The sequence below is a fragment of the Lonchura striata genome, chromosome 1 (genome assembly GCF_046129695.1).
Source record: "Lonchura striata isolate bLonStr1 chromosome 1, bLonStr1.mat, whole genome shotgun sequence".
Classification (NCBI taxonomy): Eukaryota; Metazoa; Chordata; class Aves; order Passeriformes; family Estrildidae; genus Lonchura; species Lonchura striata.
Window position 1 is genome coordinate 4,576,065 of NC_134603.1, and position 141,533 is coordinate 4,717,597.

Genomic DNA, 141,533 nt, shown 5'->3' on the forward strand with positions numbered 1-141,533 from the left:
TTTCAAGGCTAAAACAATGCAATGTCATAAACTGCAGAATGGCTCAGTTGAAAAGGACATTCAAGATCATCTCATTCTGACTGCCTGCCATGAGCAGGAGCACTTTCCACTAGACCAGGCTGCCCAAAGCCCCACCTAACCTGGCCTTGAACACCTCCAGGGATGGGGCAGCCACAACTTCTCTGGGCAACCTGTGCCAGGGCCTCACCACCCTCACAGTAATACATTTCTAACCTAAATCTGCCCTCTTTCAGTTTAAAGCCATTGCCCCTTGTCTCCCTCTCCCTCCACCACAACCGATCCAACTTCAATACTTTCCTTGAGAAAATAAATTCCTGCTTCTGAGGCTGCAGGTAGATCCCATGAGTGGCAAAATGAGTTGATTTAACCAGCACAGAGATCAAAGTTGGAGGATACTGCTGTGGTTCTCCCTCCCATCACTAGCATGACCCAGGCCACAAAGCCACAAAGCCATCCTCCTGCAGTGGCAGCTTTTGTGGTCTCTCAGCTCAAGTCCAGCCCCCAGACTGGAAACTGGGACTCGGAAACAAGAGCAACAAGGTCAGGGGGACGACCTAACAAACCCCTGCAAATAATTCACTGCAATGAACAAGCTGTACTTGGAGAAGTGGATCAATGAAACCTGCTTTAAAGAGATTGAAAGGGCTTTTACAGAGAGTTTTTTGGAGATTTTTAGAAACTTCTGCTCTGGAGTAATATGTAGTGTCCTCATAGCATTGTATTTCCATTAGTAGAGGCACTGAAAGAGACTTTTCCTTTATTCAGCAATTAATATTTGCAAAAGTGGTAGGAATTTTGATATCTACCATCATTGGTGCTTCCCCAGACTTGGCTGAAATGGGAAAGAATTCAAAGGTATGGAAGATGAAGCAGGAAAGGCACATCAAGAGAAAGTGAAGCAGTATTGGCTTCCTATCTCCAGTATATCAGAGCTCAACATCCTTAGATACTGACTGTGGCATCCTGCTATTGCAGAAGCCAGCCCCTGAAAGGTATGAAAAGATGGCTCAGTAATTTCAGAGGTTCAGGATGATTTTGCCACTTCCTGTTAGCATTTTCAGGAAAAGCTGGGCACCCAGTGGGAGGAGGAGAGCAAACACAAGGCGATTGTCTGAGTAACTTTCACATATGTTCACACAGTGAATGGTCCCATTGAAAGTGTTTCAAAGCCAGGCACGAGATTGGTCATAGAAAAAAAAGGTTTTGTTGGAAAGTATTAGCACTGGAACTGAATACCTGTTGTGCTCTGCTCATGGCAAGTTTGCAGCTTATCGCCCCAGCAGCAAGAAAGCAACACAAGCCCTCCAGCAAAACAGCAAACAGCAGCGGGATTAATCAACAATACCCAAAAATGAGACAGTGCAGGAACAAGCTATTACTACTGTACTTAGAGGCCAGACCTGCTCTAGGAAGCCATTTTCAAGCATTTGAGGATGAGACAAAAAAAGGCTTACAAGATCAATTACTCTTTGCAAAATACCCCCTGTGACAGAGTTTCCATGAGTCCAAGCAAGGTAACACACAGGTTGTGGTGGGAACCAGGGCCACCATTCCTCCTCTGAGTCCCAGCAGGGTAAACACTTGGGACAGTAGAAATGTCAGAGCCTGCACCAAGCAGAAGAAAAAAAAATACAAGGAAAACTGCTGATACTGCAGCCGAGGGGATTGAAAAGCTGAACTGACTTGGAGCAGGTCACTTCCACAGTGCTGGAACTGCCTCCCAATTATTCGGTCAAATGAGCGTTAGATAAGCAGAGTCCTTCTGGGCCTTCAGGGGAATTCAGACAAGAGGGTTATTCAGCAGCTGGGTGATGACTAAAACTTTCTGAGGCAGGTGGGGGATAAATCCCTTCTGTGACCCGAGACTCAGCTGGTGCTGGAGGGCAGGCTGGGAGGGTGCCCAAGGGAACCAGGGTAGCTGAGCTGGGGCAAGGTCAAGGTCCTTGTCTGTATCTGTCTTGTCCAGTTACCATATCCCTGCGTTCTTTGAGGAACCTTATTTCAAGAAGGGATTTTTTTTTTTCTCAGATCTGTATTTCTGTCAGGTTTCCTAAGTTGCCAGGAAATCCCCTTATGCAATTGCTGTGCATGACTGTAACTCTGCTCCTGACCAACAATTTTTTACCTCACCAATGCAGGGCTCTCAGAAGTCCAAAGAAAGGTTTTTTCAACATGTGATGTGAAAATGGTGAATGAGAAGAGCAAGGTGTTTGGGATTACAGTCTCTCTGTCCCCTCCATAACACCAGAGGTGAGGACAAATCCCTGTAGAAAAGCTGAAGGGTGCCCACCCTCAGACACACCTCAGATTGTAGAGATGGACAGAAGATGGAGAGCATTCCCATCTGGTGGGGACCATCTCTGCCTGCCTGCAGCCAGGGCTGGGCTTGCTCTGGGACCCTGGTGAACACTCTGAGGCTTTGTGCAGAGGAGGGACCTGGAGAGAATCATATCTGCAGTCTGGCACTGGGCTATCCTTGGAGATAGCCTGGCTGGAGATGGAGAGGGTTGAGAGACTGGAGTCTGGCTGCTGCTGGCATGTCACTGCAGAGCTGGGCAAGCTGCCTGCTCCCTAATGCCTCCACTCCTGGCAGGAACTGGGATAGAGCCCTGTCCTCACACTGGGCTCTGAAATCAGCTGGAGGAGGCAGGCGTTGTTCATTAGCCATCCCAAGTCTGTCCCTGTGAGCCTTGTGAAGGGAAAGGGCCCAGTTTCTCCTGCAGCCAGCAGGGTCATGTACAGAGCTGCTGATGATTCAAAGTGTATCAGTAAGGCAAATGAGGGACACGGAAGTCATTGCTCCCCCTTCTCTTTCCTTTCCTCTTGTCAAAACAAAGACCTTCTCTTTCATGTGCTATCTGAGGAGAATGGAATCATTTAGGTCAGAAAGGTCCTCTGGGTGTCTCCATTCCAATCTGCTCTAACAAGGGCATCTTCAAACTTTGGTCAGGATCTTACCCAGGTGACTTTTGGTTATTTCCAGGTGTGGAGATAGCAAAGTGTCCTGTGTAGCTGTCCCCTCTCCAAGTGAAAAAGGTTTTCTTTGCCATGCAGGGCTTCATAACAAAAATGTTCAGACTGGAGGGAATGTGAATGTTCTGTGTGGATGCACCAGAAGGAACAAATGGCAGGGAAGGGCTACACAAGCAGCACATTCTGGTGGCACCTGACAGAACAAGCCAGCAAGAACCCAGCACATCTCCATACACCATCTCAGGACACTCAGGATAGGACACAAAGGCCAGTGAGTAGATCCTGGTGACTTTCAGACATGGGGCAGGATGGAGGGGTTCGGCTGGTGGCATCCCCTGTCCATGGCTTTGCAGGGAACCAACTTGACTCGGCTTGGCCTCGAGTGTTTTGGTGCCAGACATGGGTACACACAGCTGCTGTGGGCAGGAAAGTCTGGATGTAATAAGTGATAACAACTTTTGTTTTGATTTGGTTTTAAAATGTAATCAACCCAACAAATTCCTCCTATTATTTGTCAAATATCTGCGTGAGCAGAAAGAACAAGCTCCTGCACATTTGGCAGCAAATCTTTAAGTATTTGCTGATAACTAACTTTCTCCAGTCCATTTCGTGTCTCCTCTGCTCTACCTGATAAACTAACTGCCACATCTCCATCTCTGCTGAGCAAAAACTGATTAGGAGCAAACATATGAGAAACAAACAATAGAAGGTTCCTGCCAGTTTGGAGATGAAAGGGTGCTTTTAAATCATTAAGAAAATAATTGAGGGGGTTTTTCTTCCTCCAAAGCAGGAGCCTAGATCAGCTTTTAATTATTTCCTCACCCCTACAGCCCCCTTGGGAAGTTATTTCTCCAGCTGGTTGAGCTCATTAAGGCCCAGAAGCAAGAGCAGGAGTTGCAAGACAGGATGTCTGGGCTCCCCTCTGGTCTGTCCCTGACCTACTGTGGGAAACACAGTCCCTGATGGGCTGAGCCTGCCTGAGGGGTGGGTTTATGCAGCATAAGTCACTGCAGCTGTGGTTTTCACTGACTGACCACTATGGCACTCTTATGCTTCCTTGTCTTCTGCAAGTGTCAGGAAGATTAGTTGGTGTTTGCTCAGCACTGGACAGATGCAAGGGGAGGGGGAAGGTTCCCTGCCAGCTCTTCCTTCTCACTGAGCAGATGAAATTCTCTCTCATGTTTTCAAGGCCTGCCAGGATCCCTGTGCTTGCCTTTGCCTCCTCCCCTCCTGTGGCCCTTGCAGACCAAGGTCCCAGAGCAGAGCCTCTCCACCCAGCATGACAGGACTCTTCCATGGGAAAAATCAAGGCTTTTAAAAAGCCCTTCTCTTTCACATCTTGTTTTTGTGTCATCACAGAATGGTTTGGGTTGGAAGAGACCTTCAAGACCGTCTTGCTCTAAACCACCTGCCATAGGCAGGGATGCCTTCCACTAGACCAGGTTCCTCATGGTTCCATCCTGCCTGGCCTTGACCACCTCCAGGGATAGGGAAGCCACAGCTTCTCTGGGCAGCCTGTGCTAGTGCCTCACCACTCTCACACTAAAGAATTTATTCCTAACATCTAATCTAAATCTGCCCTCTGTCAGTTTGAAACCATTGCACTTTTGTCCTATCACTTGAGGAGCCTTTTCAAAACTCCCTCTCCAGCTCTCCTGTAGTCCCTTTAGGTCCTGGCAGGGGCTCTAAGGTTTCTCCAGAGCCCCAGTTTATCTTCTCCAGGCAGAACAACCCCAGGTCTAACAGTCTTCCTCCATAGCAGAGGTTCTCAATCCCTCAGAGCATGGCCCGAGCTCCATTCTGGACAAGGTGAGAAACATCTACAAAGCTGACTTGGCCATCAGCTCAGGGGTATGAAAAGTTCTCCTACCAGCTCTCCATGCCTTCCTCAGCTCTCTGTGCTAATGCAAGCAGCTCAATTCCCTTTCTCTGAGACACTATCAGGAGGAACTGAAAGTGGTGACACAGCACCACAGGTGACACACACCCCAGTGCCACCGCACCAGGGTGCAGAGCAGCCTGGCTGCCTTGCTCTGAGCACACTCTGCAATGCAGCTGCCTTTCTCCCAGGGGTGACCAGCCAAGAGCTGCACCAGCTCAACAGCACAAAGCCAAGGCACGACCAGCCTCTGGCAGGGACATCCCATTTGTCTCATCTATGGTGCTGCTGGCTTGTCATTCCCCATGCTGAGCACTGCCTGCATTAATTGAGCATCTCCTGATGCCTCCAGGTCTGGTCTGAGCTGGCAGTGAGTCTGCAGCAGGGCTGCTGTGCCCCACAGGTCCCTTCTGCTGTGTGGGCACAGGTCAGGGTATAACAGGCACAGCTTGTAGGAAGCACAGACAGATTATGTGTAGCCAGGCTGGTCAATCCCACAGCCCCATGGGGTATGTCAGGAGCTCTGATTTTGTGGCCATGTCCCATTTTTGGCAGACCTTCCCCTCCCACCACCTCCTGATCTCCCCAGCTGATGCCCTTCCATGTTTCCTTTACTCCAGCCTTTCTCCAGCCACAGAACTGGAGTGAACACATGTGCTCTGCTCCACTCTGCAGAGACATGTGGCCATTTCTCCAAGACAGCAGTGCCACAGGGACAAACTCTGCACTTTTAATGAGCCCCATGGGGAATAACCACAGAGAGTGCAGAAAAACAGCAGCCAAGCAGTATCACAGCTCTGCACAACTGAATTACTGTTTGAGAAACTCCATTTTCTGTGACCCTGCATTTGCCCTGCTCTACTACCCCTTTGCTGCCTGAAGCTTAGACACTGCCATGATTCATCCCCAGGAATAAGAAGCAGGTTAGCTCTGAGTTACTTCCAATCCCTCACACAGCCTAGTGCCTGCAAAATTCCACATTGCCACCAGCTGAACCAGCTGCTGCTGAGTGCTGAGCCAGACTCTGAGGCTCCTCTGTGTTGCAGATCAGAAGGGATGTGGGGCAGGGATACAAAACCAGCAGCATTGCTTCAGGAGAGGAACACATATCTGCCTGCACTGGGGACAAAGGGATGAATAACTGGATTTGCTTCCAGCTAAAGCCTGACTTCACTGAAGAGCATTTGACTTCATGCCAACCCCAGAGCCAGCAGATCTTAAGAAAAAAAGCGGCCCAAAAACAAAAGTTGAAGTGAAGCATTCCTGTACTTGGAGGGAGGTTTCATGAAGCTTTGACTCACAGGATTTTTTTTTAACTTTATCCTTAGCATAACCAAAAGGAAGGTAGGAATCTCCACAGTTGAGAGGCCCTTCATCTGACCAAACAGTTCTGAAAGCTTTCTGTCAAGAAGGATTCTCAGGTGACCCAGCCATGAGCAATCTCTTCCCATGCTGGACCCTCTGCTGGGACAAGGCTCCTGCTGCTGCCAAACTTCCCAGTTTCAACAGAGAACAGCAGCTTGAAGCATCAAGGAGAATTTCTGCATCCATCTCCTTGTTCTCCACCTTCTGGTCAGGTTTCTGATTAAACTTTGTCTCCTTAAAGCCCAGATTTCCCTCACCAAGCACCTCTCTGGTGCTCCATTCTGCTCTGCCTGTGCACATCCAGTTCCAAGGGAGCAGCTTGGGAAGGGGGCCAGCAAACACGGGGGTGGGCAGGACCCCCTGCATGCTTCTCTGGAAGGAAAACAGGTGTGTTGCAGGCAGACACATTGCACATCCACATGTCTTCCTCATTTCAGGCACCTCTTTCACTCAGCTGTTTGAGGTCAGCACAAAGACAAGCCATGAGGATGGCTGCCTCGAAGTCAAAGTTTCCCCAAATTTGCGTGCACATGCAGCAGAGATTTTGTAAGAAATGCTGAAGAGCACCTCCTGGCCATGTAACATGCTCACAAAGCTTCTCATGACTCTGGTTAAAAGGGACTAGTGACCAGCATCTGGTTCAGAGTCACAGGGTTTGAGGCATATGGAATGAACAGTGCTCAGCAATTCACCCTCTTGCAAAATCCAGCACTGACCACTTCTGCTAAGCCCACAATTTCCTTTTGAGCAATAATTTTGTTGTGTTGATTTTGAGATTTCCAGCAACGGAGAACCTACTGTGCACCAGCTACCCTAGGTGGCTGTTCACAGTGGTCTGCAGCCCTCACCAGTTAAACCAGGAGGGCATCAGACTGACTGAACACATCTGGCCTCTGCCCCACATCACTGGATGTGGTTTGGTTTTCCCAGTGGGACTGAAGTGTTGTTCACCCCTTGGAAAGTCTTTGCATCCGCCTCATCCAGGTCAGCTCCTTCTTTTCTGAATTTCAGTGCTGCTTTAGGCACGGCTGTGTCTCATCATCCACAGTGGACAAGAACAGCTGTGCTCTGTTCCCTGCTCTGATGCCCCTGATTCCCCTCAAGGCCACATTACACAAAAAAATTGAGAGCCACATCAGGGCCAGGAAAGGCCAAATCAACATCTGCTGGACAAGTTTCTCTCAAAGAAATCACAGTGAGGGTGTGGGACAGACACACACGACCAGTGGATGTTATTATCTGGGTGTATTTTTATTAAGACTCAATATCACGTGCTCCCATAATCTCCACTGGCCCCCAGAACACACATTTTTGATGATGCTGGTAGTGCCAGCAGCCTGGGATCTCAGTTCCAGTCATCCTGCCTTCTTGTGGCCCCATGGGTAGAGACAGGTCATCTGTCCCCAGATCACCTCATCCTTTCAGCCAGAGGCTGCTTTAAGCCTGGGGACAGCCACTTTAATGGCATTCAGGTCCACTGTGCAACTTGTTCTCCCCAGGAGATTCAGATCCCTGGAGACACTCTGGGCAACTGAGGTGCCCCATGGTGGAAATGTAGGGGGTGTGGAAAGCCAGGATATGCCTTGTCCTCAAGTCAAACCCCAGATAAGCAGGTTGTTGCACACCTGTGAAAACCCACCACCAAGCACTGGTAAACCCAAACCCCTTAGGAGCCTTTTGCATAACTCAGTGACCAACAAACTGCTGACCTCACCCCCATTTCCATCTTGGACATCCCTGTGGCCACTTTATCTCTGCTCGTTATCTCCCCAGGGTTTTCTGACGGAAGTCAAGCCTCCTCCCCAGCATTCTGTGCCATCAGAGAAGCCACTGTGCCTTTCAGCTGCCAATTTCACGCAAATCTTTGATTTGCCAGCGCCTGCCAGGTGGGACACGGCAGGATCCCTGAGCAGTGCAAGAGCCGCAGGGATGATCCACACAATGCCTGAGCTGCAACCGGATCTGGAGGGAGAACTTTAGCCTGTGAGATCTGACACGCTCACAACAAACCCAGCTGGCTGGCACACACACCAAGCCCAAAACACCCCAGGCCACCCCCCTCCCACCCTTCTGATACCATCACACCCCTCAGCAGTTAATTAAAAAAGGATTAAAGCAAGGCTGTAAGGACGTGGGCGATGCTGAGGTCAAGGGGTGCCTTGCAAACCTACGCCAAGCCCCGCAGCTGCTGTTGGGACAGGGGGCTGCCTGCTGGTGACTTCAGCTTCTCCAAGAATAAAGCAGGTCTAATCCAAGACCCAGGCAACCTATCTGGGCTGCTTGCCTATGGAAGTGCTGCTCTGTACAGAGAGCTGCAGGGCAAGGATTGGGATCAGGGATGTGGGAGCGTGCAGGGTAAGAGAGCAAGCAGTTATGGCTTGTTTGCCAGTGCTTCCATGCTGTCCTGCTCGCCCTTCCAGAGCTCATACCTTTATCCCACATGAGCCATGTGCACATATCCCAACCTTGGCAGTGAGGTTCATCTCATGCAAGCAGCTCTGTCACAACAGTACAGGCTGTTCCTACCCGCTCCCTGTTTCCGAAAATATTGTTTCACCAGGGCTCAGAGGCTTTTTCCAGCCAGAGTGATGCCAGGTAGATAGGTCCTTCCCACATCCAGCCTCATAGAAAGCCCTGGGAATATGTGTGTGAATGAGGCACAATGCCAAAGAGTCCTTCATCTCACCTGGCTGAGATGCCATGATCATGGATGGCTGAAGTCACCTCTGTATGGGGATTAACCCTGGAGATAAAGCTTCAGTATCACTGAGTTACATCTTCAAGGGGGGACATATTTTCACAAGGAGGTGGAAAATACCCTGGCTGACTCTGAGGACACTCCTATCCTGTTCAAAGGTCTTTGGGAACAGACTCCATGACCTGGGAATCTCCCACATGGAGAGAAGCAGAGGACAAAGCTCAGCAGGAAGGGTAGGGGCAAATAGAGATACTGTGGAAGATGAAATTTGCTGGCACAGAAACAAGGCAACAGGTCCTGGTCTGAAACTCACCCCTGAGTGAATGGGACATGATGTATGGTGGCAGCAGAAGAGATGTCTCAGGCTTGTGATGGACTGCATCAACATTCCTGTTGGGAACCCTCTCAGCTAGTAATCACTGCATGGACAACTGACCTGCAAGACACAAGTTGGCTCCTCAGCAGCAGATCCATGTCCCACCCAAGTCTATAACATGGGGTCAGTCCCCGCAGGGAAGACAGGTGAGTCCATGGCACATTAAGTGCTTCTCACTTCACCCAAACTCACCTCCTTCAGAGTGGCTTGGCCATAACAAGCTTGAAGAGCTCAATAAAGTTCTTAATGGTCTTTTTACCTCTTTCTTCTATGAAATCATTGCCTTTCCTTCCATCTGCTAAGGGACTCCTGCTCCTTAGAGCCAGCTGCTCCATGCAGGACCTGACCATTTTTTATGTCCTAAGTGCTCCCAGTCATAGAACCACAGAATGCTTTGGGTGGGAAGGAACCTTCAAGATCATCTCATTCCAAACCCCTGCCATGGGCAGGGACATTTTGCACTAGACCAGGTTGCTCATGGCTCCATCCAGTCAGGCCTGGAACAGTTCCAGGGATGGGGCAGCCACAGCTTCTCTGAACTACCTGTGTCAGTCCCAGTGACCTCAGTAATTGCTGCTGTCCTCTAACCAACCCATCCTACTGTCACCCAGCCTTGAAAAGTTTCCTCCCTCATTACCTTGCACTTGCCAGAGAAGGCTGATTCATCCACTCTGCCTCAGGCATCCCACTCAGCCACTGATGATTGAGTTACTTAACAATTAAGCAGAGCCTTAAATCTTTGCAGCACTTAACATGTATTGACTAATTAATCCAAGCCTTATCTGAGGTAGGTTAGTTCAGTCTTGTGTGTAGCTTCCAAACATGCCCACGGCTGCCTCACTGGTCAAAGGCAGAAGCAGCTCTGCAGAGATGATGGGAGGTCCATCATCCCTACTGCCCACCCTTCAAAGAGGGACCCATGTAGCACTGCCCTTCTGTGCTGTGATTTCAGAGATCACTGTGCCAGGGGACCATGTCCCCAGGACTCCTGCCAAGCTTGCCCTCGAATGGCCTTTGCTCCTGCATCTTCTCTGGCCCTCCATGATTGCTTCATTCCCTGCTGTCCCACCCATTGGGCTCTGGGCACAGCCACCAGCTGAAGCCAGCTTGCTTGGACAAGCAACAAGTCACCTGAGGCTCTGCCAGACCTGGAGTGCAGGTGGGATAAACCTTCCCCTGGGGTCTGGCTGGCAGCCATCCATGAATTCTGCTGATGCAGGAGAACAAACCTGGCTTAGGACGGTGACAGGTGAGCACAGCACATTGCCCTGCTGCCTCCTGCTGAAGTGACACCCAGGGGAGCCAGGCCTCCCCCTCAGACCATTCACGGGGACTGTCTCAGCCACATCAAACCCCACATTCCAGTCTCGCTGTCAGCAGGGAACAAGGCCAGGTGTGGGAGGCAGGGAACCCATTCCCTGCATGGATGAGCTGCACAGGAGCTTTGTGCAGATGAGTGGGATGGGGAGGTGCAGGGACACACCCAGGGTTATGCAGAGAGTCCGTGGCAGAGGTCAGTGCCTCAGTGACTCTGAGCCCTGGGCTTTGGGAGAGGGAAAGGGAGGGGATTTGCAGCAGCTAAAGCCAGGGAGTTGGGGACATGAGCTGGGATCCCAGCCACACAAGCCTTGGATCCTGATCCTGAAATCATCTCATTTTCCTCCAGTGCAATCACTCTAGTTCCAGGACTAAAGGAAAATGCCATGTTCCTTGTGCCCCACAGATTCCCAACCATTAGCTAAGACCAAGGCAGACATCAAAACTCTTGCCATGCCATAAGCCTCTTGCACTGGAGCACAAGATCCCCCCCAGCAAAACAGAGACCCATAGATACAAGATTCTCTTTGACATAACACTGACACCAAAATGTTTCAGCCCACCTGAGTCCTCTGAACACCTCTTGCCCTTTTTCTGCCTGTCACCCCAGGGTTTCAGCTCAGTGATACACAGCCTGATAGGCAGGTGGTGTGCCTTGAGAGATGCTTGATGTGAAGGGCATGGCAGAAGAAAGGGACTTTGTCTACCTGGGGAGCCATGGAGCAGCCAGGTGGAAGAGAGTTTAATCCAAACCACCTCGCTCAGGAAAGCCAGGATCAGTGGAGTCAGGATCTGCACAGCCCCTATGGAGCCTGTAACAGCAAGGTGCTGGTCTGAGTCAAAAGGCATCAGCCTGCAGGTTATAAAGGCATCTCTGCTGCTTGCAAGAGTGCCCTTCACATGCCCTCCACCTCATGTGGCTAAGGATGGGTTCCTGCCTACCCCATGGATATTACCACTATTTGCTTGCTTGTTAATACAACTAACAACAGCAAATACAGAGGAGAAACTCCTCTCCTGATGAAATTCACCCCAGAAAATCCTGAGTAGTAAAGCAGAGCAACTTGTGGACCAACAATTTTCCTCTGGGTCTTAAACCATCACATATATTTATTTTTTTTCCTTGACTGAATATGTGCTGATCTCATTCATCCTGGGAAAAGCACGGGGTGTTCTCATCCCGGCTATACCTGGCAAGCTGCACACACTGTGACAGAGAGAGCGAACTTCTGATCAGGCTCTGCAGTGGCTGCTGCCCAGCTTCTTGTGGCTCTTTCCTGGAGCGAGAGGCCGGCTTCTTCACCTGGCATTCCTGGGAGAGATGAAGGGTAAGTCAGCAAATCGGCTTCATGCATTGCAGACATCCTCTGCTTTCAGCCATAGCAGAATTAGCTCAGGTCGGGATTTGCTGGTAGCTGGGCAGAAAAACATCAACAGGGCTTTCCACCCGTCCCCCCACCCCCCCTCCATCTCCTTTGGAGGGAAAAGGCAAGAAAATGTTTTTAACACGCTGCGTGGAGGCAGGTTGCGGGAGCCGTGGTCCCCGGCACGGCTCAGCAAGCGCTGCCGGGGAAATCAACAGGGAACGTTCCTGATGCTATTTTAGACACCGGCAGAAAACGCCAGCTAGCAACACCGAGTTGGACGGGGCTGCGCAAAGCCCGGAGCAGCGGCGGCGGCGCGGAGCGCAGGGACCCGCTCCCGCCGGTGTGTGGGCTGTCAGTCGGTTTGCTGACGAGCTTGCCAACCACGACGTTGCTTTGACATGTCAGCCGGCGAGCCGGCGTCTGGATGCCTCGGTGTCATGCGGGCAGCTCCGTCTGAGCCCTGCGGAGAGCAGCTTAGATCCGCTGGCCGGGGTTAAAAATGAGCCGCTGTTAAGCTGCTGAAAGGGATCCGCGCTGCCGCCAACGTGAGTGCTCCGCGCTGCCAGCGCAGGTGGAAGTGCATGCCTGAATCCAAGGGGGGATGCAGCTCTCGCCGGGTGACTGCCGGCTCCATCGGGAACGTCCTGGCTTGCTTGTCTGGGAGAAGATGGAAAGAGGGCATCTTAAGGGATTGCTGCAGCCAGTGGTGCTGCTGAAGGCAGTGTGTGAGATTAAAGGTGGTATCTGAGCATAAAGATACCACAAACTTATTTAGGAATAATGAATATAGAAAGGCTGGCTGCTGCAGGAAATGTCCCCTTCGTAAATCGGGCTGTTTGGAGCAAAAAAGAGCAATTATGTGCATTCTGCTGCAGCTCATTGTGGTTGGGTTAATTTAGGAAAAGGATGCTTGCTGGCAGCTAAAGGAAGCAGCAAGGAAGCAGCCTGGCAGAGGGGTCAAAATGCAGAATTACCAGACCAGGCTGCTGTTTTGAAATGGCACAATATTCCCAAGGCAGGGGAACATTGTTTGGTATGATTTATCTTCTGAGATAGTCAGGAGCAGGGAGACCTTAGCTTAGAGGGCTACTCTTAATATTTTTTTTTTAAATTTTAAAATATTTTCAGACAGACCCTGTTTTGCAAAGCCCTGACACCACAATGACAGGCACTGCTGATACCAGCTGTCCTGCCTGCCATCTGAATGCCAGGCCTTCCCAGAAATGCTGCTTGTGAAAGATCCATCACAGGGAAGTTTTTAACGCCCCAGTTTTGTGTGTGGGTGTGAAAGTGCATCTGTGTTTGAGGAGAAGAGACATGAACTGCTCATTGTACCCTAAACCTAGCTGTGCAGCCAACCAGTTGTTGTGATGATGAGTGTTAGGCAGGGCTGTGCTTTTAAAAGGACAGCCTGGCTGGGTTTAACATGGTGATCCCTCCTGGAGCTTTCAGCGCTCGTGGTCTTGAGCATCTCGTAGATACAACTGGTGCCTGTTCCTCAAAAGCTGGTGTCGAATGCCTGGTGCTCCCACAGGACCTCCTGCATGGACACAGCAGGGACACAAGGTCTGAGCTGATTCACATAGTGAAAATGCCATGGAGGACAACTTGGCAGGGTTGATTTGGATAGGATGGGGATTGGAAAGGCAGGCAAATAGCACTGAATCTTCCTGAAGAGAAAGTGGCCGGGGATCAAAAGGGAGAGATGGCATTGGTGTGTGCTGGGACAGGTCTGGAATGTGAAGGGGACAAGGGTTTGTGATGGCAGGGAGTGCTCCCTGGGCACTAACCCATCACTGTCTGTACTTGTGAGCAATGCACAAAGCCACAATTGAGAGATATTGTGTGTTTGCAAGAAAAGGGGAATATGCTCCTTCCTCATTTCTCTATTATACGTTACATTGCAAACTGTGCCTCAGCTCTCGTTCCATAGGGAAAAGAGCAGTTCCTGTGAAGGGTTATTTTTTTAAAAGCAGTAGCACAAGGAACCTAAAGCACAACCTTCCTCTGACATAACCTTACTCTGGTCTCATTCCCAGTGGCTGCTTCAGGACTGACCAGAACCAAACCATTCAGCAGTGTAAGAGCACATCCTCTGCAGAAGCAGCAGCCTGTCTTGGAGGGCTACTTCATTTTAATTCATTAAATTTACTGTTTGTATTATTTTGTTTAATGCTGTTGAGGAAAAAGGGCCCTCTCTACTGAACATTCCTATTAAAACATGCCTATTAAACCTCACCCCATGAAATCTCAGGGGCTGGCTGGTGATAGTGGCAGTCCTGCTGATGGTTCTAGTCTTGAAGGTTATAGGAACCAAGCATAGACCACCATTGCTGTTGTCAAAGGCTAGGGGTCTGCTGGTATGAGAACAAGAACAATGAGGGAGGGAGGCTTTATAGCTCTCCAGCTGGCAGGAGATATTCCAGATGTCTTTTTCCTTCCCCCTTCATCTAAGGTGAAAAAGGAGATTGAGTGAAGGCTGTCCCTTCATGGCTTGTTGGCAGTTTGTTAGGCAGAGATTGGAAGGAGGCTCCAGTTAACACCTGGGCATTCCTGTACTTTAGTTCTTCCAGCAACTAATGCTGGTTCATAATCTGTGTTTTCAGAAACCTCTCCATCCACTTCTGAAGCACAGTCACTGTTTTGCTCAGCAGGGATCAGAATCCTGGTTATCAATTGCTATTGACATGGGCATAGCATTTTATCCTTCCCACCTTCCCACCATGAAAAGATGAAGCCCCATCAGCAAAGTGATCCAGACTGCCCTGTTCTCCTGGGGTGACATCCACAGGATGCCTTTCTTTGCCATGGAACCCTGTGTCAGTGCAAGCTGCTCTGAGAACAATGACCCAGACCCAAAACTGGGTGAAAGCAAGGGCCTCCAACACCCCAGAGCAAGGGAATTGTATCACATGCACAGCAAACACTTTGCCAGTGGCTGCACCATATACTGAAGCAACCACACAGCCTGCAGCCCTGATACCAAACCACTGACCTGAACAGCAGCCAGATCATTTTTCTTATGAGAATGCACCATTCTTGAGCAATTTTTCCAGCACATCCCACGCAAACAGGTTTTTTGTGAACACTGCACGGCAGCATTTACCATCTCATGCCAGCTCTTGTTTTTCTCTAATGGCAGGGGTTGGGAGAGCTCTCACGTATCACTGGTGTGTCTGTGCTGGTGGGTACAGAGTCTGAGGGGAATCCTCATGGAAAATTGAGCACTAAACCATTTCACATCACCAGTTCTGCTGAAGCCAGTATTACAGGATGGTTTGGGTTGGAAGAGATCTTAAAGATCATCTATTTCCAGTCTTAAGTTAGACAAGGTCACACCTTTCTGCAGAAATCTGGGATCCTGGACCTTGCACATACATACTAGCCTAATAACACATTCTTCATCTTCTTATAACTGCAACAGCCTTTCCAGGAAGGCACGTTGTCTCTTCCCATCTGGCATGCAGGGGCTGCAGAAGCAGTGTTGATTCTTCAACACTGACACTAACTCCTGTTGTTTGATATGTTATGCTAAATTAGCTGAAGTCTTGGTGGTAAAATTAAAAATGCAAAGGGAAATGGATAGTATCTGTAGAATCTCTTTTATAGCCCCATGTATTTTGAGCCCACTCTGACCTGAAGTTTAAGCTACTATGGAAGCAAGGAGATTTGAAGGCATATTTTTGGCCCAATTTATCAACTTCCATTGCACAACATCACCTCAGGGCAGCCAAGGTGTATCACCAGATACATTCACTGGGCTTCTTAGTGGTGAGTGATGGCCATGTGCTATTTGTTCATAACTAAGTGAAAGAAATGGCCAAAATCCCTCTCTTCCCACATAGCAGAGATGGAGGGATGTTTCTACAGGAGCAGCTCTGTTCCTTGGCAGCCACCACATTTTGATCAAAGCTTGCAATCTCCTCATGTCCTTCATTTCTGTATGCAGGAGGGAGGAAGAAGCAATAGCAGCCATGCTTCTCCTACTTGTCTGGCCCTGGTAACCCATACGCTGTTCTGATGGGAAGAGCAGGGCACAAAAGCTACTTATCCAAGATTATCTAATTAACATTTCCCATGTTGTTTCATTTGGTAAAAGACTGATACTCTATTTCTCTCCCTTGATCACCCTGAAAAGTCTATTAATTTTAACCTAGCAAAAAATGATTGGTGGATATAAAATTTGACCCTCAAACAAACAAAAAAAAAAATCAGAAATTGAGTATTTTCCTTTATTTGTAATGCAACACACTAAATAATGTTCAGAAGTGCCAAATGCCCAGGGAAAAGCATTTCATCATATAATTTTGAGAGAGGGAAGAAGCAAGCCCAATAGTCATGGATTCAGTGGATAGAGTGGATTGAGCCCTGTCCCTGTCAGTCTGATCAACCGCCCATGTTCCCTTGCACTTGTCCTGTCAAACCTACCTGAGAGTATTTGAGGTAGTTCTTACCTAATTGTCAGGCACAGAAGTAACTTTTGTCTGGGATCACAACTGTGCCATTAGCTGGGAATTCCTGGGGTTTATTCCTGTGTTCACAAACTTCAAGCAAGTAGCTGTTGGGAGAGGGAGAGAATGAGCTGGGTGTCAGCCTTGCCATTGTCAGAGGATTCAGTGTGCTTTGGAAGAGAGGCAAGAGACTTTAGGAAAACAATTCTCATATACACAAGTCTACAGAGAAAGCAGTGATCAGCACACAAAGCAAAACACAGCTTAACTTTAGCAACCTACAAAATTCACAGCAGTGTTGCTGCACAGGGGGGCTTGGCATGATATGTGAAAATGTTAAGTGGCCCCAAGAGTGAGAAGGCATGGACAACTGCCAGAATAATTATGCAGTTCTCATCTGAGCAGTGAGCTGCGTTAGGCTGCAGAGCAATCTGTAATTGGGAAGTTTGGCAGTGATGACAGAGATGTCCCTGGCATCCATTTTTGACCAGTCTATTGTACAGCCAGCTCTGCAGAGCCTCTCTGGGTACCAGAGAGAACAGAGGTCTCTCCTGCAACTGGGCAAGAGCTGTGGCTCTCCACAAGTTGGACAGGATCCACTTCAGCCTCCGGCACAAAGCCCTGGAAGCAATGGAGCTGGGGCCACGTTGCCTCTTTGTACAGAGTCTGGGCAGACACATCCAGGCCACTCACTCCAGACAGCATTCATGACCTGTGTCTTTGCTGTTTTCCAGTTGCCCAGAGGGGAGCTCAGAGTCTTGGCAGCAGTCCTGTCACAGTCCCCAGGGTCCCTGGGTTGTCCTGCCTGCTGAATCATGGCTGGAGCGTGTGGCAGCTCAAGAACTTGGGAAGAGGCCGCCACGTCCAGCTTGGATGTGTTGTGTCTCACCCCACGGTGTGTTTTGGGTTCATTTAGGCACTCAGCTCATTCTTCAGTAGCTGAAGGGAGATCCAAGAATAGGATTTAGCTGTGGGTCACCCTCCCTTTCTCCTCCTCAATCCTCTAGAAAGAATAAATGCTAAAGAGAATGAAGGTCATCCACAGCCAAGGCAAGTCCATGCTAATCCCTCTCTGGAGTTTTGGCATTCAAGCCCTGGGAAGTATTAGGAAATGGATAATAGAACAGGAAATGACAGATTTTGGTAGCTGTGGAAAGGAGAGACACACATTACCCATGCCATAAAGGGGAGGGTTTCCCTCTCCTCCCAGGCTATGGATGCTAGAATGGAATGGACATGGTGTCCAAACTGGGTGAAAAAAGACTGTGCCACTCTTCTTGTGGGGCTTACAGGGAGGGGCTGCACTGGGAAAAAACCAATAGCTTGAGGATGACTTTCACACTCAGTGCCTACCCTTCCTGTGCTTGCTCCCATAGAATTTTCAGTAGGCATACTTGCATGCATTTGAGAAGGAAAGAAAATGTGTCTGACAGATCTGCTCTAGCAGATCTTCCCTTTTATTTCTGAGCCCAGCTCGAAAAGGGCTTTTTTCTGCCAACCTGGAGAAAGAACTGAAAGTGCATGATCAGCTGGAAAAGCAAGCTCAAGCAGCTGCAAGCAAACTCGACACCTGCAACATCCAAGAGACCAGAAACTTTGTTCACTTTGTTTCTACACAACTGATCAATTGAAACCAATCAATGAAACACTGGGGGTTGGCAGGTTCCTGCCTCCACCCCTGGGCTCTGCCTGATCCCAACAGCAGCCCAGAGCTGGCTCCCATGCTAATGCATGCTCAAGCACAGATCCTTCAGTGACATCTCATCCTCCAGGATATCTCATGGCTGTCTAATTATTATCTAAAACCCAGCCTGGATAAAACAGAGTTTTTGATATCCCTTTTTCTCCTAAACCTTCTACCTAAATCTTTTCAAAACACAGTGGGCAACATGATGGTTTATCTGCCATGCAGGCAACTGCTCCTGATGCCACTTCATACCTCTCCTTCAAAGCCCATTAATTTAGGCTGCAGTTAAACCTTGCAGAATTTTTCAAGCGCAGCTTCTCCAGCCCTGCAGGTAAAGCTCTTGCATATCTTTTCCTTTGTTACTGAAGCACTTCTTGTGGGCCCTGATCACACTTCACTCTTACCCATTTGATATCACCATGGAGATTTTTCTCCTAACCTTTCTCTTTTGTCCTGTTTCTCAGGTTGTATACCTTCACTGGTTCATCCCTTCCCATAACACCAAACTCAGGTCTTGACTCTCAACACCCTGTGACTTCTCTGTCCATAGCCCTTCCCACCAACAACCAGCCCACAGTTGTGGCCAACATAATTTCTATCATGTCTTTGGAAGTGCTCCTCAAAAAACCTCCAAAAATCAGTCTCTGGTAGAAACCCCTCTTTGCTCCCAGTATCTGCATACTGGTCATGTTGCCACACAACACATTGGCAAACATCACTTTCCTTCTCCATGCTCTCATTTGTCTGAGACACCCATTTTCCTATGTCTTAATCTTGGAATAGCAAGCATGAAGATTTGTTGCATAGCATGGCTCAGCCCAGCTGCAGCTTCTTGTCCTATGGCAACAGGAACCAGGAATAATAACAGCAAGGTGGTGACTCATTAAAACCAATAACCTCAATAATTAGACTTACTTAACTTTTCCAATTGTATAAACAGCTGAGGGGAAAAAAAAAGAATCTTATGCTTTTCCAATATTTTTCCTTCTTCCAGTTTCTCACACAGAAATTGTCAGTATTGGGCACTTGTCACAGTCAAATTTCCTCTCTCCACACAACAGTAAATTCATGGAATGAACTGAAATGTTTGCTTTGTCCATATTCTGTGAGTGCTGAAGACTCTCCAGCATCTCTGCTCTGAGCAAGGAGACCAGCTGCAGCCCTGCCTTGGTGCCAACATTGTTCCAGCTGCTGTTGCTATAGGAAAAAAACCAAAGGCAGAACTGTCCAAGTTTCGAGTTCCTGAAAAAATCTGTTTAAGTCAGCAGGGATAGAATCTGGATGCAAATTTCTCTCCAGATCTGATGATCAGTGGGTGCCATCTACCAGTTCATTCAGCTGCTGCTGGTTGAAGCTGTATCCTGGTACAGCCTCTTTGCTCCCCCTGTGACCTGCCCCTCTTAACACTTCCCTGCCCATTGCCTCTTGTCAGAGGCAGAGAAAGAGGCTTGGACCAAGGAAAAAGCTGCCCAGGGGATTAACAGAGGATGTCTGTGGACAAGGAGCCATCACAAGTAGGACAGAACTTAGAGAGCACTGGAGGGAGAGGTAGCCTGGGGGCAAAACAGTGGGACAAATGAGCTGGTGAGATAAGGAGCAACCAGGCTGGCAGGGAGTGGGAGAGAGGAGGCAAGGAACCAGGGAAGAAGACCTGAGAGGACTGAGATGAAAAGGCAATGAAGAGACCAGACTGCTAAGAGAGGTGGGTGTCATCCCTGAGCAGAGCCTCACACTCCACTCCGCTTTCTCAGTTCTTGTCCCTCCATTTTGGGCACACCAGGACCTTGTGTTTAACTTTGTCCTTCTTTAATTTCAAGGGATCTCAGTCCCCTGTAGCTGGTGTGGCTGCAGAACCAGCACTGCCCTGGAAATGGCTGCTCTGACCCCAGCAGGGCAATTGCCCTGCTGCCAGCATTGAGGGAACCTTAGTATGGATCAGACCTCAAGAACCTGACTGCCAAACCTGCCCTACAGACCTCACCCCCCTCCCAAAAGAAGCACACCAGTGAGTACAATAATATGAAGTTAAAAATGGAAAGTGCTTTTGGAGAGAGATCAGCTGCTTTGTGAGGCAGCTCTATGTTCTGGAGCTCCTTTTGATGTAAATGTGTGAAATTACACATTTATTGCAGGATTCAAATGTAGCCATGGCAACATGATTATCAAACAGTTGCATATGGAAGTGTAAATCCATACAGGTTTCTGGCTGATGAGATTAAACTGCCCAGAGACAGAGCTCAATGTATTTCAAGCCCAGACCTTCTGTGCCAGAGAAATTCCATTTCTTTGCAAGCAAATTGACTCTCCTCAAGTGGGCCAACCACCAAGATGGAGAAGAGCACTTAACAGGCCAGCACCTTCAGCAGAGAGACAGCACCAGGTACTCCCCTGCATGCTGCTGCACAGGGTGACCCTGTCCTGAAGGCTGGTTTGAACAAACTCCTCTGCTCAGCCTTGCAAGGGGCAGGGACAGCTCAGGCAGGAGCTGTGTCTGCAGAGCAGGTTTCAGTTACACCTCGAGCATCATCAGGCTATATTCATAGAGTCCCTGGGCATGAAAACAGGCTGGGCAGCCAAAACCACCCCCTCACCCATGGTGCCCTCATGTGACAGCAGTCTGGTGACATGGTGACATCTGAAGAGGGGACAGCAAAGCTGGCATGTGTACTGACTGCAAGTAGGAAAGGGCTGTGCCCTTATAGCCTCAAAACCATGACCTTGATGGTCATTCCTTGGAAACAGGGCCCATCCATTAATTTTCCACAGCTGTCAGTTCCAGGCTGAGCCACAGTGTCACAGCCAAGGAAACTCAGGCACAGTCTCCTCCCCTGGATGTGCAGTAGGCTCTGACACCTCATGTAACAGTGTCTGCACATAGGGCTCAGCTCAGGAGCTGCTGTGTGTCTGGAGTGATAAGTGATGAGTATCACCAGGTGGACTGTGAAACAACAGGGGAAAGGGAAGGAAAAAGAGAAAAAAGAGTAAGAAAAAAGAGAAAAAGAACAAGAAAAAGAAGAAAAAGGGAACATGCACCCAAGCACAGAAACAGACTAGTGGGAAGGAAATAGAAGTTTTAAATAGACACTAAAAGATTGGCAGAATTTGGCTGTAAATGAAAACAGAGTAGTGGAAGGGCAGAACTTTGTCCTTGTTTTGCTTTTTTTTTTTTTCTCAGAGACTTGATGAGGCTCTTTCACTGAAAAACACAAAAGTAGGGCACAGTCCTGCAGCAGGCACCCGGGGTATCCACAGTCCTGAGATTTGGGGATCCTGCAGCAGGAGCCCTGGCATCCATCTGGAACCAGTGGGAAAGCAGGTTATCTCCACAATAACGTGGTGAGCATCATCGTGGACACCTAAAGCATCTGATGGCAGTGCCCCCAAGCCATGACATAGGAATTCACAGGATGGCTTCTCAGTAGGATTGTTCCTATAGTTAATTAACCTCTGGTCCTGATTTTCAGGAGGAACATCTCTTGTTTTCATCTCCAGCAAATGGCTCTAATAGATTTGACAGCCTGCTTTCACCTTCTTCTGCTGCAGGTATTTCTGGACAAAATCCCTTCTCACCTTCCCTACTGCAGTGTAAATATCCTGGAGCTCTACCACACTCCTGTTTCCAAACCTGTGAAGTCCCAGATGGTCCATTAACCATCCTCCTCAGTTTCTTTCTCTGCATCGTGAGACTTTCTAGCAGAACCTCTTTACCTTTTCTCTGGGACTTTTTTAATAGTGCTGTTTCACAGAGGATTTTTGGGTTGGGAAAAATATAGGCTTTTGGCACTAAACATACACCCTTCTCAGTAAACATGAGGCCCTTCATTTTAAAAGTGACAAACTTTGCTTCTTAATTTAAAAAAGACTAATTTTTCCAACCCTATTTAGAAAATAAAGAGAAACTATTGCTGTGCAAATTGCTATTACCAAATGATTTTCACATCATCTCCCACCTGTGGCCACACAGATATAGGTTTGTAAATGGACTTGGCATTCCAGGCTGCAGGAGATCAAGGATCAGGTTTCTGGCTAACCATGAATTACCACTAAAAAATAAAGGCATCCCAGCCCTGTGGTTAATGCTGCCTGAGTACCATGACTTGGGAGTGCTGCTGTGCTGTGCTGCCACAGCATCTGCTCCCCAAATTTGGCCTCTGCTCCTTGAGAGAATGAACCAAACCTCCCTAAGACAGGAGGTGAAGCTTTTGCCCACATCTCCTCATTCCCCTCGTTGCAGTCCTTTCATGTCTATACTATATTAGCATTCTGGAGAGCACTAATGGGTGTGAAGTGGCTTAAAGCCATTTTCTTTATTGCTGGATTAGTGCTGGAAGGGTATGAAGCTGCTGGTGCTGGGCTCGAGCACGTTGAGAGCTTTCTGCTCCAAGCAGACACGAGCGCTCAGAGCCCCGGCCCGCCCCGCACAGCCCAGCTCACTGCTTTTATGAATGGAGTTAAAAACAACACGCACCGTGAAGCTGTTGCTTAGAAGCTTTTGTTCTTTCCTGGTGTCCTGGCTGCCCTGGCCAATACATGCCCCAGTGCTCTGGAGCAGTGCACAGCCATGAAAACAAGGAAGCGGGCAGAAAAAGCAAAGCACAGGTTCCCTATCTGTTCCCTGCCTGCCTTTAGTTGAGCAATTATACAACTCCAGATCTGTGATTATTGCTGGCAAGGTTTGTTCGTCTCATGGGAGACTTTTGGAACAACACAGTGCTTTAGTAGGGAGTGTCAACCACCAGGCAAACGTGTCTTCCAGATCAGAATTTTTTTTTTTAAATATGTAAGTAATTGTTTCTTTACAGATTGGACTTTGCCTTTTAATGACTCATATTTCTACCTTGTCAGCTTTCAGCACGGGCCCTGCCCTCCCTCCCAGTGCTACAATCCTCCCAGATCTCACCCACGGTGCCAGGTCACACCAGGTGAAATCCTGAAGGATGAGAATCCATTTTGTCGGCGCCCTGTCCAGCTGTTCTGCTTACAGGAGCTGTTTTTTGGGGGCTGCAGAAACTATGGGCACAGCAGTCAGAAGGCATAAAACCGAGGTACAAATCTGCCTCTGAAACACTGAAATTCGGGTTTGTCTGTGGTTTATTTTTTGGACAAATTCAGATGCATTTTCATGGCAATGGTAACAGATTCTCATCCCCAGCACTGCTGCTGTGACAAGTCTCATTTCCACTCTGGCCTTCTGAGGTGCAAACATGCTCTTCAAAATAAAGAGGGAGAATGCTTAAACACCCCTAAAACTAATTCATTAGCTTTAAGCTCAGTGCAATATAACTCCATCTTTTTAAGAGGTTTCTTTTTGTTTTTTTCTGAAGCTTTTCCCCCTCCACTGCTCTCTGAAAATGTATTCAACATGAGGCAGGGAGCAATTATGGAAAATTTCAGGCTGGATGGTTAAAGCATGGCCAACTTGTAAAGTAATTGGAAACGCAGAAAGGAAAATGTTTGGCAACATGGGATAAAAGGTGCTGTGTAAGTGGAGGATTTTTTCTCATTGCAAACTGTCCTCTCTCATATGTTAATTGTGTTTGGCCTGATCCCTTGACAGTCCATTAATTTTTTGTCCAATTGCAGGCTGCTGAGGGCAGATAAATTTCAGGCTATTATGGGAACACCCTAGAAGTTTGTATAGAAAGGAAACTCTCTGTTTCCTGTATCATCCTTCTGGGGATCTTGAAAGAGTTCACAAAAGCCACTTAAGCAAACTTTCTTTGCTGGATAACGGAAGGAAAGGAAGCTGTGAACAAGCAAACAACACTCAATTCCATGAGACAAGAGATACTCATAGGTCATTTGAGAGAAAGTAAAGTCTGTGAATGAAATGTGCACACACACATACACACACACACACACACACACACACACAAGGAAGATATTTTGTACTCTGAAAATAACGGGTATTTCTGCACCCCTGCACTCTTTCTGATTAAAAACAATATAAATCCTGCAAACCACCAGTGAGACAGGTGGTGGAACATCCATCCCTGCAAGGCATGAAATGTGTGGAGGGTTTTTGTGGTTCAAATAATACATCTCAGGGTAAGCTGGAGATGGTCATGGATCAGCTGAACAGCTTCTCTTTCTTTCTTCCTGTTATTAACAGTGCAGGTGCCAGAAGTCTGCTACAACCAGCTCTGTGGTTTTTGTCACCCACAGATAGAAAGCAAAGGTCTGAAGAGCTCTAAGTTTCTCCAGGGCTGGCTTCAAGTGCAAAATTCAGATAGAGCTCAGGGAGCTGGGGCAAAACTCAGCATTCAAGCATTCAAAACTCAGCCTTCCAGCCCTGAAAATATTGGGGAGTTCCAATTTATAGGCCTGTCCCTGTCTCTGAATTTTACACCAGTAATCTAAGGAGATGAAGTTTGTCCAGCAGTGTGTCCCTTTTCCTGTGAAGATTTTAACATCTTGGCTTCAGCTGCATTTCAGAGGGAGATAAAAACCACAGAGAGGATTAAATGCTGCAATTTTGTTAAAATAAGCTCTTAGTGGAGGAGAATTGTTCCTCATCTGAAATATGGGGTTTGTGGTGTTTGATGTGAGTAAATCCATGTGGTAGAGAGACCTTGTATCTATTCAAACCACAAAAAAAAACAGGTTCAAGTTTGTATTCAACAAGGCATGGTCCTCTAAGAAGAAATGGTTTAGGAGAATACTTGGTTAGCAGGAAATTACCTGGGCACTCACTGAAAAAATTTTAAAGGCATTTAGGAAATCAATTCATCAATTGTGAAAACCATTTTTTCTAGCAGATTCTGCCACATATGCCTATGGTCTGACCAAAACCATTAATTGACAGGGGGGAAGGGGTGGGTCAGGTGTGGGGAAAGAGAAAGAGCAAGGAAAAATTATGAAATATTTGCCAGCTGGAAAAAAGAAAAATGTTTTGTTCAAATTTGGGGCTCTCTGGCCAGTTTTTGTTTAACTGGGACTGGGGAAGGCCTTTTCTGACAGAAAATATAGCTGATTACTTGACAGGAAAAATCTAAACTCCACAAAAACATTTCTCTTGGTCTCTTCTCAAAGTTATCCACAGGAACAGTGCTTCCCTGGGGAGCTTGTTAAACCTCCCAAATAACCTCATTGCTAGGAACTTTCTCTCAGTTTTACAAACTTCTTTATCTTCAGCCATAACCTCTTGAGTCTGCCCTCCAGGCTGCAAATGATCTCTATTCAAATCATCAGTTGTCCTTCTGTGCTCTGGCCCAGGTGAGGGCTAACACATTCCTGTGGAGAACATCCATCTGCCCAGTGTAACTGCATCACCAGTCCAAAGAAATGGGCTGGAACATGTTCAAGGAGAAAGGTTCTTTATTCCTATTCTGACAGTAATACAAACCTTTTGGTCCTACCAAAGCAGCCTTGAGTCTTTGAGGTGCTTAAGTCAGGAGCTTAGTTGCCAGGCTCCTGATATAAATAAGGAAAGAAGCTGCTGAACTGATAGGATTGTCTAAGGAAGAAGAGCAGCAGGAAAGCACAACTCCATCCTAATCTTCCTGGTCTCTGCTATTGGCACAGTGTTCATGCACATAGGCCACCTGCAGCTCCCCCTCCAGCAGGTTGTGTTGTAGCCCTTGGAAGTTTGGGAAGTATTTGAGGGAAAATTACTAAATTGCTTGAGGAGAAACTGGAAAATGAAGCTGTTTTTATAGGAGTCAGAAGTGAAAACTGGAGGCTGATTTGTTCTGTGAAAGGGCCTGACCATGACCTGCCAGCCTTGGCAGGCTCACACAAGGTGTGTAGGATTATGGCATTAATCAATATGTGCAGTTTCTTCAACAGAAAATTATACGTCTTTTATGTTATGATTCCTACCAAATCAACTAGATCAATTGATTCATCCCAGACTAAAATCTTACAATTCCTTAGGCAGAGTTCTGGGGTTCCACAGTGTATTGTCATGTATTTATCCCCACAAAAATGTCTGCAAATTGCATTGCCTATCCCACCTTCCCAAAGGCTTCTACCTACTGTAGTCATTTAAGGGAGCACTGTATTTGTGGGGGTCTTTGTAAGGGCCCCTACAGAGTTCAAGCAGTGCCTGGACAATGTCCAATGATTTAGGTTTAGGTTCTGCAAGGAGCAGGGAGTTGGAGTAAATTACCTTTATGGGTCCTTTCCAAATTGAGATATTCTATGATTCTAAAGAGTATGAGGAGATGAAAAGGAAAGGAAAAATCATTCCTTCTGGGAGTAAGTGGTTTTAAAATAATTTAAGCTGAAAAGCGAAACTAGACCCCAAGAACAGTGGTGTGAGGTATCTACATTGTACATCAGGTAGAGGGACAATTGTTTTGAGTGAATTCCAAAAACTCTGAATGTTTCAGTTTACACTCAGCTTTTAGAAGCAGCATGGGGAACAATTAAAAGAATCCTAAAATAAATACCAGTATTTTGTAGGGGATTTCCACTCCAATCAACTTTGGCATTTCATTTATTCCTCAAAGTATGAAATTACTTTCATTATAAACACTTTAGGGTCTGCAGCTGTTTGGTTCTCCGGTTGTGTTTGGAAATTCAAGCAATTAGAATAAAAAGTATTCACCCAATTTGGTTTCTCAGTCACAACTAAAACAGCCTGCTCGGGGTTATTCTTGAAACCTGGGTTGCTTAAGTAATTTAAATAGATTTCTATTTCAGAAACAACACAAGAGCCAACAATTTCACAACTAAAAGCTCGAGGGCTACAAAACTTGGCTTCACCTAAGACTCTTAACATTGTTTTTCATTATCTTAATCACTAGGTTCTTTACATACTAATTTTCCATACCGTTGCCAACCAGTGCCAATCCAACTCGCTTTTCCATTACCCAGGTGAGTGTTACTCATGTTTTCATGGAAATGTGAAAACACTCTGAATCCAGTCAGCACAACAGTGTCCATTTTTGCGAATGCTCATTGGCTTCTGCTAACACTGAGTCATCTGCAGAAGTCACTAACACAGGTGTAGCTTCTGAGTTCTTTCCTAGGATTTTCCAAAAATATGTCGAATGCTCATGGTTGTCCAGATGCAGTTTTGATGACACAGGACTAAACAATTTGTTTATGCTGGGACCCAAAATATTGCAAACATCAATTAGGTACGTGACTGATTAAGCAAGGGGAGAGATGAGATAAATCACAGCACGTGGTTGTAACAGGCCTTAGCAGAGCAAAGTGAATCCTCCAAGAAGGCTACAGAGGCTTCAGGTCCCACCTGGTGATCAAAACAGTGTGCCCAGTAACACCTGCAGAGTTTGAATCCAGCTGGAGCCACAAGACTGCGAAACAAGCAGGCAGTGTGAGCAGGGATAAATGCCCAGTTAACTAGAGGTCATCACTTAGTGTCTAGAGCTATAAACAAAGCATTTTTGTGGTGATCAGGTAAGAAATGGTATTTTCTTCTCTTCGGGTTAGCTCAACTGCCTATCATCTATAAATTAATCCATGAAACATTGTGTTATAATGAGAAAACATTAAGTAGCCAAGAACTACACAATGGTTTGTGTTGGAAGGGATCTTGAAGTCCATCTCATTCCAATCCCCCTGCAATGGGCAGGGACACCTTCCACTATCCCAGGTTGCTCTAATCTCCATCCAACTTGGTCTTGAACACTTCCAGGGATGGGGCAGCCACAGCTTCTCTCATTCCAATGCTTCACTACCCTCTCAGTAAAGAATTTCTTCTTAATACCTAATCTTAACTCTCCTCTCTTTTAGTTTTAAACTGTTCCCCCTTGTTTTATCACTTTCTGGTTGTATAAAAAGTCCCTCTCCATCTTTTTTTACAAGCTTCCATTAATTACTCAAAGGCTACAAGGTCTCTGAAGTGAAACTTGTAAAAAATTTGGCTTTATGGAGGCAGCAGGACTCTGTGCAGGCAGAAGACCAACTGGTCTTTTTTTAGACATTCACCAGCGTAAACTGAAAATATTACCAGTCAGTTTTGACCAGGGTAAAGCTAACATGAATGAAGTCACTTGAAAATCATCTCAGACTTAAACAGTCTCCTGTACTTCAGGCTTTGGTTCAGGATTTTTGGTTTCTCTGCACATACAATATGATGAAAATATACCTGTTTTTCAATAAAAATACAAATATTCCTGTGCAGCAATGGAAACCTCATAAACATCACACACATAGTTTCATAAGAGGCAGCTCAGAAGGAAAACTGACTAATCTCAGCTCATTGCCCAAGTGTAGAGAAACAGAAAAGTAAACAGAATTTTAAAATAATTAAAAACAGAGATTCTAATCTCTCCAAGACAAGGGAAGCAGTGACTGAACTGAACAAGCCCTGCAGTTCTTAAGTGCTGTCTAACTGATCTTGGCACTTGAGGACTGAAATCCACAATTCTTGAAGGACTGTCACGCCACCCCTTGACACCTATAAACTATTTTGAAGTTTAATTCCTCACAGTTTTATTGTGAAGATAATTATAGACCACATAAACTCAAGAGGCAGGATAATTTCTGCAGCCATTAATACCAGGTTTCAGCTGTGAAAACCAGGAAAATAATGACAGGAAACTCTCTTTCTTCAAGGCATGAACTCATGATGAGACCTCACAAGTAGCAGAAGCAGCAAACCTAATCTTACAGCCTGTATGAGCACCTTGTAACATGACTGCTATCATGAGCTGTTTATTTTCCATATGAATGTGATGTGAGAGAAGTTGTAGCTACTGCTTTTAGAGTCATACAATCATTTCAGTTGGAAAAGACATTTAGGAACATAAAATCCAACCATTAACCCAGCACTGCCAAGTCCACCACTGAACTATCTCCCCATGAGTGATAGAGATCACCTCTATCATCTCTCTTGTCGACAATGATAAGGTCACCTCTCAGCCCCCTTTTCTCCAGGATGAACACACCCTTTACCCTCAGCCACTCATCATCCAAACTCTTCCCTAGCTTCACTGTCCTTCTTTGGACACACTCCAGCACCTCAATGTCCTTGTTTTTAGGTGTCCAAAACTGAACAAAGAATTTGACCTGTGACCTCACCAATGCCCAGCACAGGGGGATTCCAGGTTTCCACCACCCTGTTTGCTCAGGACTGTTGACATTGCTCTGGGGTGGCATGAACTGATTGGCTCCAGATGAGTCAACTTTGGGCTGGTGACAGGGCAAAAGCCTGAGTCACACTCTATACCTGTGAGTTCTGTCGGAAGCCCTTCGGCTCTCAGGATTAAAAGGCAATATTGGCTAACACAGGCAACCTGAATGGACCTGAAAACCTGCCTGTCTGGGTGCCAGTCACAAATGCACACAATCTCCAGCTCTTCTTCATAAAACCTTCTTGAGACTTGTCTGTGTTCAGACAAAATATCTTTGGTTGACTAGACACAAGTTCACATCTGAAAAAACCAGAAGCATCCCAATGCTTTTAGGGGAAAAAAAATAAGCATCAAGGGACATGGGCCATTTTGCACAGCCATTAAAGTTCCATTGTAATGACAGCATGTGTTGGGGGAGGGTGGGAAGAAAGATAAACAGCAGTTTCAAGTCCAGAGCCTGGGTCTCCCATCAGATATATCACCCTTTGTGAGACATACCCCGGGCTGAGTTACGGCCAAATGTGTAAAAGTTGAGACTCATTTTTCATGTCCTGTTTATAAATGTCCTGGCTGTGAGACCTCACCTGGGTTTCTGGGTTCTCAGATTTGCTTCAAGCATAGCCTCAGGCTTCCCAAACCCACGGCCACTCCCAATCAGGAGACACCTCAGAGAGCTGGCTGTGTCAAATATCATTAAGTCTGAAAGCAAGTCAAAACAATCCCAAGGGCTTCTGTCCATACAGAGGGAGAATTACCTTTTTTTTTTTTTTTTCTAAATCACAGCTTTGAAAGGATTTAGGAGCAGCAGCGTTCTCAGGAGGTTTGTATAATCTAGGAATCCCCTTGTTTCATATAAAGCAATTCACACTAGATCTGAACACTGGCAAACAGTCAGCTAAATCCATTACCGCATGATAATGCTCAAACATTTCATTAATTCCTAACCAGCTGTCCTCTGCTCCCTTTCCCCTTTCATCATACAAACATTTCTTTAACTGTCTAAGGGAGGGGAGAAGGGAGGATCAGCCGCAGCCTCATAAAATTCTTTTGCCTGCTTGGCCTGAGGCAAGTTATTTCTTTTGACACGCGTGTAAAATAATATTGGGGGTGGTGTTTGTTTGGCTTGGCTGGATGGTGAGTTTTCATAACAATTTGGTAAGCCAAGTACCTGTGAAATGGAGTACAGAGAACTCATGGCAGCTTGTTGATGAGCCTGCCATCTGGTTGATTAACATCTCATTAAATAGGGAAGACCCCTTACCCCTGCATCTATGCCAAGACACAAGGCAAGGTGTTTGGAGCAGGATGCTGCTCTCCAGTGATTTGAGGTCCTGTAGGTTGTTTTTAAAGTCTTCAGGTACTCCACGCCAAAGAAAAAGAGGGGAAGCAAGGGCAATCAAGGGATCTGTACCTTGGGGGGGTTCTCCAACCACGTGACTCAAAAAAGTGGATACGTGCACACCAAGAGCCAGCAATATTTTAAGATGACATCTGGATGCTTTCTTTAAAGAAAGCTCTCCCTGAAGAGCCTCAAATCTGTACACGTTGCCTAGGGACCCTCCAAAGAACGGGATTCACCACCCTGCTGAGGAGGGACATGAGAGGAGTGCTCAGGGGTTGTCTCAATCCTGCTCTCAGCCTGACTCCAGGGGCTTTTCTCCCAGTCCCTCTCTAGGGCAAACGTAGCACACGTCTGGACAACACATCAGGCTCCTGTCTCACACTCATTCCTCCCCTGCCAAGACATGAGAGTGCGTTTATTTATTATGGGTTAGATATTTGGAGTTGAGTAAGAACCTCAGAGGGAAAAGGTGGGTCTGTTTCCTTGGATTTTTTTTCTACCCCCTTATTCAGTATGAAAAATCACATGTTTTAAGCTAAAATGTTTGGTTCATGGAAAATTCCCCTTTCTGACTTTAGACTCAGCTAAAAGCTGAGAATTAACAACTCCTGAGTGAAGATAACATGAGGAAATACAGTGGAGAAATATCTGTACATGTCTGGACAGGTCTGAACATTGCCAGAACAGGTCTAAAATGTCAGACTGAGGTAAGGATCACACTTCACCACAACAATAGGGAATAAAAGGACTGAAAAATAAGTACTTTTAAATTTTTTTCATTTATTTTAAAATGATGTGTCAAAACATGAGGTAGCTGGGGCTGCCACAAATCTTAGGTAACAAGAGGCACATCTTAGAAGCTGTAATGATATCTTGAGATCCTTTATTGATGTTTTTAGGTGTATTAGAGTCTCAGAATTTCCACTAAAGTAATTCAAATTTATTTTCTTACCACAGAGCCATTAGACATTTCTATAAGTATATTTTGTTTCTTCTATAGAAGAAATTTTAATGTTTTGTTCATGTGTATCACCGTTTTGATACAATGGATGTTGTTTTACTGTCAAGAGTAGGCCATTATGGGTGTGTATCCTTTATCTTCACCATTTGGCTACTTAAGATAATTATTTTGCCACTTTTTGTGTTTATAAACATCCGTGGTATGTCTTAAAAACCATCACTCTTTGAATGGACTTAGGACATCCTCACCAGAGGATGTTTAATTTTGTGAGTTGTGCATGACTGATCATGCATGCTTTTCAGCCCTTGGTCAGAATTAGCCTAAAACCAAAAGCATACTGATAACAGCATTATAGAACAAAATATTGCTTACCTTTTTTTTTTTTTTCCTTCCTTAAGGACTTGTAATAGAGTCTCTCTGTTAGACTCAAGATTCATCTTGCTTTTTAATAGATGCATACAGTTCTCCCAGTTTGCCTTCTGTGGTTTTCCTTTTCTGAAGTCTGGTATGCTTTGTGGTTTATTTATTCATGAGTTGTAGAAAAAGAACTTCACCATTAAAAAAATTGTTTTGGAATATATACTTAATGGTGTGTCAAGAAACAGAAAACAATTACACTTACGCAACGTAACGTGCATTTTTACATGCCACTTGCAGGCTGCTTTATGTATCCCCAGTTTATGTAAGTAATGAAAATTAAATATCATGCTAGCCTGCACAATGCAGTCAGCACAATTAAAGCTAAGAGACCTTAATTGGGAATAAAAAAAACACACCAGCACTAAAAATACACAGTCTTTTATGGCAAGTTTGCAGAGGGCTCTTCCAATTTGGCAGGGCTATGGCTGCCACAGGGAATAAAGTGTTTTAATGTCCTCAGAGTCACTGGGCACTATGTGTTGAGGGTTGTGTTCTGCAGATGTGACAAATACATAATAAATGCCACATGTCACCCTCTCCATGGTGGCCTGGCACATACCCCGTCACAGAACTGGGCTGGACATGAGGAGAAGCAGCTCATGGCCTCCGGTGGGCAGAGCAGCAGGGGAAGGTGGGAAGGCAGGATGGGACCTTGACTGCAGCCAAACAGGAGGAAAAGCTATTATTCTCCTTGATGATGAAGGACAATTTCAGCAACTTGAGGACAGCACATTTGCAGTATGTCAGGCAGAGAACAGCACCCACTCCTGCACTTTCCAAATTGTTGGTTTGCAGCTGTACTTGGCACAACTTTGCCTCAGAGGAGCAAGAGGGTCTGCGCTCTGTTTCTGTGCAAATGCCCACTACCTTGGCAGGGACAGTGCAGGTAGAGCCTCCATCTGCCCTCAGGTTGCCACTCATACTTCTTTTCCAACCAAGAGCCCCTCTTTCAACCCAGGAGCAGTGCCAACAGGCTCATCCTTCATCCGTGGGCAGAGGCAAAAACTCCTGCTCCACAAAGTGGGGAATGAGATGCTGCAAAGAAGCATTTCAGAAAGGGCTCTGAGGGTCCTGGTTGATGGCAAGATGAATATGAGTCAGCAGTGTCCTGGCACCCAGGAGGGACCAACTGTGTCCTGAGGCCATTGGGCACAACATCACCAGCTGGGCAAGGGAGGGGATTGTTCAGCTCTGCTCTGCTCTGCTCTGGGGTGGCTTCACCTTGAATATTGTGTGTGGTTCTGGGTACCACAATATAAGATAGAAAGCTATTAGAGAGCAACCAAAGGAGGGTAATGAAGATGGTGAAGGGCATTGAGGAGACAAGGAATACAAGGAATGGCTGAGGACACTTGGTCTGTTCACCCTGGAGGAGACTGTGGGGACACCTCATTGCAGGGGGGAAGAGGAGGGGCAGACACTGGTCTCTTCTCTGTGGTGAGCAGTGATACGACTCGAGGGAATGGCCTGATGTCGTGTCCAGGAGGTTTAAGTTGGATATTACCAAAAGGATCTTCACCCAGAGGCTATAGTTGGGCACTGGAAGAGTTTTCCAGGCAAGCGGTCACAGCAGCAAGCCTAGCAGAGCTCAGGGTGTGTTTGGACAGCTCTCGCCGGCACAAGAGTTTGTTTGGATTGTTGGGGATTGTTGGGACTGTCCTGTGCAGAGCCAAGAGCTGGACTCGACTCGTGAATATTGTGTCACTCTGTGACGGTGCCACTCTCCAACACCGGCCCCGCCATCGCCCGCCTCAGCTCCCCTCACGCGGGCATCCCTGCGGCGGACGCCTGGGCGCCCCCGTAGCCCGCCCGTCACCCAGCAACGCCCCCCGCCCGCGCCCCACCTCCCAGGCCACGCCTCTTTTGCATATTCATGAGCAACACGCCCACATGAGACCACGCCTGTTGATACATATTCATAGCCCACACCTCACGTACCCCCGGGAGGCCACGCCCCTCTCGCTGCATATTCATGACCCCGGGGGCGGGAGGGGGCGGAAGCGGAAGCGGAAGCGGGTGCCGGTTCCCGAGGACCCGGTATAAAGCGGCCGCCGCTGCCCGGTGCCGCCGCGCTCGCGCCGCCGTCAGTGACCTCGTCCCTTCCCTCCTTCCCTCCCTCATCCCCCGCCCTCCCCGGCGCCGCCGCCGCCTCCCCCCTCCGCCGCACGGAGCAGGTCCCGGGTGCTGGGGGAGACCCGGGGACAGGTGAGGGGGGCGGCGGGAGCTGGGGGTGTCTGGGGTGAGGACGGCGTGTGGAGGCGAGGGGCGGCTGAGGAGCTGTGGGGGGACGGGGATGAGGGGCTGGCGAAGGCGAGGAAGGGTTTGGGGTGAGGGGCTGAGGGGCTGGTAAAGGTGAGGGAGGGTTTTGGGTGAGAAGGTCCTGAGAGTGAGGGAGGTGAGGGGCTGGTGAAGGTGAGGAAGGGTTTGGGGTGAGGGAGGTGAGGGACTGGTGAAGGTGAGGAAGGGTTTGGGGTGAGGGAGGTGAGGGACTGGTGAAGGTGAGGGAGATGAGGGGCTGGTGAAGATGAGAAAGGTTTGGAGCTATGGGCTGAGAAGCCTTTTGGGTGAAGGAGTTATGGGACTGGAAAGGTGAGAGGGTTGAGGAGCTTTGGGCTGTGGGTATATGAAGCCGTGAAGATGGGAAGACAGTGAGGATCTTGGGTGTGAGGGACATGTTAGGCTGCAGAGGTGGAAATTGGAAATGCCATGTGCTGTGGTGAGAAATCGGGTCAAAGGAGATATTGGGCTACAGAGGTTGGGGAGGGATGAGGAATGAGTAAGGTGTTGGAGAGACTTGTTTGGGGTGTCTGAGATAGCCATCTCATTCTCATCAGAATTCATTAAGTGCCCCTTTAGGACTGTGTTGGGTGGAGACTGTGCTGGAAGAGGACTTGACAAAGGGACTAAAGATGGAAATTAGTGTACCTTTTCAGACTATTAAACTTCAGTAGTCTGCCATTTGAATAATTCCACACTTAATTTGTCACCTGATCTCAAAGCTTTATCACAAAACAATTGAGTCTCTCCTTGCCTGATATGATGGTGGGAGGGTACTGGGGGAAGAAATTACTTCCAACTTTGCTCTTAAACCTCCATGGATGCAGCAGTTTTCCTTAAAATCACGTTATCGGTCATCTGCAACTCTTAACATGCCTTAATTTAGCACCTTCAGCAGGTGCAGAAACTCTGCTTGACCTTGAAAAATACTCTCCATGGGGCAGTTTTCTGTTGGAGTGCTTTGCCTTCAGTATTCCCCAGGTATAGAGGGGGAAAAGGAGGGGAGGAAAAGATACTGCCGAGGCTTTGACTTGGCCCTGGGTGCAGTGAGTGAATCAATGTTTCTGGAGCCTTGCTAATTCAGGAACTTACAAATGGGAAAAGATAGGAAAGATATTGCAGGATATTGAATGTTAGACAGGGGAGGTGTTTTTTTCCTTCAGGAAAAGAAATGTTAAAAGACTTGGATACAAGGAGAGGCTGCACTAGGTACAGAGCAGAGGCAAAATAACTGCATCATTATGAGGATCTGTGGGAAGGAATTGCACTGTTACAGCATGTATCGTCTCTGCTCTGCAAAAACTGCTCCAGTGTGAGCTGCGTCATGTTCCACTGCTGTGATCAGACAGTGCTACTAAAATATTTAATGAAATATGGCTTGAGCAGGTGCTTGAGCCCAAAGAGCAAGCTGGTGAATGTGTTCTGCTTCCCTCCCCAGGTCAGGCTTTTTGGTAAATATCTGGCAGAGGGGGGTTTCTGATGTGATTGTACTGCTGTGGCTTGTGTGACTTCTTCCCTCCTACCAGTACTGTGAAAGATAAGGTCTTCCTTGCTTGGTTTGTTTTGTGATTATACTAGATTGATGAAATGTTCAACATGCCTAATTTTTCCCTTCCTAAATAAGGAAAGAAGTTTCAGACAAGAGATTAAACTATTTACTTGACACTTTGGCTATAAATGCTTACAGAAGTGCTTTTTACTGCAAGTTTGAAAAGCTGACACTACCTTAAACTCCTAAAGATGCATCCAGTAGTCTCATGCATCCAAAAACATCTGTGAGTTCCTGTTTATGTCAAAGGTAATGGCAGCTGCTGTCTTGGAAGTGAGAGCTTAATTCCTCTATTAATGAGATTAAACTGGATACTTAAGGGAGTTTTCATGACAAAATAACAATTTCCATGATGTAATGGGTGGGATCAGTGGAACAACTTCTATTTTAGTTAGCTATTTGTAGTGTCAGAGGCCGGTTTACATGGGTTGGCTTCTGCCTCTCTGAGCAAGTAAATGATAGCAGTTCCTGTGTTCAATTATGTATGACTGAGGCATCTTCAGCAAAAGGAAAACGTGTGGTTCTACAGATAAACCCTCCTCTGCAACTGGTGTTAACTCCTGCAGGAGTCTGCTCCTCTCTGGGAGTCTGTTGCTGAGAAAGGAATGAGCAGTATCTGCTGACATGATCTTGCTTGGATGCTGTGGGGACTGCCTGCAGTCGAGGACAATCCTCTCCCTCCAAGCTGAAATGTGCCTAAAAAATTCGGTCTGTTTTAAATACAGTTGTATTGTGCTGCCTTGCACTGACAAGGGAGGTTGTTTTCTGCTGGAAGTGTCCTTAGTTAGTTTTGAGAAGGTGGCAGGAACGCTGGCTGACAGCTGGTCAGCTTGCTGCTGGTACTGTGTTGTGTTACAACAAAACTCAAGAAGTGCAACTTTGTTCATGTGCCTTTTCAGTGGGGCAGCACAAGTGGAGTATTATCGTGGCTTCCAGTGAAGCGTGGTGTAACTCTGACTGAAACAATGCACATGCTTATATGTCTAAGTGCATGTGACCTTAAGTTTTCACACTGAAACAAGTGTTGATCCTGTTTGAGGAGCTTTCTGAAGTAACTGCCTTGATTCTCCCAGGTGGAAATCCAGGCTCTGAGAGAGCAGGCTGAAGTTGGACCTGTGACCCCCCCAGGTTAATTACCTCTAAACTCACTCCAGTCCTAGATTCTCTGGCAGCTAGGAAGTTAAGAATTGGTAATATAATGTTGCTCTGCTTGTATGCTGAGGCAGGAATGCATGGACTCAGCCTCTATCCCTGTATAAACTTAAATGGATCATTTATAAAAGCAAGGGGAGTATTAATATTGGATGGTACCTGCAGAGTAACTGATCAGTGAACCTGCATCTAACATTTGAAAGACTTTCTTGCAGTCAAAATGTGTTGCCAACTGAGCAGCTTAGAAAAGGTGTTGAAGATTTAGGGTGTCATGAATTCCTGGGTAGGAAGATGATGGCTGGAATGACCTGCCAGGAACTGCCTGCAGTTATGAACACAGGTGCACGTAACACTTCAGGACTTTCAGCAGACACTGATTTAAGCTATAAACAGTTCTTTACACAGGAGCATTTGATCTTGTCTAGCTTAGTCTGTAAACTCTGCTTGTGATGCACCACTTATTTGAGCACCTTATGACTTCCAACATCAATTACTAGAGTAGAAAGCCAGTTCCACTGGCAGGATGTGGGCACTTGCATATTGGGCAAAAACAGTGAAGTCCTTCACACTGCCTGTCACAAGAAGCTCAAGCTGGCAGTTGCTTTTGAGCTTAAATTGCGTGTCTATAACTCCTCTGCCCCTCTAACAATGTAAGTAATCCTAAAATAATTTAATCAAATGATCAAGCAGTATCTGTTGAGCAATAGTGTGTGTGTGCTGGTGTGATGTTTAACATAAAAACAAGCTTCATTTGCCCTTCAAACCAACTGCAATGCTATAGGCTACTTTTAATAGTGTAAAAGCATGCTGAACAGAGGCAAAGCTAATGGAGCTTTCCAGCTGATCTGCCAGGAGAGCCCTGTGGAAGTGGCAAGGCTGTTCTGATGGAGGAGGAAGCTTTAGCAGCTTGGAGAGTAATGAGTAACATGAAGAACTGTTTGTGCTGTGTTTCAGTTTTGCAAGGGTCACTCCCATGACCTTTATATCTGTAATACTTGCAAGATCCCAGCCTGTGACCTATTCCAACTATAGGCATAAGATTCACCAAAACTCAACAGAATAGCCTTGTGTGCAGTTGTTTCCCTTAGAGATGGGTTAACTGATCTGAAAGCTATTCTGTTTGAGCTCATGGTCCTTCAGCTTAGTGTCAGCCTTACTGAACACTTTGATTCTGCAATAGTCCATTGACTTGGGGATTACAGAGTGCAGAGGGCATTGCTTAGCTTAATATGCCACTACTAAACTGACATGAGTGAAACAATACTTTTCCTAAGCAGGGCATTACACCTGTCCAGCAATGGCTGTATCAAGTCCAATAAACTTTCTAGCTGTTGTGTGTTTAAGGCTCCATGCAAAACCAGAAAACAATCCAGTTGTCAAAGTTGAAGCAAAATGCTGTCAGAATGAGTGATGCGTGTGTATCTTGACAGCTGATGTTTCAACCTGAGAGTCACCTTTCAGGCAGGAGATCCTGGGCAGCCCAGAAACCATGGAAGCAGACACTGTTAAGCTGTGGAGTGTTGTGAACTAGGAACTGCGTGCTTGCAGTGAGCTGCTGCTGTCAGGTGACTTTTACAGTCAGCAGCTTATCAGTTACCCACACATCTTGCAGTTGGGTCACAGCCCTGCCCAGAGAAACTACCCAAAGCTTTCACTGGTAAACAGATATTATATCCTGCATCTGGGACTGTGAGGGGCTCTTGTATCTAAGCACTGAGTAATTACTACTCTTCTAAATAAACTGATTATTCTTTAGTGAGGTAAAGAAGCATAATATTCCTCCAAGTGAAACAATGTACTCTGCATGAAAAAGAGCTGATTTTCTTCTATTAAATCTAGACCTCCAATGGAGTTGCCCAAGACTGAATTTGCCTTGAGTTAAAAGCTGGGCTTTGGGTATCTCAGTGATGGGTTCAGAGCACTGCAGTGTGTGAGCCATGGAGTGGTTTGTGCTGTGACCTAACTGGCACATGGTGGCTATTAACTAAAGCCCCTTCCTGCTGGTACTTCCAAGTGCTGTGCAGTCATTTAGACTGCAGCTGGCATACGGCTTTGTAACAACTCGGGACAAGCAGCCAGGTTTCCTCATCAAACTTGCTCTTGGCAAGTGACTCTGGCAAGCATCAGGACACAAGGCTTTTGTTGGGTAATGATTGGGTTTGGCTTAAGAGCTGCTCCTGACCTTGGTTTGGCTCTTGCTGGCATGTATTCTGCTCAAAACATGAATCTCAATCTATAGATGATGGGAAGTTGGTCTCTATAATGTGGACCACTACCAAAACTTAAGACACAGTTAAATATGGGGAAGAGTTGATTTCCAGGACTCACATTTATGGAGGATAAAGATTATTAAATTTTAGCTTTAGGAGACCTGGCTGGCCTGACACTTCAGGCTTGACTCAATCTCTTTTGCAGTGTTATATGAAGACTGACTAATCTGGTGGCCTTAGGTGTTGTGGGAGGGGACTGAAACATACTTTCCTTGCCCGACTAAAATTGTCAGTCAATAGCTGCTGCTCATGTAGCAAGGCATAAAAGGGTTGGAGATAAAAGCTTAGTCCTAAGAGTAAGCCAAAGATACTTTAAGAAAATTCTAGTGTGTAAGTGGCAGCAGGAAAGTGTTACCCTGAATTGTTTTGCTGAACTCTGTTTGAAGTGGATTTTGTCAGTATTCTGGGGAGAGAAGGTTGGTTCTCTTAGCAGAGTGGAGAGAGGACCTAGTTTCCTCATCTTGTTTTAAATGAGAGCTCTAATGTTTTTGTAACTGAAATTGAAACCAGTGTTATGCTGACCCTGCATATTTTCTGTCCTCTGCTGGCTGGCCTGGACTACTTCTTCATGCAGTGTAGTTCATTTATTTTGGAGACTTGAAAACAAGCCATTATCACCCTTCAGTGCCAGATAAATAAATGATCTAACTGGGGGCCGAACCCAGTGTTCTTTTACAAAAGCACAACTGCATGTCACTCTTATCTTCTGCATTCTGCCCTTGAATATATGATCAATCTTTCTGGACCCCATCCAGAAACCAGTGGCTTAACCTAGCAAGCGATGACTGCAGAGCAGTCAGATTTCTGTGCCACTTAATTTCCTATCATCACTTACACACAGCAAACAGTCTTTCAGAATACATTTAAATGAGCCCTGTTTAACCTACAACTTTCTTATCAATCACATGGAAGTACAAATAACAGAAACAAGAGTCAGCTCTTAATTAGTTTTGATGCTGGATCTGTGCTTCCAGGTAACTTCAGGGGGTTGATTTTTTTTGTTAGGTCTTTTTTTATTGGGGGGCAGGCGGGGGGGGGGGGGGATGAAGGCAGGGTAAAAAATACTCTTCCCATTTTATGAGGGGAATATCTGAGCAAGTACACTGGCCTGAGCAGTCTGGCTCCGGGTACTCCCAGAGGAGTGATTTGACAGTCTGAACTATTGCTCCTTAGAGTAGTGTGGCTGGCCAGCTAACTCCCAAGAGTTCAAAAAACAACCCAAAACAAATGCACAGCTTGCTTTAACACCAGCACTTCTAGTGCACGTCCCGTTTGTTGTCTGATTCGTATCTGGAGGAATCAGTTTGTGATGTAGGCTTGTTCTTTTTCTTGGCTCTTGTTGTGCTTCTAACTTTGGTGTGGAGGGAAAAGGCTTCCACTTCTCAGTGCACAGGTATCCTAATTGTTTCCAACATCATAGCACTTCCACCTCTCTAAAAGTCAAATTCCCTTCAATGAACTGAAAAGAGAGAGTGAAGGGGCAGTTACCTGTTCCCTTCATGTTCCTACAGTCATTTCTGTTCTTACAGTTGGAACTTTTTCTGCTGCTTTGTTTTCAAATCACCTTTCCAGTTTGTCATCTTCCAGGTATGGTCTGTTCAAAATTCTCATTATGCAGCTGCATAGCAGATCTTTCAGTCTACTGAAGAAATGGAATTGAATCAGATATGGTGTGTCCCCTTTCAGACAATTGCTCTGGAATAGTTTGTGTGACAATTCAGGGTGCCAGTTGAAAATAAGCCTTTTGACCCTGCAGCACTAGTGGGATCTCTCATCTTTTTTGTATGCATATGACTGGGTCACTACCACAGCCATTCTATTGTGTAGTAGCCCCCAATTAAGCTGTATAGAAAAGGGTTTGGGTTCTTATACAGTGAGTTTTGTGCTAACATCAGATGCCTGTGTGTCTAGTGAGTTTGGTGTTATATTGTTAGTAAGTATTTTACTGGTTAGGAACAGCAGAGTATATTTGTGGACAAGTAATAATCTTGGTGTGATGACTTAAGATAAAGCCTCACTACTCTGACCCAGGGTATTCTTAGCCTGTTCATGGCTAGATCTCTGTAACATCACTTTGTCAATGTAAAACCTAGTGAGTCTCAGGGATGTACAGTATAAACTTGACTCTGCTCCTTGAGCAATTTCACTGCATCACTCTACCTCTTCATGGTAAAGATACACAAACAAAAAAGCCCCGGTGCTCAATTACTGCAAGCTACGAAACATGTACATTCATCAGACTGCAAACTTCCAGCTCATGCCAGCAGCCCAACACTGCATAGCATTTCCCTCAACTGCACTTAGTAGTTTTCTCTTCCTCATTAACTGTTCTCCTAAATTAACATGTTCTAAGAGATCAGTTCCAGTTCTTTGTTAAGGCTGGTTACCGAATAACTGGTTGTAATTTATGCCTGAATTTATCACTGGTGCAATACTGGCTACACTGTTCCCTGTGCTTCAGCCTCTTTAAGAAGCTCTTTGTCAACAGACTCCCTGTCTGGGTGGCTCTGTGAGGAGTCTCTGTATTGCTGAGTATCTCACTTGCAGGATCCTCCAGTGAACCTGGTAAGTTGCCCTGATTGTGGATCACGGCCTCATTCTGTCTGTTTGGAACTTAGTAACCGATTTGTCCTTGATGGCCTTTTCTGACCTTTGAAGTTTTAAGGGTACCCACTGACAAAGCCATGCTGGTAAGTGGCCCATGGTCAAACATCGCTACCAGAGAAAGCTTTCAGTCCCTACATGCAATTATTGCATTGACTGGAGATACGCACACACACACACATATATACACATATACACACACCATAGCTTACAAAAGACAAATTCTTTAAGTAGGGAATAAGATTTCAGCTTTACATGCAGAAATTGCTGCTGTTTAAATAATTTGGAGATCTTGTACTAGAAGATGGGATAAGAAAGTTGCTGCAGTTCTGTGCTTCAGGCATTCACAGTAAAATTTTCTCTGTGAAAAAAATAGTATGAAATAAAGAGATGTTGATAGTGGTTCTCCAAGCTTTAATACTAAAGATATATTTTATAATACAGGCATGTGTTTAAATACTTCAGCTCTGTATTTATAATACCTTCACTATGTACTATCCTCTCCTTGCATCTAAATGAATGTGGTCAGGGTTGAAGTACTGTGCAAATGAAAGCAACACTTGGTTTACCTCCAGTAGCAGCATTCAGTTCATTAATATTGCATTTTCCCGTAACTTAGTGGAAGCCTGCCTGTGTCAAAATATTAAATAAAAATGGGTTCCTTATTTTTGCATTAATGACTGTCTAGCATAATTTTTAATTCTTACCTGATGCAGTTATACTCATGCCATTATAATACTTCATTTTCTTACTCACTGTTGATATAGGGATTAAATAACTTCCTTTCTCATTGTCTGGGTAATAGTCATATCTTTTCAAAGAATGAGAATAACAAGAACACTGGCCAATTCTTGGCTTTCACCAGAGAAATTTTTAAAATATTGGACTGGACTGAGAGGAAAGCAGGAAATCAAGGCTGGAAACTTCTCTATTCCATTCCATCTGATAAAGCAAGCAAGAGCCCAGATTTTTCCTTCATTAATTTGTTTGCCTCACAGGACAAACTGGACCTCTAAGTTGCTTGATGTGAGCAGCTAAGACTAAAGCTACACAAGTCTGTCTTTTTGCATCTGAAAGGGCTTAGGCTTGTAATAATGCTGTGACCCTTCCAGCCTTGCAGGGAATAATGAGAATACAGCAGGTTTACATGAGCAATGAATACATCCTACATTGTTTATATCTGGGCTTGTAATTTCATGTTAGATCTTCATTCCCTTTAAGACTTCTAAGAAGTTTAGGTGCAGAATTAAACTGTAGATCGTGCAGCAAAAAATCTGAAAGTCTGGGAAGTTTTTTCACGAGCTAAGTGGGGGGTTTCGTTCCCAGCATATGTGGGGAGGATGTATCCAAAGTGACAGACAGGTGTCACTGCTCACAGACTGGTGGGATTCAGCTGTGGCTGCAACATTGAACTGCTAGTGCTTCTGAAATAGTTTAGTCTCAGCAAATGGTTGTCAGGCTTGCTTCTCCTGGTAGGGAGTGTTTAATAAAAAGCATATGAGAAGGCACATACATGTGTGCAGTCTGTTTTTTGTTCAGCAAAGAAATCTGGGATCAAGCCTCTGAAGATCCTACCCTGATGGCTGATTTAGCCCATGTGTCCTAAAGTAAACTGGAGTCTGTTTTGATTACACTGTTCTTCAGAAGGAATTCACATTTCATACCTGGGAAATTTGTCTATGCTAATTTCAGTTCCACATTTTGAAGGCTGAGTTTTGCTTTTCTTGCCAATGAAAGTTTAAGCCTGGTTGATGCTCATTGTAACATCACAAGTATTCTTTCATTGGGTAAAATACAGAATAGAGTTGTACATTTTATATTCATTGTGTTTTTCCAGACTTCATGTATGAGTGATGAGCAAGGGCACACAAAGTCCTCAAAGGAAGATGAAAAAGCTTTCATAGCAAAAACTTGTTTGAGTTATGCACACTGCTGTTCAGGTTTCTACAGATAAGTAGGAAGAATTTTACAGGCACCATGTGAACTCTTTTCCTGCAGGTTTTATTTTTTCCTGATAAACTAAGACATTTTTATCCCCTAACTCTCTACTCAAATTAAGTTAATGTAAACTGACTGCAGCTTGACTGAAAACCAGAATACAAGTTAAGGATTGTAATGTGTCACATCATAGCTGTTTTAATGTGGAATTGAAACTTAAATTTAAATATCTTTTGGCTTAAAAGGAAAGGTTTAAAACAAAATGGAAGTGACCTTTTGAATTATGCCTGTTTTACTATAGGATCATATGTACTTCTACAGAGAAGTCTGTGGGTCAAAAGTCTGCCCATGTGTTCTGCAGAAATCTTTATATAGAGATAATACATTGAACTTCGAAATGTGTTAGTGGAAGAATAAAAACTTAACAGGATGATAAATGGATTTCACTTAACAGGGATGTGGTGCCCCTGTTCTATCTGTTAAATCTTGACTGCTGTACTAAGTAACATTAAATTATTTCAAATCTATTTAGGCTCTTAAGACCTAAAACAGTTAAGGATATGCTGATTGCTTTAATCAAATCTTATTCCTCCTGAAAATATGTCGGGTGATTATTCAAGCAATAAAAACATTAGTTTATTGCATATGCAGGTCCTGTAATTGAAAAAGTAAAATGACTAAGCACAATGTTCTCAGTAAAGCACCAAAATAAAATACAGCCCAGAAGGGCAAGCAATGCATTTCATTAAAATAAGGTTCAGTAACTGTGAAATTTATCACCCTAAAGGTTTCCTCATTCTGACAAGTGACTAAAGTGTAAAATGCCAAATACCTCTGTACTGACCAGTAACTTGCAATAACTTTAAGATTTTTTTAGTCAAATGCTAAATGTACTTTCCTATTCACAAGCTACAATAAATGGTTTTCTTCCTCAGCTTCCTGTGTTACTGCTGAAGACTCACACCTACACACACAGCACATGCAAATGTCTGTGCCTTTGTGGGCTCTAGGAGATGGGAAACTGTGCTCACATCACAAATGGAGATGAAAGAATGGCAGGGAGCAACCTCAGCTTGTAGAGCCATAAGAAGTAGATCCATGAGTGGGGCAAGGAGGGAGTGAACCTGGTGGTTCTCCTCCCCATAATGGATAAGAGCACTTCTGTTAACCATTGCATCTAGTAAATATTCTCTAATTCTGTTACACTTCCCTGATGGAGAGATCACTTCATGTTGTTCTTTCAACAGCTTCTACATTTGAAACCCTCTGTCAAGACTTTGTTTAGAAATAGTCTCATGCCGTTCAGACCTTGTAGTCATGTCTTCTGGTTCCTGTCCTTTTGATTATTTCCTCTCTGTTTTTTCTGCTTGGCTCAGTTTGATGTACAGCATGCTTTGCTCACTGAAGTGTTTGGCTTGAATGTTGTTGTGCTTGATGAGGAGTCATTTGTCATATGAGGTGATCCTCACCTCTAAAAGAACATTAGGACAAAAGTGAGAGTCTCCTTTCAACAGGATGTACTGACTTGGGTTGTGCTTCTCTGCTGGAATCCACAGGTCTTCCTAAAAAATGTGCAATCCTTTCTCTAAACCACTATCAGGAAGCAGTGTTTGAATAAATATTTGTTAGGTTTTTGGTTTTATTTCACACTATGCTTTTGAATCCTTACAGAGAGATCCCTGTAAGAGTGCTCTCAGTGCATGGGCTGATAATATTTCTGGACCAACACTAAGAAAGCTCCTGAAATCCTACTTGGGAATACTGGTTTGGAGTATTCCAAACTAGCTACTAGTTTGTAGTAGTAGCAGCTATTCTTCACAGCAAAATTTGTGGAAGCTGTTGTAATGTCCTCTAAGTGTCCCACCCACTTCAGTGATAGTTTCATCAAAGTTTGACAGAGCGTGAATATATTCAGGGATGCATGGCACATCCTACTGCTAATTAATAAGACTTGTGAAATCCTACATTATTGCTAATTTATTAAAACCTCCAGGTATTTTTCAGATTTCTCAGGAAGACTTCCTGAGTGCTCAATTCAGGCAATTCTGCTTGTCTGAAATCAATTCTAAAATCTCTTCCTTGAACCAGAGGCCTATGACAAGCTATCCAATATGCCAAAGTACTTACACAAGGCTTTTAGAAATTCTCGGCAAAGTTAATGTCATCAGGATAACTGCCAGTTGCTCAAAGCCTCATTCACGTCTTATTTTTTGTTTGCTTGCTCTTAATAGCTGTATATTTCATGCAGGTGTAGCACTTCAAATACTTAGGACTATATCACTATATGAAGGTAACAACTTCTTGTCTGCTTTTCAAGGACTTGGGGTGGTAAAGTTGAATGGCAAGTCTATTAATTTCAACAAACTTACTTAAAAGCACCTTGCAGACAATGAGACAGCAAAATAATTCAGGAATGAATGTCATATCCCTTACCAGCTTTACATGTGATAAATGGATTTAGCTGGTTGTGATGTTAGAGAAAGTTAACACTTAGAGATTCCTATCTTGATTGGAACTAGGGTGGAAGCCCAGCCGCTATCTTGTACCAGAATAAGCTGATAAGATAAAGTATTCAGTTAAAAGTTAAGCAGTTGTTTAAAGAAATAGTCTGAAGATGTAAAACTCTTTGAAACTTTGAAATTAGGTAATATGTGCAGTATTCATTCAAGCACCTGACTTTAGTTTTATAACTTTAACTCATCCCCTGGTAGGCATGACAGCTGTTCTCCTGGTCTCCTCCATTTCTTCCCATAGATGCCAGCCTTTGATTTCTTCTGCAGCACAGAAAGAGAACATCCCTTTGAAATTTATCTAGTCAGAAACACCAAACAGCTTCGGCCAAGTGTATGTGTGCTCCCATCATCCTTTGTCTGACCTCTGCCATTAGTGATAATCCTTGCTTGGGATGCTGATGTGGGCAATTGCCATCTCCTGGAAGATAAGCATCAAGACAGTTTTGAAAATGGATAAATTTAATATGTTATTGCAAGTAGAATCTTGCAATAATAAGTTGCAAGTTGATTAGGAGTTGACAGATCTGGAAATGTGGCATCTGGAATACTGTGAGGTCAGGCTCAGCTTCCCAGAGGAGCAGTGAGAAGACTGCATCCATTATACTTTTAGGATCAGAGAACAGAAAGCTCTGAGAGCTTATAGAGCTGAATCCCTGTCTTGTGGTGTGCCTGTTCCCAACAGCTGCTGCTGAACCATAAGGATGATTAAACGACAGAAAAGAGTACAGACTGAAACTCTTGTTCTTCTGCCATCTGAGCAGAGCGGCAGAGATGAATCCAGGCAGAATGTGAGTGGAGCAAGATGAGGAAAAGTCAGTGATGGAACCAAAAACTTTAAGCACTATAATAAAGGTGCGTAGATGACAGATTATGAATGAGAGCTATTTTACTTAACTCCCTTCATGAGCCCACGCTCTTGCTAGATGCCATTACTCAAGCTTAGAGAATGCTCCTGTCAGCCTGTTGTAGCCTCAGAGCACTGAAGGCAGCATTCACTGATCAGCTCACAACTTGGTGAGTTCTTCCTCTGTTCTGTAAATAGGCCTACAGTCCCTGAGCTGAGAGGTGCTTTAATGTTAGCTGCCTGATAGACTAATTCTAAAGATTTATCTGAGCAAGATGTTGCTGTTCCTGTTTATCCTTCAAATCAGCACCCACTCTCTAAGCTGTAGTAGGTGTGCCTTTTAAAATTATTAGGAGATACTCAATCCTGAATTGAAGCTGTAGCTGTTATTTGCACCTACTCAGTCTGTGGAGTCCCTTTTATATTCCTTCCTCTGAAGATAGCTTACACAAGCTGCACGGGTATTTTGGTGTCTCTTTAAACAATAAAGGCACAAAGCCAAATTTATCTTGTTGGGTGTTCAGGTTACTACTTCTTTCTCTGGATTTCCCCCTTGGCTTGAGATTCCAGGATCTATCCAGGGTAATAGAATAAGCAAAAGAGATTGCTTGTTCTCTGAGTGCACTTTGCAGAGAGGATCCCATCCCTTTCTGAGCATATTAGATGTCTAGTAGAATAACCTGCCAGCTCAGCTGTTACACTTCAAACTACTTTGTGCACTTCGGTTCTGGTGTTTCCTTCTTTGTTTTGCTCTTCACATATGCTGCTTTCAGTGCCTGCACACATTAAAGCAGCTCTGCCTACTTAGAGAAATACCTGTGATATTATCTGACCACAAATTCATTCTGCTTCTGAGAATGATCTGGAAAGGCACTCCAGCTGGTGTGCAATTAGCCTTGCATAAAGAAACAACCATTAGATTAGCTTTGTTTTCTAAACAATCAAGCTTGTATAGGCTGCACCTCTCACTGCCCTGTATCTATAGAATGACTCAAGTGCAATCACTTTGAATCTTACAGCTAAATTAACATTGGCTATGACTTGTTGATTTTAAATACCTTTTTAATGCAGAGAAACTCTCCCCTTCCTAGAAGCCGCCTGCCTAGTCCTGTAGACACTATTGCAAAAGTGTTTTTGTTCTTATGGATATTCAAGAAAAGCTGCTTTAGCATGTGAAAGATTAATTCATTAATTCACTGAAGGTGTTTAGATAATCCATCTGTGTTATCTGATAGTAACCTCCAACAAAATGCTTTTGGGAGACTAGATGCCTTTCAAACAGCATTTGCTTGTTGTTTTGGGTGGGTTGGTTTTGGTTTTGTTTGGCAGGATGTGGGAATGATAGCTCACAGGGGCAACCAATGTCCAAGGTATTTAAACGTACATTAGCATCTCTACTTTACAACCTGCTTGTGGTAGGCCCAGCTGCCTTGTAACAAATAATTTTAGTGCAGCAGCTGAAACCATTGATTCCTCTTAACCACTCTGCCTTGGAAACTTGTCTCTGAGGGGACTTAGTCCAAGACCCATGATCTGGAGGAAATGAGGATTCCTAGAGTTTCATGGATGAGATCTGCCACCATCTCACAGTGCAGCCCTGTCCCTTGGGTTATATGTTGAGTTTCCCTTGGAGGATGGCAGCTGAGTGTTTTGCAGGAAGCATGCAGGAAAAGTTGTTGGGACTGACAGGGCATGACTGAATTGTCTGACTGTGGCAGGGCTAAACCTAGACTGGGAGTTGGGTTTGCTTTCAAATATTTTCACTTGCAAGGACTTCTATAGCAATTGCACTGATGTGACAGCAGGGTACAAGCACTTCTCTGGTGCAGAAATGCTGCAGGTCTCACCCCAGAGTGGTCCAGATGTCTGCTGTTGAAGTGGCATGGAGCCTGGAGCTTGTGCATCCTCTAAGAGGAGAACAGCTGACAGTCATTCCCAAATTAGGTAAAAATGCCAAATTCTGGCAAGCCTTTGCCAAGTATTTAATAGTTCTCCAGAGTCATAAATGAAAGAGGCTTGTGTCTTCTAAATATTGCCCTGCTAGCTGGTCTTCATGTATCAAGTCCAACTGCCAAGCACTTGTAACCTCTTATTATTTTAGTGTACATGTCAGTAAATATCTTATCCTGACAGTTCTAACAGGGTTAGAGCTTGGCAAAACACATTCTAAAATAGCATTTGTTCATCATCCAAAATCAAAATATCCTGATCAAGCTGCTCTTAAATGTGCCCATCAGCTTTCTATGAGGCTGCTTACAAACCAGCTATCTAAAGCATGCTATTTGCAGTAAAATGGATGGTTTGTAGCTTAGCCAAAATATAGTCTGTTTATTACCTGTATTTCTGTCTCCTATAAGGTGTAACTTTTATGTGGTGTGGGCTCCCAAACTTGTTAAAAAGTAGGTTGTGGAAGTTCTTACTCTATTGATCCTAAATGCTGTAAATAAGGTCTGAAATCAGTGTGGTGATGCAACCCTTTTAAGTGCTGATTTATCCATATTATTGACCAAACAGTAATTCTCTGATTTTAAGGTTTAATAGTTATTGGGGTTAAGAGGAGATTCTTAATTTTGTCCTGTTTTGTAATTATACACCTTACTTTAAATATAAAGGCTGTGCATCACTGCTAGGTCAGTTCAAATGTTTATTTAAATAATTGAGAAACTAAATCAAATAGCTCTACTTCATGGCAGTGTACATAAACACGTCTGTCACATTGGTATTTGGGACAGCCTCAAAAACTGGAGCAGGGATCTGCTCAAGTGCTCCAGCAATACTTTTTATGGAGTGTGCTTTCTCAACGTTTGTTTGTAATTATTTGTGCTGCTAAAGGGAGGCGCTGGAGATGTTTACCGAAGTTGCTGCACCCTAAACCTTCAGTTTCTTCCATTAGCACCACCTCACGCATCGCATGTGTGGGGCCAGAGGGCTGGAAAATAGCTCTTTTACCACACCCTTTGCAGCAGGTTTAGGAGGAGGTGATATTATTTTGGTGCCAGGAAGTAAAGTAAGAAATAAATGTTATCTCTAAACACCTTTTATTCCTTTATTTCAGTACTAAAGTGATGAGCTCAATTTAATACTTCATCAGGGGCTGTTAGAGTATTTTCCTTGGCTCAGATGGAGGGAAGCTCGGCAAAGCTTACGTGGGGAAGGGAAGGAATCTCTCTCCCTTGTGCTGACAGGAAACAATTTCCAACAATCATTATGAGTCGGTGTGGGCTCAAGCTGCAGGTTAGGCTGTAAATGCTGATTTCTTTACCAAGCAATCATTGTGATGAGGTTCCCCTTTGATCTGTGAGTCCACTCAAACAAGGCAAAATGAGAGCACTTAGTGCAAGATGATATAACCAGTTACCTATACTTGTTTACAAACCCTTTGGAGAATCTGACATGTGAGAAGCCCTCTTCTGAGATGTTTTGGTTTTTCTCTGAGAGTAATTCTTTCCTCAGAGTTAGTAAAATCCGGTCAAAACCTGACTTCTACGTCTTTGTTGGAGGCTGAACAAAATTCTAGGGATGTTTTCAAAAGCTTCCTTTAACAGAGTTTTCTGAGATTAAATGATGGTAATGTGGTTAGGGACTGGTAATTGAAGATAATTCCAATGAATTAGACTTTGCAGACATTAATGATATGCTAGAGGAAGAAAGCTTATGAAGATCTATGCCGTGTTCTTTTTTTGTCTTGATCTATTGAATAGCTTCTGTAATTGTCTAATACATATTCTGTCAGTATTTGGGTTTCTTAAGTATTTGCAGCCTGAATAAACCATCTTGTGAATTTTCAGGCAGGGAATATGATTAGTTTAAATGCCAGTATGTGAAAATAATGTGCTTTTCACAGTAGCATCTGCAAGGGATGTCTAACTTTGCCGATACCGACTAAGTAATCAGTCCTGGCTTGACTATTTTTATGGACGAATATTCATGCAAAACTCTAGTCTTAACATATTATAGAAAGTATTTCTTATTCTGGAGAATCAGCAAAGGTTGCTCTGGTGTATTCCATTTTCCCCACTGCAGTCGGGAGGACAGCCTTGTTGAAAGAACTTGCAAAAAAAAAAAAATTGCTACTGGCACAATGTCCTGATAGGATTATTCTTGCACCACCAGTCCTGCTGGGTTAGACATTGCCCCTCCTTGAGCAGGAAGGTGGGATTGGTGCAGTTAATCCACTTGGTTATGTATTAAGATGTTTGCTGATGATAGCCTTAATTTTGTTTTCCTCTGTTGTTCTACTTCATAGAGACAGAGGGAACAAATCTGTTTAATTGTGATGGGAGATAACATTTGGGGTCAATATGGTTTAAAAACTTGAGGATCTTTTAATAGGATACTCCAAGCTGGACCATAGCTTTAGCTCAGGCCAGACTGGAGTTTGTGCCTATCTGTGTTTTCTTAGTGGCTTGCAGCAGTGTCAGCCCATAATAGCATGTTTGCACAGTGGCCTGAATGATCTCTGTCCCCATGAGGTTTTGAGTTTTGTGCTTTTGTGGTGACTTGGTTGTTAGCTTTTGGTTTTGAAAGCTGTTAGTACTTGCTGTCTTGCCCTTTACATAATTTTAAGTGTAGAACCTGCTAATTGGAGATGCAGACATCACAAATCAGGCATGCCTATGTCTTTGCTGTGCTGGCTTCCTAGTTCCTGTTTTCTTCCCAGCATCTCTGGTCTCAGCTGTTACGTTTCCCATTAGCTCTGAGGGCTTCTCTACTGCTATTTATGCACGTACTTCCTTAGCTGCTTACTTGTTTCATGTATCTGTTTTAATAAACATGAAGGTAATGTGAGTATATATGACTTTTTTGCCTATCAGTAAATCAAAATACAAGTTAAATCAGATAATGCCACCTCTCCAGTTTAACAAAATGAAGTATTTCCTACTAAAAACAGCAGCAGCCGTGATTTAACAATGTAATCTGATCTAATATTAGTAACAGGCTGTGCCTTTAGGGAGCAGTATAATATCCAATTCACTGAATTAAAGTCTGTCTCACATTAAGTTCTGGATCCCTCTTAAAAAGATGGCTTCCCAGAATTGTTTCAGTAATTGCATAAAGACCCATGATTTCCTACATCTTTTTCCCAGTAATGAATGGAGAAATTATGTTGGCCCCCAAAATACAAATAATGATGAAATAGTGCTGTCTTACAAAGCTGTTCTCCCTGGTGTCACAAGCACGTTCACCTTTCCACCTTATCTCTTGAGCTTTCTGTTCCTCTTCATGTGTCTGGGCAGGAGAATTCCCATCAGGGGAGTTTGTCATGCCCAGATTGCCATCTGTGACTGCGTCACCCCATCTTCCAGCAGGAGCCAAAATCTTACTCTTGGTCATTTTCCAAATAAGCTATGAGGGGGTGGAAAGAGGGTCCCAAGAAAGCCAAGGAGGCTCTAGTCACGGCTGTGCTTTATGGAAAGAAGGAAGCAGGAAACCCTATGGAAAATTTAACTTAGGCAGGACTGGAGTTTGTAAGCCTGTATATGTCAGGCTTTAATAACTTCTGGAATTTTGTATACATACCGAGGAAAGGATGCAACAAGTCTTCATTAATCCTTCCAAAATCAAGCTGTTCACACCCTTCCTTTTATGTTTTGGATCGTGGTTTGGATATTTATTTGTTGGGGGAGTAGAGGATGTCAGATGTTCAGTGTTAAGAGAAGAAAAGCTGCCAGCATCATCTGCTTCTCTTAGATGAATTTGTATTTGAAACATCGTGTTTTGGCTTAAACAGCAAGGTTGTAAAAGACATCAACAGACTTACAGTGTGTGAAGAGTCCTGAAGGCAGGCAAAAGTTTGTGTTGGAAGAAGTGGGAGAAATGCTGTTTCTCCGTGTGAGGTGGATTGCTTCATATTGTTCTAATTCACAATGTGCTGCAGAATGACTTACCCCTGCCCAGACCTTGCTTCTGTGGCCTAAATTGTGTGGTAGCTTCAAAAGTAGGTCATGATGCAAAAGCACTGTGCTGTTTCCAGTGGATCTTTTCTCTCTCTCTCTTTTTTTTTTTTTTTTTTTTTTTTTCCAAATCTCAGGTTTCAAGATGAACATGCTAAGAATCTGACTTGCAGTCAGTATTAGTCATAAGGTTTGGGCACGATATCCTTGTAGAAGAAGCTGGTTTATGCTATTGTGTTTCAATGCCTTTGATTACCTAAATGATGAATTAGATGTTAGGGCATGTCAAATGTGGTTCTTTATTGCACCCAGTTAGCCTTAACCTTTTTCCTTTGGCAGGGTTTTAGTGATTCACAACAATGTCTGGTGTAACATAAGACTGTTTTAAAGTGAGATGTTGATTTTCAGGATCTGGAGGTAACACAGCTCATATATGGAAATGTTGTTAAGTAATACATGATACAACTGATTTTTAAAAAAATTATTCCTGAGCAAGTGTAGTCTTCCCCTTCTGATAGGGTTAATACAATTCTCTTTTTAGAAAGTAGTAGCTACAAAGCTTCCAATGTTTGCATTTAGCTGTCAGAAGTCTTAATGGGAATAGAAACAACTGCCTGCCTATAATTGCTGCCCTTTTGAACCAAAGGCCTTATGACTCACCTATACAGAAAGTCACAGAGTTTGTCTGCACCTTTATGATGGAACAACTTCATCAGATCACAGAAGGATACAGGCCTTCCTCTGAACTTTGAGTAGGTTCATTGAGCACATTTATCCTGCTGGGCCAAAACTTCCAGGTATGTGTTCTAGATGCTTTTCTTCCTAGTGCAGTGACTGAACACTTGAGTATTGACATGGGCCAAAAAAACATCCCTTGTCACCCGTTCTGTTTCTATAAACAGCAGCTAATAGCAACAGAGCCACAAAGCTGCCAGGGAGAAAATAACTGCCTGTTGACCAAGCAAGTGGTGTTCTGCCTTGCATCTGGCAAGGAGAATACAAGAGTGCTCTCCCAGCATGCCTGAGGTTCCTTCTGCCTTCTGCACAGCAGGTGTCTGGAGCTGGGCAGATGAGTTTGCTTTTTCACCCTGTAGCTGCAGGGACTCACCAACACCTCCTTTCCTCTGTGAGCTGCAATTTCACTTTGGCTTTGGGTATTGCTGCCCAAACAGTCACTTCCAGCTGCTCCTGTGCCTCTCTGTTATGTTGGTATGGATCCCTGCAGCCAACAGGGTTTTATAAAGGATTTCTTTAGCTGCTTGGACATGTTTTTGTCATTTTGTCATTTTGTCATTTTCAGCCTGGATCAGTTATAGTGTCTGGTTTGCTGCTGTGCTGCTCGTGTGGCTGCACAGGAAGCAGTGGGAGTAAGGAACAAGGGGCAAAGGAAAGGAAGAACAGAATGGTGCTCTTAGAGGAAGTTCTTGTTTATACCAGCTTAAAGAATGAGAAACCTAGAGTGTAAGCAGTGGAATAAGCTGGTAATGTATTTTATGTGAGATTTCTTTATAAAATCAGTTGCTTGATCTTACAGAGTAGGTTTTAGTGTATTTTGAGAATGGACAAGGCTTTGTAAGGTGGTGCAGCCACTTTGCAGAGGGCAAAGGTCAGCCTTGCCTTTAAGAGCTGCTCTTTTACAGGAGTATTCTCCTTGTCTGTTGGTGTGGTAGAGCACAGAGCATTTGAACTCAAAACACCAGCAATTATGCTTGGACAAAAGCCATTTTACTCTCAAAAAGGCACAAGCCCAAACGATGTGTCCTTTCACAAGCCAGTCAGATGCCAATGCAGAACCCATTGCCCACTTTGCATTGAATTGTAGAAAGAATAATAAGTTATGTTTGTCTGCAACATGGTGGTAGAAGTGCTCAGCCAAACACTTATTCAGCCTGAAGAAAAGACAGATAAACTCAGAATGTCTTTCTTGCTAATGCTAATATTAAAGCTAAACTTAAATCAATCTAGATAACTCTTCAAGATATGGCCAGATTACTTGAAAACCTGAGCATAAACCAACTTGGCAGAGAAGTATTTGGCAAATAAATGGAATGACTGGGCACTTACAGGCTTGTCAATCTGACATGATTCACAGGTGAAATAGTGTGGTTGCTAGCATGGATGTCTGTGGGATGCACTCATTGAAGCATTGGAGGAGGATAAGTTGTAAGGCTCTGGGAGGAACAAAAATCCTCACCTATTCGACTGGCAGTTTGTGCAGTCTTACGCTTTTTTTCCAAGTAAACATTTGAATATTTAATGAAGAAGTACACATACTTGGATTATTTTTGTTGTTGTTGTTTGGGGCTATATAATGTGTTGAGCAGAATGGATCACTGATAGGTCCTAATGTGACAATGACAACTGTGACCAGAATTATTAAAGTCTATTTAAATTCTGTAATGACTGATAAATTGATTCTTAGCTATTTTCCCTTATGAAGGTAGTGATAAATGAAAAGTCATTGTATGCAATGACGGTTCAAGGTGTCACTTCATCCTTCCTTTCCTTATCAAGAAGGTAAAATTCTTTTAAACCATAGAATCTTTGAGTTAGAGTATTTCCAACATCATTAAAAAATAATTCCTGTGAGCAAAACTGAATGCAGATCCTCATTATTTGAGACAGCTTTGGTCAGTCTGTATCCTTGCATGTAAAAGAGATTCATGATAATGGAAGAGCCAGATCTTGAAGACAGAAGATAACTACATGAATGACTGGAAGTTAATGCAATAAACTTCAAAGAAGAGGATGAGATAAGGGGTAGTTTCTCTGTTCAATCATCTCCTTTTTTCCATAGATATTCAGTAGTGTTGGACAGCAGTGTTTCCATCGTCTTCAGTTTGCTCATTCCAGTTTTTCATAGGCTGTGCTTATTTTTCTCACTGTCTTGGGTTTTTTTAATTAGTGCGTACCACCTCATCTGAGATTATTTCTTACACCAGTAAATGCCTGAGGGACTGCCCAATGACTTTATAGGAGGAAAACCTCCCAAAAGATTTGAAATCTTCTCATGGTATCCAGTTGGACCATTTAACAATTTTCTACTTGCCAGCTTTATTACAGCTAAAAAAAAAAATACATTTGTGACTACCTGAAATGTGCTGTGTACTCCACAACTTACAGTCATATGCTTTGGCACAGGTTCAGAAATTCTAGTTACTTGTCAAACAGTGCATTCCAATTCCTTGGAATTGGAAACCTGCATCCAAAATTGTTCAGTCTTAAATGATTTGGGCAGGATCACTGTTAACCTCATTTTATTTTGGTATTGATGGGTGTGCTCCCAGTCTGCTGGCCTCCAGATGGTGGCATCACAAATGCAGGAACACTGCTTGTCAAACCCCCAAGTCCTGAACTTAAAAACACACTGAGATGTGTGAAAGAAGTCATTTGCCCTAGGCGTCATGTTGGATAATTATGTAGCACGGGCTCTTTGTGCATCCTAAGCATCACAGTGCTCCCTAGGGAAAAGAAAACCATAGAATTTTGTGGACTACAGAAATGACCTGTATAACACTTCCTCTTCTTTGGCAAACCCTGAGGAAAGGCAGTGATTTTCCTTTGGTTCTTTGATGGTTCACAGGCTGTGTCTGTGAAGAGTACCTATTTGAGGCACAGGATTATTGACTTGTCTAGTCTGTAACATGTTTTGTGTTCGACAGTCATATTATGCCTCAGTGGAAGGTAGGTAGTAAAAGTATAACAAAGATAAGATTGCAAGCAATTTGAGAAGCTTTATAAAATTTTGGTTACATATTAGGTTTTGGACTATATTGCTCATCTGTTTTGTTGTAATATTAACTATTGCTTTATATGTTTTTGTCATTGCTAAAATATGGCCAAAGGTCAGAGTAAAATATGTGCAGTTAAGCTGACAAAGAGACAGTTTCACAGTTCCCTCCTCCAATAAACACTCAGCAAGATCAGAAATATTTCTGTATCTAAAGTTCTCTTCACACCCAACCTATGTACAATGCCCAACAGGAATCTCTTCCATTAATCAAATTCTTCATTCTACTGCTTTATTTGTTGTTAGTTATGAAAATGCCCTCGAAAACTAGCCATGGAAAACATGCTGGATGCAGACATCAGAGAATTCTGCATTGGTATTTTAATCCAGCTTCTCTTCAGGTGCCATTTACTTTGGAGTTCTTTGCTGCATAAAAGCCTCTGTTATATTTTTTCCACCAGGTAAATTAATTTGTCTCCCTCTTTGAGAAGAAAGAATGCCAATATTCAATCTTGCCAAATTCTAAATGAACTTGGACAAAAAGAAGCAGAATATATATCAGTCTAAAATGGACATGAACAAAACTGAGCAGGGCTTAGGGAAGAACTGAAGACCTTTCTGAGAGGCTCTTGTTATTCTCTGGCTCTTGTGTTAGACGTGCACTTGGAGTCAGATGAAAGTGCTGCAGGAAGTCTAGCATTATGCTTACCACAAAATTGACATAATGGAACAGTAATTCTCTGTTCTTTTAGATAAAACCTGTCCATTGTGCCTCTTCCTATTGCACTTGAACACTGTAACTGCTTTTTCTGGCATGTTTAAAATATGCTGTTCTTATCCGTGTCAATTACGGCTTCAAAGTCTACTTCCATCTACCACCCATTATTCCTGGCTCTTAAATTATCTGATCACTCCCCATCATCTTCCACTTCAGAAATAACTTTTTCAGTCATCCCTTAAGAGTCTTGCTCAAATGGGCTAAATTTCAGATATCTGCTTTTGTCCTGCCTCTTTATCCTTTCCCAGGACAAATGCTCCTGGCTTGGTGTCATCCTCCTTGCCATGTGCAGGCGGCCTCAGTGCAACACAGAGTATTCTGGAGTGATGAACTGCCTTCCTCAGTGCCTCACCCTGGAACTGCATATGGAAGGAGGTGTTTAGGGAAAGACAGTTAAATCCTTCACAGGAGGGGAAATCAGGCATGAGAAAACAGTAGAGACTTTAAACCAGATTGTTCAGGAGAGTAATCCGTGACCCTTAGTCTGTAATGCAATATACATGTTCTGCTCAGTTTTGGATAATAAGAGCTAACATGTATACTTTCAAATTCTACTGAATGTCGTGATGCCTGAGACTGCCAGCAGTTAAACATTTTATGACTAGTCTGTAATTAAAGTAATTGCCCCTACTCCAGAACATGTATTTTGTAGGCTTTACTCACTCAGAACTTGTGTTATGTAAGGTGGATGGGGTTTTTAATTACACAGAGTATTTCACATTTATTATAAACTACTTACATCTTAATATCTGTTAATTCTGAGTGGGTAGAGAAATTCTTTCCAAGTCCTTTTTGTTCTGAGCTATTTAATGCTTATAGATAAAACATTAAAACTTGGTTTAAACTACGAGTAAGTTATTTTAACTTTCTTGTGGAATTTAAAGGTTTGTCCAGTTCAAATAAAATTTTAGTATTAGTTTGTTGTTGAGGTGATCAAATGTGAGAATTCCAGTTATCTTGGGGAGTCTGGAAGAAGAAAAGATGTGTACCAAAAAAGATGCTTTTGAATGGAAGAATAAAATATGTGCAATAAACAACTCTCTTGCGTCAGCAGGAGGGAGTGCTCAAGATGGTGTTCTCAGGATGCACATTTAGTAGAACATTGTCTCAGGTCCCACTGAAACAGAGCTGCTCTTGTGATGTGCTTTAAACGCCAAACATGGCATCTGTTTCTTAAGGCTCAGTTTTAGGCTCACCACTTAATGATCTGGTGTGTGCTCAAGCCCACAAAAAGTTTTTATTGCCACAGCTGAAGAGAAGGGAATTGCAGTGTAGGGACTTCTGCTGAGGCCAGCTTTGCTGCCAGAGCCAGCATTTCATGGAACCATATCCCTGAGGGATTTTGTCCTGGGGTCGCAGCTCAGTCACTCTGTGTGCAGAGATGTAAACATGCATCCTTCTAAAACCAACTTTATGTAATCTGACTTTTTATGAGATATTTTTGTTTTCTTCTCCTAAGTGCTTAAACACATTTTGATTGGCATGGTGCAGTATTTGTACATCTGCTCAGATTTTGTCTATGGCACAAAGGAGGGGAAGGTACAGAAGAAGATTATTTTACCTGATTAGAATATATTTTAATAATTTTAATGTGGAAGATTCTGTGCCATTCTGCTTTCACTAATTTCAGCAGTCTAACAGGGTGTAGGAGTAAGATGATCTGGTCTTGTGTGCAGAAAGAAGATGAATTCACATGCTGTGTATATCTTCATTTAAGTTTAAATATTTAAATATCAATCCTTAGTTATATTCATTATGGCTTATTTTGCTTATGCTTCCTTGAGAAATATCTTCAGTATAAAATGGTGTGATAAATTGTGAAAATTGAACTGCAAAAGTTACTTGCTACTTCCAAAAGTCTAAATGGAGATGTGTGTGTGACCATGGTAATTGATGAGTCATCTTCCTGGCATAGAACTGGAATATCCTATGCTGTTTCTGAAATGCAACCTGCTTTAAATTTCCCAGAATTTTAATCTTGTGCTCGGTGTTCTGAGGATCTTGGACAAGTACCCTGACATTCTTCTGTGGCTTTGTGTAGGACCACAAACCAGAGGAACTGGAGTACAGTAAAGCATCATTTAAATACAAGGCACAACTGCTTTTCAATGGAAAGTGCAGAGGTAGGAGGGAATGTGGAATAAAGGACCCTACTCTAGGCAAGGACAATGGAAAAGCATGAAGCAGGAAATAGGTTATATGGTTAAGGGGGGGGACACAATATCCTGAAAAAGCCTATTGAAATTTTTAAATGCTTGCTTTTTGTTGCAGATTAATCAGCCACTCGATGGGGATTAACAGTGGAGCACCTCTTTGTGTCGCCTTTCCACCTCTGTGTAGCACGAATAACAACTTCAGCACTTCTTCAATAATAATTATGAAACTGGTATTAACTGAATGGCAATTATGGATTTTTAACTCTAACTCACAGTAAACCAGCAAGCCATATGTTGAAATTCTTACCAAATAGCTTTTCATTCTTAATGTCTCGTATCTATACAAGAAGTTGCAAGATACCTGTTTGTACAAGAGGAATATAAGCATTACTTGCCCAAGGAACAGAAGCTGAAAGAGAAGACACCCTAACTTGTTCGTGGAGTTATGGTAGTATTATTTATATAGATATAACAAATATATATATTTTTTATGGTAATGAAAATGGCTCCTCAGAATGCTGACTCGGAATCTATGCAAGTTCAAGATCTACCTGTGGCACAGCTTCAGAAACCAGAAAACAAGGAGAATGAAAGTAGGGAGGAGACCATTAGTGAAGGATCCATAGACCGGATACCGATACGCCTGTGGGTGATGCACGGTGCAGTAATGTTTGGCAGGGAATTTTGTTATGCCATGGAGACAGCTTTGGTAACACCTGTATTGTTACAAATTGGTAAGTAATTCTCATTTCTGTAAGTCAAAGCTTTCTATATATTTTTTGCATTGATTGAAGCCAGGCAAAGAGGGAAGATGCATCTGCCAACTAAAGGTACACAAGGTAAAAAGGATTTTGGTTGTTTTCCTTAGTGCCTGTAGCAGATTCAACTGTGTGATCATGTTTAAATGGGAAGGATTTCTACATGCATTCATCTTCTGTCTAATATTGCTTCCCTCTGTAAAAAATGTAACCTGATTTTAATTCTAAAATTCTCTACTACAAGGTAAGTGTCCTAGAAACTAGAAACAATATTAGGCTATAAAGGATTGCAGTGAAACATTTTTTTAATTTACAGAGAAATGCTTCGGGTTTACTTTACAATATCTAAACAGATAAATTGTTTTTTCCAGTGGACTACTGCATTTATTTCTAACCACTAGAGAGTCTTTTCTTGTGTGATTAATGTGCAGTTTACAGTATGTGAATACATATGAATAAAGTATGATGTCAATAGCCTTAGATGATAATGGGGGGAGTGGTGTGGTTTAGAATAGGGGTAGTCAGTGTTAAATTTCATGGTGAGTATTGTCATTAGGTTTCAAATAAACTGTTTACATAATTAAGAGTATCTGATATTGCCTTTATCAAATACAGAAACTTGTCAATCATATATCAGAAAATATTACACGACATGGAATGGAAATGCCAGACTGAGTGGGGAGTAAACCAACCATGTGTGTGCACTGTATAATTGTCTATATATTTGTATATGATATGTTTGCTTTGGCTTACCTGTGCAGGTGTGCCTTACAGCTTGCTCAGCTGTGGCCAAACAGAAGCACTCAACCAATAATAATGTTCAATGAATACTGTTTACAACATTGTTTAAAAATTTCCAGGTTAGCATCTTGAATGAAACACATTGGGGGGGTTGTTTGTTTGACATGAGAAAAAGGCATTTTGGATTGAACTTGTGAGCATGTGATGTACAAGTACTTTCATGCAGTCTTGCTGCAGTTAAAAATGTGTTTTCATGTGAAATTGCTAGTTGGTTTATTTTGAGTGAATGGAGTGAATAATCAGTGCAGTTATTTCCATGGGAGATGCTGATGAGTTAAGCCTCTATGTTTTCCTGAAAACTTTAATTTTCAGAGCTCATCAGATGGTCTCCTTGGATCTATTGTTTGCATAGTTAAAACAGATTCTAAAAAGGTCCAAAAAAAGAGCTTTTCTGATCAACCTGACTTGCTAAATAAAATACATGCAGCTTAATCTAGGAATGTTTCTAACATTTGTAAATTGTTCTGAGGTTTTGCCTTTTGGGTAAGTTGAGATTTAGAGACTTCAGTCCCTTCTACTGGCAGCATTGATTCAATAACTTTCTACCATAAACTCAAAAACTTGCATCCTGCTTTGCATGGAGAAGATCCCTGGTTTTGGAGTGACCTGTACGTTTTTGTTTGCTTTGTTTGTGCTAGCATTTGGATGATTAAAATGTATGGCTGGCTAAGCTGACTTTACCTTACTACAGGGTAAGGTCAGACAGCATAAATAAACCATCCTCGTAATTACTGACCCGTTTTCCAGTTTACATTTCTTTTGTGAGCTTTTCTAGCTGTTTCCTCCAGATAATTGAGAAATATCTCTTCCCTTCCTTCCCTAACTCCAGTGATCAAAATAACATTGGGATTTGGGGGAATGGAGGAAGAGGGTTCCCACATCTAGAAAAGTTGCACATTGACAAAGTGATGTAAGGGTCTGTGGGGATGTAGCAATGATGTTCCAAGGCACAGAGATAAGAAATTGAGGTAGCAGTTACAAATGTCAGTGCTTTGGGAACTAATTGAAAGCTTTCTGCTTGGCTCCTGTGCCCTCAGCAGGGCTAAAAACAATGTTGGATTCACTAAAGGGTTAAGTTATTCACGGGTGACTTATCTGGCCTCTTTGTTAATTACCTCTTACATGTTTCTGTTTACCTTTATCAACCTCAACATCTGTCTGCCTCAGCGTGAACTATATTTATTCCTCACTGGAGGGGGTTGCAATATAGCAGTCGAACTGATGTAATACTCCCTTTGCTTCTTGTTTTGGTAAAAGCAAAGATCAGTTTCTGTGAGATTAAATTGGCTCGGGAAACTATATTTGAGGATTGGCACCTGGGGAAGTGGGGAGACTCAACCAATTTTGCTTATAATACACTGAAGAGCAAGAAGCCTTTTGGGTATCTAGAAAAAGATGACTCTTTACAGAGTGTGTTGAATATTAACAATTAAACTTTACAGTGTGTGCTTGTGCTTTTCTGTACCTGGGAAAACTTTGATCACTGAAATAATCTGGGATTCTTGTCAGATACTACCATGAAAACCTTAGGCACATTAGTATGGTGTTACACACTTTCTGCTTGCAAGTATTTGACTTTGCATTTGAGTACCCTGGATCAGAGGTGTAGTTATGATTTGACAGATGACCAACCTACCCTACTTGTTCTGTAACCCATGAGATTTTATCAGCTGAAGGAGATGGTCACTTGGATGGTCTCTTTCCAGTTCAGCAGTGGTTGAACTCATTGTGTTTAAGTTTCCTGAAGTTCTGAAATCTTAACAAGAGAACTTGAAAGCATCAGTGAAAGCTGCTTGACTCAATGCATTCTGTGAATTGGAAAGCTGCTGGAGCACCCAAGTTACTTCACCCCTACTGAAAGAAGCTCTAATTTCTAACTTTAATAATTGTCTTTATTGCTATAATTGATGTCACATTGCTGTGTCAGAAATGCAGCTACAAATCTATAACAGTCTTGTAGTCATAACTGGGCTTCAGTAACCTAGCAACAAGTACAAGCCAAATATATATTACATGTTTTTTTAATTACAGCTCGCTCTTTGATTTCTTAGTATCTGTGCCCTAAGAATCAAAATGAAGCAGTGAACTTGTTGAGAATTCAAACAATGTAAAAGAGTGCCAAAAACAAGAATTCCAGTTGGAGTCCAGATGAAATTGTATTAGTTGACACTTTCAGAAGTTATTACCTCTAAAAATCTCCATTAACCTTTTTGGGACCTGTTCAATAAGCAGTTTCTCCCAGCCAGTGTTAAATTTTACTAGAAAATAAACTTTCAGCACCTTCAGAACTTAAGTTTTACCTGTTAATGAGTACAGTGATTTTGAGAAACTGAGTGATTCATGTTATTCTTGACTATTGAGACTGCTGTTTGCTTCCCCTGCACAGAAACTACAAATTCCATAGGAGCAGGATAAGGCCTTTGCCTTCTGAAACATCTGGTACTTAATGCTTCTTATCTGTGAGAGAGAATTAAAATCCCTGCTATTGTTTATAAATGACAGTGTATTTTCTTCCATCATTAAACTTGGCTTCTAAGGATTAAGTCTCTAAAATCATCCCAGTTCATAAGTTCATGGAAGATTCGGATACATGTTAAAATTATTTTGCATGGGATTTTGCTTGAATAAAAGTAAAGGGAGGAGAAACCAAAGATTGGTGTGATGTAAACTTGGAGAAACTGCTTTTTAAAGAAACTTGTTCAGTGAAATGGCAATATGTTACTTATGTTAATAACACTTTAAACCATTAATAAATACATAAGTTGGTAATTTCAGATTATTTCTACTTTAATTCAAACAAAATTTTGGTTTTAATACAAGATGTAAATCCATTTTAGTTCTTATGAAATGTGGGATCCATTTATCTGTTTCATTAGGACTATGGAAGAAAAAAAATATCTGTATTTTGTGGCTTCGGGTAGCTGCTGCTTTCAGCATGAAAAACTCACTGCTTGACTAATGAGCAGTGCTAGCTGTAAACATGAATTTCACATTTTATGTTTAATATGGCAAAAGCTTTGTGAAACCTTTACTGTTGCTTCAAAGGCTCTATCAATGCTATTGAGTTTTTTATGAATAGTTAATAGACACAGAAGTTACTGTCAGCACCAGAGCTGTTCCTCATTCCCCTGCATAAATTAAATATATTGCACTGGTGCTCTTTAAAAGTATTTATGTACATTTACATAGTTTCATAAAGATACATAAGGAAAATGAGTTTACATGTGCTGCTTACATTTATAATGTCTCTTAAATTTAGAGATGTTTGTCTGGTATGCTGCAGGAATAGCTGATTTTTTTATGCATTTCATATCTGTGTGCCTCTCTGTGATGGCATAATTTTGTTTTACTGTGAGAATTAATGGGTTCTTGTATTAAACATTGGCTAGTCTACCATTAAATACTAATCAGTTAACCCTGAGCATCAGTGTTGTTTCTAGGCAAGAACACTGAGGAATAGAATTTCTGGAAATTTAGTATTTCACTGCTAATTAATAGATTTTATTAAAAAGAAAGGCTGAACTACACAAAGCAGAGCACCATAGATTATTTTTGTTTGGAAAAAACAAAATTATTTCTCTCATTAGATCCTTTCAAATTGGCAAAATGCTGTAGTTGCTCTAGTCTCTTATACATAGGAAAGCTGTTCAGGGGTTTGGGCTGTTATTTTACAGCTAAAGCAGTTACATATAGTATCTCGTTAAAAAAGAAATTGTCTAACATTCAAAATTCATCCAGCCTAAAGCTTAGCAGACTGTGCATAAAGGGTCTTGAAATCTAGTTCATGTGAAATTGCCAGTACGGAAAAAGTGTGTTAAGCAATAATTCAAACTGCTGATTTTGAGAAATCTCTGTGGTAGCTGAGAACTCATTATGCAGAAGAGATTCAATATTCCAGAGTGAACTCTTTCAGTTTGCAGTAGTGACTCTCTCCATTGAAATATAGTGTTGATACCTGCCTGAGAAGAACGGAGATAGAGGGAGATTATGGAGATGTATTTAGAAACCAAGCATGAAATGTTACAGATGAATTGGCTTCTGGGTCTGTTTCTTCAAAGGAATTAAGGTATCAATTGCTGACTCAATTTGCGTGGAAGCAGATAGTCTTCCTAAGGCTAAGCCTGAGATCAAAGGAAATCTAAAAACCTGAAAGATCTTGTGGGGAAGAAGGGAGCAAAGGGCTGGATGGGCTGTTAGTCGCTGCCTATAATTTAAATGAAAAAGAGCTGAGTGCTGGAAACCCTCGTGCAGATGGAGGAAGCTCTTCAATACAAAACAGCTCTCAGTCTATTTCAGCTCAGCTCGAGTAGTTGAGTTTATTCCTCATCTCTGCCAGAGGTGACCTTAAGGTTGTATATTTTTAACTGCCTTTCTGCAAAGCTTAATCTTCCATTTCAGCCGTGTCCTACCTTAACTTGTCCTGTCAGGAAGAAACCGAGTTGCTATAACCTGGCCTTTTACTCCCAGAGTTAAATTTCTGTTCAATCCAGGTGCATTCGTGCTCCCAGGCATGGCTGCATTTGATGCTGAGAGTGATTTGCAAGATCTGAATTTCTCTTTGGAAGAATTATTGGCTTGAGAGCTGATCTGTCCCAAGAGAGGGCTGTAACACATACAACCTGAGGGCAAGAATTGAATATACGGTGGATCCAAAAAACCTGGAATAATAAACAATTAAATCCTTTTTTCAGCCTTGTTAGCTTTGATTAGTCTGTAAGATCATATAAAGTTTGTATTTACATCTCATGTGATGGAATGTATAAGACTGCAGATACTGTGCCTGAGGCACATGTTAATTGCTCTATAAAACCTCCCCACCCATCTTTTTTTACTTATTGACTAATTTTATGCCCACTAAGGGGTTGTGTAAGACTAATTTTACTGTACTTCTTTTAAACTAACAACAAGCAGGCTTTCATATCATGTATCACTCTCTTACATAAAATATCTTTTGACCTTGAAGCAATAGCAGCACAGATTTTGAACACAGATAGCCGTAGTGGAATCTTGGGTTAAAGATATATTTAAAAGAAAGATACTGAAAGGAACTGTTAAGATTTTTAATCCTGGGGGTAGTTAAGGAGCATGTGCTTTATTTTCATATGAAGGCAAATGCCATGCAGTTTGGCAGTTGTGCAATAGCTGTTTCTTACAGCATTTTTTATATCAATGTTCTGCTTTTCTTTAAGTAACACTGAATCTGGCATTCAGAGGCCCCATTGATAACACATGGCAGATTTTCAGCTGGGTAATGTGAGGATTCCTGCTGGCTCTAGGGTCCTACAGACTGTGAGTTTGGATGAAAAGCTTTCTAGGAGAGAAGAGTTAAGTGCAAATGGATTCAGAGGCTTCTCCGATAGCATGAAATATGTTTCCTATTACTGCTTACCAGTAGGTAACTGTTTGTTCCCTGTATTTTTGGTTGAATAAAGCTTGCTGGAGAAGCTACTTCTTAAATAAGGTTCATATTTATTATGGTGCTGTTTTTTCCCATTCCAAATCTTTAACAGAATTCCTTGAGTTTTTAATTGTGTACTGTGGGAATCTTAATGTGGTTTGGGTTTCCCCCCCCCAGCATAAGGAGTGTTCACAGTAAAAATGTTATGTGAACACTCTCTGAATCCTCAGAAGTTTTCATTTTAAGAGTTTGTGTGGTCTGAGGTTAGAGCAGTGACCAGTATATGACACAAGAAATACGAACAGGTCTGAAAACTGTGGGCTGACAGAGGCAGCAAAGTGCAGGGTAAAGCAAACTGTGGAAAAATGCAGGCTGTCAGCAAAGGATGGAGGTTTAAAAGCAATTTTTGATTTCATTGTCACCTCTATTCTTCAAATAATTTTTTCTGCAGCAATAGACATTTTAGTCTGTGATTTGTCAGAAGAGCTTGAAGCCTCCAAAAATAATCACTCTCTAAGAAGGAAATGTAGATCTCTATCCTTATGTAGCTGCTTCTTCCTACCTGTAGATTTTTCCTGTCCAGCATGCTTCCTGCCTTTTATCTGGAGTAGCCAAGGGTTAGGAGATGCTAAACTGTTTGGCATGACTTAAATGTACTTTGAGATCTCTGTTCCCCTTCTTTCCCAAATTCCTTTTCTCCTGCCCAAAATCCTAGTAAAGCACAAAAATAAGGACTAATCACTGCTAGAAGTTAATGGTGGTGAACTGGGTATGGGACCATATTAAATTAAATAATTTTTTTTAAAAATTCATATCAGCCAATAGCATTAAATTCTTTTTTCAGTGTATTGTAAACAGGGTTTTTATATTTCTCTTATCATTGGGTCACCAAATTGATTTGAAATTCTTTCCTCTCACACATAGCAGATACACCTTGTTTTGAGACTCAAGGCAAGCCTTTCTGCTGCTTTCAAGGACAGTTCTAGAGTAGAAATGGACACAGATGGGAATAAAAGAACTGCAGGATCCCTACATTTTTACTAAGATTTTCTGTCAGTAGTGGGGAAAAGATGAGAGAGGTAGGGACAGACTTTGGCCTCCTGGAAATGCACTAAAATTTAGTGGTTTTAAACACATTTATGCAACATCTTTATTAGCCTAAACCTTTTCTCTTAATCTGCTTTCTACTACATGCCAAACATCTCTTTTATATTTCTGTCTAAACACCCTCACTTGAACCAAGATATCAGGAGAAGCCTTGACTGTACATGCATGAGTTTTTCTGCTCAGAATTTGAGTTTGATCCTCAGCTCTGACTGAGGTAACTTTGCCATAGCAGTAATAGGTGAAACTCTATAGTGCTTCCATGCTCCTTTATTACAAAGTAATTGCCACCAGGGCAATTTTCCAGAAGGCAATTGCCTGTTCTTTACTGTAAAAAGAAACCTTTCAGCTCTTGGGTGGGGTTCTGGTGGCAGAGACTTGCAGATACAGAGCTGAGATTTGGATGGCCAGCATTGGAACTGGCAATCCCACAGCTTCAGTGGCTTTCTGTTCAATGTGGACTGAGGGACAGGTTACGAAAAAGGAATACCTGGGAACTCCTTAGTGAACAGGAGTCTTACTTTTCAAGGAAACAGAATTAAAGCCACCCTGGAAATGAAAAGAGTGTCAGCAGGCCAACTCCTGTAATGTTTTAATATAGGATTATCAGAGCTGCAGCCCCTTGACTGTGTTCCCCTCAGTCTCCCGTGTGCTTGTTGCAAGAATCTTTCTGTTGTGATGCCCCTCTTGGACCCCATTTAATCATCCTCTTTTCACCAAACAACAGTTGAAGAGTTTTCAGATACACTTCCTGCAGGCTATTTTGCAAGAAATTATTGCAAATGTTTTGTGCTACTGACTCAGTAATATTTAATACAAGTCCATTTAACTAAATAGGGAAAATCCGTGTTATGGATTATGTCTGCATTGGTTTGGATAAATCTCCTATAGGTCATGTAACTCCATTAACATCTTCTCCCTGAAGTCTTGAGTAGCTGGGTACAGAGCAGCACAGATGCAGATTTTTTCAAAAACAGATGAACTCAGCTCTGTTAACATTTGGTGATCTTCAGTTGGAGCCTCCAGGTGATTTTTTTCCAGAGTAGTAGATACAGAGCATGCATACTGAAGAATTTGAATCTGACCATCTATTATTTTGGGGAATGGTGACTGCTGGGCTACAGTTTTCTACAGCAAAGTTAGGTGCCATATTTCCAGGCTTTGGGGAGTGCTAAGTGTGAGAAGAAAGCTTCCACTTGGTTCAAAAATGTCTTAACACTTCCAGAGCAAGAATGCTTTTCCCCATGGAGGTCCTGATATGGGGCAGGGTATCAGAACAGAAAGGCTCAGGCCCTACAATGGTCTGGTTCTGTCCTTGGTATAAGCTTTGGCAAGTGTCCCATTGTGAGGCAGTGCAATTGCTTTTATTATGCCCATAAATTTTGTATAACTTCTGGTCAGATCATCTTCACCTTGAATTTCTATCTTCCCATGAATCCCAGTATCTGTTCTTTCTGGATCATGTGATAAGCAGAGCTGGATAGTTTTCTATGTGTTCTCTGTATTGGCTGTATAAAAACATGAATTTCCTGCTTTTATCAGTTGTGCTGCTCTGTAAACAATAGTCTTTCAATAATTCTATCAGAATTGAGTTTACCCACCCCTGCCCCCAGGATAATGTGAAAATTCCAAAAATATCCTACTTTAAATGAGCTCTTGATCTGGAAGTGTTTTAATACCTTTTACAAATGTTATATCTGGACACTTAAGGAAAGTAAAGTATTTCTTTGGAGAATACAGATCAAGTTCATGTAGGTGGCATGAAAATAAATATTAAATTACATATTCTAAAATTAGTATTAAACTTGGACACTCTGGGAAGAATCTTCATGAATTTAAACCAAAGTGTCTTGAGTATTCAGATAAATGATTGTTTACTGGAGTTAATTAGTTGTAGTGGAGACAGTTGTGGTATTCATTATGTTTTCTTTACCTGATTTGGAAACTCGGAGTCAGTGTCCTACCAAGCCAGACATTTTCTGGCAAGGAAGAGTCATTACAGGCATACCTGCTGTCTTATATGGATTGCATCAGGTGACTTCAAAATGATTGTTTATCATACTCAGCTGCAATTTAAACAATTTGTGCAGTGATTGGATGTCACTGAAATATCTGATCTGCTGTTTTCTTCCAAGCTGCAGCAGAAAAGAAGAGCAGATGCAGTGTGCTTTGCACTTTTTTCCTCCCTTTAAGTCATTATTCTGCAAAACTTTAAAGGAATAAATTTCTGGTTGCTAGACTTTGGTGTCAGTTTATCACCTCTGTAATGGTTCTGCACTACATGTGCTGTTTTAGAAAAAAGAGTTTGAGTATTCTTGATATTAATGTCTTTGTAAAATAGAATCATAGAATGGCTTGGGCTGCAAGGAATCTTCAAGACCATCCAGTCCCACCCCCCTGCCATGGGCAGGGAACCTTCCACTATCCCAGGGTGCTCAGAGCTCTGTCTAACCTGGTCTTGGACATTTCCAGGGATGGGGCAGCCACAGCTTCTCTGGGCAACCTGTGCCAGGCCCTCACAGGGTAGCATTTTTTCCTAATATCCAATCTAAACCTACCCTCTAACACAAAGCAAATAATGTTGACTTAATACTGACCTTAAATAAGAGCAGAAGGAAACTATCATCAGTATGAAATTAAAAGAGAACTTAAATTCCTTTCCTTTCCATTACAACCAACAGAAGTATGCCACAAACAGAGTTTTCAAGCCCAAACTGGCTGACACCTCAGAGGTCATGGCTAGGCCTGTGGTGAGCAGCAGTGTTGACATCCCTTCCTCAATGACTTCCTGGGTCCCCCAATAAGATCTCACTGTGGAACTTTAGAGAAACTCAAGGAGTGCATGGGGGAGCCTTCACAATATTTGAGGTTGGCATGATAAAATAAGGTTATGTAATCAGTTAAAAGGCTGAGGGTGGTTCTTTCTCTGTAATTTAATTAAGCAATAGTCTACCGAGTGCTCCCCCTTCTCTGAGGTAGTCAGTCACGCATCATGAATTTTGTGCCAGGGACTCCATCGGTCTGGAGAGAGTCAGTGTATGCCAGAGGTTATAGAGATAATTGGAGAGGAAAGTTATTTTTCTGCATGGTGTATTCTGTGGCAAATGTGTTTAAAATAAGTTTTCAAATGTTTTAAAGCTGTAATATTCACCAGAAGAGTTTGTCAGGTATGAAAGGATTGCCAAATCTTGCAAATTATTTGGATTTGAATCTTAGAAATTATTCAGGATCTTTGTTGGATGACTGAATAATGCAGAGTTGCTACACCTATAACTTATATATAACTTGTATATATGTATAAATGACATATATAATAATATACACATGTATATATAATATATATAACTTGTTCCATTCTTTCATAAGTTTAATTGGCAAGAACAAATCACATGCAGAGTTATATAAAAGACAACTGGTTTTCACAATATATATGAAAACACTTGTCTGTTTGATGGAAAAGAGTTCTGTTCTGCTTCCTCCCCAGTGGGGTCTAACTCTCATAATTTGCATATTTGGAAAGGAAATATTTGCTGTCATTTGTGTTGGTGTGCTCTGATTGTTTAACTTCAAGTTTTATTGGTAAATTTATCTTTCCACGCGTAGTTTCACTGATTGGGCAACATAATACATGTGAGTAAAGATCACATTTAAGGGTCTGCAGTAAGAAGTCATATTTATCTTGTATTATTACATTTTATTCCAGACTATCAAATCATGTTATTTGGTGCAAAGGGACTCCATGGATCTCATTATCCTTCATGTACAAATGCAGTTGTACAATTTTTAATCAGCTGAGTGAGGGTGGGGAGCAACTTCTCTGGGACACAGTGAGTGAGTTATTTGGAGTGCTGCTTGAGACTCTAGTTACTAAAATTTCCTATGAGAGCAGCCCTGTAGTATGACCCTACAAGCTCAAAATATTAAGATCAAGGATTTTATTAACTAGAATTTAGAAAACTTCAATGTGAAAGCAGCTCTGGTTTTAAATCTCCCCTGTACATGTATAGAACGTGTTTCACGTAAGTTAATGTTCAAGCCAAAACATGCAAGTTAGGAAAGTTTGAGGCAGGTTCCATAAACACCAACACTGTCTTTAATCAGCCGCAGAATTTCATCTGAGAGGATGATCTTCTATAATGCTTTACCACAAGGCTGGTGGTTGGTGGCATCAATAGCTACAGAGGAAACCCACATTTTTTGGCAGGGATAATCCTCACTTGATTAAAACTCTCTCTCTGATCATCCACATTCTTATATCTAGAGATCGTTACAGCCTCTGGTGAACTGCTGTGTTTTTCCTGGAGCAGTGTATGTGGAAAACTGTGCCTGCAACCTCCAACATGCTGTTCATTTGTTGCAGCAAACAGGGAAAGCACTAATAGGATTTCTGTTCCGCTCGATGTAGCCACATGAGGAATTAACCTCAATAAAGGCAACTGCGCAGAAGAATTCCATTTCTCTTTAGCGGCTTAGGATAGGTTATTTGTAAAATTTGCCTGTTTGGGTTTTTTTTTAAAGCAAACAATTAATAATGAGTTAGAAGAATCAGTGTGTTTCTTTATATATTCATTCACATAATTCAGCAACACTTTTAAAACAGTAAATAATTGAAAAGCAAATGCTGTGTTACCACTCTCTGACGACTTTCTGGTAGAGCTTCCCATTAGCACAGTTATAACCAAAATTATCACAGACAGAGTGTTTATTCCTATCATAAACAAACCTGTAGTCCAAAAGCTTTTAGAAAGTCCAGAAGGTTGATTTTTCAGCTTGGTAACAAGTAACAATACACTTTTTGTAAGCCTGCCATGAAATTAGTGCTTTTTTGGGAGGCTTTGAGTCTTGAAAAGGGAAGTAAAGCACTTTGAAACTGCATGATGTCAGTGGCCTAAGGAGTGTAGGTAGGATCAATTCAGCTTTTTTCTTTTCTGGCAGTTTGGGGGGAAAATGGATTTTGGAATATGAAGTGTATATTGGGTAGCTATGACATTTATTAGGTATTACATTTTTTTCTGTTGGGTCACCCAGGGTAATTGTAGAAGGAGCTGCCTGCAGCACCTTCTGACCCTTAAAAGGACTATGAAAATGTGATCCCAGCTGAAATGTAAAGATCAACTGTCTGGTCACTAATCCACAGGAAGAAAAACGTTCTCAGATGGCGTCTGCAGGGGTACGCAGGCCAAAAAACACCTCCTTAAGTCAATGTTTTCATGTGACTTCCAAGCATGTGGTCAAGTCTAAAAACTGAGGAAGGAAAGAATGATTTTTATCAATGTGCAGAGACAAGCTCCTTGCATTTTACTCTTGAGGCTGGAAGTGAACTGTTTTCTTTGCTGCTTGCAATTCAAGGGCGCAAATATTGTGCTGACCGGACTCTGTCTGGCTGCCTGCTCAACAAAAAAAATACTTTTTTGGCTACCCTCAAGTCTGCTTGCCTTCCTTTTTCAAATTCTGTTCCTGGGTACACTGAGCAGATGCCATGCTGGACTATGTATATGCCAGTCATTTGTTTGGCAGAGTGGACCAGATCCTTTATGATTCCCTAGTACTTGGGAGTTGGTGGAGTGGAACAGACAATCAGGGGAAACTTCTGCTGCAGTGAATCGGAATTATCTTGGTGATGCCTTCTAGCCCAGTGTTTGCTACAATGGTGGTTTAAAAGTCTTGGCCATGAGCGAGTCCCAGAGCATTTGGAATCTCCTAGCCCTTGCTTAGTTATGTCAATCCAACTTTTACCTACCCTTGAGGTCTGGGTAGAGCAGTGTGGAATGGTGCTCAAAGCTTCCTTTGAGCACAAACTCCTTGCCCTGTGGAACAGAACAGCACCAGAGCAAGGAGGGCACAGGCTGTACCTACTGCTGCCTCATGGTGCTGCTGGGTTCCCTTAAGTCAGTAGGTGTTTAATTAAAAACTTGTTCTTAAGGTGAAAAGTTGTTTGTTGACCAGATATTTTTAGGAGATGGGAGGGTTGTTTCAATCTGGGTTAAATACCCAGAGTTATCAGTTGAGATTTGACTCTACTTGGAGTTACAACTAGGGGTTAACAAGAGTTTTTGGTTGAGATTTGACTCGGCCATGTAAGTAGATGGTCATATTCTAGGGTATTAATGTGTTAATCACTGCAACAAAAGCTCCACTGTTGATTAACAGGAGTAGGTTGCTGAAAGATTTTCTGTTGTGTGTAGAAACTTCTTGGGTTTGGGAATTTCCGGGGAATTTGAGCCAAAGTCCCGCGTTTATAAATTTGTCAATATTCTAGAAACAGTGACGAAAAGCCCTATTGAGCTTTGGATGAACTGGGATGCTGCATCTCTTCAGGCAACGCATGTCACAGTAATTGATGTGTAATCTTGCAGCCAGAGGAGCGGGAAGCGCTGCAGCGTTACGTAATGCGCCGAGCCCAAGTGGGGCAGCACGTACGGCTGATGCCTTTTAATTACATCCCATAAGGGCAAGGGAAGGATCAGTGTGGTGAAACAGCTTATTGACTGCTGCATTCATGCATGGGCCTGCATACATTTAGACACTTAGTAGTGAAGAGAAATGGATGCTGATGTTGTGTGTGTGACCTTCGAGTCCTGCGTCTGCAGCTTGCTTAACCAGCCAGCAGCAGGAGACAGGCTGGGAATAAATACCCTGACACTGTGAAGTCAGCCTTGAATGATTCTATAATAAAAAACACAACCCGTATTTTTCTGGAACACCGAAGAAAGTTTTCAGTGTTTTGCTTGATGTAAACACCTCTGATATACCCTTAAAACTGCTCAACAGTGGTGGTTAAAAAGAAATTTTTTATTAGTGATGGTTCAGCACACTGGAAGTTGCATCAGATTTAATCTATATTCCATTTCAGCTTGTTAAACACTGTGATGCAAATTTCTTATTAGTGTCAAAGTGATATATTTCTAAATATTGGTTAATAAGTGAGAGAGTAAGAAGTTAAAAACAAGTTTCCCAAGAGCCAAAAAGGACAGCACAGATAATCTGGCAAAGTTGAGTGAATCAGCTTCAGCAGTAGGTGGGAGCCCTTGGCAGTGTTGTCTCCTTGCTCGCTCTGCAGCTTATTTTCCTGCTGCAATGTGGGGAAAGCTTTTTTGGCATTCTCAGTATTTGAGCATAAAAGATTCAGCTTCTGTCTTCAGTAAAGCTGGCACTTCACACTGTACCCTGGCAAAAATAAATACTGTGGGTTTGATAAGGATATAATTCAGTGGAACCTATAGGAATTGCTAATTATCTACGGTAAAAAAAAAAAAAAAATCTACAACAGCAGTTGATTCTGTGGCCTTTCCTTGAGCAGGGCAGGTTATATGCATTGCTTTTGATTCCTCCTCCTCTGCAGCAGCAGGAGTAGCAAATAAATCAAGTAATAGACATATGTGTCAATATTGGATAAGGAAGTAGGAAACAGGATTGTTATAAAGGCAGTAAGCTAGAAACAGTCTTCTCCCTGAATTACCATAGGTTGCCCCTCTGGAAGTAGGTTAGTAGGAGGAATAGAAACTTTAAAATAAATAATGGAAGCTTTAAAAGCTATGCTTGACAGCATTTGTGATCATGCTAAAAGAAAAATCACATTTGCCTGCCTGCAGATCTGCCCATGTGTTCTCTCTCTGATTCCTCAGATCTCAGCTGTTCCCAGGCTTTTGCTTCCCCTCTCCCCCTTCCACACATACCTTTGGCTCACTTCTCTTAACATACGCTTCTCTTTCCTGACACAGCACCATAAAACTGGGTTTTAAACCAGAAATTGTCAGGAAAGCCACATAAACCTTTCTACAATTTTGGCAGAATAGCCATGCAGCAGCAGAGCTTAATGAAGCACTGACTCCCACAGCTGCCAAATATGAGAAGGGGAGGACAGTTGTAGGAGGCTGAGAAGCAATAATTGAGCAGAGACAAGACAGAAAAGGGGAGAGCTGGATTATGAAATCCTTTAAGAGGCCTGTCACTTATTTCCTTAATTCCATTTTCCAGAAGTGTTATTTAACCCACCGTGGCTGCTGCTGGCATGCTATTGCATAGGGAGTTTCAAAAGGCAGAATAGTTTTGCCAGAAGGAAATATTACTCTTCTGCAGCTTAAAAACACCTCCAGAACTCTCTGTGTGAAACACCACACTAATATTTCTGTACTGAAGCTGTTGAAGAGCAAGGGCTTTGTTTTATTACCAGTTTAGCTGGTCTTTCAAAATGGATGGCTCTACTATAGGTGCTGACATGGCATGAAATAGTTTCCAAATTTTCGGGAGTTAATTCTTCTGTAATAGTGTCGACTTACTTGCATCCAACTCCTAAGGAAATCTAAAATTTGAAATACAAGTTTTAAGGAAATGTCATACAGTTTTCCTACATCTCTAACCTAATATCATCATTTTAATTTTCCTCTTAATTATTTGTTCCTATGTCTCTAACGTAGATGCAGATTTTGTCTTGATTCCTGTCCCTATGATAGGGAGTGACTAAAGCAGAAATGTGGGTGCATTTCAAAGGCCTGAATGTGCTGTAGAAGCTTTGAATATCACAGCAATGCAAGAAGCAGGTTCCTATCCCTGAAGGCAGATAGTGCCAGTGCCCCAGCCCTCTCCCCTGCAAAGTGTCTCTTTGGTCCTCTGGGTTTTTCCTGACTATTCCAGGGTGGAGAATAGTCTAACTTCTGACTTCTGTTGGTAGTTTTGGAAATAATTTTCTGCTTTTTTGCCCTTGGATGTCAAGTTTTTGTGGTGCCATGTTTATGTCTCTACAATATTCCTATTAATAATTTGTTCTCTTGATTACCACTCTCCTCAGTGCCATAACTCCATTATCCCTCCAGTCTTGTGTCCCACAAAAAATTCCTTGTTTGCACAAAGGGACAGCCTTGTATATCCTCCAGAGCAGTAACAGAGCAGCTGAGTGAGCTGAGAGCTCAGCATCCCAGCCCTTGTGCAGCCATCCCTGCTGACAAGACCTTAGAGGAGGGGGATGAGGGAGAGGAGAGACTTTTGCAAGTGGGTGACGTTTGTGTTCCCGCAGTGTTTGGCTTTTGCAGAGCGCACGTACTCCTGCCCGTGAGATGGGAAAAATGTGCTGACAGCTCGTGAATGCTACAGGCTAAGCACAAGAGCTCTGATTCGACAGGCACAAGAGGAATTTCAGGATGTGAATTTTACCAGTGGGAAGATTGAAGCCACAGTTTTGAGATGCTGTTTGTGCAGTAGGTTGTTCCTGAGACACTGAGTGAATCAAGGTGCCTGACAGCTTGCTGGGAAATCATTTTAATGTAGGAAGCTAAGCAGCAATGAAAAACTTCACAGTTTTGTTCTGAGTTCTTCCACCTGCTCTCTTGCAACTGAACTGAGCCCTGTGATCACAAGTGTTGGTCAGTTTTTCACCAGTGTTGTTCTATTTGCTGCTTCTTCCAAGCAGGTTCTGAACAAGTGTTTGGTTTGAGCAAATACCTTATACAGGCTGGGCAGGAGTCTTTGAATGAAAAGCAAACCTTTCATCTAAAAATCAAGTCCTGTATGAGCTTCATTTCTTCTCACCCCAGCAGCTGTAGGATACTGCTGCATTAGGGCTGCAAATTAGAGGCTGTCTTGTCTCATGTGCTGCCAGATCTGATTTCAAGAAATACTTAAAATTACCTCCTTCTTAAAAGCTTGTACTCTTGCTGCTCAGATCATGGTAATGGGCACCAGGAGAAATTACTTTGCTTTTTTTTAGCCCTTCCCTGTTGGTCAGAGTTTCTGTTTCAATCCAGAAGTTAGAATGTTGTTTCTCATGGGTGCAACAAACTCTATGTACAAGTGCTGACTGTAGATCAGTAGTGCTCAGACCACCAGTCAGGCCTGTTCATTCCAGTGCATTGGTTCAACATATGTGGGCTCAGGTATGGTTTCTCTGGCAGCTCAGGGCCCCACTCTAAGCCATTAAAAGTTCTAAAATCTGAAGGTAGATAGAATTAAGCAAAGAATATATGATCAAAGTTTCATGGTGTCAAAACAGGCATTCCAGCTTGTTTGCAGTTTCTCTGGGCAGCACAAATGTGTGGCAAGCCTGTATTTTCACTTTAAATATAAGGGAATGCATATTTGGCTGAATTTATGAAATTGCTCTGAAACTCCTACTCCTCATATAGATCCTCCAAAGCTAAACTGCTTCAGTTTGCAGTAGTTCCTATTATTTTTATGTATAAGATGAAAAACAAATACCCGAATACAACTTTTCCACAGCTTTTTGACAAGGATTGGTTCTGCTTGGTGCACTCCTCAAAAATAGTCTAAACAAAGCAATTGTATAAGCAATGTAATTTTAAACAAATCAATGTGAAATATTTTTAGCAGCACACAGTATTTTCTACAAGGATGAAATTGTGGAATAGAAAGCATTTGCAGAGCATGACAGCGTCTTGTGTTCATTCAGAAATTTGTATGGTGTTTATTTAAAGTGTATAAACAAGTCTCTAGGTGATGATTTCTAACAAATGAAAATAGGACCATAGCATCCTATTCCCATATCAGATCTTATTTTTAAGCTTATAAAGAACTATTTTTCCCCCAATAGAACTTATCAAAAAGAGATTTTGAATAGAGACTGCTGCATGTGACTTAATCTTTCTTCCATGTAACTCGTGACCTCACGCAGCCCTTAGACTGATGGTGACACAGTGAGCATTTCCTGTGAACTGTGAGCAGTGCTGGTCCCACTATTGTTGGGCACTTTTTTTGTCTGGGAAAAAACAAACCCTTATTTACTAGAAGCCAGTGTCCTGTTTGTTTGTAGCTGGCTGGGAAATGCCATATTACAAGGGTCTCAGTGGCAGTCGTCTCTCCTAACAGAAGCTGTTGTGTTTTGCTCTTTTTTCTCACTGATTTGTATGAGACTTCTGAGTCTGCCTCATGACCTGCTCCACATTCAGTTCACACCACAAATACTAACCTTGTTTATCCAATATGTTTTTTCCCTCCTCAGTGTTTCCTCATATTAGCTGTCAGTAAAAGGCTAAATAGTAATCCTCCAGTTATTATTCCCCCACCCTGTGAGGCCACCAGGCTGCTTTTCCAAGTTGCTGGATGGCAGTTTGCTGTAAGAGCTGCTACCTGGCAAGGCAAGTGTGGAGGTGGAAAATTACAGACAAAAATAAAGGAACAGCATTAAATTGGTAATGGGATGCAGCTGCTTTGGCCTTTGAGCCTGCATGTGTGTCTCAGCAGCCTCTGGTAAAGGCATGTGCTGCGTGGAACCACTCCTGGCCATACAAAAGCAGTCCCAGCTGAGCTGTGGGCTGTTCTAGGGGGATACAGCAGCTCTCAGCAGTTGGGACATTTCACTGCTGGCTGCAAGAGGTTGTGGACAGGCTGTCAAATGGATGACAATCTCATGGCTGCGCTGCCTTGAAATCCAGTCCAAGCCAGCATCCATGCATCTGTTGTGCACGTCAGAGACTGGATGCTGCAGGGCTGCTGGCCCAGCACATAACCATAGCCAAGTTTATTTAAAATACACCCCCCCACAGCTGAGTCCTTGCCACTGATGGGGGTGTCAGAAGGAAATTCTTGGTGTCAAAACATTCCTTCTGTCTCTACATTTCTGCTTATTGTTGTCTTTGCTGCCTCAGCTGCCTTCTGAGCCGTCTTCACATTTTAAAATATTGCATAAAATGGTGACATTCTGTAGGTTTAGCAGCATACATATACAGAGAAATGAACCATTAGGATATGCAATTACCTTCTTCAACTTTGTAACACCCTTGCAGACAGAACTTAAAACGTTTCTTATTTGGAGGTCATTCTTGTGAGGCAGAAAACTTCTGGAAAGGGGAGTTTCTGTTATTTAAACACAGACACACACACATATACACACACAATTTCTTAAAGAATTTCAATTTTCAGTCTCTTTTTTTTTTTTTTTTTTTTTTTTTGCTTCTCCTGCCAAATCACACACGCCAACCTAAATAGGCATATCATGTATGCAGATATGAAAGATACTGAAACTAGAGCAGCCACTTTTAAGGAAGAATAGTATTTCGGGGTTGGAGTTGTCCTTGTCTGTCTGGAATGTTCTCATTTATATAAAAATGTCTAGCACTAAAGCAAGCTACTGTTGAAATGATGAAGGTCCTGCAGACTCTGCCAGCATGAAGGGTGAATTTTAGGAAGAACATCTGTGAGGTACCTTTTGAAGTCTAACTTCATGGGACAGTGGAGGTTGTGCTCAGTGCCTCAGAAAGCTCTTTCCTAGAAAACTCCCAGTAGAAACATGGCTGTGAACTTTGCAAAAGTGGGATTTCCCAGCAACAATGCTCAGCACAGACATTAGAGATGACACCTAAATCTGTACAGAGAAGACCCTTCTGGGCACTAGAGCTCTTCAGAGATTTGGTTCACTGGGCAGACTGAGTTTATAAATTATAAATCTCAACTTTCAGATCTAGAAAGCAAACACCAAAGGAAACTCTGGATAATTCACTTTCCTGCCTATTGCTACAATGATTGCTCTGTCTGCCTGTGTTGCTCAGGTGAAGAGTCTGTTAGTTTGAGGAGGATATTCTCCCAACAGCAGATTGATTTTTTCCTGTACTGATTTTAGTTTTCATGTGCACCCACTTCCCACCAGAAATCTTCTCTAACCCCACTCATTTGTTTTCCACCTGAGTAAATGACTACATTCTGACGTGACAAAGTCACAGTTAACATACTTACAGTAAAGCCATACACATCACTTAATAAATGGTAACAGTTTGGAATTTTACATAACTGTATGTAAAACACACATGATGACTTTATAAACTATTGGCTTACTCTTGGAATGCAATTTATCAGGGCCCTGCCATTTAGCTTATGGAAGCAGTCCCATGGCTTGGCTTCTCCAGCAAGAGAGAAAGCAGGCTGTGCTCATGTCAGTGATTCCTGCCATTACCCAATCTATGGGAATGGCTTGTGTTTCACTTGAAAGTTATCCCTTTCCTGTTTACTTGGGGGAGCACTCAAAGCTTTTTAGAAATTCTTCCATTTTTCTTGGCATAGGGCTTTTAGTTCTTGTATAGATTTTTATCGTGGTTTCTTTTTCTAAAGATAGATATTTTGGCTGCTAATGAGTAGTTCAATAAAAAAAAAATCAAAGTGTTTTTTCTAAAAAATAATCTTGAAACATAATGCTCTTGGGGTTTTAAGCCTTCCATAAAAGCTACATCCATGGCTCTGTTCTGAAATCATTGAGATTCATGTCTTCTGCAAAGTAAGCCATTTTCACTGTAAATATTTAGATTTAGACTTTTATTTATAGTTCTTAGATGTTAGGAAGATCACCCTTTGCTATAAGTAAAAATAAATTCTTCCCAAGAAAGCATTTCAGTCTCTCTCCTCTGACTCACACATGGAAAGATAAAACTCATTAATTTTAGTCATGCATCAAAGGTTGGGTAAAAAACTTTTTTTCCTTCCTTTTATTGACCTGTAAAATCAAACCAGACCTTAATCTGATTTTGAGTTATTATATGCAAAGTTGATCTTGAAAGTACTTGAAGTCAGGTACTGAATGTTTTTAAATAATTTTAGGACATTTTAATGACAGTTAGCTGTGGCTATAAATCATTAAAAACACCTATCTGTCCAGCTCAGAAATGTGCAGGTTTTACAGTGAAGGAGAAATATTTGTATTTAGTTCTCTGCAGAAATAATTTCACGTCATCATTTCAAATGGTTTGTGAGTTTCCAGAACTCTTTTTTTGTTAAACCACAGAGAAGTGTCATTGCAGACTGGAGACAAAGTGGCAAAGTGGTGGCTTCAAGGACAGAGGGACGGTGAGCTGTGCCAACCCTTGGTGTCCCTGATCTACCAGTGTTTCCTTGTTGTTTCTGCTCACAGTCTCCATTAAAACAAATTGTCTCAATGGATGTTGGATTATTAAAGATAATCTCTTTGCGTCCCTTTTACTTAAACATGTCTATTTGGTTGTTTATTCACATAAAATGTGATGAGGCTTGTTAGGCTGATGACAGAGCTCTTGCCAGTCTTCACCTCTGTGTTTATTTAACATCTCTCTATGATTTACTGCAAAACCGTCCCAGCATCTCACAAGTGTTTACTGATGGATGAGCTTGATTGAGACGTCCCAGCTCATAACTCACGAGTCACAACATAATTCAGAAAAGAAATGTCTGCTTTCAACACACAGCTCTTGTGCAGTGAAATGCCATCAAGTTATTCCAGATGTTGGTGATCACTGCTGTAAAGATCCATGACATTGGTTAAGCTGCAGCCTCTCACTGTGTTTGAAGCAGACTCTGCAGGGATTTGGCCTCACACAGTAGCGACCTTGGGTGCTTAACCACTGCTCCCAGGATGGCTCTGTGCAGGCTAAATGGGATGAGTATTTATGCATTGCCATTTATTCTGTGTCCTGCAGAAAAATCATTCACCCTAAATGAATCATGCCCAGCCTTTAGTTTTACTTGCCTTGAACTAAATGTTTCCTCTTCCCCATCATTAAGCCAGCTCAGACACTGATAAGTGTCAACATCTTTGAGCAGGTGAGGTGTCAGTTAAACATGAGGTGTTAAGCCTGAACCTGTTTGTGTGCTTGGGAAACTGTTGAACCTGGTGAAGTAAAAGGGAGTGTTAAAACACAGGGGGATGGAAGTTTTCCTTGCACTTCTGCTTGAATTGCTGACTTCCTGACTTGCATCTTTGATGAGGATAGTGTTTGTGAAGAGAAGCTGGATGGTGGAAATAAATGCTGTGGGTCTGGAGGCACTATGGCTTCTTGAACAAGTGTTTTAGGTCTAATATGCAAACACACAGAGTTATGTCTCAGCTAATAATTCCATGTCAGCCAAGGCATCACCAAAAGCTAGGCAGGAGATAGCGATTTGAATCATGATGTGAACACAGTGCCAGCTGTACAAACAGCCCTTTCCTAAGGGCCTAAATCCTGTGCAAAAGGAATCAACAGTTCCATGCTAAGTACTTATATGGAGTATTGGCCTCAGTGCAGGCCTGCAGCTTCCTGTAACAGGGAAAGGTGGCTGAACCACGATGCCATTCCCTGTGGCACAAGGTTCATGGCAAACACAGGTTGGGAAGTTTCAGCAGGGGCAGGCCCCTTCCAATACCTCTGGACTCATTAGGGCAGCTATCATTGTTAGCTTTTTCATTAGCCAAAGTTGGGTCAAATCACACAGACCTTGGCCTCAGACCTGGATTTTGAATCCTGATGATGAAATTTATTATTTATGCCAAAAAATAGCTTGTTTTCCAAAATATAATCTCTGTATCACCAGAGTGTGCGCAACACTCTTGGGAAAATCTGATCTGTCTCATGGAAGAAGTCAGTGTTTCTAGTCAAGATTTGGTGCTACTTTAAACAGCAGCAGATTAGACTTCCAAATTTGTATCAGAGGCTATTTTGGGCAGGGATTGGTATAATCCTGCTTGGTAATGGACGCCTCAGTGTGCTGAACAGGGAGCACAAGGTACAGGTTGATCTCGCTAGCAAAGGTCAAATGCTGCTTGCGCTCACCAAATATGGATTTGGATAATAAATGGTTTTCCTTCCTGGGAAAAAGACACTGAGTTTTTCTGTGTTGGCATCAGTTGCACTGCAAGAAATAGATTGTTTTGTTTTTAACGTTATTCTAAGTCCTGTGTCAGTGTTACCTGCCCTGTGCTGATAAACGAGTGGGAGGCAGGTCCCAGAGGGGCCGGCGTGGCTGCTGCTGTGGCCAGTCTGCCATCTGCAGGCCACTGCTCCGTGCTGGGGATGTGCAGAGCAGGGCTTGGGAGCTCTTTCTTCTCCAGAAATTATTATTTCTAGCAAGTTGTTGTTTTTCTAGTAAGTGCTATGTAGTAGATTTTAACTTCTTCCCATCTGATCCTATAGTCATCTCTGTTCTTCAAGAAAGCAAAATGGGGATGAGCAAACCTTAGATTTACCTAAGCTGATGAATAATTGCTAATTGTTAGCAATGAACTGTTGTTCATTTTTGTAAGTAAACATTTTTGTGATTAGAAATGGGACATTTCATAAGACATTCAAATTCTGTCCTTCACTCTCAGACCATTAAATCTTTAAAAACTCTTTTGTGGGGGTGGTCTTAGACGAAAGCAGCACCACTATAATGTTCAATTTTGAATCTTTGTCGAGCAGGGGAGCTGTGTGTGACAGCCAGGCAGCTTCCAGGCATCCTAAAATCTTTGGGTTTATGTTCCACAAATCAATAGAGGACTCAGTAGCAGAAATACTGCAATTGTTACCTTCTTATTGCCCAGGTATTTGAAAGGCAAACAATCTGTGCTTTCCTTAGATGTTTTTTTAACCATTGCTAAAGAATCTTAAATGAGTTTTTAAGTTGGGAAGAATTCACTGTAGGTAAATTATCCTAAATTTAACATTTTCAATGCTGTAACAAAACTTCATGTATAGAGTCTGATGTTTGGTGTGTACCACATAACCTTTCTGTCATTTTTGTCTTTGTTTTAGGTCTTCCTGAACAATACTACAGTCTCACTTGGTTCCTCAGCCCTATCCTGGGCTTGATCTTCACTCCACTCATAGGTTCAGCCAGTGACCGCTGCACGCTGAGCTGGGGCCGCCGGCGGCCTTTTATCCTTGCTCTCTGCATTGGTGTCCTCTTTGGAGTTGCACTTTTCCTTAATGGCTCTGTGATAGGTAAATAACAAGGAAATCCCTTATATGCATCCCCTGCTAATGTACCTGCTTTAGATTTTAATGCAGGAAGTAAAGATAATGTTCTGCACTTGGTTTACTTCATATTTAATGTTAAAATGATTAGAAATCTCCACAATCCTGCACTTGAGCTCTATCCATCTTGCCTGTTATTATATGAACTCAGAGTTACAGCACTGTGCTGAGCATTGTGCAATGGTAGCTGTAACTGGTATTAATAACAATGTTATTAATACAATGGTTGCCAGCATAATGTTTGCACTCCCGAGACGAATTTGGTCGATCCTTGACATGGGAAAATTGTAGCAACCTGTTCACAGGGAAATGTTTCCTGTTGTGATCCATTTTCCCTTTAATGCATATCTGGCAACACATCCTGTTTCCAGCATTATTTCAAAAATTATCTTTTCACTTTTTCTTGTGCTTTTCTTAGAGCCGGTATTGAAAAAGTCCAGAACACAGTTAATATTTGTTTATCAAAAAGTATGTGGGAACATAATTTTTCCTGAGCCCCCATCAAAGCTGGTAAAAATAGTTTCCCTTGAACATAGTTTACTACAAATTTAATCTACAATCTCTTTGTAAATTTATTGTAGGAGAGGTGACAGCAAGTACACTTAGGAAAATGTTTACAAAATTATTCGACCAATGCAAACAAAAGGAACTTAGCACCTAATAACATCCTCTTGGCTCTCTTTTTTGGGGTTAGATGCAGTTCTGTTGTGAAACAGGTCTACTAATTGAGGGAAATGAGTGGAATGTTGCCTTGGCTCAGTCTGTTAAAGCCATACTGGAATGCCATATGATTGGCTTCAGTTCTCTGCAAAGTGCAGTGGACAAACTGTTCAAGTAGATGACATTTAGTTTGTGCTTTTTTAATTTATTCAAAACAATAAATATTATTTATTTGAATTGTTATCATATGGCATTGTCCTGGGGTGACTGTATGGTTTGATATCTAATTGTAACTAATAATTGTAACTAATTGATATCTAATTGATAACTAATTGTATTTAGTTGTCTTCAATTGTATTTAGTTGTTGTGTCTCCAAGACTTATTCCTCTTCCTCCAGATGTTTGCAGGATGTTAGACTTCAACCCTCTTACAAGATGTTCAGTCATAAGAAGCTCTCAGTTCCATACAGTAGTTTAGATCAGAAGCCATTGATATTGTCAAGCAAACCTCAGGCTTAGTTTATAGGCTGATTTTGAAGTCTTCTACAAAATCAGGACAAAATATTGTCAATTTTTCTTCTTCTCTTTCCTATCCTCAGTCTCTAGTTACTTGCAATCCTGATTGCAGTTTGGAACAACAGGAGATGCTGCAAAAACTGTATCAGACCCTCTTTCATAACATGGCCTCTGGCAGTAGGAGTCATAGGGAGGGGAACTGATCTTGGTACAGCCATGTCCCAGGAGAACACCTTACCCAACTCCTGTTCTCTCCTGCCCTGTTCAGGTTTCCAGCAGATCTAAAGCAGCGTTGGTGTTTTCTGCTGTGGGGTTCAGCTGAATCTAGAACACTTACAAACTTCTTTAGCTTGGTATAAATGAGGATTCAATATGCAGGAATCAGTGATTGAGATTTAGATGATTTTTGGTGGCTTAACCAGTTCATCTCCTTCCACAGACATTTTAATCGGTTATACTAATGGTTTATCAGCCTCGCCTGCATAACTTCTAAATCTCTGTGATTCGAGTAATTTGTGCTTTTGTCACTGGTTCATCTCATGACAAATTATCCAGCTCTGCACTAATGCTGCCTTTCTACTCTGTAGACAAAAAGCATTTCATCTCATGCTGTCAACAGAAGCTGACTGATGCTTTTTGCAATGCAAAATACATCCATGTTGCTTCATCCTTAAAAGTTTTGCTTAAAAATAACTGTCTAGAAAATACAAATGCTTAAGAAAAGCAAAGAGCGTGATGAAGGAGTTAAATTTCACTTTATCCTGGTGTCCTGCAACTACTGCACATTAAACGTTGTTTGAGGAATGCTGCCAGCAGTGCAGTTACCTGTGGATGTATCTGACAGATGAAATATGTCATTTTGGATGCTTCCGTCTCCCACCATGGCTGTCTTTTATAAAAACAGTCTTCAGTATCTGATGGAAAATACATGGGAGGAATACAAATAATATCCAATGTTCCCAGAGGTTTAAGAGATGCTTTATAAAATAACATTTTGATAAATGTCAGTCTTAAGAACATAAAAACCATCCATGTCCCAGACCTCCCATGATGCTGTGCCAAAGAGCTGAAATTGCCATTTTTCTCCATAAAGAAGTGTTTGCAGTGAACGTGTTGGCCACCTCTCTCTTAAGGTGTTGAGCTTGTTCTTAGGGATTTACCCTTTTTAAATAAGATGCTCAGGTACCTCTCCCATTTCTCCCCAGGTCTGGCTATTGGTGATGTCCCGGACAAGCAGCCCATTGGAATAGTTCTCACGGTGCTTGGGGTTGTGGTGTTGGACTTCTGTGCCGATGCAACCGAAGGGCCAATTCGGGCCTATTTGTTGGATGTGGTGGACAGCGAAGAACAAGACATGGCCCTGAACATCCATGCATTTTCAGCTGGTAGGGAGTTAGCTGAGACGTTTTTGGCAGCTGTTCATTCTTCCTGAAGACCAGGCTGTGGCTGAATTGATTTTTCCTGAACTCACTTCTCATTCTTTTCTGTTCCACAGGTCTTGGAGGAGCAATTGGTTATATGTTAGGAGGGCTGGACTGGACACAGACCTTCTTGGGTAGCATTTTTAAATCTCAAGAGCAAGTCCTTTTTTTCTTTGCAGCCATTATTTTCTCTGTCTCCGTTGCTCTCCACCTTTTTAGCATTGAAGAAGAGCAATATAACCCTCAGCAGGACAGAATCGATGATGAAGGAGACACACTTTCCAGTGCCAAATTCAGTGGCAGTCTCCCCCCTTTGAATCGGCTGAATGTAATTAGTGAGGAAGAGCCGTATGGAGCTTCCATGTTCCACGATGAGGTTCAGTCAGAGCATGACCTCAATATGGAGTTCCTTGAGGTGAACATTGTGAGAAGCAAGAGTGACTCAGTTCTGCACATGCCTGATGCCACATTGGAAATTGAATCGGAGCTGCTTTTCCTGCATGACATCGAACCCTCCATTTTTCAGGATGCTTCATATCCAAACACTCCCCACAACACGAGCCAGGAGATCATGAAGTCCAAGCTCAACCACCTGTCTGCTTTCCTCAGGGAGAATGAGAAGGAGGAGGAAATGTTGCTTGATAATCGTTTAAATGAAGATAAAGTCCCAAACATCAACGGCTCCCTACCAAAAGAGTTCCTCAACGGCCACACCAGAATAGGCATGAAGCAATCCAGCACTTCCAACTCCATGCGGCGGCGCAGGCACATGTTCTACCGGCAGCCGTCCTACACCTTCTCGTACTACGGCAAGATCGGCTCCCACCGGTACCGCTTCCGCCGGGCCAACGCCATCGTCCTGATCAAGTCCTCGCGCAGCATGAACGACATCTACGACATGCAGAAACGGCAGCGGCAGCGCTGCCGGCACCGCAACCAGAGCGGCACCACCAACTCCAGCGGGGACACGGAGAGCGAAGAGGGGGAGACCGAAACCACCGTCAGACTCTTGTGGCTGTCGATGCTAAAGATGCCCAAGGAGCTGCTGAGACTGTGCGTCTGCCACCTCCTGACTTGGTTTTCCATCATTGCTGAAGCTGTGTTCTATACGGATTTCATGGGACAGGTCATCTTCCAGGGTGATCCAAAGGTAGGAGAGCAGTTCCCATGGGCAGACCCACTCAGAGTCCCTCGTTTCTGAGATGTGCTCAATACAACAAAGTGGTGTTGGTGTTTGTGTCTGTTGCAGGCCCCTTCAAACTCAACTGAGCTGCATGCCTACAATGCTGGGGTTCAGATGGGATGCTGGGGGCTAGTGATTTATGCTGCTACTGCTGCTGTTTGTTCAGGTAAGAGACTGTGCAGTCACACAGTGGAATACACCTGATGCATGTATTTCTAAGGTAAAAGTGAATTATGGCATATTCTGAGTTGAAAGGGACCCACAAAGATCATCCAACTCCTTGCCCTCCTGAAATAGTGTTGCTTCAATTGGCATCCACCTCCTTGTTTGAGGTAAAGGATATTTTGGAAAAGCATTTCTTGTGGTCATAAGGGGAAGGGCTTCTTCAAGAATCAATGTTAAAAAGGTCCTCCAAATGTAGAGGTGGAAATAAGAACAGATGGTTAAGCGGCATAAAGCACAAAATTAAATCAAAGGATATCAAGTGGCATTTAACAAGCCTTCAGGAAACTAAAATCATGCTTGGTAGAATATTTAAGCATATGCAAGAGGGCTCTTTCAAAGACTGTTTTTAAATCAAAATTATAAGTATGTATTTCTGAAAGTCATTCTGCAGATAATTTGCACTTGCAATAGGCTCTGAAATTGAGAGTTTTTGCCAAAGGTAAATTCTGCCTTTTGCAGCACATAGCAGGCGTGTCTGCTCAGCTCAGTTCTGTGGGGATGGGCTCTTTCTGAAGCAGGAACACATCCTGTTCCCAGTGAGAGCTGGGCTGTGCTGGTCAAACAGCCCAAATTTGAGCATCCACCTCCTAAACAGGATATAGGGCTGCCATTGCCACATCAACCCCAAAAATTTTAGTGAGTAAACTGATATCTAAGGGGAAATAGCTTCAAACAGAAAAAAGTGGATTTAGATTGGTTACCGGGAAAAAATTCTTTGGTGGTGAGGCCTGGCACAGGTTGCCAAGAGAAGCTGTGGTTGCTCCATCCCTGAAAGAGTTCAGGGCCAGGTTGGATGGGCTTGGGCAACCTGGGATAGTAGAAGGTGTTCCTTCAACCTGTTCCTTCAACAACCTGTTGCAGGGGTGATTGCAACTGTATGGTCTTTAAGGCCCCTTCCAACTCAAACCATTCTGATTCCTGTTTTATTCTTTATCTCTGCAGCCTTATTGCAGAAATACTTGGACAACTACGACCTTAGCATAAAAGTGATCTACATCCTGGGCACGCTGGGTTTTTCCCTTGGCACTGCAGTGATGGCCATGTTCCCCAATGTGTACGTCACCATGATAATGATCAGCACAATGGGAATAGTCTCCATGAGCATCTCCTACTGCCCCTATGCGCTTTTGGGACAATACCATGAGATAAAACAGGTGTGTGAAATATTAGGAGTATATATGTGAATCAAGGCAGAACATCCATGTTTCTCTAAAGATGATGGTGGCAAAATACATTTGTTAAATCCCATTATTGGTTGGGATCTGTACTAAAGCTTGAATGGATACTAAATAGCAGGAGCTGGTGCTGAAATCAGATAGTCATGGCATTGAGTTGGCTCAGAGGGCGTCATGATTGCCTTTTCCTGTGCTGAGGTATAAAACAATCTGGCTGTGTATGGCAGATGAAGAGAAATTATTATTGGAGTGAATATGTACTATATATCTAGTTGTTACTCCTGTCTTGATGTGGTATGGTAGTGTTACTCAGGTTTCTCACAGTCTTAGATTTTGAAGCGAGTCTGGAAATGCAGCTGTAATTTTGGGGATGCATGAAGCAAAACAATTCTGCTGGAAACAAGGACGATTTTACTTCCCAACAGCGTCATTCCACTGTTCCATTTGAATTGCAAATTACAGGAGGAAGTTTTATTACAAGTTCCTGAATTGTGACTGGGACAGAGGTTCCTTGCTATGATCATAGAATTAATGTTTCATGTAACACCAAATGTTTCATGTAAAATTATTTTTACAAAACCTAATCTTGGAGGTGATGTGGATTAGAAGTGACCCTGTCAATACCTGCCTTGTGCTGCAGGGTCCTGAGGAGGCTGTTGATGAGCAGATAAGGAGGCTCTTGCTCTGGAGCTGTGTCATGGTGCTGCACAAAGATGATGTGAAGTTGACCATGGGGCTGAGAAATTTGAGGAAAGTTCTGGTGTTCAAGTATTGCTTTCATCCATTGTTCTATCTCCTACCATGTTTCTTGTCTTTTTGCAGTACATTCACCACAGCCCTGGGAACTCGAAGCGAGGGTTTGGCATTGACTGCGCCATCCTGTCGTGTCAGGTTTACATCTCCCAGATCCTGGTGGCCTCCGCGCTTGGCGGCGTGGTGGACATGGTTGGCACGGTCAGAGTCATCCCCATGGTGGCTTCGGTGGGATCCTTCCTGGGTTTTTTGACAGCGACTTTCTTGGTGATTTACCCTGAAGTCAATGAAGAGCCAAAGGAAGAGCCAAAAGGACTCGGTCCCCCAGAGAAAGCCGAGGGCAGCGGCGCAGGCGCGGAGAAGCCGACGGTGCTGAAGCTGACGCGCAAAGGAGCCGCGGCAGCGGAGCCGGAGGGCGAGTCGGCCGTGTGAGGCCGCCGACGCTTGTTCACCCACATTCCAAGGAGTGCAGGTGCAGGATCAAGAACTTTTGTTGTGGATTTTTTTTTCCAGGAAAGCAAATTAGGACCTTCACTACTTTTAGCTAAAATTTGCAGAAGAAGAGGCAGTTTCGTGCAAAAATGTAAATTAAATTCTGTAGTCCTTCCTCTAGGTTTGAGCAGGTGGCTCTGATGCTAATTGCTTTCTCTACAATTTAGAAACATCATTTCTGAACACTTTTTTATTAAGAATACATTTAGATTTCAAATAAGTTTTATTAATCTGCATGAAACTCACAGTGTATACAATTAGCAGTTAGAAAAATTAAGTTTTCAGCTGTTTTTAAACTAACAGAAAATGGAAGCTATCTTGACCTATAGTCTCTTGCCATTTTTTTGTCTGAACATTTCAGATTTCACTATGCTTAGACATCAATTGATTTTTTTCATGAGCATGATATTACTGGTCTGACAGCTACGTTAATTTTAGACTTCATGTTTTTGTTAGTGCAATTACTGCAGACTCCTTTTATTTGCAATTATTTTCAAGGAAAAAAAAAAAAGCAATTACTGCAGTTTCTAAGAAACTGCCATGAATTCTTTTAGTCATACTCTTCACAACCACTCCCAAATCTGCTGCTTGTCAGGAAAGGGTGTCACTGGGTGCTGGATGTCAGCTGTAGATGGAAGGAGCAGCAGCTGGGAGAGGTGGCCAGCACTCATAGATTTCTTTATCACAAGTGCTGCATTTTTTGAATGTCGTTGGAATACGCTGTGACAATTTTTAGCTGAGAGTTTCACATGCTGGTGAACTCGGGGGTTTTCTCAGCATTTAAACCTGATCATCTCTGGATGAAGCTGCCGTGGAGAAAGGGCACCTCTGGGGTCAGCTCTGTGGGAGGGGGCGTGCGGATTCTCTTCCGTAGGGAAAGGAAATCATTGATTAATTGCACTTTTTACGATCCTTTAACCTCCTGGCTGGGAATGCAGCAGCTGAGGTAAAGCACGGGGTCAGTACAAGGAGAACCCAAGGCCTACCTTCGTCACTTTATGGCATAGTCTGGGTGTATAAAAATCTGTGTCAGAAACAGTTTTTAGGCCTTAAAATTCAAATGTTGCTGTTGCTGTCCCTGTGTTGGAGGAATTGTAGGCCAGAGCTGTTTTGAGCTGCTGTACCAATGTTGTCATCACATCCTCCATGTTCCCTTCTGTGATTCAGGACACAGCTGCAGTGCAAAGATACTTTTCTGGAAAGAGGTTGAAAGAGTTATGCTAAGTTGATTTGAAATAGATTTGGATCATTATCCAGCAGCCATTTAAAGCAACTTTCAAAACTTGTGTTTCACAAACTTCCGATTGTCATTTGTAAGACATGTTTGTGATGCTGTTGACTCGTTTTGGCTTGGGCCCCCGGGCTGCCATCAATCCGTGTGCTGGACAGGCAAACACAGCACGGTGTGAGATTCCTGCTGCCTCAAACTCCTCCTCCTCCAGGACTTGCAAATGCCTGTGTCAGTCATGCTGCAAACCAGGCATTCAGACAAAGAAGCTATATTTCAATATGAAAAGCAGTTTTTAATTAATTACTTGAAATGTCCATGTTTTTGAGAAGTGGATGTTTGGATGTATTTGTAGGTGGCATCCGTGTGTTTCTCTGAAGGCTTCCAGTCAATGCCTATGGCCTCTGCTATCAAGGGTGACAATGTTTCTAGGCTGGTGACATCACAGAGCACTGAAGTACATGTAATCACACAGGACTTAGGGGTTGTATTTGTTTTTTCCAGTGTCTTGAGGAAGTCTTTCTTTTTTTCTTTGGTGAATATTTTCTTACGTAGAACATGTACTGTGAACTGTGTTCAGCCAGGGGAGCAATACTACTGAAGAGTGTGAGACCTTACTGAAGAAAGCAGCTGTGAGAAGTTCTGCCGTGAATTTTATCATCTCAGTTACATTTAATATATTCTGGTGATGTTCATGTGTGAGAGACAAGTGTTGTGTTTCACCCTAGAACTGGCATTCATGTAAATTACATGCTGAGTTACACATTTTTAAATGGCTTTAATATTTTAGTTTTGAAGCTCATTGAAGATTCTGCTTTTGGTTAAATAACCACTGTCAAGTACTCCTTATTTTAATCTCTACTGCTGGAAAGGTTCTTCAACAGTTTAAAAACCTACATCTTCTCACTGGTGTCAGCATTACCTTTTTCCCAAGGGTTCCATGGACCAGCATGGATCAAATCTCCATTACTCCACATTGCACTTTCTAAGCCAAGTCTCTTTGACTGCACTGTCACACTGACCAAGTAGCTGCAGAGGGGGTGGAGAGGCTGAAGCTCCCTCTGACTTCAGATCCCACAGAGGGAACATGAAAACATTTTGGGAGTGAGCTCACCCATATTTATAGAGCCTTCTCAGCCAGAGAAGGGCAAGGAGGGAAGAAGGACCTTTCATTTCAAACCCAGAGGCTTCAAGCAAAGGCAGGGCAGGGCCAGTTTTGTCATAGATAGTGTTTGGCATGGCTCCATTTCTATGAACTGGATGTTAAAATCTGTGTTTGGAGTTGTTTATGGGGCTCATAACGCAGGAATACGCACACTGCCACAGCAGGAAGCTGATTTCACTCCCTGGTAAAGGCAAAGGAAATAATTATTCATTGTAAATGCGCTGAAGTTTTTGTAGTGTTGCCTGAAGAATTAACTTGGGGAGCCCCAGCCAAAGCATCTTTTCCTGTCCTTGGGCCAGCCTGGGAAGCCCCCACACTGGCTTCACCTGCTGAGGTCTCCCAAGGGCTTTTCCTTGGATGTGCAGATTATCTTTCTAGCCCCAGCACTGCTCAGTGCAGAGCGGGTGATGGTTTATTTCTTCATCTGTCCCTTACTTTATCTTTTCATACAGAAATGATTTTTTTTGCCACAATTAAAGAAGTACAATACTGTGTGGTTCATGTGAGAGCAGAGAAGCTTTAACTTTCACCCCTCAGAAAGGCTCAGTGTGGGTTTGGCCCTGTTGGGTTATTCCATGAGTCCAGTGAGATCTATGCTGTTTGTGGACAGCAATTTCAGACTCCAGAAGCAATAATTTCTTAGTTTCTCTTGGCTTCTCTTCCTGCTAGTCTGATGACTTTCATAGAGATTTATTGCCTAAATAGCCTTTTAATAACACAAATATGGTGTTTTGCTGGGGCTGGCTGTGAGTTGTTGTGGAAAGATAGAGGTTGTTCATCATCAGGAGTGAGGAGGCCAGTAAATCCAGCAGAGGTTTGTGCTCTTGAAACACACAGTGTCCTTTTCCCCTTTCATTTGGAGCCTTTTTCTAGGCTCTGAAATATTCCCAGCACATCAATGCTAATGGTGGCACTCAGACCCAAGGATGGAACAGGCTGCATGAGGTTTTCTTCATAGGCAAGGACTGAGTCTTTCTTATCCCTCTCCCACCTGATCTGAACCCCACAGCACTTGGAAGGACAGCAGCAACCACGGTGCTTTTTGCCAGGTACCTCATTAAACCCTTGCTTCCATTGTTAAGAACGTGTCCCCTGCCCTTGGTCCGGGGTGAGCTTGGCTTCCTCCAGTATCCACCATGAAAAGCAGGATTTTCCTGGCTGCCAGATCTCACAGCCATGCAGGTTGAGGTCACATCTATGAATAAAGGTAGAGAAAGTCAGACTTTGTTCCTGGGAGAGCTGGGACATCTGGGCAGGAGTGAAGTGCAGGAAGCAGGTGCTGAGATTTGGGGCTTTTTAGGGATGTGTGTGTGTCTGTACCTCTGTGTTTTTGTACATTTCCAGACACACACTGCTCGGGCCAAAATACCTTTGGTGGTTGTGTGTTGCTGTCACTGTACATCCACTATGTTTTCAACTGAGTTCTTCCAGGTTTCCCTCATCCTAGTCCAATGCAAGACAAGCTCAGCTATAAACATGTATCCTATTTAAATGAACAAATGAACTCCTGCATGATATTCCAAGCACATGTAGCAGCTTCGGCATCTGAAGTGTCTGTCGTGAAAGAGAAGTTGGTTTTCTTTGCAGCTGTTTTGTCCTCGTTTCCTTTGAATAGGCCAAATAAATGTAATGGACACCAAATATTGCACAGAAATGTTATTGATGACTGTGTGGAAGAAATACCAAATTTTATTTTTCTTTGCAGAAACTTTATGGTTCCAGAGAGTCCTTTATCTGTTTTCCTTCCTTAAATGACAACGCTGAACGTTTGTAAAGCATGTCACAAAATGGTCATTTGGAAAAAGTGGAATTACCCAAAGTTTTCTCCTTGTCATGTTGCATCCAAAGGAGCTGCAGCATCTCAAACACCAACTGGGGTTTGAATTTGAGGCTCAGCAGTTCAGAAACTGCCTTAGAAAATAAAAGGCTCAATTCCTTTTCCTGGCATGGCACTTGCACACAGTGATCTGCTCATTAAGGAGTTCCAGGTTTTCCTTTTGTTTAAATTAAAATCACCTTCTTCAATTTCCAAATTGGAAAACCAGTTTGGTTTGGTTCCTCAACCTGAGCAGCTTCACCTGAATTTCCACCTCAGCTTCCCTTGCCCCTGGGAGTACAAGGGGTGCCCAGGACGGAAAAATACATCCCCACCTAAAGAGAGTATCTGCTGTAATTAAAGGGCTTTTGATGCCCTTGCAACCTGATAAAATTTTAAGGAAAATGCAGAGCATAGTTCAATTTGACCTGCTCTGGCACATTTATTCTTAAATTTGGAAGTTTGGGGTGAAGCTCTGGGAGCATTTATTCAAACTCAGTGTCACCTTATTTACTGTGCACCTACTCAGACCTTAGCGACAGCCAAATTGTAATAAATTACCCCACAATCCAGATTTTTCTCTCAACAAATTAGCAGTTCCCAATGTGAATTTATTTTGTCTGATGTAACATGAACACTAAGCCCTTTTAAGTAGCCAAATGACCAGCTTATTCTAAATGCCTCGTATTACTAGAAAGCTGCATATAGGCATCTCATAGCGGGGAAAAAATTAAAAAAAAAAGAAAAAAAAGAAAAAGAATATTTAGTTCCTTTGTGAACTGGCCATATGACAACTACTTTTTTATCAACTTATTAAGTTGGGGCACTATAATAGCTCTTGCTGAGTTTAGCAATGTTTATAAGCATGTGTTAAACACATAATGTTGTTTTATGAGGAAAAAGGGATAAAGAAAAGTGATGTCACAGATGAATGTTTGAGTGCGTAGACGGCATAATGTATGTATGATTTTTATTTCTACACTGTTGAGCTTATTTTCTGTTTAAAGGTTAAAAAATTGTTGCATGAGAACTGTTTTATTGTGTTCTGCACTTTCTGTTCTTTTTGTATAATCTTGATTTTTTTTTTCATTTATGCATAGAAAAGAAAAAAAATCAGTTTAGAAATATTCTACTCCACGAGACATTGTGTTCCAATCTGTTGTTCCGAAGTTCAATCTTAATAAACATTTCAGTAAGAGTTGGTGGCTCATGTCCCTGTGGTGTTTGTAGGGAAGGTGAGTAGAGGGATACCTGATCCTTGAGCTGTGCAAAGCAAATAACACTAACCTGCACCCCAGAGCTTTGTGAATATTTCCAAAAACACTATTGCCAAATATTGCCTGGCAAGAGTGCAGGTGTTGCAATTCAGAGACGGTTCTAAACTCACCTGACACTTGCAGGGTTCAGGTGTAAGCCAGGAGAGAGCACAGGTGGAGCAAAATGGGGATACCTGGGACAGGTGTGTGTCCCCAGCTCCAGGCTCTGCTCTGACAAAGAGCTGTCACACAGAATCACACAGAATCACTCATGCCATCACTAGGGTTGAAGAGCTGAGGGTCTCCCCAATCACCTCTGAGTCTATGATTTAATAACCACAAGCAGCTCCCAAAGAAATCAGTTCACATCCAAACTCATCAACCTCTCAGACCATTGTGAACAAGAGGGGAAAGCTGGAGCCAGATCACAAACACCAGCTGATGGGTAAACTTACAGTGAAGAGCTCATTTGTCCCATTTGATTTCTTAACAGATTTCATCTGTGAGTCTTCCTGAAGGAAATTCCTCAGAACAGCTATCAGCAGCTCTGAGAAGTCAATTCTTGCCTGGGGTTTGGTTCATTTTTCATAGAATCATCACAGAATTGATTACAGTGGAAGATACTTCCAAGATGGAGTCCAGCCTATGACGAATCACCACCTTTCTTAAGCAGACCAGAAGACTGAGTGTCACATCCAGTCTTTCCTTAAAAACCTCAAGGAACAGTGACTCCACCACCTCCCTGGGCAGCTCCTCTAAGTGTTTGGCAACCCTTTCCAACGACAGCCTTCCATACAGTGCCAAAACCTAGAAACACCACTCGAAGTGTGGCCTCCCCAGTGCCCAGCACAGAGGGACAGTCACCCGCCTAATCCTCCTGGACACAGTAGTGTTGACACAGAAGGCCAGGAGGCCACGCTTCCACTTGCCCTCTTGGGCAAACACCGGCTCAGGTTTTGCCACTGTCAAACAGCACCCCAAGGCCTTTCCTGCCGGGCACATTCCCAGCCACTCTGCCCCAAGCCTGGATCACAGCAGGGGCTTCTTGGGACACAAGGGCAGCACCAAGGCCTTGCTCTGCTTGAACCTCATTCTACATGCCTCACACTACCCAGCCACCCTGTAGAGCCTTCCTAATCTCCAGAAAATCAGCACTCCCACCCACATTGGTGTCATCACAAAGTTATTACTGAGGGTACCCTGCATGCCCTTGCCCACACCCGCAGGACACACACTGAACAGGACTGGGCCCAGGGGACACAGCTCGTGACCACACACCGCTGGATGCGGCACCATTCCCCACCACTCCGCACGCGGCCATCCTGACAGTCCTTAACCCAGCAAAGAGCGCCCCTGCCCAAGCCCTGGCCTGACGGCTTTTCCAGGACTGTGCTGTGGGAGATGGAGTCAAAGGCTTTGCCCAAATCCAGGGAGATTCCATGCCCTGCTTGCCCCTCAGGACTGGGGCGGGCCACCCACAGCCCAAGGGTCATCAGGTTGCTCAGGCAGGACCTGCCTTTCCTAAACCCACACTCACTGAGGGACACGGATCCCTCAGCTGTCCTCTCTGGGCCCTGTCATCCCCCTCACCATCATCTGCTCCAGAACCTTGCTGGGCCCTGAGACCAGCCTGACAGGCCTGCAGCTCCCCACATCCTCCCTGGGCCCTTCTTAGGCATGGCTGTCACACTGCCACCTCCACTCATCTGGGACCTCCCCAACTGGCCAGGTCTGATGACATTGAAGGATGGAACAGAGGCTTATCCAGCTCTTCCATGGGCTCCCTCAGCCTCCCTGAGGGACTCTGGGCCAGACCCCCAGACTTGGCAGCACCCAAGTGGCTGCACAGGACACTGACGATTTCCTCCAGGATTGCAGGGGGTCTGGTCTGCTCCCTGTCCCTGTGTGCCAGCTCAGGGCACTGCTTGTCCTAGGAATAACCCATCTGCCTGTTGAAGGCCCAGGCAAAGAATGCATTCCGTACCTCAGGCTTTTACTCATCCATTGTGATCACATTCCCCTCATCCCCACATTGATTTCAGAAGGGCAATTTTCCTTGGTGCTCCTGTGTTCCTAAACTTTTCGAAAATGACTATTTATTTTCTTTTAAAAAAGTGACCAGATGAAAATCAAAGATGTTTTGGCCAATGCAATGATATTGCTGCCTGGGTTCAAGACTGGGACACATTCTGGGCTGGGTGGGAATCACACTTTGGCACGGCACAGGGCTTACTAGCGCATATTTAGGAGCAGATTACAAAACATACAACGAGAGAGCTACAGGTCAATGAGAGAAGAACAAGCGTAGGCAAATCAAGGGGCAACAGCCTAAAGAAGGCCTTGCTGACCAGGGACATCAGCATGGAAACCGCCAGGCCTCGGGGACTGGCGATGGGCAGCCATGCCCACCAGGCCTTTGTGACCCGCAGTGGCATCATGCCCTGAGACCATTGTGACACGGGTCCATGTCGCAGATCTTGGGGCTACCTCACCCTGCAGTGCCCACTCCCAGGAGAGCAGCTCTCTGAGGAGGCAGCAGCTTCTCTGGAGGCAGTAGCTCTTCTTGGTCATTCTGGCCAGTTTCTGGCAAGGACCAATCAAGATGTGGAAGCAGCAGGAGGCGAATGCCCACGGGCGGCCCCGTCAGGCCCAGCCACTGCTGCACAAATGGCATGGGCCAGCAGCAGGGCAGGGCCATGGCCTGCCACCCGTGCCAGCCGCACGGGGTGTGCCACCCTGCACTGCCACCCAGCCGTCATGGAAGCACCTGGAGCACTCTGAGACAGAGGAGCTCATCAAGGTGCAGGCAGGGCAAGGGGGCAAAACCTGCAGCGACCTGTTTGCAGGCCTGGGCCCCTATCTGCGGGAGAACAGGTCCACCCTGGGAAGCCCCAAGTGGTTAAGAGCCCGCCAGAAGCCGCAGGGAATTCCTCAGCCAGCCAAGCCAACTGCACGGTGCAAGCGGCTGTGCCCAGGGGATGAGGAGGCTTTGGTGAATCGTTTGCGTAAGAAGAGGGAGGAGCTGGAGGAACTGGAAGATAAAGTCTATGACAAGATGTTTAGAGCCATCTTCTCCTCCCTGGAGAACAAAGAAAGCCCCATGAGGTCCAGCAGCATCCTCAGGGACCCACCAAGCCCCATCCTGGAGCCTGCTGCAGCCCATTTGGAGAGGCACAGGGCATTCTGCGTGACCAAAGATGCCGCAGGAGAGACACCAAAGCACTCGGGGCTTGTGTCTCTTGACCATTTGTTGGCCGAGCTGTGCCCTGTCTCTCAGGACTCGCTGTCCAGTGATGCTCTCGTAAAGGAGCTCCTGGAAAACTGGGAGCAAGAGGAGCTCCCTCACAGACAAGAGGCAGGAGAGAGGGACAGAGAGCCAGAGAGGGCCTTGCTTCTTCATCCACAAGACAAAGAAGGATGTGTCTTCAAGGATGTGTCAAGTGTAGGCCCAGAACTTGCTGCAGGCTCCCAGGGGCTCTGCAACATTTTGGACCTGACGAAAAACTCAGCGGGAGAGACAGACACAGAGACGGCACCTCCTGACCGGCTGGCACACCTGGGCACTGCCTCTGGCCATGAACCCTCCTGCGATGCTCTTCTAACCAAGCTCCTGGAAAGTTGGGAGGAAGGAAAGCCCCTTGGCAGAGCAGCAGCAGGAGAGAAGGACAGCGAGCCTGAGAGCCCATTATCTCTCCCACCGGAAGAAGAAGAGGAAGAGCCAGCACCATCTTCTCAGGAGAGCGATCCCTGCGGCAAGGAACCCAGCGAGCTTCTCCCCGAGGTGCTGCCCGAAGAGCCAAAGGGGTTCGCGGTTTGCGCCTCGCCTGCCGATGCCGCGGAGGAGGCCGGCGCAGCAGGCATGGAGGCTGGCCTTGCCCGGGCTGCCCCTCCCCAGGAAAAGCCCTGTGGGGATGAGCCGCCAGCAGGACCTTGCCCGGTGCCTGCCCAGCCCCTGGCACACAGCGTTCCTGCCTGCCCCGCTGGCAGCGCGGCCGTCCCGCAGCCCCCGGCCCCACGGCGATGGCGCTCCATGGCCAAGAGGGCCCGGCGGGCTCTGCGCCGCCTTTTCTCCTTCAGCTGCCTCAGCGGGCAGCTGGAGCAGTGAGCCCGGGGCCAGCACCGGGACGGTCACCAAAGATGCCGCCTCACCCTGGAGATACTGGAGATGTTCAGCTCCCAGGGGCAGCCGCAGCTCCCAGAGACAATCGCACCAGGGAGAGTAAAACACCTGATGCACTGAATGGATGGATGGCACCCAAGGCAACCACCTGCTCAAGGTAGGTCCTGCTGCCGGCCCCAGCCCCTCACCCTCAAGCCAACAGCAAGGCAGCCTGGTCAGGGAGAGCTGGCTAAGCAAGGATGACAGCTGCCTTGTAGAATCCCACAGGAGATGACTCGAGGCCTGGCTACATTTTCCAGGGGCATCGCCACCCTTCCCTTCAAGGCTGCATTAGGAGCAGACAACTTCTACTTGGGCCTCAGCCTTGCAGGTAAATGAAGGCAAACCCATTCTCTCTTCACATGGCAAATAGGAAAACACCTCCCTGGATACCTGATATATAAATTGGAGAAAGCTGCTAACTCCTGATGAATTACCCTAGGGCTTCACCTTTAGAGGAACCTCTGGGATGACCAATGCAGAGACAGGCAGGGTCAGGATGGACCGAGAGGATGCTGCTGGAATCAAGCATCTTGGACTCACCTCTGCTTGATCTCTCCTCTCCCCACCCTAGTCTTGCTCTTCCGCATGTCACCCCACCCTCAATCTTCCGCGCACCATCCTCACTCTTCACCCTCTTTCCTTCTCGCCCTCCTCTGTCCCATCCCTATCTCTCTTCCCCACCTATCTTGTTCAATAAAATCCCCATTGTTAACTTCCATAAATGGTCTCGTTGGCACTTTAATTTGTGCACAGAAATCTCTCGCTAATCCCATCTCAACAGGGCCATACATCTACACACAGCACTCCTCCCTATTGTACGACACAGAGTGACAGTCACACTGTGGCCTGCTCCTGGTGGCCACATTAGTGCTGACACAGAAGCCCAGGATGCCACTCTCCTCGTCCCCAATTTGGGCAAACACCGGCTCACATTTGGCTACTCTCAGCCAGCACCCCAAGGCCTTTCCTGCCGGGCACATTCCCAGCCACTCTGCCCCCAGCCTGGGCCACAGCAGGGGCTTCTTGGGACACAAGGGCAGCACCAAGGCCTTGCTCTTCTTGAACCTCACCCCGCTGGCCTCACACCACCCAGCCAGCCTTGCTACATCTGCCTCCAGAGCCGTCCTAATCTCCAGAAAATCAACACTCCCACCCACATTGGTGTCATCACAAAGTTATTACTGAGGGTACCCTGCATGCCCTTGCCCACACCCGCAGGACACACACTGAACAGGACTGGGCCCAGGGGACACAGCTCGTGACCACACACCGCTGGATGCGGCACCATTCCCCACCACTCTGCACGCGGCCATCCTGACAGTCCTTAACCCAGCAAAGAGCGCCCCTGCCCAAGCCCTGGCCTGACGGCTTTTCCAGGACTGTGCTGTGGGAGATGGAGTCAAAGGCTTTGCCCAAATCCAGGGAGATTCCATGCCCTGCTTGCCCCTCAGGACTGGGGCGGGCCACCCACAGCCCAAGGGTCATCAAGTTGCTCAGGCAGGACCTGCCTTTCCTAAACCCACACTCACTGAGGGACACGGATCCCTCAGCTGTCCTCTCTGGGCCCTGTCATCCCCCTCACCATCATCTGCTCCAGAACCTTGCTGGGCCCTGAGACCAGCCTGACAGGCCTGCAGCTCCCCACATCCTCCCTGGGCCCTTCTTAGGCATGGCTGTCACACTGCCACCTCCACTCATCTGGGACCTCCCCAACTGGCCAGGTCTGATGACATTGAAGGATGGGACAGAGGCTTATCCAGCTCTTCCATGGGCTCCCGCAGCCTCCCTGAGGGACTCTGGGCCAGACCCCCAGACTTGGCAGCACCCAAGTGGCTGCACAGGACACTGACGATTTCCTCCAGGATTGCAGGGGGTCTGGTCTGCTCCCTGTCCCTGTGTGCCAGCTCAGGGCACTGCTTGTCCTAGGAATAACCCATCTGCCTGTTGAAGGCCCAGGCAAAGAATGCATTCCGTACCTCAGGCTTTTACTCATCCCTTGTGATCACATTCCCCTCATCCCCACATTGATTTCAGAAGGGCAATTTTCCTTGGTGCTCCTGTGTTCCTAAACTTTTCGAAAATGACTATTTATTTTCTTTTAAAAAAGTGACCAGATGAAAATCAAAGATGTTTTGGCCAATGCAATGATATTGCTGCCTGGGTTCAAGACTGGGACACATTCTGGGCAGGGTGGGAATCACACTTTGGCACAGCACAGCTCATCTTTGGGGATATTTAGGAGCAGATTACAAAACATACAACGAGAGAGCTACAGGTCAATGAAAGAACAAGCGTAGGCAAATCAAGGGGCAACAGCCTAAAGAAGGCCTTGCTGACCAGGGACATCAGCATGGAAACCGCCAGGCCTCGGGGACTGGCGATGGGCAGACATGCCCACCAGGCCTTTGTGACCCGCAGTGGCATCATGCCCTGAGACCATTGTGACACGGGTCCATGTCGCAGATCTTGGGGCTACCTCACCCTGCAGTGCCCACTCCCAGGAGAGCAGCTCTCTGAGGAGGCAGCAGCTTCTCTGGAGGCAGCAGCTCTTCTTGGTCATTCTGGCCAGTTTCTGGCAAGGACCGATCAAGATGTGGAAGCAGCAGGAGGCGAATGCCCACAGGCGGCCCCGTCAGGCCCAGCCACTGCTGCACAAACGGCATGGGCCAGCAGCAGGGCAGGGCCATGGCCTGCCACCCGTGCCAGCCGCACGGGGTGTGCCACCCTGCACTGCCACCAAGCCGTCATGGAAGCACCTGGAGCACTCTGAGACAGAGGAGCTCATCAAGGTGCAGGCAGGGCAATGGAGCAAAACCTGCAGCGACCTGTTTGCAGGCCTGGGCCCCTATCTGCGGGAGAACAGGTCCACCCTGGGAAGCCCCAAGTGGTTAAGAGCCCGCCAGAAGCCGCAGGGAATTCCTCAGCCAGCCAAGCCAACTGCTCGGTGCAAGCGGCTGTGCCCAGGGGATGAGGAGGCTTTGGTGAATCGTTTGCGTAAGAAGAGGGAGGAGCTGGAGGAACTGGAAGATAAAGTCTATGACGAGATGTTTAGAGCCATCTTCTCCTCCCTGGAGAACAAAGAAAGCCCCGTGAGGTCCAGCAGCATCCTCAGGGACCCACCAAGCCCCATCCTGGAGCCTGCTGCAGGCCATTTGGAGAGGCACAGCGCATTCTGCGTGACCAAAGATGCCGCAGGAGAGACACCAAAGCACTCGGGGCTTGTGTCTCTTGACCATTTGTTGGCCGAGCTGTGCCCTGTCTCTCAGGACTCGCTGTCCAGTGATGCTCTCGTAAAGGAGCTCCTGGAAAACTGGGAGCAAGAGGAGCTCCCTCACAGACAAGAGGCAGGAGAGAGGGACAGAGAGCCAGAGAGTGCCTTGTTTCTGCAACCACAAGACAAAGAAGGATGTGTCTTCCAGGATGTGTCAAGTGTAGGCCCAGAACTTGCTGCAGGCTCCCAGGGGCTCTGCAGCATTTTGGACATGACAAAAAACTCAGCAGGAGAGACAGACACAGAGACGGCACCTCCTGACCGGCTGGCACACCTGGGCACTGCCTCTGGCCACGAACCCTCCTGCGATGCTCTTCTACACAAGCTCCTGGAAAGCTGGGAGGAAGAAAAATTCCATAGTAGAGCAGCAGCAGGAGAGAAGGACAGGGAGCTTGAGAGTCCCTTGTCTCTCCCAGCAGAAGACGAAGAGCCAGCACCTTCTCAGGAGGGCGATCCCTGCGGCAAGGAGCCCAGCGAGCTTCTCCCCGAGGTGCTGCCCGAAGAGCCAAAGGGGTTCGCGGTTTGCGCCTCGCCTGCCGATGCCGCGGAGGAGGCCGGCGCAGCAGGCATGGAGGCTGGCCTTGCCCGGGCTGCCCCTCCACAGGAAAAGCCCTGTGGGGATGAGCCGCCAGCAGGACCTTGCCCGGTGCCTGCCCAGCCCCTGGCACGCAGCGTTCCTGCCTGCCCCACTGGCAGCGCGGCCGTCCCGCAGCCCCCGGCCCCACGGCGATGGTGCTCCACGGCCAAGAGGGCCCGGCGGGCTCTGCGCCGCCTTTTCTCCTTCGGCTGCCTCAGCGGGCAGCTGGAGCAGTGAGCCTGGGGCCAGCACCGGGACGGTCACCAAAGATGCCGCCTCACCCTGGAGATGCTGGAGATGTTCAGCTCCCAGGGGCAGCCGCAGCTCCCAGAGACAATCGCACCAGGGAGAGTAAAACACCTGATGCACTGAATGGATGGATGGCACCCAAGGCAACCACCTGCTCAAGGTAGGTCCTGCTGCCGGCCCCAGCCCCTCACCCTCAAGCCAACAGCAAGGCAGCCTGGTCAGGGAGAGCTGGCTAAGCAAGGATGACAGCTGCCGTGTAGAATCCCACAGGAGATGACTCTAGGCCTGGGCTACATTTTCCAGGGGCATCGCCACCCTTCCATCAAGGCTGCATTAGGAGCAGACAACTTCTACTTGGGCCTCAGCCTTGCAGGTAAATGAAGGCAAACCCATTCTCTCTTCACATGGCAAATAGGAAAACACCTCCCTGGATACCTGATATATAAATTGGAGAAAGCTGCTAACTCCTGATGAATTACCCTAGGGCTTCAACTTTAGAGGAACCTCTGGGATGACCAATGCAGAGACAGGCAGGGTCAGGATGGACCAAGAGGATGCTGCTGGAATCAAGCATCTTGGACTCACCTCTGCTTGATCTCTCCCCTCCCCACCCTAGTCTTGCTCTTCCGCATGTCACCCCACCCTCAATCTTCCGCGCACCATCCTCACTCTTCTCCCTCTTTTCTTCTCACCCTCCTCTGTCCCATCCCTATCTCTCTTCCCCACCTATCTTGTTCAATAAAATCCCCATTGTTAAGTTCCATAAATGGTCTCATTGGCACCTTAATTTGCGCACAGAAATCTCTCGCTAATCCCATCTCAACAGGGCCATACATCTACACACAGCACTCCAGGTCTGGCCTCCCCATTGTCCGACACAGAGTGACAGTCACGCTGTGGCCTGCTCCTGGTGGCCACATTAGTGCTGACACAGAAGCCCAGGATGCCACTCTCCTCGTCCCCAATTTGGGCACACACCGGCTCACATTTGGCTACTCTCAGCCAGCACCCCAAGGCCTTTCCTGCCGGGCACATTCCCAGCCACTCTGCCCCCAGCCTGGGCCACAGCAGGGGCTTCTTGGGACACAAGGGCAGCACCAAGGCCTTGCTCTTCTTGAACCTCACCCCGCTGGCCTCACACCACCCAGCCAGCCTTGCTACATCTGCCTCCAGAGCCGTCCTAATCTCCAGAAAATCAACACTCCCACCCACATTGGTGTCATCACAAAGTTATTACTGAGGGTACCCTGCATGCCCTTGCCCACACCCGCAGGACACACACTGAACAGGACTGGGCCCAGGGGACACAGCTCGTGACCACACACCGCTGGATGCGGCACCATTCCCCACCACTCTCTGCATGTGGCCATCCTGACAGTCCTTAACCCAGCAAAGAGCGCCCCTGCCCAAGCCCTGGCCTGACGGCTTTTCCAGGACTGTGCTGTGGGAGATGGAGTCAAAGGCTTTGCTCAAATCCAGGGAGATTCCATGCCCTGCTTGCCCCTCAGGACTGGGGCGGGACACCCACAGCCCAAGGGTCATCAGGTTGCTCAGGCAGGACCTGCCTTTCCTAAACCCACACTCACTGAGGGACACGGATCCCTCAGCTGTCCCCTCTGGGCCCTGTCATCCCCCTCACCATCATCTGCTCCAGAACCTTGCTGGGCCCTGAGACCAGCCTGACAGGCCTGCAGCTCCCCACATCCTCCCTGGGCCCTTCTTAGGCATGGCTGTCTCACTGCCACCTCCACTCATCTGGGACCTCCCCAACTGGCCAGGTCTGATGACATTGAAGGATGGAACAGAGGCTTATCCAGCTCTTCCATGAGCTCCCTCAGCCTCCCTGAGGGACTCTGGGCCAGACCCCCAGACTTGGCAGCATCCAAGTGGCTGCACAGGACACTGACGATTTCCTCCAGGATTGCAGGGGGTCTGGTCTGCTCCCTGTCCCTGTGTGCCAGCTCAGGGCACTGCTTGTCCTAGGAATAACCCATCTGCCTGTTGAAGGCCCAGGCAAAGAATGCATTCTGTACCTCAGGCTTTTACTCATCCATTGTGATCACATTCCCCTCATCCCCACATTGATTTCAGAAGGGCAATTTTCCTTGGTGCTCCTGTGTTCCTAAACTTTTCGAAAATGACTATTTATTTTCTTTTAAAAAAGTGACCAGATGAAAATCAAAGATGTTTTGAGCAATGCAATGATATTGCTGCCTGGGTTCAAGACTGGGACACATTCTGGGCTGGGTGGGAATCACACTTTGGCACGGCACAGGGCTTACTAGCGCATATTTAGGAGCAGATTACAAAACATACAACGAGAGAGCTACAGGTCAATGAGAGAAGAACAAGCGTAGGCAAATCAAGGGGCAACAGCCTAAAGAAGGCCTTGCTGACCAGGGACATCAGCATGGAAACCGCCAGGCCTCGGGGACTGGCGATGGGCAGCCATGCCCACCAGGCCTTTGTGACCCGCAGTGGCATCATGCCCTGAGACCATTGTGACACGGGTCCATGTCGCAGATCTTGGGGCTACCTCACCCTGCAGTGCCCACTCCCAGGAGAGCAGCTCTCTGAGGAGGCAGCAGCTTCTCTGGAGGCAGCAGCTCTTCTTGGTGATTCTGGCCAGTTTCTGGCAAGGACCGATCAAGATGTGGAAGCAGCAGGAGGCGAATGCCCACGGGCAGCCCCGTCAGGCCCAGCCACTGCTGCACAAACGGCATGGGCCAGCAGCAGGGCAGGGCCATGGCCTGCCACCCGTGCCAGCCGCACGGGGTGTGCCACCCTGCACTGCCACCCAGCCGTCATGGAAGCACCTGGAGCACTCTGAGACAGAGGAGCTCATCAAGGTGCAGGCAGGGCAAGGGGGCAAAACCTGCAGCGACCTGTTTGCAGGCCTGGGCCCCTATCTGCGGGAGAACAGGTCCACCCTGGGAAGCCCCAAGTGGTTAAGAGCCCGCCAGAAGCCGCAGGGAATTCCTCAGCCAGCCAAGCCAACTGCTCGGTGCAAGCGGCTGTGCCCAGGGGATGAGGAGGCTTTGGTGAATCGTTTGCGTAAGAAGAGGGAGGAGCTGGAGGAACTGGAAGATAAAGTCTATGACGAGATGTTTAGAGCCATCTTCTCCTCCCTGGAGAACAAAGAAAGCCCCGTGAGGTCCAGCAGCATCCTCAGGGACCCACCAAGCCCCATCCTGGAGCCTGCTGCAGCCCATTTGGAGAGGCACAGGGCATTCTGCGTGACCAAAGATGCCGCAGGAGAGACACCAAAGCACTCGGGGCTTGTGTCTCTTGACCATTTGTTGGCCGAGCTGTGCCCTGTCTCTCAGGACTCGCTGTCCAGTGATGCTCTCGTAAAGGAGCTCCTGGAAAACTGGGAGCAAGAGGAGCTCCCTCACAGACAAGAGGCAGGAGAGAGGGACAGAGAGCCAGAGAGTGCCTTGTTTCTGCAACCACAAGACAAAGAAGGATGTGTCTTCCAGGATGTGTCAAGTGTAGGCCCAGAACTTGCTGCAGGCTCCCAGGGGCTCTGCAGCATTTTAGACCTGACGAAAAACTCAGCGGGAGAGACAGACACAGAGACGGCACCTCCTGACCGGCTGGCACACCTGGGCACTGCCTCTGGCCATGAACCCTCCTGCGATGCTCTTCTAACCAAGCTCCTGGAAAGTTGGGAGGAAGGAAAGCCCCTTGGCAGAGCAGCAGCAGGAGAGAAGGACAGCGAGCCTGAGAGCCCATTATCTCTCCCACCGGAAGAAGAAGAGGAAGAGCCAGCACCTTCTTCTCAGGAGAGCAATCCCTGCGGCAAGGAGCCCAGCGAGCTTCTCCCCGAGGTGCTGCCTGAAGAGCCAAAGGGGTTCGCGCTTTGTGCCTCGCCTGCCGATGCCGCGGAGGAGGCCGGCGCAGCAGGCATGGAGGCTGGCCTTGCCCGGGCTGCCCCTCCCCAGGAAAAGCCCTGTGGGGATGAGCCGCCAGCAGGACCTTGCCCGGTGCCTGCCCAGCCCCTGGCACGCAGCGTTCCTGCCTGCCCCGCTGGCAGCGCGGCCGTCCCGCAGCCCCCGGCCCCACGGCGATGGCGCTCCATGGCCAGCAGGGCCCGGCGGGCTCTTCCCCGGCTTTTCTCCTTCAGCTGCCTCAGCGGGCAGCCGGAGCAGTGAGCCTGGGGCCAGCACCGGGACGGTCACCAAAGATGCCACCTCACCCTGGAGATGCTGGAGATGTCCAGGTCCCAGGGGCAGCCGCAGCTCCCAGAGACAATCGCACCAGGGAGAGTAAAACACCTGATGCACTGAATGGATGGATGGCACCCAAGGCAACCACCTGCTCAAGGTAGGTCCTGCTGCCGGCCCCAGCCCCTCACCCTCAAGCCAATAGCAAGGCAGCCTGGTCAGGGAGAGCTGGCTAAGCAAGGATGACAGCTGCCTTGTAGAATCCCAGAGGAGATGGCTCTAGGCCTGGGCTACATTTTCCAGGGGCATCGCCACCCTTCCATCAAGGCTGCATTAGGAGCAGACAACTTCTACTTGGGCCTCAGCCTTGCAGGTAAATGAAGGCAAACCCATTCTCTCTTCACATGGCAAATAGGAAAACACCTCCCTGGATACCTGATATATAAATTGGAGAAAGCTGCTAACTCCTGATGAATTACCCTAGGGCTTCAACTTTAGAGGAACCTCTGGGATGACCAATGCAGAGACAGGCAGGGTCAGGATGGACCAAGAGGATGCTGCTGGAATCAAGCATCTTGGACTCACCTCTGCTTGATCTCTCCTCTCCCCACCCTAGTCTTGCTCTTCCGCATGTCACCCCACCCTCAATCTTCCGCGCACCATCCTCACTCTTCACCCTCTTTCCTTCTCGCCCTCCTCTGTCCCATCCCTATCTCTCTTCCCCACCTATCTTGTTCAATAAAATCCCCATTGTTAACTTCCATAAATGGTCTCGTTGGCACTTTAATTTGTGCACAGAAATCTCTCGCTAATCCCATCTCAACAGGGCCATACATCTACACACAGCACTCCTCCCTATTGTACGACACAGAGTGACAGTCACACTGTGGCCTGCTCCTGGTGGCCACATTAGTGCTGACACAGAAGCCCAGGATGCCACTCTCCTCGTCCCCAATTTGGGCAAACACCGGCTCACATTTGGCTACTCTCAGCCAGCACCCCAAGGCCTTTCCTGCCGGGCACATTCCCAGCCACTCTGCCCCCAGCCTGGGCCACAGCAGGGGCTTCTTGGGACACAAGGGCAGCACCAAGGCCTTGCTCTTCTTGAACCTCACCCCGCTGGCCTCACACCACCCAGCCAGCCTTGCTACATCTGCCTCCAGAGCCGTCCTAATCTCCAGAAAATCAACACTCCCACCCACATTGGTGTCATCACAAAGTTATTACTGAGGGTACCCTGCATGCCCTTGCCCACACCCGCAGGACACACACTGAACAGGACTGGGCCCAGGGGACACAGCTCGTGACCACACACCGCTGGATGCGGCACCATTCCCCACCACTCTGCACGCGGCCATCCTGACAGTCCTTAACCCAGCAAAGAGCGCCCCTGCCCAAGCCCTGGCCTGACGGCTTTTCCAGGACTGTGCTGTGGGAGATGGAGTCAAAGGCTTTGCCCAAATCCAGGGAGATTCCATGCCCTGCTTGCCCCTCAGGACTGGGGCGGGCCACCCACAGCCCAAGGGTCATCAAGTTGCTCAGGCAGGACCTGCCTTTCCTAAACCCACACTCACTGAGGGACACGGATCCCTCAGCTGTCCTCTCTGGGCCCTGTCATCCCCCTCACCATCATCTGCTCCAGAACCTTGCTGGGCCCTGAGACCAGCCTGACAGGCCTGCAGCTCCCCACATCCTCCCTGGGGCCCTTCTTAGGCATGGCTGTCACACTGCCACCTCCACTCATCTGGGACCTCCCCAACTGGCCAGGTCTGATGACATTGAAGGATGGGACAGAGGCTTATCCAGCTCTTCCATGGGCTCCCGCAGCCTCCCTGAGGGACTCTGGGCCAGACCCCCAGACTTGGCAGCACCCAAGTGGCTGCACAGGACACTGACGATTTCCTCCAGGATTGCAGGGGGTCTGGTCTGCTCCCTGTCCCTGTGTGCCAGCTCAGGGCACTGCTTGTCCTAGGAATAACCCATCTGCCTGTTGAAGGCCCAGGCAAAGAATGCATTCCGTACCTCAGGCTTTTACTCATCCCTTGTGATCACATTCCCCTCATCCCCACATTGATTTCAGAAGGGCAATTTTCCTTGGTGCTCCTGTGTTCCTAAACTTTTCGAAAATGACTATTTATTTTCTTTTAAAAAAGTGACCAGATGAAAATCAAAGATGTTTTGGCCAATGCAATGATATTGCTGCCTGGGTTCAAGACTGGGACACATTCTGGGCAGGGTGGGAATCACACTTTGGCACAGCACAGCTCATCTTTGGGGATATTTAGGAGCAGATTACAAAACATACAACGAGAGAGCTACAGGTCAATGAAAGAACAAGCGTAGGCAAATCAAGGGGCAACAGCCTAAAGAAGGCCTTGCTGACCAGGGACATCAGCATGGAAACCGCCAGGCCTCGGGGACTGGCGATGGGCAGACATGCCCACCAGGCCTTTGTGACCCGCAGTGGCATCATGCCCTGAGACCATTGTGACACGGGTCCATGTCGCAGATCTTGGGGCTACCTCACCCTGCAGTGCCCACTCCCAGGAGAGCAGCTCTCTGAGGAGGCAGCAGCTTCTCTGGAGGCAGCAGCTCTTCTTGGTCATTCTGGCCAGTTTCTGGCAAGGACCGATCAAGATGTGGAAGCAGCAGGAGGCGAATGCCCACAGGCGGCCCCGTCAGGCCCAGCCACTGCTGCACAAACGGCATGGGCCAGCAGCAGGGCAGGGCCATGGCCTGCCACCCGTGCCAGCCGCACGGGGTGTGCCACCCTGCACTGCCACCAAGCCGTCATGGAAGCACCTGGAGCACTCTGAGACAGAGGAGCTCATCAAGGTGCAGGCAGGGCAATGGAGCAAAACCTGCAGCGACCTGTTTGCAGGCCTGGGCCCCTATCTGCGGGAGAACAGGTCCACCCTGGGAAGCCCCAAGTGGTTAAGAGCCCGCCAGAAGCCGCAGGGAATTCCTCAGCCAGCCAAGCCAACTGCTCGGTGCAAGCGGCTGTGCCCAGGGGATGAGGAGGCTTTGGTGAATCGTTTGCGTAAGAAGAGGGAGGAGCTGGAGGAACTGGAAGATAAAGTCTATGACGAGATGTTTAGAGCCATCTTCTCCTCCCTGGAGAACAAAGAAAGCCCCGTGAGGTCCAGCAGCATCCTCAGGGACCCACCAAGCCCCATCCTGGAGCCTGCTGCAGGCCATTTGGAGAGGCACAGCGCATTCTGCGTGACCAAAGATGCCGCAGGAGAGACACCAAAGCACTCGGGGCTTGTGTCTCTTGACCATTTGTTGGCCGAGCTGTGCCCTGTCTCTCAGGACTCGCTGTCCAGTGATGCTCTCGTAAAGGAGCTCCTGGAAAACTGGGAGCAAGAGGAGCTCCCTCACAGACAAGAGGCAGGAGAGAGGGACAGAGAGCCAGAGAGTGCCTTGTTTCTGCAACCACAAGACAAAGAAGGATGTGTCTTCCAGGATGTGTCAAGTGTAGGCCCAGAACTTGCTGCAGGCTCCCAGGGGCTCTGCAGCATTTTGGACATGACAAAAAACTCAGCAGGAGAGACAGACACAGAGACGGCACCTCCTGACCGGCTGGCACACCTGGGCACTGCCTCTGGCCACGAACCCTCCTGCGATGCTCTTCTACACAAGCTCCTGGAAAGCTGGGAGGAAGAAAAATTCCATAGTAGAGCAGCAGCAGGAGAGAAGGACAGGGAGCTTGAGAGTCCCTTGTCTCTCCCAGCAGAAGACGAAGAGCCAGCACCTTCTCAGGAGGGCGATCCCTGCGGCAAGGAGCCCAGCGAGCTTCTCCCCGAGGTGCTGCCCGAAGAGCCAAAGGGGTTCGCGGTTTGCGCCTCGCCTGCCGATGCCGCGGAGGAGGCCGGCGCAGCAGGCATGGAGGCTGGCCTTGCCCGGGCTGCCCCTCCACAGGAAAAGCCCTGTGGGGATGAGCCGCCAGCAGGACCTTGCCCGGTGCCTGCCCAGCCCCTGGCACGCAGCGTTCCTGCCTGCCCCACTGGCAGCGCGGCCGTCCCGCAGCCCCCGGCCCCACGGCGATGGTGCTCCACGGCCAAGAGGGCCCGGCGGGCTCTGCGCCGCCTTTTCTCCTTCGGCTGCCTCAGCGGGCAGCTGGAGCAGTGAGCCTGGGGCCAGCACCGGGACGGTCACCAAAGATGCCGCCTCACCCTGGAGATGCTGGAGATGTTCAGCTCCCAGGGGCAGCCGCAGCTCCCAGAGACAATCGCACCAGGGAGAGTAAAACACCTGATGCACTGAATGGATGGATGGCACCCAAGGCAACCACCTGCTCAAGGTAGGTCCTGCTGCCGGCCCCAGCCCCTCACCCTCAAGCCAACAGCAAGGCAGCCTGGTCAGGGAGAGCTGGCTAAGCAAGGATGACAGCTGCCTTGTAGAATCCCACAGGAGATGACTCTAGGCCTGGGCTACATTTTCCAGGGGCATCGCCACCCTTCCATCAAGGCTGCATTAGGAGCAGACAACTTCTACTTGGGCCTCAGCCTTGCAGGTAAATGAAGGCAAACCCATTCTCTCTTCACATGGCAAATAGGAAAACACCTCCCTGGATACCTGATATATAAATTGGAGAAAGCTGCTAACTCCTGATGAATTACCCTAGGGCTTCAACTTTAGAGGAACCTCTGGGATGACCAATGCAGAGACAGGCAGGGTCAGGATGGACCAAGAGGATGCTGCTGGAATCAAGCATCTTGGACTCACCTCTGCTTGATCTCTCCCCTCCCCACCCTAGTCTTGCTCTTCCGCATGTCACCCCACCCTCAATCTTCCGCGCACCATCCTCACTCTTCTCCCTCTTTTCTTCTCACCCTCCTCTGTCCCATCCCTATCTCTCTTCCCCACCTATCTTGTTCAATAAAATCCCCATTGTTAAGTTCCATAAATGGTCTCATTGGCACCTTAATTTGCGCACAGAAATCTCTCGCTAATCCCATCTCAACAGGGCCATACATCTACACACAGCACTCCAGGTCTGGCCTCCCCATTGTCCGACACAGAGTGACAGTCACGCTGTGGCCTGCTCCTGGTGGCCACATTAGTGCTGACACAGAAGCCCAGGATGCCACTCTCCTCGTCCCCAATTTGGGCACACACCGGCTCACATTTGGCTACTCTCAGCCAGCACCCCAAGGCCTTTCCTGCCGGGCACATTCCCAGCCACTCTGCCCCCAGCCTGGGCCACAGCAGGGGCTTCTTGGGACACAAGGGCAGCACCAAGGCCTTGCTCTTCTTGAACCTCACCCCGCTGGCCTCACACCACCCAGCCAGCCTTGCTACATCTGCCTCCAGAGCCGTCCTAATCTCCAGAAAATCAACACTCCCACCCACATTGGTGTCATCACAAAGTTATTACTGAGGCTACCCTGCATGCCCTTGCCCACACCCGCAGGACACACACTGAACAGGACTGGGCCCAGGGGACACAGCTCGTGACCACACACCGCTGGATGCGGCACCATTCCCCACCACTCTCTGCATGTGGCCATCCTGACAGTCCTTAACCCAGCAAAGAGCGCCCCTGCCCAAGCCCTGGCCTGACGGCTTTTCCAGGACTGTGCTGTGGGAGATGGAGTCAAAGGCTTTGCTCAAATCCAGGGAGATTCCATGCCCTGCTTGCCCCTCAGGACTGGGGCGGGACACCCACAGCCCAAGGGTCATCAGGTTGCTCAGGCAGGACCTGCCTTTCCTAAACCCACACTCACTGAGGGACACGGATCCCTCAGCTGTCCCCTCTGGGCCCTGTCATCCCCCTCACCATCATCTGCTCCAGAACCTTGCTGGGCCCTGAGACCAGCCTGACAGGCCTGCAGCTCCCCACATCCTCCCTGGGCCCTTCTTAGGCATGGCTGTCTCACTGCCACCTCCACTCATCTGGGACCTCCCCAACTGGCCAGGTCTGATGACATTGAAGGATGGAACAGAGGCTTATCCAGCTCTTCCATGAGCTCCCTCAGCCTCCCTGAGGGACTCTGGGCCAGACCCCCAGACTTGGCAGCATCCAAGTGGCTGCACAGGACACTGACGATTTCCTCCAGGATTGCAGGGGGTCTGGTCTGCTCCCTGTCCCTGTGTGCCAGCTCAGGGCACTGCTTGTCCTAGGAATAACCCATCTGCCTGTTGAAGGCCCAGGCAAAGAATGCATTCTGTACCTCAGGCTTTTACTCATCCATTGTGATCACATTCCCCTCATCCCCACATTGATTTCAGAAGGGCAATTTTCCTTGGTGCTCCTGTGTTCCTAAACTTTTCGAAAATGACTATTTATTTTCTTTTAAAAAAGTGACCAGATGAAAATCAAAGATGTTTTGAGCAATGCAATGATATTGCTGCCTGGGTTCAAGACTGGGACACATTCTGGGCTGGGTGGGAATCACACTTTGGCACGGCACAGGGCTTACTAGCGCATATTTAGGAGCAGATTACAAAACATACAACGAGAGAGCTACAGGTCAATGAGAGAAGAACAAGCGTAGGCAAATCAAGGGGCAACAGCCTAAAGAAGGCCTTGCTGACCAGGGACATCAGCATGGAAACCGCCAGGCCTCGGGGACTGGCGATGGGCAGCCATCAGCCATGCCCACCAGGCCTTTGTGACCCGCAGTGGCATCATGCCCTGAGACCATTGTGACACGGGTCCATGTCGCAGATCTTGGGGCTACCTCACCCTGCAGTGCCCACTCCCAGGAGAGCAGCTCTCTGAGGAGGCAGCAGCTTCTCTGGAGGCAGCAGCTCTTCTTGGTGATTCTGGCCAGTTTCTGGCAAGGACCGATCAAGATGTGGAAGCAGCAGGAGGCGAATGCCCACGGGCAGCCCCGTCAGGCCCAGCCACTGCTGCACAAACGGCATGGGCCAGCAGCAGGGCAGGGCCATGGCCTGCCACCCGTGCCAGCCGCACGGGGTGTGCCACCCTGCACTGCCACCCAGCCGTCATGGAAGCACCTGGAGCACTCTGAGACAGAGGAGCTCATCAAGGTGCAGGCAGGGCAAGGGGGCAAAACCTGCAGCGACCTGTTTGCAGGCCTGGGCCCCTATCTGCGGGAGAACAGGTCCACCCTGGGAAGCCCCAAGTGGTTAAGAGCCCGCCAGAAGCCGCAGGGAATTCCTCAGCCAGCCAAGCCAACTGCTCGGTGCAAGCGGCTGTGCCCAGGGGATGAGGAGGCTTTGGTGAATCGTTTGCGTAAGAAGAGGGAGGAGCTGGAGGAACTGGAAGATAAAGTCTATGACGAGATGTTTAGAGCCATCTTCTCCTCCCTGGAGAACAAAGAAAGCCCCGTGAGGTCCAGCAGCATCCTCAGGGACCCACCAAGCCCCATCCTGGAGCCTGCTGCAGCCCATTTGGAGAGGCACAGCGCATTCTGCGTGACCAAAGATGCCGCAGGAGAGACACCAAAGCACTCGGGGCTTGTGTCTCTTGACCATTTGTTGGCCGAGCTGTGCCCTGTCTCTCAGGACTCGCTGTCCAGTGATGCTCTCGTAAAGGAGCTCCTGGAAAACTGGGAGCAAGAGGAGCTCCCTCACAGACAAGAGGCAGGAGAGAGGGACAGAGAGCCAGAGAGTGCCTTGTTTCTGCAACCACAAGACAAAGAAGGATGTGTCTTCCAGGATGTGTCAAGTGTAGGCCCAGAACTTGCTGCAGGCTCCCAGGGGCTCTGCAGCATTTTAGACCTGACGAAAAACTCAGCGGGAGAGACAGACACAGAGACGGCACCTCCTGACCGGCTGGCACACCTGGGCACTGCCTCTGGCCATGAACCCTCCTGCGATGCTCTTCTAACCAAGCTCCTGGAAAGTTGGGAGGAAGGAAAGCCCCTTGGCAGAGCAGCAGCAGGAGAGAAGGACAGCGAGCCTGAGAGCCCATTATCTCTCCCACCGGAAGAAGAAGAGGAAGAGCCAGCACCTTCTTCTCAGGAGAGCAATCCCTGCGGCAAGGAGCCCAGCGAGCTTCTCCCCGAGGTGCTGCCTGAAGAGCCAAAGGGGTTCGCGCTTTGTGCCTCGCCTGCCGATGCCGCGGAGGAGGCCGGCGCAGCAGGCATGGAGGCTGGCCTTGCCCGGGCTGCCCCTCCCCAGGAAAAGCCCTGTGGGGATGAGCCGCCAGCAGGACCTTGCCCGGTGCCTGCCCAGCCCCTGGCACGCAGCGTTCCTGCCTGCCCCGCTGGCAGCGCGGCCGTCCCGCAGCCCCCGGCCCCACGGCGATGGCGCTCCATGGCCAGCAGGGCCCGGCGGGCTCTTCCCCGGCTTTTCTCCTTCAGCTGCCTCAGCGGGCAGCCGGAGCAGTGAGCCTGGGGCCAGCACCGGGACGGTCACCAAAGATGCCACCTCACCCTGGAGATGCTGGAGATGTCCAGGTCCCAGGGGCAGCCGCAGCTCCCAGAGACAATCGCACCAGGGAGAGTAAAACACCTGATGCACTGAATGGATGGATGGCACCCAAGGCAACCACCTGCTCAAGGTAGGTCCTGCTGCCGGCCCCAGCCCCTCACCCTCAAGCCAATAGCAAGGCAGCCTGGTCAGGGAGAGCTGGCTAAGCAAGGATGACAGCTGCCTTGTAGAATCCCAGAGGAGATGGCTCTAGGCCTGGGCTACATTTTCCAGGGGCATCGCCACCCTTCCATCAAGGCTGCATTAGGAGCAGACAACTTCTACTTGGGCCTCAGCCTTGCAGGTAAATGAAGGCAAACCCATTCTCTCTTCACATGGCAAATAGGAAAACACCTCCCTGGATACCTGATATATAAATTGGAGAAAGCTGCTAACTCCTGATGAATTACCCTAGGGCTTCACCTTTAGAGGAACCTCTGGGATGACCAATGCAGAGACAGGCAGGGTCAGGATGGACCAAGAGGATGCTGCTGGAATCAAGCATCTTGGACTCACCTCTGCTTGATCTCTCCTCTCCCCACCCTAGTCTTGCTCTTCCGCATGTCACCCCACCCTCAATCTTCCGCGCACCATCCTCACTCTTCACCCTCTTTCCTTCTCGCCCTCCTCTGTCCCATCCCTATCTCTCTTCCCCACCTATCTTGTTCAATAAAATCCCCATTGTTAACTTCCATAAATGGTCTCGTTGGCACTTTAATTTGTGCACAGAAATCTCTCGCTAATCCCATCTCAACAGGGCCATACATCTACACACAGCACTCCTCCCTATTGTACGACACAGAGTGACAGTCACACTGTGGCCTGCTCCTGGTGGCCACATTAGTGCTGACACAGAAGCCCAGGATGCCACTCTCCTCGTCCCCAATTTGGGCAAACACCGGCTCACATTTGGCTACTCTCAGCCAGCACCCCAAGGCCTTTCCTGCCGGGCACATTCCCAGCCACTCTGCCCCCAGCCTGGGCCACAGCAGGGGCTTCTTGGGACACAAGGGCAGCACCAAGGCCTTGCTCTTCTTGAACCTCACCCCGCTGGCCTCACACCACCCAGCCAGCCTTGCTACATCTGCCTCCAGAGCCGTCCTAATCTCCAGAAAATCAACACTCCCACCCACATTGGTGTCATCACAAAGTTATTACTGAGGGTACCCTGCATGCCCTTGCCCACACCCGCAGGACACACACTGAACAGGACTGGGCCCAGGGGACACAGCTCGTGACCACACACCGCTGGATGCGGCACCATTCCCCACCACTCTGCACGCGGCCATCCTGACAGTCCTTAACCCAGCAAAGAGCGCCCCTGCCCAAGCCCTGGCCTGACGGCTTTTCCAGGACTGTGCTGTGGGAGATGGAGTCAAAGGCTTTGCCCAAATCCAGGGAGATTCCATGCCCTGCTTGCCCCTCAGGACTGGGGCGGGCCACCCACAGCCCAAGGGTCATCAAGTTGCTCAGGCAGGACCTGCCTTTCCTAAACCCACACTCACTGAGGGACACGGATCCCTCAGCTGTCCTCTCTGGGCCCTGTCATCCCCCTCACCATCATCTGCTCCAGAACCTTGCTGGGCCCTGAGACCAGCCTGACAGGCCTGCAGCTCCCCACATCCTCCCTGGGGCCCTTCTTAGGCATGGCTGTCACACTGCCACCTCCACTCATCTGGGACCTCCCCAACTGGCCAGGTCTGATGACATTGAAGGATGGGACAGAGGCTTATCCAGCTCTTCCATGGGCTCCCGCAGCCTCCCTGAGGGACTCTGGGCCAGACCCCCAGACTTGGCAGCACCCAAGTGGCTGCACAGGACACTGACGATTTCCTCCAGGATTGCAGGGGGTCTGGTCTGCTCCCTGTCCCTGTGTGCCAGCTCAGGGCACTGCTTGTCCTAGGAATAACCCATCTGCCTGTTGAAGGCCCAGGCAAAGAATGCATTCCGTACCTCAGGCTTTTACTCATCCCTTGTGATCACATTCCCCTCATCCCCACATTGATTTCAGAAGGGCAATTTTCCTTGGTGCTCCTGTGTTCCTAAACTTTTCGAAAATGACTATTTATTTTCTTTTAAAAAAGTGACCAGATGAAAATCAAAGATGTTTTGGCCAATGCAATGATATTGCTGCCTGGGTTCAAGACTGGGACACATTCTGGGCAGGGTGGGAATCACACTTTGGCACAGCACAGCTCATCTTTGGGGATATTTAGGAGCAGATTACAAAACATACAACGAGAGAGCTACAGGTCAATGAAAGAACAAGCGTAGGCAAATCAAGGGGCAACAGCCTAAAGAAGGCCTTGCTGACCAGGGACATCAGCATGGAAACCGCCAGGCCTCGGGGACTGGCGATGGGCAGCCATCAGCCATGCCCACCAGGCCTTTGTGACCCGCAGTGGCATCATGCCCTGAGACCATTGTGACACGGGTCCATGTCGCAGATCTTGGGGCTACCTCACCCTGCAGTGCCCACTCCCAGGAGAGCAGCTCTCTGAGGAGGCAGCAGCTTCTCTGGAGGCAGCAGCTCTTCTTGGTCATTCTGGCCAGTTTCTGGCAAGGACCGATCAAGATGTGGAAGCAGCAGGAGGCGAATGCCCACAGGCGGCCCCGTCAGGCCCAGCCACTGCTGCACAAACGGCATGGGCCAGCAGCAGGGCAGGGCCATGGCCTGCCACCCGTGCCAGCCGCACGGGGTGTGCCACCCTGCACTGCCACCAAGCCGTCATGGAAGCACCTGGAGCACTCTGAGACAGAGGAGCTCATCAAGGTGCAGGCAGGGCAATGGAGCAAAACCTGCAGCGACCTGTTTGCAGGCCTGGGCCCCTATCTGCGGGAGAACAGGTCCACCCTGGGAAGCCCCAAGTGGTTAAGAGCCCGCCAGAAGCCGCAGGGAATTCCTCAGCCAGCCAAGCCAACTGCTCGGTGCAAGCGGCTGTGCCCAGGGGATGAGGAGGCTTTGGTGAATCGTTTGCGTAAGAAGAGGGAGGAGCTGGAGGAACTGGAAGATAAAGTCTATGACGAGATGTTTAGAGCCATCTTCTCCTCCCTGGAGAACAAAGAAAGCCCCGTGAGGTCCAGCAGCATCCTCAGGGACCCACCAAGCCCCATCCTGGAGCCTGCTGCAGGCCATTTGGAGAGGCACAGCGCATTCTGCGTGACCAAAGATGCCGCAGGAGAGACACCAAAGCACTCGGGGCTTGTGTCTCTTGACCATTTGTTGGCCGAGCTGTGCCCTGTCTCTCAGGACTCGCTGTCCAGTGATGCTCTCGTAAAGGAGCTCCTGGAAAACTGGGAGCAAGAGGAGCTCCCTCACAGACAAGAGGCAGGAGAGAGGGACAGAGAGCCAGAGAGTGCCTTGTTTCTGCAACCACAAGACAAAGAAGGATGTGTCTTCCAGGATGTGTCAAGTGTAGGCCCAGAACTTGCTGCAGGCTCCCAGGGGCTCTGCAGCATTTTGGACATGACAAAAAACTCAGCAGGAGAGACAGACACAGAGACGGCACCTCCTGACCGGCTGGCACACCTGGGCACTGCCTCTGGCCACGAACCCTCCTGCGATGCTCTTCTACACAAGCTCCTGGAAAGCTGGGAGGAAGAAAAATTCCATAGTAGAGCAGCAGCAGGAGAGAAGGACAGGGAGCTTGAGAGTCCCTTGTCTCTCCCAGCAGAAGACGAAGAGCCAGCACCTTCTCAGGAGGGCGATCCCTGCGGCAAGGAGCCCAGCGAGCTTCTCCCCGAGGTGCTGCCCGAAGAGCCAAAGGGGTTCGCGGTTTGCGCCTCGCCTGCCGATGCCGCGGAGGAGGCCGGCGCAGCAGGCATGGAGGCTGGCCTTGCCCGGGCTGCCCCTCCACAGGAAAAGCCCTGTGGGGATGAGCCGCCAGCAGGACCTTGCCCGGTGCCTGCCCAGCCCCTGGCACGCAGCGTTCCTGCCTGCCCCACTGGCAGCGCGGCCGTCCCGCAGCCCCCGGCCCCACGGCGATGGTGCTCCACGGCCAAGAGGGCCCGGCGGGCTCTGCGCCGCCTTTTCTCCTTCGGCTGCCTCAGCGGGCAGCTGGAGCAGTGAGCCTGGGGCCAGCACCGGGACGGTCACCAAAGATGCCGCCTCACCCTGGAGATGCTGGAGATGTTCAGCTCCCAGGGGCAGCCGCAGCTCCCAGAGACAATCGCACCAGGGAGAGTAAAACACCTGATGCACTGAATGGATGGATGGCACCCAAGGCAACCACCTGCTCAAGGTAGGTCCTGCTGCCGGCCCCAGCCCCTCACCCTCAAGCCAACAGCAAGGCAGCCTGGTCAGGGAGAGCTGGCTAAGCAAGGATGACAGCTGCCGTGTAGAATCCCACAGGAGATGACTCTAGGCCTGGGCTACATTTTCCAGGGGCATCGCCACCCTTCCATCAAGGCTGCATTAGGAGCAGACAACTTCTACTTGGGCCTCAGCCTTGCAGGTAAATGAAGGCAAACCCATTCTCTCTTCACATGGCAAATAGGAAAACACCTCCCTGGATACCTGATATATAAATTGGAGAAAGCTGCTAACTCCTGATGAATTACCCTAGGGCTTCAACTTTAGAGGAACCTCTGGGATGACCAATGCAGAGACAGGCAGGGTCAGGATGGACCAAGAGGATGCTGCTGGAATCAAGCATCTTGGACTCACCTCTGCTTGATCTCTCCCCTCCCCACCCTAGTCTTGCTCTTCCGCATGTCACCCCACCCTCAATCTTCCGCGCACCATCCTCACTCTTCTCCCTCTTTTCTTCTCACCCTCCTCTGTCCCATCCCTATCTCTCTTCCCCACCTATCTTGTTCAATAAAATCCCCATTGTTAAGTTCCATAAATGGTCTCATTGGCACCTTAATTTGCGCACAGAAATCTCTCGCTAATCCCATCTCAACAGGGCCATACATCTACACACAGCACTCCAGGTCTGGCCTCCCCATTGTCCGACACAGAGTGACAGTCACGCTGTCGCCTGCTCCTGGTGGCCACATTAGTGCTGACACAGAAGCCCAGGATGCCACTCTCCTCGTCCCCAATTTGGGCACACACCGGCTCACATTTGGCTACTCTCAGCCAGCACCCCAAGGCCTTTCCTGCCGGGCACATTCCCAGCCACTCTGCCCCCAGCCTGGGCCACAGCAGGGGCTTCTTGGGACACAAGGGCAGCACCAAGGCCTTGCTCTTCTTGAACCTCACCCCGCTGGCCTCACACCACCCAGCCAGCCTTGCTACATCTGCCTCCAGAGCCGTCCTAATCTCCAGAAAATCAACACTCCCACCCACATTGGTGTCATCACAAAGTTATTACTGAGGGTACCCTGCATGCCCTTGCCCACACCCGCAGGACACACACTGAACAGGACTGGGCCCAGGGGACACAGCTCGTGACCACACACCGCTGGATGCGGCACCATTCCCCACCACTCTCTGCATGTGGCCATCCTGACAGTCCTTAACCCAGCAAAGAGCGCCCCTGCCCAAGCCCTGGCCTGACGGCTTTTCCAGGACTGTGCTGTGGGAGATGGAGTCAAAGGCTTTGCTCAAATCCAGGGAGATTCCATGCCCTGCTTGCCCCTCAGGACTGGGGCGGGACACCCACAGCCCAAGGGTCATCAGGTTGCTCAGGCAGGACCTGCCTTTCCTAAACCCACACTCACTGAGGGACACGGATCCCTCAGCTGTCCCCTCTGGGCCCTGTCATCCCCCTCACCATCATCTGCTCCAGAACCTTGCTGGGCCCTGAGACCAGCCTGACAGGCCTGCAGCTCCCCACATCCTCCCTGGGCCCTTCTTAGGCATGGCTGTCTCACTGCCACCTCCACTCATCTGGGACCTCCCCAACTGGCCAGGTCTGATGACATTGAAGGATGGAACAGAGGCTTATCCAGCTCTTCCATGAGCTCCCTCAGCCTCCCTGAGGGACTCTGGGCCAGACCCCCAGACTTGGCAGCATCCAAGTGGCTGCACAGGACACTGACGATTTCCTCCAGGATTGCAGGGGGTCTGGTCTGCTCCCTGTCCCTGTGTGCCAGCTCAGGGCACTGCTTGTCCTAGGAATAACCCATCTGCCTGTTGAAGGCCCAGGCAAAGAATGCATTCTGTACCTCAGGCTTTTACTCATCCATTGTGATCACATTCCCCTCATCCCCACATTGATTTCAGAAGGGCAATTTTCCTTGGTGCTCCTGTGTTCCTAAACTTTTCGAAAATGACTATTTATTTTCTTTTAAAAAAGTGACCAGATGAAAATCAAAGATGTTTTGAGCAATGCAATGATATTGCTGCCTGGGTTCAAGACTGGGACACATTCTGGGCTGGGTGGGAATCACACTTTGGCACGGCACAGGGCTTACTAGCGCATATTTAGGAGCAGATTACAAAACATACAACGAGAGAGCTACAGGTCAATGAGAGAAGAACAAGCGTAGGCAAATCAAGGGGCAACAGCCTAAAGAAGGCCTTGCTGACCAGGGACATCAGCATGGAAACCGCCAGGCCTCGGGGACTGGCGATGGGCAGCCATCAGCCATGCCCACCAGGCCTTTGTGACCCGCAGTGGCATCATGCCCTGAGACCATTGTGACACGGGTCCATGTCGCAGATCTTGGGGCTACCTCACCCTGCAGTGCCCACTCCCAGGAGAGCAGCTCTCTGAGGAGGCAGCAGCTTCTCTGGAGGCAGCAGCTCTTCTTGGTGATTCTGGCCAGTTTCTGGCAAGGACCGATCAAGATGTGGAAGCAGCAGGAGGCGAATGCCCACGGGCAGCCCCGTCAGGCCCAGCCACTGCTGCACAAACGGCATGGGCCAGCAGCAGGGCAGGGCCATGGCCTGCCACCCGTGCCAGCCGCACGGGGTGTGCCACCCTGCACTGCCACCCAGCCGTCATGGAAGCACCTGGAGCACTCTGAGACAGAGGAGCTCATCAAGGTGCAGGCAGGGCAAGGGGGCAAAACCTGCAGCGACCTGTTTGCAGGCCTGGGCCCCTATCTGCGGGAGAACAGGTCCACCCTGGGAAGCCCCAAGTGGTTAAGAGCCCGCCAGAAGCCGCAGGGAATTCCTCAGCCAGCCAAGCCAACTGCTCGGTGCAAGCGGCTGTGCCCAGGGGATGAGGAGGCTTTGGTGAATCGTTTGCGTAAGAAGAGGGAGGAGCTGGAGGAACTGGAAGATAAAGTCTATGACGAGATGTTTAGAGCCATCTTCTCCTCCCTGGAGAACAAAGAAAGCCCCGTGAGGTCCAGCAGCATCCTCAGGGACCCACCAAGCCCCATCCTGGAGCCTGCTGCAGCCCATTTGGAGAGGCACAGGGCATTCTGCGTGACCAAAGATGCCGCAGGAGAGACACCAAAGCACTCGGGGCTTGTGTCTCTTGACCATTTGTTGGCCGAGCTGTGCCCTGTCTCTCAGGACTCGCTGTCCAGTGATGCTCTCGTAAAGGAGCTCCTGGAAAACTGGGAGCAAGAGGAGCTCCCTCACAGACAAGAGGCAGGAGAGAGGGACAGAGAGCCAGAGAGTGCCTTGTTTCTGCAACCACAAGACAAAGAAGGATGTGTCTTCCAGGATGTGTCAAGTGTAGGCCCAGAACTTGCTGCAGGCTCCCAGGGGCTCTGCAGCATTTTAGACCTGACGAAAAACTCAGCGGGAGAGACAGACACAGAGACGGCACCTCCTGACCGGCTGGCACACCTGGGCACTGCCTCTGGCCATGAACCCTCCTGCGATGCTCTTCTAACCAAGCTCCTGGAAAGTTGGGAGGAAGGAAAGCCCCTTGGCAGAGCAGCAGCAGGAGAGAAGGACAGCGAGCCTGAGAGCCCATTATCTCTCCCACCGGAAGAAGAAGAGGAAGAGCCAGCACCTTCTTCTCAGGAGAGCAATCCCTGCGGCAAGGAGCCCAGCGAGCTTCTCCCCGAGGTGCTGCCTGAAGAGCCAAAGGGGTTCGCGCTTTGTGCCTCGCCTGCCGATGCCGCGGAGGAGGCCGGCGCAGCAGGCATGGAGGCTGGCCTTGCCCGGGCTGCCCCTCCCCAGGAAAAGCCCTGTGGGGATGAGCCGCCAGCAGGACCTTGCCCGGTGCCTGCCCAGCCCCTGGCACGCAGCGTTCCTGCCTGCCCCGCTGGCAGCGCGGCCGTCCCGCAGCCCCCGGCCCCACGGCGATGGCGCTCCATGGCCAGCAGGGCCCGGCGGGCTCTTCCCCGGCTTTTCTCCTTCAGCTGCCTCAGCGGGCAGCCAGAGCAGTGAGCCCGGGGCCAGCACCGGGACGGTCACCAAAGATGCCACCTCACCCTGGAGATGCTGGAGATGTCCAGGTCCCAGGGGCAGCCGCAGCTCCCAGAGACAATCGCACCAGGGAGAGTAAAACACCTGATGCACTGAATGGATGGATGGCACCCAAGGCAACCACCTGCTCAAGGTAGGTCCTGCTGCCGGCCCCAGCCCCTCACCCTCAAGCCAATAGCAAGGCAGCCTGGTCAGGGAGAGCTGGCTAAGCAAGGATGACAGCTGCCTTGTAGAATCCCAGAGGAGATGGCTCTAGGCCTGGGCTACATTTTCCAGGGGCATCGCCACCCTTCCATCAAGGCTGCATTAGGAGCAGACAACTTCTACTTGGGCCTCAGCCTTGCAGGTAAATGAAGGCAAACCCATTCTCTCTTCACATGGCAAATAGGAAAACACCTCCCTGGATACCTGATATATAAATTGGAGAAAGCTGCTAACTCCTGATGAATTACCCTAGGGCTTCAACTTTAGAGGAACCTCTGGGATGACCAATGCAGAGACAGGCAGGGTCAGGATGGACCAAGAGGATGCTGCTGGAATCAAGCATCTTGGACTCACCTCTGCTTGATCTCTCCCCTCCCCACCCTAGTCTTGCTCTTCTGCATGTCACCCCACCCTCAATCTTCCGCGCACCATCCTCACTCTTCTCCCTCTTTTCTTCTCGCCCTCCTCTGTCCCATCCCTATCTCTCTTCCCCACCTATCTTGTTCAGTAAAATCCCCATTGTTAACTTCCATAAATGGTCTCGTTGGCACTTTAATTCGCGCACAGAAATCTCTCGCTAATCCCATCTCAACAGGGCCATACATCTACACACAGCACTCCTCCCCATTGTCCGACACAGAGTGACAGTCACGCTGTGGCCTGCTCCTGGTGGCCACATTAGTGCTGACACAGAAGCCCAGGATGCCACTCTCCTCCTCCCCAACTTGGGCAAACACCGGCTCACATTTGGCTACTCTCAGCCAGCACCCCAAGGCCTTTCCTGCCGGGCTCATTCCCAGCCACTCTGCCCCCAGCCTGGGCCACAGCAGGGGCTTCTTGGGACACAAGGGCAGCACCAAGGCCTTGCTCTTCTTGAACCTCACCCCGCTGGCCTCACACCACCCAGCCAGCCTTGCTACATCTGCCTCCAGAGCCGTCCTAATCTCCAGAAAATCAGCACTCCCACCCACATTGGTGTCATCACAAAGTTATTACTGAGGGTACCCTGCATGCCCTTGCCCACACCCGCAGGACACACACTGAACAGGACTGGGCCCAGGGGACACAGCTCGTGACCACACACCGCTGGATGCGGCACCATTCCCCACCACTCTCTGCATGTGGCCATCCTGACAGTCCTTAACCCAGCAAAGAGCGCCCCTGCCCAAGCCCTGGCCTGATGGCTTTTCCAGGACTGTGCTGTGGGAGATGGAGTCAAAGGCTTTGCTCAAATCCAGGGAGATTCCATGCCCTGCTTGCCCCTCAGGACTGGGGCGGGCCACCCACAGCCCAAGGGTCATCAGGTTGCTCAGGCAGGACCTGCCTTTCCTAAACCCACACTCACTGAGGGACACGGATCCCTCAGCTGTCCTCTCTGGGCCCTGTCATCCCCCTCACCATCATCTGCTCCAGAACCTTGCTGGGCCCTGAGACCAGCCTGACAGGCCTGCAGCTCCCCACATCCTCCCTGGGCCCTTCTTAGGCATGGCTGTCACACTGCCACCTCCACTCATCTGGGACCTCCCCAACTGGCCAGGTCTGATGACATTGAAGGATGGGACAGAGGCTTATCCAGCTCTTCCATGGGCTCCCGCAGCCTCCCTGAGGGACTCTGGGCCAGACCCCCAGACTTGGCAGCACCCAAGTGGCTGCACAGGACACTGACGATTTCCTCCAGGATTGCAGGGGGTCTGGTCTGCTCCCTGTCCCTGTGTGCCAGCTCAGGGCACTGCTTGTCCTAGGAATAACCCATCTGCCTGTTGAAGGCCCAGGCAAAGAATGCATTCCGTACCTCAGGCTTTTACTCATCCCTTGTGATCACATTCCCCTCATCCCCACATTGATTTCAGAAGGGCAATTTTCCTTGGTGCTCCTGTGTTCCTAAACTTTTCGAAAATGACTATTTATTTTCTTTAAAAAAAGTGACCAGATGAAAATCAAAGATGTTTTGGCCAATGCAATGATATTGCTGCCTGGGTTCAAGACTGGGACACATTCTGGGCTGGGTGGGAATCACACTTTGGCACGGCACAGGGCTTACTAGCGCATATTTAGGAGCAGATTACAAAACATACAACGAGAGAGCTACAGGTCAATGAGAGAAGAACAAGCGTAGGCAAATCAAGGGGCAACAGCCTAAAGAAGGCCTTGCTGACCAGGGACATCAGCATGGAAACCGCCAGGCCTCGGGGACTGGCGATGGGCAGCCATGCCCACCAGGCCTTTGTGACCCGCAGTGGCATCATGCCCTGAGACCATTGTGACACGGGTCCATGTCGCAGATCTTGGGGCTACCTCACCCTGCAGTGCCCACTCCCAGGAGAGCAGCTCTCTGAGGAGGCAGCAGCTTCTCTGGAGGCAGCAGCTCTTCTTGGTCATTCTGGCCAGTTTCTGGCAAGGACCGATCAAGATGTGGAAGCAGCAGGAGGCGAATGCCCACGGGCGGCCCCGTCAGGCCCAGCCACTGCTGCACAAACGGCATGGGCCAGCAGCAGGGCAGGGCCATGGCCTGCCACCCGTGCCAGCCGCACGGGGTGTGCCACCCTGCACTGCCACCCAGCCGTCATGGAAGCACCTGGAGCACTCTGAAACAGAGGAGCTCATCAAGGTGCAGGCAGGGCAAGGGGGCAAAACCTGCAGCGACCTGTTTGCAGGCCTGGGCCCCTATCTGCGGGAGAACAGGTCCACCCTGGGAAGCCCCAAGTGGTTAAGAGCCCGCCAGAAGCCGCAGGGAATTCCTCAGCCAGCCAAGCCAACTGCTCGGTGCAAGCGGCTGTGCCCAGGGGATGAGGAGGCTTTGGTGAATCGTTTGCGTAAGAAGAGGGAGGAGCTGGAGGAACTGGAAGATAAAGTCTATGACGAGATGTTTAGAGCCATCTTCTCCTCCCTGGAGAACAAAGAAAGCCCCATGAGGTCCAGCAGCATCCTCAGGGACCCACCAAGCCCCATCCTGGAGCCTGCTGCAGCCCATTTGGAGAGGCACAGCGCATTCTGCGTAACCAAAGATGCTGCAGGAGAGACACCAAAGCACTCGGGGCTTGTGTCTCTTGACCATTTGTTGGCCGAGCTGTGCCCTGTCTCTCAGGACTCGCTGTCCAGTGATGCTCTCGTAAAGGAGCTCCTGGAAAACTGGGAGCAAGAGGAGCTCCCTCACAGACAAGAGGCAGGAGAGAGGGACAGAGAGCCAGAGAGGGCCTTGCTTCTGCAACCACAAGACAAAGAAGGATGTGTCTTCCAGGATGTGTCAAGTGTAGGCCCAGAACTTGCTGCAGGCTCCCAGGGGCTCTGCAGCATTTTGGACCTGACGAAAAACTCAGCGGGAGAGACAGACACAGAGACGGCACCTCCTGACCGGCTGGCACACCTGGACACTGCCTCTGGCCACGAACCCTCCTGCGATGCTCTTCTACACAAGCTCCTGGAAAGCTGGGAGGAAGAAAAATTCCATAGTAGAGCAGCAGCAGGAGAGAAGGACAGCGAGCTTGAGAGTCCCTTGTCTCTCCCAGCAGAAGACGAAGAGCCAGCACCTTCTCAGGAGGGCGATCCCTGCGGCAAGGAGCCCAGCGAGCTTCTCCCCGAGGTGCTGCCCGAAGAGCCAAAGGGGTTCGCGGTTTGCGCCTCGCCTGCCGATGCCGCGGAGGAGGCCGGCGCAGCAGGCATGGAGGCTGGCCTTGCCTGGGCTGCCCCTCCACAGGAAAAGCCCTGTGGGGATGAGCCGCCGGCAGGACCTTGCCCGGTGCCTGCCCAGCCCCTGGCACGCAGCGTTCCTGCCTGCCCCGCTGGCAGCGTGGCCGTCCCGCAGCCCCCGGCCCCACGGCGATGGTGCTCCACGGCCAAGAGGGCCCGGCGGGCTCTGCGCCGCCTTTTCTCCTTCAGCTGCCTCAGTGGGCAGCCACAGCAGTGAGCCCGGGGCCAGCACCGGGACGGTCACCAAAGATGCCGCCTTACCCTGGGGATGATGCAGATGTCCAGGTCCCAGGGGCAGCCACAGCTCCCGGAGACAATCGCACCAGGGAGAGTAAAACACCTGATGCACTGAATGGATGGATGGCACCCAAGGCAACCACCTGCTCAAGGTAGGTCCTGCTGCCAGCCCCAGCCCCTCACCCCCCAAGCCAACAGCAAGGCAGCCTGGTCAGGGAGAGCTGGCTAAGCAAGGATGACAGCTACCTTGTAGAATCCCACAGGAGATGACTCGAGGCCTGGCTACATTTTCCAGGGGCATCCCCACCCTTCCCTTCAAGGCTGCATTAGGAGCTGACAACTTCTACTTGAGCCTCAGCCTTGCAGGTAAATGAAGGCAAACCCATTCTCTCTTCACATGGCAAATAAGAAAACACCTCCCTAGATACCTGTTACATAACTTGGAGAAAGCTGTTAACTCCTCATGAATGACCCTAGGGCTTCACCATTAGAGGAACCTCTGGGATGCCCAAGGCAGAGATGTGCAGGGTCAGGATGGACCGAGAGGATGCTGCTGGAATCAAGAATCTTGCACTGAACTCTGCTTGATCTCTCCTCTCCCCACCCTAGTCTTGCTCTTCCGCATATCCCCCCACCCTCAATCTACCGCGCACCATCCTCACTCTTCACCCTCTTTCCTTCTCGCCCTCCTCTGTCCCATCCCTATCTCTCTTCCCCACCTATCTTGTTCAATAAAATCCCCATTGTTAACTTCCATAAATGGTCTCGTTGGCACTTTAATTTGCACACAGAAATCTCTCCCTAATCCCATCTCAACAGGGCCATACATCTACACACAGCACTCGAGGTCTGGCCTCCCCATTGCCCGACACAGAGTGACAGTCACGCTGTCGCCTGCTCCTGGTGGCCACATTAGTGCTGACACAGAAGCCCAGGATGCCACTCTCCTCCTCCCCAACTTGGGCAAACACCGGCTCACATTTGGCTACTCTCAGCCAGCACCCCAAGGCCTTTCCTGCCGGGCACATTCCCAGCCACTCTGCCCCCAGCCTGGGCCACAGCAGGGGCTTCTTGGGACACAAGGGCAGCACCAAGGCCTTGCTCTGCTTGAACCTCACCCCGCTGGCCTCACACCACCCAGCCAGCCTTGCTACATCTGCCTCCGGAGCCATCCTAATCTCCAGAAAATCAGCACTCCCACCCACATTGGTGTCATCACAAAGTTATTACTGAGGGTACCCTGCATGCCCTTGCCCACACCCGCAGGACACACACTGAACAGGACTGGGCCCAGGGGACACAGCTCGTGACCAGACACCGCTGGATGCGGCACCATTCCCCACCACTCCACACGCAGCCATCCTGACAGTCCTTAACCCAGCAAAGAGCGCCCCTGCCCAAGCCCTGGCCTGATGGCTTTTCCAGGACTGTGCTGTGGGAGATGGCATCAAAGGCTTTGCCCAAATCCAGGGAGATTCCATGCCCTGCTTGCCCCTCAGGACTGGGGCGGGCCACCCACAGCCCAAGGGTCATCAGGTTGCTCAGGCAGGACCTGCCTTTCCTAAACCCACACTCACTGAGGGACACGGATCCCTCAGCTGTCCTCTCTGGGCCCTGTCATCCCCCTCACCATCATCTGCTCCAGAACCTTGCTGGGCCCTGAGACCAGCCTGACAGGCCTGCAGCTCCCCACATCCTCCCTGGGCCCTTCTTAGGCATGGCTGTCACACTGCCACCTCCACTCATCTGGGACCTCCCCAACTGGCCAGGAAAAATGGCAAAAAAATGTTGATGATAGGCTTTGCCAGCACTTCCATAGGCTCCCTCAGCTTCCCTGAGGGACTCTGGGCCAGGCCTCCAGACTTGGCAGCGTCCAAGTGGCTGCACAGGTCACTGACGATTTCCTCCAGGATTGCAGGGGGTCTGGTCTGCTCCCTGTCCCTGTGTGCCAGCTCAGGGCACTGCTTGTCCTAGGAATAACCCATCTGCCTGTTGAAGGCCCAGGCAAAGAATGCATTCCGTACCTCAGGCTTTTACTCATCCCTTGTGAATCACATTCCCCTCATCCCCACATTGATTAAAGAAGGGCGATTTTCCTTGGTCGTCCTGTGTCCCTAAACTTCGTGAAAAAGACGCTTTATTTTCTTTCAAAGGAGTAACCAGATGAAATTCAAAGATGTTTTGGCTATTCGGATGATATCTCTACCTGGGTTCAAGGCTGGGACACATTCTGGGCAGGGTGGGAATCACACTTTGGCACGGCACAGCTCATCTTTGGGGATATTTAGGAGCAGATTACAAAACATACAACGAGAGAGCTACAGGTCAATGAAAGAACAAGCGTAGGCAAATCGAGGGGCAACAGCCTAAAGAAGGCCTTGCTGACCAGGGACATCAGCATGGAAACCGCCAGGCCTCGGGGACTGGCGATGGGCAGCCATGCCCACCAGGCCTTTGTGACCCGCAGTGGCATCATGCCCTGAGGCCATTGTGACACGGGTCCATGTCGCAGATCTTGGGGCTACCTCACCCTGCAGTGCCCACTCCCAGGAGAGCAGCTCTCTGAGGAGGCAGCAGCTTCTCTGGAGGCAGTAGCTCTTCTTGGTCATTCTGGCCAGTTTCTGGCAAGGACCGATCAAGATGTGGAAGCAGCAGGAGGCGAATGCCCACGGGCGGCCCCGTCAGGCCCAGCCACTGCTGCACAAATGGCATGGGCCAGCAGCAGGGCAGGGCCATGGCCTGCCACCCGTGCCAGCCACACGGGGTGTGCCACCCTGCACTGCCACCCAGCCGTCATGGAAGCACCTGGAGCACTCTGAGACAGAGGAGCTCATCAAGGTGCAGGCAGGGCAAGGGGGCAAAACCTGCAGCGACCTGTTTGCAGGCCTGGGCCCCTATCTGCGGGAGAACAGGTCCACCCTGGGAAGCCCCAAGTGGTTAAGAGCCCGCCAGGAGCCGCAGGGAATTCCTCAGCCAGCCAAGCCAACTGCACGGTGCAAGCGGCTGTGCCCAGGGGATGAGGAGGCTTTGGTGAATCGTTTGCGTAAGAAGAGGGAGGAGCTGGAGGAACTGGAAGACAAAGTCTATGACGAGATGTTTAGAGCCATCTTCTCCTCCCTGGAGAACAAAGAAAGCCCCATGAGGTCCAGCAGCATCCTCAGGGACCCACCAAGCCCCATCCTGGAGCCTGCTGCAGCCCATTTGGAGAGGCACAGCGCATTCTGCGTGACCAAAGATGCTGCAGGAGAGACACCAAAGCACTCGGAGCTTGTGTCTCTTGACCATTTGTTGGCCGAGCTGTGCCCTGTCTCTCAGGACTTGCTGTCCAGTGATGCTCTCGTAAAGGAGCTCCTGGAAAACTGGGAGCAAGAGGAGCTCCCTCACAGACAAGAGGCAGGAGAGAGGGACAGAGAGCCAGAGAGTGCCTTGCTTCTGCAACCACAAGACAAAGAAGGATGTGTCTTCAAGGATGTGTCAAGTGCAGGCCCAGAACTTGCTGCAGGCTCCCAGGGACTCTGCAGCATTTTGGGCCTGACCAAAGAATCAGCGGGAGAGACAGAAACAGAGACGGCACCTCCTGACCGGCTGGCACACCTGGGCACTGCCTCTGGCCACGAACCCTCCTGCGATGCTCTTCTAACCAAGCTCCTGGAAAGTTGGGAGGAAGGAGAGCTCCTTGGCAGAGCAGCAGCAGGAGAGAAGGACAGCGAGCCTGAGAGCCCATTATCTCTCCCACCGGAAGAAGAAGAGGAAGAGCCAGCACCATCTTCTCAGGACAGCGATCCCTGCGGCAAGGGGCCCAGTGAGCTTCTCCCCGAGGTGCTGCCCGAAGAGCCAAAGGGGTTTGCGGTTTGCATCTCGCCTGCCGATGCCGCGGAGGAGGCCGGCGCAGCAGGCATGGAGGCTGGCCTTGCCCGGGCTGCCCCTCCACAGGAAAAGCCCTGTGGGGATGAGCCGCCAGCAGGACCTTGCCCGGTGCCTGCCCAGCCCCTGGCACGCAGCGTTCCTGCCTGCCCCGCTGGCAGCGCGGCCGTCCCGCAGCCCCCGGCCCCACGGCGATGGCGCTCCATGGCCAGGAGGGCCCGGCGGGCTCTGCGCCGCCTTTTCTCCTTCAGCTGCCTCAGCGGGCAGCCGCAGCAGTGAGCCTGGGGCAAGCACCGGGACGGTCACCAAAGATGCCGCCTTACCCTGGGGATGATGCAGATGTCCAGGTCCCAGGGGCAGCCACAGCTCCCGGAGACAATCGCACCAGGGAGAGTAAAACACCTGATGCACTGAATGGATGGATGGCACCCAAGGCAACCACCTGCTCAAGGTAGGTCCTGCTGCCGGCCCCAGCCCCTCACCCTCAAGCCAACAGCAAGGCAGCCTGGTCAGGGAGAGCTGGCTAAGCAAGGATGACAGCTGCCTTGTAGAATCCCACAGGAGATGACTCGAGGCCTGGCTACATTTTCCAGGGGCATCCCCACCCTTCCCTTCAAGGCTGCATTAGGAGCTGACAACTTCTACTTGGGCCTCAGCCTTGCAGGTAAATGAAGGCAAACCCATTCTCTCTTCACATGGCAAATAAGAAAACACCTCCCTAGATACCTGTTACATAACTTGGAGAAAGCTGTTAACTCCTCATGAATGACCCTAGGGCTTCACCATTAGTGGAACCTCTGGGATGCCCAAGGCAGAGATGTGCAGGGTCAGGATGGACCGAGAGGATGCTGCTGGAATCAAGCATCTTGCACTGAACTCTGCTTGATCTCTCCTCTCCCCACCCTAGTCTTGCTCTTCCGCATATCCCCCCACCCTCAATCTACCGCGCACCATCCTCACTCTTCACCCTCTTTCCTTCTCGCCCTCCTCTGTCCCATCCCTATCTCTCTTCCCCACCTATCTTGTTCAGTAAAATCCCCATTGTTAACTTCCATAAATGGTCTCGTTGGCACTTTAATTTGCGCACAGAAATCTCTCCCTAATCCCATCTCAACAGGGCCATACATCTACACACAGCACTCCAGGTCTGGCCTCCCCATTGCCCGACACAGAGTGACAGTCACGCTGTCGCCTGCTCCTGGTGGCCACATTAGTGCTGACACAGAAGCCCAGGATGCCACTCTCCTCCTCCCCAACTTGGGCAAACACCGGCTCACATTTGGCTACTCTCAGCCAGCACCCCAAGGCCTTTCCTGCCGGGCACATTCCCAGCCACTCTGCCCCCAGCCTGGGCCACAGCAGGGGCTTCTTGGGACACAAGGGCAGCACCAAGGCCTTGCTCTTCTTGAACCTCACCCCGCTGGCCTCACACCACCCAGCCAGCCTTGCTACATCTGCCTCCAGAGCCGTACTCATCTCCAGAAAATCAACACTCCCACCCACATTGGCGTCATCACAAAGTTATTACTGAGGGTACCCTGCATGCCCTTGCCCACACCCGCAGGACACACACTGAACAGGACTGGGCCCAGGGGACACAGCTCGTGACCACACACCGCTGGATGCGGCACCATTCCCCACCACTCCACACGCAGCCATCCTGACAGTCCTTAACCCAGCAAAGAGCGCCCCTGCCCAAGCCCTGGCCTGACGGCTTTTCCAGGACTGTGCTGTGGGAGATGGCATCAAAGGCTTTGCCCAAATCCAGGGAGATTCCATGCCCTGCTTGCCCCTCAGGACTGGGGCGGGCCACCCACAGCCCAAGGGTCATCAGGTTGCTCAGGCAGGACCTGCCTTTCCTAAACCCACACTCACTGAGGGACACAGATCCCTCAGCTGTCCTCTCTGGGCCCTGTCATCCCCCTCACCATCATCTGCTCCAGAACCTTGCTGGGCCCTGAGACCAGCCTGACAGGCCTGCAGCTCCCCACATCCTCCCTGGGCCCTTCTTAGGCATGGCTGTCACACTGCCACCTCCACTCATCTGGGACCTCCCCAACTGGCCAGGAAAAATGGCAAAAAAAGGTTGATGATAGGCTTTGCCAGCACTTCCATAGGCTCCCTCAGCTTCCCTGAGGGACTCTGGGCCAGGCCTCCAGACTTGGCAGCGTCCAAGTGGCTGCACAGGTCACTGACGATTTCCTCCAGGATTGCAGGGGGTCTGGTCTGCTCCCTGTCCCTGTGTGCCAGCTCAGGGCACTGCTTGTCCTAGGAATAACCCATCTGACTGTTGAAGGCCCAGGCAAAGAATGCATTCTGTACCTCAGGCTTTTACTCATCCCTTGTGAATCACATTCCCCTCATCCCCACATTGATTAAAGAAGGGCGATTTTCCTTGGTCGTCCTGTGTCCCTAAACTTCGTGAAAAAGACGCTTTATTTTCTTTCAAAGGAGTAACCAGATGAAATTCAAAGATGTTTTGGCTATTCGGATGATATCTCTACCTGGGTTCAAGGCTGGGACACATTCTGGGCAGGGTGGGAATCACACTTTGGCACGGCACAGCTCATCTTTGGGGATATTTAGGAGCAGATTACAAAACATACAACGAGAGAGCTACAGGTCAATGAAAGAACAAGCGTAGGCAAATCGAGGGGCAACAGCCTAAAGAAGGGCTTGCTGACCAGGGACATCAGCATGGAAACCGCCAGGCCTCGGGGACTGGAGATGGGCAGCCATGCCCACCAGGCCTTTGTGACCCGCAGTGGCATCATGCCCTGAGGCCATTGTGACACGGGTCCATGTCGCAGATCTTGGGGCTACCTCACCCTGCAGTGCCCACTCCCAGGAGAGCAGCTCTCTGAGGAGGCAGCAGCTTCTCTGGAGGCAGTAGCTCTTCTTGGTCATTCTGGCCAGTTTCTGGCAAGGACCGATCAAGATGTGGAAGCAGCAGGAGGCGAATGCCCACGGGCGGCCCCGTCAGGCCCAGCCACTGCTGCACAAACGGCATGGGCCAGCAGCAGGGCAGGGCCATGGCCTGCCACCCGTGCCAGCCGCACGGGGTGTGCCACCCTGCACTGCCACCCAGCCATCATGGAAGCACCTGGAGCACTCTGAAACAGAGGAGCTCATCAAGGTGCAGGCAGGGCAAGGGGGCAAAACCTGCAGCGACCTGTTTGCAGGCCTGGGCCCCTATCTGAGGGAGAACAGGTCCACCATGAGAAACCCCAAGTGGTTAAGAGCCCGCCAGAAGCCGCAGGGAATTCCTCAGCCAGCCAAGCCAACTGCACGGTGCAAGCGGCTGTGCCCAGGGGATGAGGAGGCTTTGGTGAATCGTTTGCGTAAGAAGAGGGAGGAGCTGGAGGAACTGGAAGACAAAGTCTATGACGAGATGTTTAGAGCCATCTTCTCCTCCCTGGAGAACAAAGAAAGCCCCATGAGGTCCAGCAGCATCCTCAGGGACCCACCAAGCCCCATCCTGGAGCCTGCTGCAGCCCATTTGGAGAGGCACAGCGCATTCTGCGTGACCAAAGATGCTGCAGGAGAGACACCAAAGCACTCGGAGCTTGTGTCTCTTGACCATTTGTTGGCCGAGCTGTGCCCTGTCTCTCAGGACTTGCTGTCCAGTGATGCTCTCGTAAAGGAGCTCCTGGAAAACTGGGAGCAAGAGGAGCTCCCTCACAGAGAAGAGGCAGGAGAGAGGGACAGAGAGCCAGAGAGGGCCTTGCTTCTGCAACCACAAGACAAAGAAGGATGTGTCTTCAAGGATGTGTCAAGTGCAGGCCCAGAACTTGCTGCAGGCTCCCAGGGACTCTGCAGCATTTTGGGCCTGACCAAAGAATCAGCGGGAGAGACAGAAACAGAGACGGCACCTCCTGACCGGCTGGCACACCTGGGCACTGCCTCTGGCCACGAACCCTCCTGCGATGCTCTTCTAACCAAGCTCCTGGAAAGTTGGGAGGAAGGAGAGCTCCTTGGCAGAGCAGCAGCAGGAGAGAAGGACAGCGAGCCTGAGAGCCCATTATCTCTCCCACCGGAAGAAGAAGAGGAAGAGCCAGCACCATCTTCTCAGGACAGCGATCCCTGCGGCAAGGGGCCCAGTGACCTTCTCCCCGAGGTGCTGCCCGAAGAGCTAAAGGGGTTCGCGGTTTGCACCTCGCCTGCCGATGCCGCGGAGGAGGCCGGCGCAGCAGGCATGGAGGCTGGCCTTGCCCGGGCTGCCCCTCCACAGGAAAAGCCCTGTGGGGATGAGCCGCCGGCAGGACCTTGCCCGGTGCCTGCCCAGCCCCTGGCACGCAGCGTTCCTGCCTGCCCCGCTGGCAGCGCGGCCGTCCCGCAGCCCCCGGCCCCACGGCGATGGCGCTCCATGGCCAGGAGGGCCCGGCGGGCTCTGCGCCGCCTTTTCTCCTTCGGCTGCCTCAGCGGGCAGCTGGAGCAGTGAGCCCGGGGCCAGCACCGGGACGGTCACCAAAGATGCCGCCTTACCCTGGAGATGCTGGAGATGTTCAGCTCCCAGGGGCAGCCGCAGCTCCCAGAGACAATCGCACCAGGGAGAGTAAAACACCTGATGCACTGAATGGATGGATGGCACCCAAGGCAACCACCTGCTCAAGGTAGGTCCTGCTGCCGGCCCCAGCCCCTCACCCTCAAGCCAACAGCAAGGCAGCCTGGTCAGGGAGAGCTGGCTAAGCAAGGATGACAGCTGCCTTGTAGAATCCCACAGGAGATGACTCGAGGCCTGGCTACATTTTCCAGGGGCATCCCCACCCTTCCCTTCAAGGCTGCATTAGGAGCTGACAACTTCTACTTGGGCCTCAGCCTTGCAGGTAAATGAAGGCAAACCCATTCTCTCTTCACATGGCAAATAAGAAAACACCTCCCTAGATACCTGTTACATAACTTGGAGAAAGCTGTTAACTCCTCATGAATGACCCTAGGGCTTCACCATTAGAGGAACCTCTGGGATGCCCAAGGCAGAGATGTGCAGGGTCAGGATGGACCGAGAGGATGCTGCTGGAATCAAGAATCTTGCACTGAACTCTGCTTGATCTCTCCTCTCCCCACCCTAGTCTTGCTCTTCCGCATATCCCCCCACCCTCAATCTACCGCGCACCATCCTCACTCTTCACCCTCTTTCCTTCTCGCCCTCCTCTGTCCCATCCCTATCTCTCTTCCCCACCTATCTTGTTCAATAAAATCCCCATTGTTAACTTAAATAAATGGTCTCGTTGGCACTTTAATTTGCACACAGAAATCTCTCCCTAATCCCATCTCAACAGGGCCATACATCTACACACAGCACTCGAGGTCTGGCCTCCCCATTGCCCGACACAGAGTGACAGTCACGCTGTCGCCTGCTCCTGGTGGCCACATTAGTGCTGACACAGAAGCCCAGGATGCCACTCTCCTCCTCCCCAACTTGGGCAAACACCGGCTCACATTTGGCTACTCTCAGCCAGCACCCCAAGGCCTTTCCTGCCGGGCACATTCCCAGCCACTCTGCCCCCAGCCTGGGCCACAGCAGGGGCTTCTTGGGACACAAGGGCAGCACCAAGGCCTTGCTCTTCTTGAACCTCACCCCGCTGGCCTCACACCACCCAGCCAGCCTTGCTACATCTGCCTCCAGAGCCGTCCTCATCTCCAGAAAATCAACACTCCCACCCACATTGGCGTCATCACAAAGTTATTACTGAGGGTACCCTGCATGCCCTTGCCCACACCCGCAGGACACACACTGAACAGGACTGGGCCCAGGGGACACAGCTCGTGACCACACACCGCTGGATGCGGCACCATTCCCCACCACTCTCTGCATGTGGCCATCCTGACAGTCCTTAACCCAGCAAAGAGCGCCCCTGCCCAAGCCCTGGCCTGACGGCTTTTCCAGGACTGTGCTGTGGGAGATGGCATCAAAGGCTTTGCCCAAATCCAGGGAGATTCCATGCCCTGCTTGCCCCTCAGGACTGGGGCGGGCCACCCACAGCCCAAGGGTCATCAGGTTGCTCAGGCAGGACCTGCCTTTCCTAAACCCACACTCACTGAGGGACACGGATCCCTCAGCTGTCCTCTCTGGGCCCTGTCATCCCCCTCACCATCATCTGCTCCAGAACCTTGCTGGGCCCTGAGACCAGCCTGACAGGCCTGCAGCTCCCCACATCCTCCCTGGGGCCTTCTTAGGCATGGCTGTCACACTGCCACCTCCACTCATCTGGGACCTCCCCAACTGGCCAGGTCTGATGACATTGAAGGATGGGAGAGAGGCTTTGCCAGCTCTTCCATGGGCTCCCTCAGCCTCCCTGAGGGACTCTGGGCCAGACCCCCAGACTTGGCAGCACCCAAGTGGCTGCACAGGTCACTGACGATTTCCTCCAGGATTGCAGGGGGTCTGGTCTGCTCCCTGTCCCTGTGTGCCAGCTCAGGGCACTGCTTGTCCTAGGAATAACCCATCTGCCTGTTGAAGGCCCAGGCAAAGAATGCATTCCGTACCTCAGGCTTTTACTCATCCCTTGTGATCACATTCCCCTCATCCCCACATTGATTTCAGAAGGGCAATTTTCCTTGGTGCTCCTGTGTTCCTAAACTTTTCGAAAATGACTATTTATTTTCTTTTAAAAAAGTGACCAGATGAAAATCAAAGATGTTTTGGCCAATGCAATGATATTGCTGCCTGGGTTCAAGACTGGGACACATTCTGGGCTGGGTGGGAATCACACTTTGGCACGGCTCAGGGCTTACTAGCGCATATTTAGGAGCAGATTACAAAACATACAACGAGAGAGCTACAGGTCAATGAGAGAAGAACAAGCGTAGGCAAATCAAGGGGCAACAGCCTAAAGAAGGCCTTGCTGACCAGGGACATCAGCATGGAAACCGCCAGGCCTCGGGGACTGGCGATGGGCAGCCATGCCCACCAGGCCTTTGTGACCCGCAGTGGCATCATGCCCTGAGACCATTGTGACACGGGTCCATGTCGCAGATCTTGGGGCTACCTCACCCTGCAGTGCCCACTCCCAGGAGAGCAGCTCTCTGAGGAGGCAGCAGCTTCTCTGGAGGCAGCAGCTCTTCTTGGTGATTCTGGCCAGTTTCTGGCAAGGAATGCTCAATATGTGGAAGCAGCAGGAGGCGAATGCCCACGGGCGGCCCCGTCAGGCCCAGCCACTGCTGCACAAATGGCATGGGCCAGCAGCAGGGCAGGGCCATGGCCTGCCACCCGTGCCAGCCGCACGGGGTGTGCCACCCTGCACTGCCACCCAGCCGTCATGGAAGCACCTGGAGCACTCTGAAACAGAGGAGCTCATCAAGGTGCAGGCAGTGCAAGGGGGCAAAACCTGCAGCGACCTGTTTGCAGGCCTGGGCCCCTATCTGCGGGAGAACAGGTCCACCCTGGGAAGCCCCAAGTGGTTAAGAGCCCGCCAGGAGCCGCAGGGAATTCCTCAGCCAGCCAAGCCAACTGCTCGGTGCAAGCGGCTGTGCCCAGGGGATGAGGAGGCTTTGGTGAATCGTTTGCGTAAGAAGAGGGAGGAGCTGGAGGAACTGGAAGATAAAGTCTATGACGAGATGTTTAGAGCCATCTTCTCCTCCCTGGAGAACAAAGAAAGCCCCATGAGGTCCAGCAGCATCCTCAGGGACCCACCAAGCCCCATCCTGGAGCCTGCTGCAGCCCATTTGGAGAGGCACAGCGCATTCTGCGTGACCAAAGATGCCGCAGGAGAGACACCAAAGCACTCGGGGCTTGTGTCTCTTGACCATTTGTTGGCCGAGCTGTGCCCTGTCTCTCAGGACTCGCTGTCCAGTGATGCTCTTGTAAAGGAGCTCCTGGAAAACTGGGAGCAAGAGGAGCTCCCTCACAGACAAGAGGCAGGAGAGAGGGACAGAGAGCCAGAGAGTGCCTTGCTTCTGCAACCACAAGACAAAGAAGGATGTGTCTTCCAGGATGTGTCAAGTGTAGGCCCAGAACTTGCTGCAGGCTCCCAGGGGCTCTGCAGCATTTTGGACCTGACGAAAAACTCAGCGGGAGAGACAGACACAGAGACGGCACCTCCTGACCGGCTGGCACACCTGGACACTGCCTCTGGCCACGAACCCTCCTGCGATGCTCTTCTACACAAGCTCCTGGAAAGCTGGGAGGAAGAAAAATTCCATAGTAGAGCAGCAGCAGGAGAGAAGGACAGCGAGCTTGAGAGTCCCTTGTCTCTCCCAGCAGAAGA

General features: G+C 47.6%; 1 protein-coding gene across 3 annotated transcripts; it reads left to right on the forward strand.

Moving 5' to 3' along the window:
* The first annotated feature begins 11,300 nt into the window (after window positions 1-11,300).
* SLC45A4 (solute carrier family 45 member 4) lies at window positions 11,301-96,185 on the forward strand. Of its 3 annotated transcripts, none has more exons than XM_021551489.3 (8): window positions 11,301-11,957; window positions 59,726-60,344; window positions 84,132-84,320; window positions 86,735-86,914; window positions 87,025-88,100; window positions 88,200-88,299; window positions 89,301-89,512; window positions 90,356-96,185. In XM_021551489.3, exons 2-8 carry the CDS (start codon window positions 60,101-60,103, stop codon window positions 90,716-90,718), a joined length of 2,364 nt encoding a protein of 787 aa, XP_021407164.1. In that variant the 5' UTR covers window positions 11,301-11,957; window positions 59,726-60,100; the 3' UTR covers window positions 90,719-96,185. The 3 variants fall into 3 exon arrangements, with proteins under 3 accessions (XP_021407164.1, XP_021407163.1, XP_021407165.1); XM_021551488.3 differs by lacking the exon at window positions 11,301-11,957 and adding an exon at window positions 12,106-12,541; XM_021551490.2 differs by lacking the exon at window positions 11,301-11,957 and adding an exon at window positions 34,026-34,110.
* Window positions 96,186-141,533: the final 45,348 nt, after the last annotated feature.

Coding starts and splice junctions, on each gene's coding strand:
- SLC45A4 (XM_021551489.3), top strand. CDS start 60,101: ATGGTAATGAAAATGGCTCCTCAGAATGCTGACTCGGAATCTATGCAA. Junction 86,915..87,024: donor CATCCATGCATTTTCAGCTG/GTAGGGAGTTAG, acceptor TCTGTTCCACAG/GTCTTGGAGGAGCAATTGGT. Junction 88,300..89,300: donor TACTGCTGCTGTTTGTTCAG/GTAAGAGACTGT, acceptor TTATCTCTGCAG/CCTTATTGCAGAAATACTTG.